The sequence below is a fragment of the Eschrichtius robustus genome, chromosome 3 (genome assembly GCF_028021215.1).
Source record: "Eschrichtius robustus isolate mEscRob2 chromosome 3, mEscRob2.pri, whole genome shotgun sequence".
In the NCBI taxonomy this organism is placed as follows: Eukaryota; Metazoa; Chordata; class Mammalia; order Artiodactyla; family Eschrichtiidae; genus Eschrichtius; species Eschrichtius robustus.
In genome coordinates, this window is record NC_090826.1 from 17,930,689 (window position 1) to 18,073,275 (window position 142,587).

Below are 142,587 nucleotides of genomic sequence, written 5' to 3' on the forward strand. Positions count from 1 at the left end.
AGCAAGCATGCCTCTCACTCACTCTCGCTGATCTAGGTGGTGTGGAAGGTCCAGCTGTGATCCTCTAGATGTCTCCGCCTACCCTCTCACAACTATTTGTATTCCTACCCCATCTCCACTACCAGACTGTGAACTGCTCCATGGTAGGGCTTTGCTATTCACCGTTTTTTCCCTCAGGGTACCCAGTACAGTGCTTGGTACATAATGGGCATCAGGATATATCTGTTGATTGAATACTTGAGCAATTTAAATCTTCTCAGTGCATTGCAGTTCAGTTCAAAAAGTATTTTGAATCCCCTGTGGCAGGAAAGGGGTAGAGGGAGGGGTGCTGAGCCTGATCTGGGGGTGATTGGGGATCTCTCTGGCCCTGTGGGTCTCCTTTGTCATTGGCTGTATGGTTCCTTTCCTCCAGCTGCTGGAATAAGGGGAGGCGAGTGGGGCCTGGCTGGTTCAGAAGCTGATCTGAGTTTCCTGAACCCCCAGAGGGCAGGTGATGGTCTGGCCCCACTGGACACAGTGCTCACCCCTTAACACCCCTCCATCCCCAGGGCCCTATCCTAGGGGCAGAGTTGGCTGAGCCCTAGGGGAGGGGGCCCAGGGATGAGGACAAAATGGAGAACCCCAAGTTCCTGGAGAAGGGGGAAAGGTATCCCTCACAGGAGGTGTGGGCCAGAGGGCCAACGTGGGATAGCTGATGCGGCTTGGCTGGGACCCAAGGGAGGCCCCTGTAAGGCCAACATTCCAGTTTCTGAGAATCTGATGCAAGTGGAAAAGCGAACAGAACCCTAAGTCTGAAGTTAAAATTTGAGATTTCCTGAGGACTCTCTGAAGCCCATCCAGGAGACCCCAGATTAAGACCCTTCCCTACCAGTAAAGGAGCAAAGGGGCAATACCTAGGTTGGAGGGATGTGACTGGCTAAGAGGGTGGGGCATGACCATGTGTGAAAGGGCTGGAGTTGGACCTTAAGGGGTGGAGTCTAGAGGAATAGAATCAGATGATTGGCTGGAGTGTGTGAGTGGGCAGGATTATGGAGTGAGAGGCAGGACCTAAAGGGAGGGTAGTCTATAGGGTTAGATCCAGATGATTGTTTGGAGCAATGAAAGTAGCGCTCTGTAGAGGAGGCCCTCAGGAGGTAGGTTCTTGGTGATTGACGGTGCTTCATAGGCAGCTCAGTGATGACTCTTTGCTGTCTCCACAGAAACGCTGATGGACTCAACCACAGCGACGGCGGAGCTGGGCTGGATTGTGCATCCTCCATCAGGGGTGAGTCAGTGGTCCTCAAACCCTGCCTGGTCTCCCAGGATACCTCGGGTTCTGCTGCAGGGCCCAGATGCCCCACCTCCCCCACCCCGCCGAATTCCAGCCCCTTCCCCTCCTTCAGGTCACAGGACCTGGCCTCTCATTGCCCCACCCTGCTGGTCCCCTACGATTGATGGAGTGCTAGTTACCATGACAACATGCTGGATGCTTTCGGACTTTATCCCATAGAATTCTAAACGGGAGGCTGAGGGAATTCCCTGGCGGTCCATTGGTTAGGACTCTGCGCTTCCACTGCCGAGGGCCTGGGTTTGATCCCTGGTTGGGAAACTAAGATCCCACAAGCCACACAGCGTGGCCAAAAAATAACAAATAAATAAATAAATAAAAGCGAGGCTGAGAAGTGGTACACACACTACCCCCATTTTATAGATGAGGAAGGTGAATTGTCATTTCCTGAGCACCCACTGTGTGTCGTACTACATCACAGCACCTTTACATACATCATCTCCAGTCCTATGGGGAGGAATCCCCTCCATTTTACAGGTGCGGAAACTGAGGCTCGGAGAGCTATAGCCACCTGCCAGGGACCCTATGGCTAGTAAGTGATGAAGGCTCAGGTTTGCATCCAGGGCTGTGACCGAGCCTTCTGGGTCCCTTTTCTGGGTCCCCGTAACACTAGGCTCCCCCTTCCTGAGCTCTTACCATCACACTGCCTTGGGTCCAGTGGTCTGAGCCCATGGAGGCTGTGAGCTTCCCAAGAACAAGATCAGGCACAATTTGAGATTCCTCTTTCTTCCCACAACAACCAGCCCAGCAGTTACATACAGACTGTGGGGTCAGACACTCCTGAAATTCTGTCCCAGTGCTGCCACTCACCAGCTGTGTGATTTTGGGCCAGTTCCTTAACCTGTCTGAGCTTTAGTTTCCTCATCTATAAAACGGTGATAATAATGTCTTCCTCATAGGACTGTTGTGAGGTTCTCCTGCCAAGTGTCTAGCACGGTGCCTGACGTAGAGTGGGCTCCCAGTGACAGGTAGCTATAGTAACTGTCACCGTCATCATTGTCAGTTCTAGTATCATTCCCTCCTCATCCCCCTGGTCTCTGGGGAGGGCTCTGGGCTCCCACAGCCCATCCCTTCCCTTCCCCCCATCCCAGCTCCTCCGCTGGGACTCAGCTGCTGCCCCAAGGAGCTGCATCCCCCCACCCCCCTCAGGTCTGTGCTCTCAATAGGCAGGGCCCCAGGGTCAGGCCTCTTTCTGTGGCTCTTTCTTGTCACCAATTTTCCATCTGTGAAGGCGGCTGGGCGCACATCCCCACCCTGTCAGTAATGAGGCCAGGCTGGGCTGCAGGGCCCCCGGACGCAATTATTTGGGGTGTTTAGGCTGCAGGGCCTCTGCATGTTAATTAGAGAGAGGGGAGAAAGGCAGAGTGCTCTAATTAAGTGCTCTAATTAAGTTCTGAAGAAGAGCAGTGATTGAAACAAGGGGCTGACTTTGTCACATGGTGCCACCAAAAAAAAAAAAAAAAAAAAATTAAATGCAACGTAGGGAGCTTCAGAGCCGCCATTGAAGGAGCGGCTGGGCCAGCTCAGCCTTCCCCACGCACACTTGCCCTTCACAGCATCAGCCCTCCCTGGGCTGGCAAACACCACCCGCCCTGTGCAGACTTGGCCCGGAGAATGTGAGGGAGGCAAAAGGACAAAGAACACCCACTTGAGAATGACACCTCTCCCACCACTTGCTCCGCCCCCCCGAAGTCACATTTGGCAGTTGGGGAAATAGAGGCCCAGAGAGGGGCAGTGACTTGCCTAAGGCCACACATCAAGTTAGCAGAGCTGGGACAAAACCCAGGACTCCTGGGCCACTGTTGGGTCCTCATGTTTCAAGACAGTGTGGACAAGCATGGGCCTGGGTCTGGGTCTGGGTCGGGGTCTGTGTGACCTGGGTCAGGTGACCTCACTTCTCTGGTCTCTACTCCCTCATCTAAAGTAGAAATAACCCTACTTACCACATGTGATAATCATGACAAAGAAATGAGATCCTGTTACAGCACCCACCCTTGGCCCAGCATAGGTGAGTGGGGTTCACTCTGCTGTTGGGTCTACCCCAGACGAAGCCAGCCCAACACCAAGGGGGGCACAGGAGAAGGAGGGGATGGGTGGCTGATCTCAACAAGCTCTCAGTCCCACTGGGGAGACCAGACCAAGAGGGCCGGGAGTGCCCGGCACTTGTCCAGGCAGGTTGTCCCCGAGGGCCCAAGGGAGAGTCGGTGAATGCGAACACTGCAGCTGGAGGGAGAGGCCGCGGCAAGAGTTTCCAGAGGATGGACAGAGAGACGAAAGGTGCTCGAGGGGTCACAAAAGTGTGAACAAAGGCTCAGCCTGTGAGTGAGCTTGGCCTGTGAGCGTCTGTGGAGGGAACACGGCCTGTGTCCTTCCATTTCCAACTTTCCATGGCCCTGCCCAGCCCCTTCCAGCAGTGGGGCTTGGGAACTCGCAGCTGGGTGAGAGCCCAGGCTGGGGCCCAGTGAAGTGCCGAAGTGCGGACCCCAGGCGGGAAGGCGGGAAGATGTCCCTCCAGGCACTGTTTCAGCCACTTAAGGCCCCAGAGCAGAGCTGCTCTCATGGGGAAAGGCTTTGTCTTCCTGTTATGGGGGTGAGGGCTCTTCTTCCATTGGACTGGGAATCCCCAAGGGCAAGGACTGTGTCTCCCTGGTCAGACAGGGAGCTCCCGGCAGGCAGAAGTCCTGTGTCCGCCATCAGACTGCTAGCTCCCCAAGCACAAGCTCTGTCTGCTTTCAGACAGGGTGGGCCTCTCCCTGGTTTCCCTTCCAGGTGGGAGCTTCCCAGGAACAGGGGCCACGTCTTCTTTATCAGATTAGTTACCCCTGGGGGTAAGGGTCACATCTCCCACGTTGACTAGGGCAATACCAAGAGCAGGGCGTGTGCCCTTCCCATCAGATTGGCGTGTCTCCCTCGTAGACTGGGGGATGCCTCAGAGCCAAGGCTGTGTCTCCCCCTCAGCTTAGAGTTCTCTGATGGTAAGCATCACGTCTCCATCATCAGACTGGAAGATCCCTTAGGTAGGGTCTGTGCCTCCCCCATTAGACTAGCAGGCCCCTGGTGGTAGGTGTCCTGTCTACCCCCATCAGACTGGAGGATCCCCTAGGGAAGAGTCTGTGCCTCCCCTCTTAGACAGGGTGTTCCCTGGGGCTAAGCCCCTACCTCCCCCACCTGACTAGCATTTCACCCGCAGTGGGAAGAGGTGAGTGGCTACGATGAGAACATGAACACGATCCGCACGTACCAGGTGTGCAATGTGTTTGAATCGAGCCAGAACAACTGGCTACGGACCAAGTTCATCCGGCGCCGTGGCGCCCATCGCGTCCACGTAGAGATGAAGTTCTCGGTGCGTGACTGCAGCAGCATCCCCAGCGTGCCTGGCTCCTGCAAAGAGACCTTCAATCTCTATTACTATGAGGCCGATTTCGACTCGGCCACCAAGACCTTCCCCAACTGGATGGAGAACCCGTGGGTGAAGGTGGACACCATTGCCGCCGACGAGAGCTTCTCCCAGGTGGACCTTGGTGGCCGGGTCATGAAGATCAACACCGAGGTGCGGAGCTTCGGGCCCGTGTCCCGCAGTGGCTTCTACCTGGCCTTCCAGGACTATGGCGGCTGCATGTCTCTCATCGCCGTGCGCGTCTTCTACCGCAAGTGCCCCCGCGTCATCCAGAACGGCGCCATCTTCCAGGAGACTCTGTCAGGGGCTGAGAGCACATCGCTGGTGGCTGCCCGGGGTAGCTGCATCGCCAACGCGGAGGAGGTGGACGTGCCCATCAAGCTCTACTGTAACGGGGACGGCGAGTGGCTGGTGCCCATCGGGCGCTGCGTGTGCAAAGCGGGCTTCGAGGCCGTGGAGAATGGCACTGTTTGCCGAGGTAAGGGCCACGGCGGGGCAGGTGCCCCTGCAAGTGTGTGGAGTTGGTGTTGGCTGCAGACTTGAACCTGGCAGCTGGGAGGGCAGGCTGGTGAGCACAGAGGCCTGGAGCTGACCATGAGGCCCTCTGTGGTCAGGGTTTCCAAATCTACAGCCGTCGTTCAGCTTCTTAGAGGGAGGCATTAAACAGCACTTCTTTAACGGTGGTATGTGCACGTACTACAGGGGGTATGCAGGCTGATTTTAGTTGAGGATAAATGTTTCTCATTTTAATTATTATGTAATGATGGCAGGTGGCACTTTATTTCTTCATTTACAAAAGTGATATGGTTTCCTTTTTAAGAAAATGTGTAAGTCATAGTAAATAACATTTATAAGAGAACCTTCATTGAGCTTTTGCTGTATCAGTCAGTATAGGCCAGGCCACACTGAAGTGACAAAACAATAAAAGTTTATTTCTCACTTAATGCTACATTGTGAGTCAGCTTGGGATTCCTCCCTCTGGGAGCCAAGCAGATGGAGGAGCCACGATTTGGAATGTCGTGATCACCAGGGCAGAAGGAAGGAGCAAGTGTGACAGATTGTATATGGGATCTAAATCTTCCCCCCCGGAATGGCTCAGACATCACTCCTATGCACGCTTCAATGGCCAAGGCAAGTGATGTGGTTACTTCCAATTCAAAGAGATGGAGAAGTGCAGCTCCAGTGTGAGCCAGCCCTCCTGATGACCATTTTTACTGTGTGCTGAGCACTTTACATGTCTAACTCATTTAATCCTCACAAGAACCCTACGAAGGAAAGCGCCATTTTATAGGAAGAAATCACAGCTCATACACAGTTCATACAGTGAATAAGTGGAGGTAGCACAGAATCCTACCCAGGTAATGTAATTCCAAACTACCCTCTTAACCACTGTGCCCCTTAAGTTAATTTAAAGAAAAATATTAAGTAAACAGTAGTACAGGTAGTATCTGATTATGGCCAAGAGTCACAAAGTTGCTGTGTAAACATAAGAAGTTGTACGAGGTACTGCATGGTGGTGAGAAGGCTGTGAAGGTAGACAGACCTGGGTTCAAATTCCAGCCCTGCCGGTTACTAGTTGGATGTCCTGATCCGAGTTGTGGAACCCTCTTTCATGGGGTAGTTGTGAGGATTCAAGACCTTAAGACACGTAAAGCACTTTTGATGGCTTCTAGGATACAGTAAGAGGTTAGTAAATGTTAACTAAATGAGGTGCTACATATAAAGCCCAGCATGGCACAGGTTCTCTGCAATGTGAGCTATGGTGGTGATGGTGGTGACATAGGAGACTTGAAGCCTGCTTGTGCCACTTCCTCTTGCCTTCCCAGTTGGAATTGGGTCCTGGGGTAGTTCCACATGCCAGGCTACGAGTTTGGACCTTTTCCAGGGGCCTCGAAGAGCCAGTTAAAGTTTAGCCCAGGGTAATTGCAATGATCCTCACCTTTATGAAATTTTGTCGCATCCGCCATCTCCATGGCTCCTCCCTCCAGCCCTCTGAGGCAGTATTTTAAGGGTCCTGGGAGGATAAGTGGGTGTATAAGAGACAGGAGCAGTGGCCTGTGGGGAAGCTGCAGCAGTGATCTCAGGTGATGACGGCTGCGTGGATTGGGCGTCCACAGTGCTGGGGAAGAGGAGGGGTGCAGTCAAGGGATGTTTTGGCAGTGAATCAGATGAGATGTGGAGACAGACTGGAAAGGGAGGAGGGAGAGGAATCAGAGGGAACCAGGAATTCCAGCTTACAGGGCTGTGATGGTCTTGGAAAAGAAATGGGGACATTGGGAGAAAAGGCTGGTTTCTTAGGGAAGACAACAAATCTGGCTTCCTATACTTGGGTGTGAAAGTGCACAGCCCTGGGACATGGCAGGGGTGAGACAGGCCATGGGGAACAGAATCAGTCACTCATTGCTTATTGGTTATTCACTCATCAAACCTTCCCTGTACCTCCTCTGTGTCAGACCTTGTGCTAAGCACCAGGTAAGACAGAAGAGAATCCAACTATGGCCTTGCCTTCTAGGAGCTCACAGTCTAGCAGAGGAGACCGACTGTAAATGAACAAGGGTGGGAATGCATTAGACTTGTTTTAATAGGGACTGCTCAGGCTGAGGTGGGCACAGAAAAAGGGAAGGCTTCACAGAGGAGGTGACATTGGAGCTGAGTCTTGGGAGAGGTGTACATTAACCAGGTGGCCCAGTCCTTCTGGAGGTTGGATCAGCATCAGCAGAGACCTGGGGACATGAATCAGTGTGCCTCATTAGGGGACCTGGTCAATTGTGTGTGGTGTGGCTGTGGCTAAGGGTGCAAGGAGAGATGTAAGAAGAACTGTGGCTGGAGTGGTGCCCAGATGAAGAGGTGTATTAGTTATCTATTGCTGCATAACAAGTTAGCCCAAAATTTAGCAGCTTAGAACAACAAGCATGTATGTATGTATGTATGTATGTATGTATGTATGTATGTATGTATTTATTTATTTATTTATGGCTGCGTTGGGTCTTTGTTGCTGCACGAGGGCTTTCTCTAGTTGCGGCGAGCAGGGGCTACTCTTCGTTGCAGTGCACAGGCTTCTCGTTGCGGTGGCTTCTCTTGTGGAGCACGGGCTTCAGTAGTGAACAACAAGCATTTATTATCTCAGTTTCTTAGAGTCAGGAACCAGGCACGGCTTAGATGGGTGTCTTTGGCTCAAGGTCCCTCCTGAGGTTGCAAGCAGGCTGTCAGCTGGGGCTGCAGTTTCATCTGAAGGCTTGACCAGGGAGGGATCTGCTTCCACGTTCCCTCATGTGGTTGTTTGCGGGCCTCAGTCCCTCCCACGTGGGCCTCTCACACGTGCAGTGGCTTCCCCCGAGCACATGATCCGAGAGAGGGAGCGTAAAAGAGAGAGCACCCAAGACAGAAGCCACAATCTTTTTATAATCTTATCTCAGAAGTGACATCTCATTACTTCTGCTGTATTCTCTTCATTAAAAGTGAGTCACCAGGGCTTCCCTGGTGGCACAGTGGTTGAGAGTCTGCCTGCCAGTGCAGGGGACATGGGTTCGAGCCCTGGTCTGGGAGGATCCCCCATGCCGCGGAGCAACTAGGCCCGTGAGCCACAACTACTGAGCCTGCGCGTCTGGAGCCTGTGCTCCGCAACAAGAGAGGCCGCGACAGTGAGAGGCCTGCGCACCGCGATGAAGAGTGGCCCCCGCTTGCCGCAACTAGAGAAAGCCCTCGCACAGAAACGAAGACCCAACACAGCCAAAAATAAATAATAAATAAATAATAAATAAATTTGGGAAAAAAAAAAAAAAAAGTGAGTCACCAAATTCAGTCCATGCTCCAGGGGAGGGAATTACACAGGGTGTAAATGCCAGGAGGTGGGGGTCCCTGGGGCCATGACAGAGGTGGCCTGTCACAGGATCAGAGTCTGAGCTGCTTCTTGCAAGGGGTGGGGGTTCGAGGTAATGCTGGGGCAGAGTGTGTCCAGCGCTGGCTTCCCCCCCTCCCACCAACCCCCGGACGAGGCCCAGCCCAGCCCAGCCGGCTACTGGATGTCAGTGGAGGCCAGTCAAGGTGTGATTAATGAGCTCAGGGAGCCAGAAGGACACCAGCTGCTGCTGTGGCATGTGTGCAGCCACCCAGATGTGGGGCTGTTTCAGCCCAAGTCCCACAGGCACTGGCCCCGCCAGTCCAGGACGTGTAGGAATGATGATTATTGCTCACATCTGGGTGGTTGGCAAAGTGCTTTCCCCATCTCCAGCTCAGGGATTCTCAGCCTTTACTATGCCTCAGGATCCGCTGGGAAGTTTATTAAAATGCAGATTCCTGGGTCTGGTGCAGACCTCTTCCCCAGGTCTGGTTCTGTGCCTCTGAGGTAGGGCCAAGAATCAGCATTTTTAAACAAGCAGCACTGATGCTCCTATAACAGGACTATTAGCTCAGACACACAATGCGTTAACACATCCTTGGCCAGACCAAGTAGGACTCAAGGCCAGCCCCACCACCACCCCAGGGAGCATCCACCCTAAAGGGTGGGAGGGAACGTTAGCGGAATCTCTGGCAGGGTGTGGTTTGGAAAGATCCATTTAATACTGAAACATAACATGATGGGAAAAGAATCCATTGCTTTCTCAGAGAAATACAAATTAGAGAAAACTTGACGGTGGGGGGGACGGGGGGGAGTAGGTGAGTCCTCGTGGGGAGTGGCAGCGATCCCAGGGGTGGGCAGTGGTGACTGGGTGTTCCCAGTGCACTGAGTGGTTCATGAAACTATGGACTAAACTGACTCAATCAGACCAACTTCCTCTAGTGCCCGTTTGTTGTGTGCAGGGCACAGTGGGGAGGGGAGGGGCTCGGAAAAGCCAACTGACCCCTCAACAAGCATGTATTGGGTACCCCCTGTGTGCCATTTAGCCCTCTAACAGATATTGATTGAGTTCCTTCTCTGAGCTAGGCACATGCCAGTGCTAGGGAACACAGATGTGAACAAGAGGGACACATTCACTGCCCTCCCAGAGTTTTGGTCTGGGTGGGTGGATGGGGGAAGATGGAGGAAATAAAGTTAATAAACAAATAAAATAGTTAGAAACTGTGAGGAGTGAAAAGAAAAATATAGGGTACAATAAAAGAGATCAAAAGGAGGATCTGCTTTAGCCAGGTGGTTCAGGGAAGGCTTCTTGGAAGAGGTGTCATTTGAGCTGACTGAGGCTGTCCTGGGATGGCTGGAGGAGAGCGCCTGAGAGTCACGGTTTGTGGCTTCAAGTGTCTCCTGGGCAAGCAGAGCATTCAGACACAAGGGAACAAGGCAGAGCATGGTCCTTCCAGAAATGCAGTCTATCCAGGCAAAGTACTTTGAGAATATGAGGAAGAAGGCATCTTTTCCGACTGGGCATCTGGGAGGGCTTCAAGGAGGAGGTGGCATTTGAATTGGGCCTTGAAGAGTGAGTGGGATGTGGATGGGTGAAGGGAGGGGAGGAATTGTAGGTCGAGAAACTGCATGAATAAAGGCCCGAGGTGTGACAGTATAGGGCATGTTTGGTGGGTGTCCAAGGCCCTAGTGGGTGCAGGGCTGGGGCGCGACTTTCTCCTCTTCATTCATCATTCATGGTTCATTGAGTGCCTAATCTGGGCCTGCGCTGGCCCCACAGACACCAGGTGGGAGACTTCTGGGACTTCCTTCAGAAGAACTCCGCCCCCTTCCCCTACCCCAGTCCCCAGCCTCCGCAGGATCACAGTTCCCACTGGGGCTTGCCACCGGCTGATTTGCTGGTGGGGGTCGGGGGCGGGGCAGGAGAGTGGCCTTGGAATTCCTCCTCTGCAGCAGCTGCTCCCACCCAAGCCCTGAGTCTGTTTGCCTGACTCTTTCCAGATGTTTATGGGATTGATTGTGAATGTGTCCCTGCCTCAGTTTCTCCAAGTTTGTCTCCGTATCCCTATTCCCATTGGTCTCTCCTTCCCTAATGAAGCCCCTACTTGCTACTCCCTGCCCATCAGTGGGAGCCCCCAGCCCAGCAACCGCTGGGGACCCTGCCCTCCTCTCTCCCCATGGCAGACGTGCGTCTATAATGGATCCAGAGGCAGTTCCACAGTGAGCGTGATTGCCGTGATGCTATTGGGGCGTAATGGGATTTTTAATGTTTAGCTTGGACAGGGAGAGGGACTGCGAGCCAGCGGGTTAGGGGGGTGAGGGGGTGGGAGGTGCTTGCACACACATGTTGATCCGCTGGCTCCAACTCAGACTTCCCAGTTCCCAGCTGCCGGGCTTCTCCTCCCAGCCTCTCCCTCTCCTCCCCCCTGCCCTGCTTGGCAGCCCCTAGCCCTGCTCTCTCCCCCACCCATGGCCTCTCCTTGACCTTGGCCATGGAGACCTGTTTCTTCAAACCCCAGCCCTGCCACTTGCTAGCTGTCTGACCTTGGGCAAGCAGTGGACCTTCTCCTGGTCTTTGTTTTCTCATCTGCAAAGCAGAGTAAACAGATGCACTGCTGTGCAGAGTAAATGAGAAAATACCTAGAAAAGTGTTAGAAAAATAAGGACTTTTACAAACACTGTCTTTTGCCTGTGGACTTTTTTTTTTTTTTCTCCTAATGAGCTTTTTTATTTTGAGGAAAAAATAACTTTTCCTTATCACAAAAGCAATACAGTTTATTTGTAGAGAAGTTACTGATAAGCCAAAAGGAGAAAATTAACATCACACAGAGAGTAACCACTGTTAACAGACTGGTGTGGATCCTTCTAGGTGTATTTATATGTATTTAAGCATACTGATTTTTTTTTAAAAGAAAAAATAGATTCCTTCTGAGAATACATGCGGATTTTTGACTTATTAATATTTTGTGGGCATTTTTCCATGTCCTGTTGGATCATCATTTGGGAAGGCTCTTAGAATTCCATAATAGATAGATGTACCATGATTTATTTACCAGTTCTCTAGTGATCCACATGTAGATTGCTTGCAGTTTTTCACTATCTTAAATGCTGGCATGGACTTCATTGTCCCTCTGCCTTTTTGCACTGCTCCTGGCATTTGTGTAGGATGTGTCTCCAGGCATGGAATTGTAGGGTCAAAGGGTATGTACTTTTTTTGAGCTTTTGATGCACGTTGCCAGATTACCCTCCAGAAAGACTGGGCTGAATTACCCGCCTGGCAGCAGTCTTCGAGAGTGTCTGTTTCCCCGCATACTCACCAGCATGGGATATTATGCCTGTGGCTTTATTTTCTATTTCACTCCCAGAATCCTGTGCCTCCCCAGCCAAGGTAGGGAGGGACCAGGGGTCCTCTCTGGGCCCTCAGGGTTGGATCCTGGGCTGCCCTTAGGGTTGGATCCTGGGCCACCCTCAGGGTGGCCTCCTTCCCACCCTGCTCTCAGCTCCAGCCCTTCCCACAGAGGCCGGACCAGTGGCCCAGATGTGTCTGGCAAGCCTCTGGGGGTGGGTGCGGTCAGTCTCGGGGTGAGGAGGAGGGAGGCATCCAGCTGGCAAGGCCTGTGCTGGCTGGGGAAAGGGGTGTGAGGGTTGGAGTGCTGGGTGGGAGGAACGGCCCAGACCCCCACACAGAAAGTTCTGCTGCTTCTCTTCAAGGGCAGGGTGGAGACGCCCAGCTTGGGGAGGAGGAAGGGTGATAGATAACCCCTCCAGACCCCCAGGCTCAGGCCAGGGCTGAGACCACACAGGCCAGCCTTTCGAGAAGGGGATTGGATGGGGACCCTGGCCAGTACAGGCTATTCAAGTCTTTGCTCTTAAAAATTAGAAGTACCCCCTCCCCACTTCCCCTTTTCTATATGCTCTCAAAGCATCTATTTTTGTTCACAACTATCTATCCATCTCTCCAACCATTAATCCATCTGTTTGTCCATCTATCCAGCCAGCTGGCCAGCCAGCCATCAGCCATTCACTGAACTCCAGTTTCTGATTTTTTTGCTTTGTGGAGAGATCAGGTGATGTCTTCATAGAGGACCAAGAAGCTAACACACAGTGAATAACACTCCTCAGGCACCTACTGTGCGCCAGTCCCTGAACCAGGTGTGGGGACTGCAGACATGAGGAAGGCCCTTCTTGCCCTCATGGAGCTTCCAGTCTGGTATAGGGGAGTTGGCTGCATCTGTAACTGTAGCCTTGGGGCACTTAGGAAGGAGTCAGGAGAGAGCTGGGGAGGCTTCCTGGAGGAGGAGCCATTTTCCCGGGGCTTTGGAGAATGGGAGGAGGTGGAGGCAGGAAAAAGATAGTCAGAAATGATACTGATTTTTTTTTTAACCCTGGCCTCTTGCTGACCCCCAGCCATCTGGGGGAGTGGGGTACAGGAGAAGTATTGTTAGCCAAGGGAGAAGGGCAGAGGGGCTGCCAGCACCCTCAAAGGGCTGAATGAGGCAGAGGCTGAAAGGAGTCCTGAGAGGATTGGAGAAGGCCAGGGCAAAGGGTGAAAGGTACCTCCTGTGTGCCCAGCTCTGTGTTATATGCTCTGCTCCACTATCTTATTGAATCTTCCGCTGATACGATTAGGTGCATTTACAGATGATGAGACTGAGGTCCAGAGAGGATCAGTGAGTTTTCCAAGGCCACACAGCCAGTAAGTAGCAGAGGCAGAATATGAACCCAGCTTTCTCCAGCTTGCTGGGACAAGTGATTACCCGGGAGTGAGTGGAAATCTGAATGTACTCTGCCCTGCCCACCTCCCCATTACCCAGGAGCCCCTGAGATGTAAGAAGAGTTTGACAGATAACCAGCTGAGGGGCTCACGTGTGAGTCTGTGAGACCTCAAAGAAAGGAGGGGGCAACCAGAAGGGCTTCCGAGGGGAGGAGGGAGACTCTCGGCTGAGCCTTGGCGGACGCGTTGCTTTCATGTCAAGAGATGTAGGGCAGGATGGAGCACAGTCCCAGGGCAAAGGCTCAGGGGTGGGGAAGCCCCCCGTAGGCCTCCTCTCCTCGTGCCAAGCCGTGAGATGGCCTCGGGGAAGGAGGCCCACCCACCCCCGGCTAACCTCCGGCCGCAGAGAAGAGTCCCCCCAGCCGCCATGCGACATTTACCAAGTGCTCACGTCATGCTCCCTTCCTGCCTGGTTACCTTCTGGAATCCCCCCATCAAATTAGAAAACTGAGACTGAGGGCCAACCGTCACACCCCTCATAGTTGGCAGAGGCAGGTGTGCACTCCACTGCCTCCTACTTCTGATCTCCTCTGCTTCTTGGAGGTGTCAGAAAGCCTTGGTAGCAGGGCCCCCGTGCTTATTCCTACGGACCAGCAGCTCCCCACTCAGGCTCTCACTGACTCCCAGTCACCCTCCGGGTTAGGTAGCCTCATCCCTATTTTACAGAAGAGGAAACTGAGGCTCTGAGAGGTGAAGCAGCTTGCCCAAGGTGACACAATTAGGAAGGGATAGGATTTGAACTCAGGTCATCTGACCCTGGAGCCCCAGCGCTGCCCCCTCTCAGCCCCAGACGGGTCTCGGACCCTGAAGGCATCAGGTTGATGGGTTTGGTCGCAGGCTGCCTCCAGAACACTCTGGCAGGACCATAAACAGCTGGGGAAGTTCCCTCCCTCCAGCGGCTGCCTTTTCATCTGGCTGGGCTTCGGGATCTGGCGAGAGAAGCCCGTTTATTGAGGAAGTTTATGCATTTAACAGTTTAAGCCTTTCTAAGCCTGTGGTACAACAGGATTTGGGAGCTGTTAACAATTCTGTGTGGTTAAGAGATTTTCATTGCTCTGCGGCAGCTGGCTCAGGCCCCACAGGCCCTGTTCTGGCCTCCACCCCGCCCTGCTGGGCACCTCCGCCCTAGGACCCTTTGTCTTCTGCCCCCATCCTGCTGCTTCTCCCTGCTCCCCCTACTCCTAGTGTCTAGGTATGAACTTTGACCTCAGAGGGGGGAGCTGCCCGAGGGCACACAGCAGTTAAGAGGCTTGAACTGAAACCTGCCTGGCAAAGCTCGAGTCCCTTCCCACACCCTAGACTGCCTTCCTTGGGTAAGGGGGGTGGGGTAGGAGGACATTATGTTGTTAATTCTGCACTGGCAGAACTTATAAAACCCCTCTAAAACCAGCATCTGACCTCTGCCAAGGCTTTGGAACAGGCCGGGGTGGGGTAACTTGCCCAGCTTCACTCACCCTGTCAGGTACAGAGCTGGAATCAGAACTCAGGCCTCCCGAAGTCCTAATGAGAATTCTTCATACTATACCAAACAGGGTTTTTTTTTTTTTTTCCATAGCCTGGTGGGGGGTGGGGGGGATGCCATTTGTAATTATAATGTCTTACATATGTACAGTATTTATTTACTTACACTCTGCCTCATTCCAGAAAAGATTAGAGGCTGCTTTTGTATAGCATTTGGTCTCACCCTGTGAGATACTTTGATCTGAATGATACCCACATGAGAGAAGCAAGGCGAAGGTTATTAGCACCATTTTAGAGGCAAGGAAAACTGAAGCCAAGAGGGGACCAGACTCTCCCATGGTCACAGTGTACTTTGGTGGCAGAGCTGGGACTTGAACCCAGTGCTCTGGCCTCCTAGGCCCAGGCTCTCACTGGGGCCCCTTGTGATGTTCAGTCAGATAGCCCCCACCCTTTGCCTCCACCTCTGCAGGGACGAGACCCCAGCGTTCCCTGAAACGCCTTAGTCTCCATCCTAGGTTGGGAGAGGTGGCCTGGAAGAGTTCCTTGTGGCCCAGAAGACACATGGTTTGTGTGAAGAGGAAGGTGTGGGTGGGTTTGGCAGGATGTGAATCAGCCCCCGACAACCATACGGATAAAGGAGCCCGTCGCTGGTGGGCCCAGGGGTCACCCTGAGGGGTGGGCCTCCCTTCGGACTCCTACCCTCTCTGGTTCCTCGGGCTCTTTGCTCCTTCACCAGGCCTTCCCAATCTTTTTCCATGGAGCCCCATCCATGGAGGTTGGATGATGCTGTTGTTTTCATCACAGGGATTTGTTTCCTGATCACGGTGACCCATCTGCCCAACCCATCAGCCAACCCAGGAGAGGGTCACAAACACGCAAGCGCTCCCACGTCACTGGCATCCAGACACAGCACATGAACTTTATCTCTTGTCCTCTGCTCCCCACCCCACCCCAAACGAAGGGGCCAAGGCCACTGATCACCAACTTCACACTCATAAAAACTGAGGCCCTAAGACGTTAAATGAAATGGCTTATCCAGAGACTAGAGCTGGGTCACTGGGTCGGTTTGACTCTGACGCCCAGGCTGTGACCCTCCCAGCCCCCTTGCTGCTGATTCCTGTTCCGAGACCTCTCTTGAACCCGTTTATATCAGACCTCTGCCCCATCATTCCACTAAATCTGCTCATAAGGCCATGAGTGACACCCATGTCGCCAATTCAGCAGTCAGTTCCCAGGCCTTGGCTTCCCTGAGGAGCGTTTATCAGAGTGACCACTGTCTCCTGGTGTCCCTTGTGCCTTGCCGGGTGCTTCGTGGCCAGTTCCCACTCGACTCCCGCCTCTCTACCTCGGAGGCCCCAGTGCTGAGTCCTTGGCCTCCTCTTCTCTCTCCCTCCCTGGGTGATTCCGTCCAGGCCCTCTCTGGTCAATCTCCAGCCTGGACCTCTTCTCTAAAGTCCAGATTCACATACCTAACTACCTACTGGACATCTCCACCATGCTTCCTCCCTGTTCCCTACAGTCTGTTCCCTGCCCTGCAGCCAGAGGTCCCTCTAAAATGTAGATCATGGGAATTCCCCTGGCGGTCCAGTGGTTAGAACTCAACGCTTTCACTGCTGGGGCCTGGGTTCAATCCCTGGTCGGGGAACTAAGATCCCACAAGCCGTGCAGTGTGGCCAAAAAAAAAAAAGTAGGTCATGTCCCACCTCTGCTCAGAACCCCCTGAAGCCCCTCGTCTTACATAATGCAAAAGCTGAAAGGGCCCACAAATCCCTCCACGATCTGTCCCTCCCCTCTCTCAGACCCATCTTTTCCCATTTCCTCCTTGCCTCCTCCACTTCAGACCCGCTGGCCTCCATGGTGGTTTCTTCTGCCTGGGACGTTCTTTCCTCAAGTATCTACATTGATTGCCCTCTCACCTTCTTCAGGTCTCTGCCCGCACGTCACCTTTTCACCAAGGTCCCCCATTGCCCTAGTTTTCCAAAGGGTGCATATATATTCACATGCACACGTGTGCACATACACACGCATGCACACAGCCCGTCCCCCTTCCCTGCTTTGGTTCTCTCCGTTGCCCTTGCTGCCATCTGGCGTACTGTTTCTTTGTTCCTTACCTACTTGTCTCCCCAGCTGAAATGCAGGCTCCGTGAGGGCAGATGTTTCTGTTTTGTCCACCACTGTGTCCAGGTTCTAGACCGATGTTTAGCTCATAGAAACTACTCCATAAATGTTAGCTGCAGAGACCCACTCACCCCAGGTTCACACCCTGTACCCTCCCAACCCTGATGTGAGCGATGACGCTAACAGAGGCCCTTGGAGAAGCCGAGGGCTCGTCCTGCTCCAGAGGGACCAACTTAGCCAGGATGCACAGCAGGTCTGTCTGTGGTTGGGACAGGTGTTTCCAGGCATGGATTGAGGGTTCTTTTCCTTGGGACTCAGCATCTCCTGTAAGAATCTTAAATCCAGGAGCTGGGGACCTCAGAGAGCAGCTTTCAGTCTTCCTTGTGTTTTCACGTTAACAAACATTAATTCCAGCTCTTGCTCCCTTGCCTGCGCTGGCCCAACAGTGTTTGGACTCCCTGCATGGTCGTCCTAGACCAGGGCCTGCTGGGGGACCCACCTCTCAGTAGGAGCCTGTGGGAGCCCACCACAGGCCCGGGTCTGTGCAGACGCAGAGCAGGAGGAGGCGCCCAGCCCGCCGAGTCTCCGATCTCAGGTTCAGACCCCAGCCCCACTGCCTGACTTACTTGAGGAGACCTTTGCTCTGAGCCTCAGTTTCCTCATTGTTAAATGGGGCCTGTGGTCCCAGCCTCACAGGGTTTAGAAGAGGCCCAGAGGAGTAATGGGAGCTCAGAAGATAGGACAACGATGGGGAGTGGAGGGGGTGCCCCTGCTTCAGGAAAGAATGTTTCTTGGGGGGGGTCAGCAGGCAGTGCCCTGGCAGCGCACCTGGAGAGCAGAGCGTGTGTACATGATTAAGGGGGCCGGGGGTTGGTTGGTAATCCCCTCTCAGTTACAAGCAAGCCTGGGTACACAGTGGGTGCCTAATACATGCTTGTGGCTTGGCATCGTTTTAACCAGACAGGGTGCTTTTATTGAGCAGCACAGAGTCAGGGTGCCTGGGTCCAAATATGGGCTCTCCCACTCACCCTGGGACCCTGGCAGAGCACCTCCCCACCCCACCCCATCTCTGGGGCTCAATGTCACCAGCTATAGAATGACTCTTATGCAAACAGCCTCTGATTCTGTTCTTCCTGGTCCTCACAGTGCCCCTCGAGAGGTCAGCAGGGCAGCTGTGACCATCTGTGACACCAGGATAGTGACCCCAGGTTACCTGCCACACTCTAGCGCCCTCAAGCAGGAAGGTTTAGAGATGTAGGTAAGAGCCAGCTGCCTAGGTTCTAATACTGGCTCTGACATTTACTAGCTGTGTGACTCTGGGTAGGTGACTCACTTCCCAAAGCCTCAACCTCCTCATCTAAATAATGGGTGTAATAATAAATGGAATGTTACAGGTGAGTTGTGAGGACTCAGTGCGATAATCAAAGTAAAGCACTGAACGCAGCACCCAGCTTGTGGCGTGTGGTCAGTGCTGATCATAGCCTGGAACTTGCTGTCTAAATGCTCAGGGTCGTTACCATATCCTTTTGCAGATGAGGAGACAGGTTCAGAGAGAGCAGGTGACTTCCTTTGCTCCAGGCCACACAGCAAGTAAGGCCCCTCAACCCCTGTTGTCCAGTGGGGCATGAGCAGAGGGCTAGGTGGGACTTGGGGGCCAGTCAGAGCTATTTCCCGCCTCTGGCCCCTATGTCCCCAGCAAGTTCTGGGCCCAAAGCCTCATGTTATGTTGGCTCCTTCCAAGAAACCAGACTCAAGCTTCTTCCCTTAAAGGCGTCGCCATCCGATTTGCAACATTTTGAAGACCTGAGAGTGATCGCTGCCCTTTTTGCCCTGCCTGGGCGGGCCATGAAGCTTTGGGAGCCCCACATCCGTATCCCTGGCAACTGCAGCCCTGGGCTGCCCTCCCCCCACACCCTGCTGTCAGAGCTGTCTGTCTGTGGGAGCTCCCTGGAGGCCTGGGAGGGATGTGCACACACGCGTGTGCTGGGTCAGTGCAGAGCGTCCCCGACACACCTGCCTGTGTGTGTGTGCACTGGCCCCGTTAGACGTGGGAGAGTGCGTGCTGGGCCTGCTGGGAGTCTGTGTGCCCGTATGTGTAGAAGTGTGCCCACTGACCCAACATCCATCCACGTGTGTGGTTGGAACATCTCTGGACATAAGAGCATGTGCGTACACTTCAGGGGTGGGGCCCGTACGTGCCCTTGCCCACGCAGTTCACCCTGGAGCCCACTGTGAGTCATTACTGCCTTTGTGTTTGTATGTTCCTGTGTCTGTCTGACCTGTCCCAGCACATGTGTGTGCAGGGAGGAGCATATTCATGCATGTGTTGGATCACTTGGACCAGTGCACGTCAAGGAGCATAGGTGCCACAGAATGAGTGGGTGCACCCATCATTGTATGAGGGGATCCCTGTCCTTGGGTGTGTGTGTCCTGGGTCAAGTGGGTGTGTGTATGTTTGTGCATATCCAACCACAAGCAGATCAAGCCAGAGTGTATATGTTCATATATATATTGTATCAAGCCAGATGCACATGCACTTGGAAATGAGTATTTGTGAGCATGTGTGTCTGTGGTGCACTGGACCCACCAGTGGAGTATGTGTGTTGGCGGCAGGGGTGGGTGGGGGGGATACACACATACACACACTCACACACACACTTTCTGGGGGCCAGAATGTCAGGGCCATTGATTTTCTGTCTCTTAGAAATTCTCTTTGAGGTCCTCTTCATGTCTCTTTCATGAACCAAAGTCAGTGGTTCCAACATCCTTAAAGCAAATCGGGCCCATTTTGCAGCAAGCCTCTATCCTTGGCCTGCCCGCCTTCCCTGCTGGTTGTGTGCACAACACGTACATGCAAAATGTGCTTATGATTTACAGGAAAGCATGGGGGCGCCCTGGAGGAGTGCGGTGATGGTGCTGGCCCGGGGTCAGTTCTTCACCAGGCTCCGATATTTTCTAGTCGGTGGCCTTGGGCATTTCCCTCACTTCCCGGAGCCTCCAGTTTCTCATCTGCCAAAGACGCCAGACGGTGGTAAAGACATGACCGCAAGGCCCTGCCCAGGCTGGGATCGTCATTCCTCTCATATCTGTCTGAGGTGTTTTGTTTATGCAGCACTTTTGCCTTCTTCCTGGGGAGAGAGGCTGTGTCTACACGAGACACCAAAGCAGGGCCAGTGGTGGACAGGCCAGCAGAGGAGCCATGGTGCTTCTAGGAGGAAGGGAAGGGGCACACTTGAACTGTGCCGCCCCTCCGCCGTGCAGCCCCTCCCCCGTGCAGCCCCTCTGTGTTATCCCCACTCCACAGTGGAGGAAACTGAGGCCAGAGAGCTGCAAGGGCCTGCGCGAACCTCCCAGGGGGCAGCAGGGGGCAAGCCAGCATTGGGACCCAGGTCCAGCCGACTCCTAGGCCTTCCCGAGCATTCGGAGAATGCTTCCTAGAGCAGATGGGAGCGAGAGGTCAGGCCTCGAAGGATGCCCATTCCCCATAGCAGGCTGGGTGGCATACAAGCCCAAGGCACTGCATGAGCAGAAGTGGGGAAGCACCAGGCGGGAGGAGAGCAGGCCCTTCAGCCTCCGCCTCCCGCAAGCCTGCTCCGGCTCTCCCCGCCCTCTCCCCGCCCCGGCGCCCTCCAGATGGGCAGCCCCTCGCCGAGGTCCCCTCCCGCCCCTCGCGCTGCAGTCTTTGTGGCCCGGGAAGAATGCCTCTCTTTATCTCCCGGACGCCCCTTCCCTTTGATTCTCCTCTCCCCAGCGTTTCTGCCAACCTCTGCGTGTTGGGAATCCAATTAGAGGAACGGACAGAGAGAGTGACAGCCGCACCGAATCCCGCCTCGGCCACTCTGAGCACGCCCAGCGGAGCTGCAGGCAGCACGGGGCCTGCTTGTCACGCCAGGCCCAGCGCTGGGCTTTGTGGGGATTAGCTGCCGGGGGGTGGGGCTCTCCCCAGATGGGACCAGAAGTGATGCTGGTGAGTGTCACGTCCCGGTGAGAGTGGAGGGGGCCACTCTGCTCTGTGTGGAACCCAGCATGGGAACAGGGGGGAAGGTGCCAGGAGGCAGGGTGGCCTTGGCCTGGAGTGGGCTACCTTGACCTATAGGGGATGCTTGGGGAAGTGATGGCCCAGCCCAGTCGGGTTATTTGGTTCCAAAGCTAGACTCAAGCAGAGCTGGCAGCCAAGCTCAGGTCTACCTGCTGTCGGGGAGACACCTGAACTTCCACCTAGGAGGGGCCGCAGGGGTTCATGTGCTTGCAGGGGTGGGATATTATCTTGATGCTTCATTTGCAAAATACTTTACATATGATTGGGAGGGGAAACCCCAAGGAATGGAAAGGGGGCAGCCACTGCCTGATGGTGTCTGAAGAATCGCCCACCACAAGCTACTCCGTGGCCTGGCCGCCAGGTTAAGGCCAAGACCCTGCCCTCCCACACCACCACCATGAAGTTATCCTCCTGGTTTACTGCCAAGGAAAATGAGGGTCCCAAGGACAGAAGGCCAGTCTGAGGCAGAGCTAGGATTTCTCTAACCCCCTCCTACCCCCGGGTCACCCTGACCCCACCCCCAACTCCTAAGTTGGGAGGGTCCCCGATGCCCCCTCCCCAAGGAGGGATTTGGTGGCTGAAGAAGTGGATTTCTGGACCTCAGGGAAAGCAGCAGCCTCATCCCCAGCCCCAGGAGCACCAGGCAGAATATGGGCCAACAAATGCCCCAGCCTCTCCAGAAATGGCTGGAGACTACAGTGCACTGGGCCTTGTCCTAGGCCCAAGCACAGAGAGGGATTTGCATCCAACGTGGCTTCCGCCTCCAGGAGCTCACAGTGATGGCGTATGTAAAGGGGAAGCTCAGGACCGTGAGGACCCACAAGGGACCCGGGGAGGTGGGGATGGGACCACACTCAGCCCGGGCGTCCCAGCGGGCTTCTTAGAGGAAGCTGCACCTGAGCTGAGACCTGGAGGACAAGCAGAAAGAGCTTGAGGAGGCGCCGAATATTGTAGGCATGAGAGGCAGGACAGGTGTGGGGCTTCCCGGGGAGAGGCCCCTGCCCACCCTCATCCCCATCCTCATTCCACAGCTGCCTGGGCTGGGCAGGGCTGACCCACCTCCTACCCCAGAGCCCCAGCGGGGCTGCACAGCTGTGACTACCTCCTGGGCCTGGCAGGGTTGGCAGCTTTGGATGCTCAGCATCTTCAGTAAGAATCATCGCGGAGGTGGGACGGGAGAGCCAAGGGAGGCCACAGTGCCTAAGAGCACACATTGGAGAGCCGGGCCTCTTACAGACACTGTCTCCTCGGATCCCACATCAACCCAGGGAGCAGGAACCACCACCCCATTTTACAAGTGAGAAAATGGTTCAGAGAAGCAAAGGGGTTGCCCAGACTCAGAGAGTATGTTAATTTATGGGACCAGCATTTAAACTCGGGACCCCCATGGACCTTTCCCACCACTCTGGGCTGCCACAGCCAGTGCAGATAGGAGTTTGTTGTATGTATGTTTTTGGTTCTCCTGTCCCAGCACAGTGCCTGAGTGGTGGGTGGGTGGATGGATGGCTGGCTGGCTGGCTGGCTGGCTGGAGAAAACCAATTAATCATTTGACCAGTTCTTCCTTACCTGTTGCCTTTTTTAAAAATAACAAATTGGTACTCATCCCCATCCTGCCAATAAAGACCATGTTAATTATGAAGTAATCTTTCAGCTCAGTCCTTGTGAATACAAAATGAGAAGGGTGTGTAGACCCAAGAGAGCAAGAAAAGACACCCTGATCTGCTTCCCACACCTGCCTGGGCCTGAAGACTCGCTCAGTCACACAGACCCACTCACTCTCACATGTTCTCACTCACTCCCTCCCTCACAGCTGATGACCCCACCCCCAGGGACCTCCCCACCTCCCCACTCCCCATCTTTCCACTTCCAGGTGGAGGCCTCTCTGGGCTCAGCCCTGGCCCTGCCCGCATGTATGCGCACACCTCTTCCAGCCCCTCTCCTCCCTCTGAACTTGACTCCTCCTCCCCTCCCTCCTCCCTCCTTCTGTCTCCCTCTCCCCTCCTCCTGTGTTTTCTTTCTTCTTCCATCTCGTGGTTTCTCTACCTTAATGGGGCTTCAGGTCTCTGTCTCATCCTCCATCTGACTGTCTGTCCTCTGGGTCTCTCCTCCTGCTTCCTCTGTGTCTCCCCCTCCCCCTCGCCCTTCCTCACCTTTTTCCCTCCGACCCTAAGGAGATCCCTTGCCCGTCTTGGACTCACCCGGGGCCTGGGTGAGCTGTGGGCTGGAAAAGTGAAACCCTTCTCCTCAACCCAGACACAGGGGTCAAGCTGGGGTCCAAAAGCAGCCCCCCAACCTTCCCCCTTAGAGGGGGGCGTGGTGCACATACCCAGGGTGGCTGCCTTAGTCTGCTCACCTGCCGACCTGTGGCGTCACCTGGGCAGGCCGTCTGTTTGCTGCCCACACACCCTAACTGCCCACCCGCACGCCCACCCCCAGCCCAGGTGAGGTGGGGGAGAAGGCTACAGGTTCACGCAGCCCCGGGTCAGATTCCCTCCATGCCCTGAGCAGGTGCCTCCACCTCAGAGTCTCAGTTTTCTCATCTGTAAAAGGGGACAGGAGACTTGGCGTGGAAGGGCTGTGTGAGGCTCGGGTGTTCTGTCCGACACAGTAGGTGCTTGGGAATGGCCGTGGAAGACAAAAGAGAAGAGCAGGCTCTACCCTCAGAGGACTCACAGCCCAGTGGAAGGCAGGTGGCTGGGAGAAGTCACCCCTTCGGCTCTGGGGAGCCGGCAGAGCCATGATCAGAGTCCATTTGCCCCTGAGGTCAGACGGAGGGGCCAGGGTCAAGGGTCACAGGGAAGAGGTCAGCCTCAGTCCTGAGTGACTCTGGGGCCAGGCCTTAGTGGGAGCCACTGCTGGGGATTCAGCCTAAGGCCTGGTCAGCTTCGAGTTTGTCAGTCAGTCTAGGGGTTCTCGAGCGCCCGTGGTTGGCCCCTCTCCTGCTCGCCAAGGCTAGAACCCTGCAGGCTTGGGATGAGCCACCCACCTCCGGAGCCCACATCATCCACCCATCATCTCTGTCCCGTGCTGGCCACAGGGGACCTGGCCTGTTGATTCTGAAGGGACTTCAGTGGTGCCCCGGTTTAGCACGATCCCATTTGTGTGTCCTTGAGCCACACCCATCCTCTCTGAGCCTCAGTTTCCTCATCAGGGCCTTTCAGTAGCTTAAACAAGGGGCTGCGGGCCCAGAGTGGGCTCGGGGTAGCCGTCTCCCAGCCTCCCGAAGGGCTCCCTATGGTGGAAATTCCAGACCTGCCCCTCCCCTTATGGCCCAACTTGGGCCCTCCCTTTCAGGAGCTGACCTCCCCTCCCACAGCCTGAGAAGTCTGGCCCCAGGACGCTCTCGCCCTCTGCCCCCTCCCTCCACCTCCCCTCGACCACCCAGCCCAGCCAGCTGGGCGGGAGGGGATCAGAGGCTGTGAGTAGCAACCTCCCTCCCACCCACTGGACCCAGGGTCAGTAAGCCTTCGAGCGTGGGAGGGAGACAGAGACTGAGATTCTATGGGGTGGGGGTGAGGGTGAGAGTAAGGCAGGTGTGTGTGTGTGTGACTTTGTGTGTGTGTGAGAGAGAGAGAGGGATTGCCAGTGCATATGTGCCTTCTGGGGGGCTGCAGATGTGTCTGAGGACCCGCGAGGGTGAGCCTGGGGAGAGAAGACAAAAGAATGGCGTGAGCTGAAGAAGCTGCCCCTGGGTGGGAGGCTGAGCCTATTTGTATGCAGCAGGAGCAGGAGCCCAGCAAGGCCGGCTCTTCAGAAGAGCCTCAATTCCCAGGATGCTGGAGGGAGCACTGCAGAACCCTCCCTCACACACCATCCTGCCCAGCCCTAATTGTTCAGGTGGGGAAACTGAGGCTGGGGAGCCGCATGGCAAGTGAATGGCACAGCTGGGACTGGAACCCAGCCAGCCTCCCAGACCAGGGTTCTTCCCATCCATTGAGTGCCTCTGGGGGGCTGCAGCTAGGTACAGAGTTGGATGCATGAAGGAATGATTAATGACCGTTGATGTTTGACAAGTGCACTGAGCAAACATTTTATGATAACTCAGTGATCCTCACGCAACCTGTAAAGTATGTGCCGCTTTTATCATCCCCATTTTACAGATGGGAAAACTGAGGCACAGAAAGGTAAAGTAACTTGCTCCAGATCCTACAGCTAGTAAGCAGCAGAGCCAGGGTTCCAGATCAGGCCAGCTGGTATCAGAATCCATGCTTGCAGTCACTGTACCATGCAGCCTCTTTGAACGTGAAGTTCTTGAAACACAGGGACTGTTACGTCTCTGTCCCTCCGGTTCTGAGTGCTGGCCCTGCACATAGCAAGTGCTCAGTGATGCTTACTGAGAGAGTGAATGAGTGAGAGGGGCTTCACCACGAAGACATCTTCCCAGGCCCCAGGAGCCTAGCTCCCTCAGCACGGTCCTACTGCGTGTGCGTGGCCCCTGCCCCCACCCCCACCAGGCAGGTGTTGGCTGTGCCCTCCTTAGGACCAGGCCCCCGCGGGGACAAAGCCGGGGACGCGCCTGGGCGGCCCAGCCCCAGCTCAGGCTGAAGCTGCTAACAGGCTGGAAATCTCTTTTGTCAAAGCCTGTGCTGCCTCCAACCTCCTTTAATTAAAGACAATTAGTGCTTTCAGCCCCTCTGCACAGCTCAGCTCCCCTGTTTGCAAACACACAGCTGCGGGAGCTTTGTGGGCCCCCCTCACCGCCACCCCCAGCCCTGCTTCCCCAGAGGCACACAGAGGTGCCTTTATCATTAGCACTCAGGCTGCAGCACCAAGAGGCGGGCGCCTCTGCTCAAGGAAAGGATGGGAGCGCTTCCCAGCAAGGCGGGGGAGCGAGGAAAGCCGAGGACCCTGGGGTGGCCTGGCACACGTGGGCCATGGGTCTCACTTTTTGAGGAATGGCCTGTGGGTGCCAAGTCCAGCTGGGGCACCTTGGAGGGACTTGCCGCCTCCTTTTCTCCCCCTCTGCTTCTTAGAATTCGAGCCATCCATGTGTTTTCTCCCAGAACTTTGTGTCTGACTTGGGCACCGCAGGGCACAGATGCTGGCCTGAAGTGTTCCCTAAGAAGGAAGGAAAAGGGAGAAATGGCTTTTACTGAGCACCTGCTATTTGCTGGGACCCTAGCTAGACTCTGACTGCACAGCATAATTCTATTACAGACGGAGATGCCAAGGCTCAGAATGGCTCAGTCACTTGGCCAAGCACGACTAGGAAACAGCAGAAGGCAGCATTCAAGACGAGGCCTTCTGAGCTGAGCATACTAGTTGGATCTAAGTATACTAGGAGCCCAGCCTCTCAGAGTTCAAAAGGTCATCTGGTCCAGCTCTCCACCTGCCTCGGCCCCCATGGACTGAGCCTGTGCCACGTGCCAGGCAATCTTGGGCCCCTCTGGGTGTCGAAAAGGGCACAGACACAGCCATGCCCTCCAGGAGCTCCTAGTCGAAAGGAAGCTGCCATGAACAGACCCGTGCACAGTGGCAGTGCCCTGTGATAGCAGAGGGCTTTGCAGACTTCTCCGGCAGCGCAGAGGTGGGAGTGACTGTTTGCAGGGAGAGGTGGAAGCATTTGAGCTGGTGCTCAGGGACGAATAGTTATTCTCAAAAAAGAGGACAGTGGACAAGATCATTCTAGGCAAAGTTCAGGCATAAGAGAAAAGCCAATTTCAAGAAAGGTGAGTAGTTCAGGCAGGAAAGGGATCGCTGTGCCTGCTGTGGTTAAGGGGAACAGGAGCCCAGGTGGGCTGAGTGACTAGTCTAAGGTCACACAGCAAAATAGTGCTGGAAAGAGAGCCTGACCGCCCTCTGAATGCAGTACTGCAATCAGCCAGTGAGGGTCTTCCCCACTGGACTCTTGACTCTAGTGGGAAACCGTGTCTGTTTTTGCTCACCTTTGTAGTCTGGGGCCTTGCCCAGTCCTGACCCAGGCAAGAGCTTAATAAATATCTGCTGAGCAAATGAAATGTCCCAGCAAAGGCATGTGAGAGGCTTGCTGGCCACCACTCTCCCTTCCCAGGCCCAGGACAGACATCATAAATCCTTCACCACACTTTTCCACTCAGTCCAGAAGGACTGCAGGCAGACTCCTTGGAGCTGGCATGTGTGATGAAATGTATGTGTCACTGAAGAGTCAAGTCCAGGCTCACAATTGCAGATGAGAATTTCCAAGTAGGATGCTTCCAAATGGGGAGGAAGGTGTAATAATAATAGCTTAACATTTACTGAGTGATATTCACATACTAGGCACAGTTCTAAGCTCTTAATATGTAAGTCCCACAACACCCCATGACATGGGTATTTTTCTTCTTCTTCTCATTTTCCAGAGGGGGAAGTTGAGGCGCAGAGAAGTTAAGTAACTGACCCTAGAGCACACATCACTAATTTTCGGGGCCAGAATCCAAACCCATGGAACCTTGCCCCAGAGTCACGCCCTCAGTCGCTATGCCGCACTCCCTCTCCTCCACTGGCGAGGGATCTCCTGGCCCCCAGAGCTGGCCACCCCGAGGGCTGGTGTGCATCCAGCCTCGCTATGAGGCCCTGGCTTCCTCCCCCACAGTGGAGACCCAATAGCTTAGAGCCAGCAGGGCCAGGCTGGGCCTGGGATCCATCTGCCTTTCGGCAGCTCTGGGCCCACTTCCTTCAGCCTGGACAGCTTCCCAGTGGTGCCTCTGCAGGCCCTTTCAAGTCCCCTGGCACCCCTAGCCCCACTTCCTGCGACCCCTGGCCCTGGCCTGACCCGCTCCACTCAGTTTCCCAAGATGAGTTGCAGAAGCTGCAGGGTCTGTGTGCAGAGTCGGGAAAATTAACGAGCTGCTCCCCAGCAATTGGCGGTTTCCAGGCACCAGCTGGCCTGGAGTATTTACTCGGCACCCTCAGAGCAAGACAATTAAGTGGAGCTTAGGCTGGGGTGCAGAGATGAGTACAGATCAGACGGAAACCCTCCTAAGATGTTTTTCCAAGGGATCAGTGCCCGAGAATGAGTTTCCAGGGAACTTGGGTCTTTATTCATTCGTATTAGTGTATTATATAGTAATATGTGTATATATAACATATATATGTATAGTCATTCATTTTTGTCCTTACCTGGGTTACCATGTTGAATCCTCACCTTTTCTCTGCAAGGTAGACATGGTTATTGTCGTTTTACAGATGAAGAGATTGAAGCCCAACGAGGTTAGGGGACATCTCACAGGTCACACAGGGGAGCTGGGATTTGAACTCAGGTCTGACTCCAAACTTCTGCTTCTTGCCATAGAATAGGTCTCTTTCCTTGTCTTGGAATGTACGTAGCACTGTATTAGGCACCAAGGATGAGCCAGGAGCAAGAGCAGATCCAGTATGTGCTGTGTACCTACTCTGTGTCTGGCACAGAGAAGAGTAAGATCCTGAGACCCCTTTCCTGCCTTGGGAATCGCCATGTTAGAAGTATGTGCTGTACGGTGCATGAGCCCAAGAAGATCTGGCCAGCTCAAATTGGTTCTGATGATGGGGCGGGGCTTCATGGAGGAAACAAACTTTGTTTTGGGCTTTGAAGGCTGAATAGGAGCCTGCCAGGTGAAGATGGGCCAAAGAGCATTCCAGGGGGAGAATTCCGCATGGACACTACAGTGCTTTGTGTGCTAGGGAAGTGTTCAGAGTTCAGTCTGGTGTTTGGTAAGATCGTTGGGTGGGGCAGGAGGAGGAGCAGAGACGGCAGAGAACACAGTTGGGACAAATGACAAAGGACCTTGAAGGTCTGGCCAAGCAGGTTGGACTGGGCAGCTCTTGTGGGGACCTGGGTACTAGCCAAAGAGAAGAGGCACAGGAGATGGGAATGGGAGCCTGATTGCCAATGCCATCCTAGGGCACCCCCCACCCAGTACCACACGGCAGGAGTTCCCCATTCCTCCGGCCCTTTCTCCTGGGCCTCACTTTGATCTCTTGGTGGCTGGCGGAGGGAGCAGCAGCGGGGGCCAAGCTGGTTGCTTGTCCACTGAGCCACCTCCTCCTTGCTGTCTTCCAGGAGCTACAGATCCACCTGTCGTCTCCCAACCCTCAAGTCAGGCAATTACTCACTCACTCTGCAACCTGGGGCAAGTCACTTCTCTCTGGCCCTCAGTCTCCCCAGAAGTCTAAGATGGAATTAAACCAAAGTTCTCCAGTGGCCCTTAACCTCTGCATCCCAGAGTTCCCTGAGAGAATGAGTGAGGAAGCTCTGCCTCGTGGATATTTCCCAGTGGATGGGGATGGGGGCAGGAAGTTTGGGGACTTCCCATGATGACTGTCCCCAGCAGAGCTGTCAAGGCAGGAAATGTATCTTCCAGCCTCTCTGCCTCCTGTCCCACCCCCATCAAGGCCCCTTCTTATTCCTTGTCACCCTGTCTCCCCTGATGTGTCACTTAGTCCCTGTCATCCCACCTCAAAGCTGGGAAACCTCAAATGGGGGACGTTCAGACATCCTGACACACCAAAGAGGGTATATATTTGGGCAGGGGCTCTGGCAACCCCAAGTTCCCCTCCCCAAACCCACTCAGCCCACTGACAGCCCCCGAGTGGCCTTTTATTAAAATGCCCTATTCCCTGCTTTTGGGGTGAGGTGACAGGGCCTAAATTAGGAAGTCAGAAGAAACAGGGTCTGGCCATAGCTTGAAAACCCACTTGTTGTGTGACCCTGGGTGAGTTCTTTGGCCTCTCTGAGCCTCCGTTTTCTCATCTGTACAGTGGTGGGGTGCGGGAGTAGATGAATGCTTCTTAGCCCCAAGAGTATATGAGAATCACCCGGGCCCCCAGTCCCATTTCTGATGCTGTTGGTCTAAGGAAGGGCCCAGCCATCCTGCTTGAACACTGCTAGCCTAGGAGATCCCTGAGGGCCAAGTTCAGCTCCAACACTTGTGAACTCTGCTTTTCCATTTGCCCTACGTCTGACCCCTCGCACCCTGATGACCAGGACCACAGAGCAAGGCAGTGTCAGCCCCGTTAGCCCTGCCACACTTGGGATGTCCAGGCCAGAATGTCATCTTTTCCCCTCAGTTTCACTCTCAGCATGCCTGTCCTCAAGCCAGTCTGTCCTTGTGGGTGGCCTGGGTGAGATAGAGGCTAAAAATAACCCAGCCTGGGCACTGGGAGTGGAGGGTAAAAACCATGTACAGGAGGGCGAGGGGAATGAGCCTGCGGGTCAGGTCCAGGCGTAACATCCCAGGCCTAGCCCTGCTTAGCTGTGTGGCCCAGGGCAAGTCAGTCCACTTCTCTGCACCCCTGGACGTTGTAAAATGCAGGCGTGGCACCTACCTCTCTGGATATTGAGAGGAGTATGAACTAATGGCAAATTTAGGCACCACCAGTTCAGTGCCACCTTGCCCCAGATGTCCTGCCTGGCGAGGGAGAGAAGACAGCCTTGAGGGAGCAATGGAACTGCAGCCCTGCCGGTGCGGGTGGGGGTGAGATGGACACACAGAGCTACTGGGGGGCCTTCAGGCCCACCTGGGGATTTTCCGCAAGGCTTCCGCTCGTAGTGTTAGCAGTGATGTCGGTGAAATCATGGAACACATTTTGTAAGAAAATTAATAAGCAACGGTTGGAGATGGAAATTATGAGCCCTTGGAAGCCGGGGAGGTGGGGAGACGCATGGCTGGTACTCAGAGGTGCCAGACCCACCCGATTGAGTTGCTGGGGCGGCGGGGGTGGGTGTCTTTCAGAATCAAGGAAGTTGGGAGCAGGGGCTGTGGAGAGTGAAGTGATCATAAAACACATGAGATGGTGTTGCCAGTGAAGGCAGGCGGGGACTTCAGGGCCAGCCAACAGGAGAGAGGGATGTGGCACTGAGGTGAGAAAGGTCTTCCAAGTCCCTGGATCTTGGTCTCATCCTCCCTGAGCCTCAGTGTGCTCACCTATAAAATGGGTGGGTGTGAGGATTAAAGGAGGACTGGGAACAAGCCTGGCATCCTTGGGGCTCCATGAACAGAAGCTGATATTGATTTCCATCGTAGGTGGGAGTAATGTTCTTCTCACCCCATCTGAGACTTAGCAAGCACCCTGCACCCAGCAGGAGTTTGACGAGTGTTGGTAGAATGGCCAGACTGATGGATTGGTGGATGGACAGACTTGATGGACAAAGGGATGAGTGAATGACTGCAGACCACACTCACTGGTCGCAGGCGCTGAAATCTACATTATATGTTTTTCTTCTGTCACCCAAAAGCCCCCAGTCAGCTGCTGACATCTAGTACCCTTTTGTTTGATTGTTTGTAATTTATTATAATTAGGCATATATGTTATGTACTTAAGTTATGGTTCAACACTATAATCCATTATAGTTCTTTAATTAAAGTCCATCACCTTCCCAGTGCTTTTCTGTTACAAAGCACATCCACGCTCATCAACTCGCTGCCTCATCCTCACAATAACCTGTCAGGCAGGTCCTCTTTTCCAGGAGAGGAAATCCAGGCTCAGAGAGATTCAGTAGCTTGTCAAAGTTACTGACATACATCTCGTAAGTGGCAGGGCCAGAATTCAAACCCTGGGTCTTTTGTCTTCAGGGGCACTGCCTGCTGAAGTAGGTCATTCTGGGTGGGGCATTTCAGATAATTTGGAGCCTGGAATGAAGGTTTAAAGGAGGCGTCGGGGGTGGGATCAAGAAAAATGGGTTGAAGTCGGGCATCAGAGATCAGAGGCTGTGGGTGGGGACAGCTCGGTGCCGGTTCCAGGGTGCGGTCTGGCTCCTCGTGAGGGCCTGAGGGGCCTCTGCCACAGGAAGGTGACCTCCACACTGCATTTGAGGTGCGTGCTGGTGAAGGGAAGAAGAGGGGGAGTGATGGGAGGGTCAGCCGGGAGCAAGGTCAGCAGCAGGCATCATAGGCCTTGGGGGAGGGGTGGGCATGCCCAGATTTTCCCAGATGAAGTGCATGAGTGCTGGCATCCCTCTCCCCTGGCCATGTGACCCCAGCAAGTGAATTCACCCCCCTGAAACTTGATTTCCTCCCCTGCAAAATGGAAGCTTCAATGGGAGAAGTCAGGGAGCCTTCACGTCCAGAGCCCTCCACAGAGAAGCACTCAGGGCACCATGGCTGGTCTTCTGTCAGTTACCAGTCTTCTACTCTACCCTCACCACCTCCACCCCCCACCCTGAAATATGCCCCCTTGCACTCCCCGGACCACACCCCTAGACCTGAGTTTCAGAAGTGATCATCACCACGTTTATTCGTTTGTTCTTATTTATTCATTGACGACCTGTTGAGTGCCAGCCATGAACTTGGCTCAGCGAAGATAGTAGAGCACAGTGTCAGTTATTCAAGCTTACCTGGGAAACAGGTAAACAGACTGTTGCAGTTCAGTGCGCTGGGTCCTGTAATGCAGGTGGACATAGAGGGTGCCGTGTGAGCAGGAGGAAGGGGCCCCCGACGCTGCCAGGAGGAGGTGGCCCTATGCACCTATGCAGGGGTGATGCTGAAAGGCGGGGATGGGGGGCAGGTGGAGGGAAACCAGCACCTACTTTGCGCCGTGCTATGCCCTTTCTGTCCATCTCGGTCAGTCCTCCTTGCAGCGCGTCTTTGTAGCCTCCTCATGCCCACTTTAAGGGTGAGGACACTGAGGCTCAGAGAGGTGAATGCACTTGCTCAAAGTCACACAGCCAAGAAGCTGATTCCAGCGGAGGTGCATCTATTTCCAAAGTTACCATGGTAGGGTAGATGGGCCTGAGTAGGGCCCCAGGATGCTGGGAGGAAGCAGGAGCACCAAGCGCAGCAGCCCAGAAACCGTGTTCCCCAGGCCGGCCGAGGCCACTGGCAGCTGTGCTTTACAAGGCGTGGGGCTGGCCTGAGATGTTTTGCTTCACAAATGCACGCCGGCTCATCTGGGGTAAGTTTGCGCCTTTATGAGCGTTCTTCAAAAGCCCAGCTCGGCTCTGTGCCCGTCACCATGGAGACGGCTCTGGGTGGCTGAAAGCGGCCGCCCTCTGTGGCCACGCGTGAAGGCTGCCAGGTGCTGGGGCCGGCGCCACGCTGGGTGGGGCACCCACGGAGGCCTTTCCTGAGGAGATAGATGCTTGTTGAGGGCAAGGAGTCAGGCATTTAAATCCAGCTCCCATGGAAAGTGAAGAGGTCGAGTCCACTTCACTGGCGGCAGAGCTCTGTGGGCTGGGGGCTCCTCTCGCAGCCCCCCATGTGCCTGCTTCCCACCCCCCCGCCCCACCACTGTCCCGATGAAGCAGTGCTTTTCCCCAGCCCACCACCCTTGGAATCTGGACAGCTAAAGCCGGGTGGTGGGAGGGCTGGATTTGCATCCCAAAGATTGGCTGCACACCCACACCCCTAAAACTCTCACACAGAAATCCCATTTTGTAAATGGCCCAAGGCCCAGCGAAAGGTGGTTTGCCCAAGGTCACCGAACTAGGTAGAGGCCAGGTGAAGCCTGATCGCCCCCTACTCTGGGCCCAGCCCATAGGCCACCAGGAGGCAGACCCAAGGTGTGGCTGGGCCCCACTTCAGGCCAAGGCTGGGTGCAGCCAGCCCGCATTTGGAGGAGAGCTTGCGGGCTGGGAAGGCGGCCTGAGCCCTGCCTTGGCCCCAGGCCCTCCTTGGCTCTCAATTTTGGTCCAAGTCTCAAGGGCTGTTTAAAGATTCCAAAGGCATTTGAACATTTTGGAAGCAATTTGTCAGTCCTGGAAGCTGTTTGGAAGCTCCAAAAACTATTTAAAGGTTCCAGAATCTGTTGCGTTTGCAAAGAAAGATTTCCAGAGTGGTTTGAGGTCCCGGCTGATGTCCCCGAGGCGGTGTTGGGGTCTGGGGCGGAAGCATGCTGAGAGCCCTGGGTGGCACTGGAGGTGGAGCTCCTGGCAGCTTGAGCTCCCAACTTGCTCTCCAAGGACTCAGCCTGGGAAGCCGCCAAGCCCCTCAGGACATCTGTTGTTCTGAGGAGCAGAAGGTGTGTGGGTGCTGGCAGCAGGGGGACGGAGTTTAGAACCCAGCTTTACCACTCACAGGCTGTGTGACCTGAGACCAACTGCTTAACCTCCCTGGGCCTCCTTTTCTGCCATCTTCTGCAGGCCCGATTGTCCCCCTCCCATCTCGTCTCAGGCATTTGTGGGATTAGTCAGAGAACACCCCCCTCTAGGGCTGGTTAACACTTTCCCTACTGCTCCTGGGTGTGGATTTGGAGGTCTCTATCCGGGTGGAAACCTGACCTGCAGTTATTGGCCTGCCAGACCTCCTCAAACCAGACCATCCTGACCCTGAGGCCCAGTCCTGCCGTGTCTGGTCATGGGGGAGGAGCCATGGGCTGAAGCCCCGGTTGACCAGAATGCCCATACCTGCCTAGGCCCCCATGGAAAGTTCTTTCTGGTCGAAGTCCAGTCCTGCCTTTGCCCTTTCCATACATCATTGCCACCCCTGGCGTTTTTCCCTCCAGTCTTTATCATTGGCCCAACTACCCTATCCCCACCCACTTGTACCTTATGTCTCAATTTGCTGTTCCCTCTGCCTGGAACGTCTGTTCACACACACACACACACACACACACACACCATGGCACACACACACACACACACACACACACACACCCCATGGCCCTCCTGGATCCCCTTGGCTCCTTTCTAGCCCCCACTGCCTTTTTCATGTCGCTGACCAGAGTGGTACAGTCCGGGTCTGTCACCTCCTGGGCTAAAACTCTTGCTACCCAGTGACTCCCCATGGCACCTGTATGGGGTTGGCCCGGGGTTAGGAGTCAGACCCCAGGCTCGGCTGGGCCTCTGCCCCACACCGTGACCTGGGGCAGGCTTGTGGCTGAGTCCTCTGAGCCTCAGTTTCCCCCTCCATGAAGTGGGAGTGATAAATCATGCTCTGTCTGACTCCCAGGGTTGTTGTGAGGGTCAAATGAGATGATGCCTTAGAACAAGGTATAGAAACGCTAAAGTAAGGGGACTGATGGTGGCTGAGTGATTTGCCTAAGGTCATCCTGTGGAGTCGGGGGCCAAATAGGACCTTAATCTTAATCCAAGGCTCCTACGAGGGTACTGTTGAGGGCTTCCTCCCACCGGAACCCCAGACCATCCAGGGGCCCCCTCTGAGAAGTTTTACTTTCCTGCAACTCCCTGACCCACTTGCAGAGCTGCAGGCGGGCAGGCTGGCTCCCAGCTGGGACCATCTACCGGCAGCCAACTGATGCGCTAAATGCATCACGCCTTCCTGAGAGACAGGAAGATCGATACCGCTGTGGACCGACAGCTTCGCTCGATGCCACAGCCAGCCCCCAAGGGTGAGAATGGGCCAGGAATAAATATAACCAGGCCTGCTCCCTCCACAGGGTCAGTCCAGGCCAGACCAGCACGACGTGGGTTTGATGTGGCCACCTGTGGCATCATCATCATACCAAGCCATATACATGTGCTGCGCGCTAAGTATTTTTAGCATATGAGCTCACTGGATCATCCCAACCACCCTGTAAGGCAGGTGCTGATAGTATCCCCATTTTACAGGTGAAATGGGGCCCAGAGAGGTTTAGTGACCTGCCCAGGGTCACAGAGCTAGAAGGTATCCCACCAGGATCAGAACCCACACCTGCCTGCCTCAAAGCCCATGCTGTTGGCAAGAATATGCTGCTGCTTTTTTAGTCGTACAGAGCGCTCTGTGGCCCACACAACCACAGGCTCCTTCCCTCTCAGAATGCCCACTTAGGGCCTCTTCCCCAGCCCCCCCTGTGCTCTGGGCACTGGGGCTTTGGCTCCTGAGCTGCATTTTCAGGGCTTGGCATGTGCTTTGGCCAGGAGCTCCTTGACAGGTTGGGGGAGGCGCCTACCCAGCAGGTACCCATGCTCAGCTTCATTCTGCCAGAGCTCAGAGCAGGCAGGTCTAAGGTGGGCCTGGCCCCCACGGTCACTCTGGCCATGGGAGACCCCCTGGCTGGCATGAATCCTCAGGGGGCCTAAACCCTTGGCCTGGAGTGGTCCCAGCCTCACCGCCTGTCGGCCAAAGATGACATACCCATAGCCAAGCATGGGCTGGCCCGAGGTTTGGCCAGCTCCACACCTTACAGGCAAAGCAGGAGAAACCCCAGCCTCAGGTGGGGTTAGGCTGGAAGGTGGGACAGATGTTCAGGGCACAAGATGTGGAGCTACAAAGTGGGCCCAGGCCTATGATCTTCTCCCTAAAGGGCAGCTTGACTGGTAGGAAATGTGTGGGCCTTGGTAAATCCTGCTGGATGCCTCCTAGCTGTGTGACGTTAGATAAGACACTTAACCTCTCTGAGCCTCAGTCTGAGTCTATCACCTCTCTTTCACTTTTCTCCGAACCACGTGGTCCATCTGCATTCAGGATCATTGTGCTCATCCCTTCTATCCCTCAAGCCCAGTACACATGGCCAGTCCCCCACTGGCCTCCCTTCGGCCCGCCCCCAAGTCATCCTCCAGCCCTCCCTCACCCTCGTGCCTTCCAGACAGTCGGACACCAGATCCTGTCCATTTTCCCTCTAAATATCTGAGTAGTCACTTCACCTTCTGGCCTCACTACCTCCCCGCCCTGGTCTAGGCCTTCTTTCTCCTGAATTTATGCAGCAGCCTCTTAACTGCACCCTGCATCAACCCATTCCCCTATGGCAGTTCCAGAACCATCTTTCTAAAATGGAAATCTGGTCATGCTGTGAGTACCTAAGACGCAGCCTGAGTGCACACAGGATAAACCTTCGACTCCTTCCCATCCTAGAAGGCAGGCCCGTCACCAGCTGGCCCTACCACCTCTTGCCTTAGCAGCCCTGCACCTCCAGTCGTACAGGATGCATGAGCTCGGGCCGACCTCTGAGGCTTTGCACACGCTGTTCTCTTGGCCCAGAATCCCCTCTGTCTTCACCCTCCCCCTCACCATTTGTCTGACACCGTCTATCCTTCAGGTCTCAGTTTTGACAGCACCTCCTGCATCAATCCTTCCTTCGCCACCACTCCCCAGGACTGGGATGGTTGGCCACGCTGAGCGCCCACACCCCCCGTCACAGCAGCTTTCCCTCTGAATTGTCATCATCTATTTACATGTCTCCCGGTCCACTAGTTAGGGGTCCCCATTTCCAGACTCAGAGTTGGCCCCAGTAAGTGAGAGTAAGGGTCCCCCCACCCCAGGCCCTCCCGTCCCAGGTAACCTCACTGCTCAGCTCACTGGACAGCTAGGCAAGGTCTAGTCCCAGCTTCCCCAGGGCTGCACTGTGAGCCTTCAGGCCAGTGCCTTCCCCTCTCTGTGCCTTAGCTGCCAAGGATCTATAAAAGGCAAGTCTGAACTAGATGGCGTCTCAGGGCTCTGCCAGCTCTACAATTCCACAGCTTGGTCTCCCAGCAGAGGCCCCTCTCTGCTGATGTTTGTGTCTTTTCATTCTGTCTCAAAACTTCGTCTCCAGCCACCGCTCCTCACAAGCTCTGTTTTGGCCTCTCGGCAACACTTCTCTCCCTCTCTGCCCCCAGACTTCCTGTGAGGACTGAGGCCTCCTTTATGCAACTCCAGATCCAGGTCGAAGGGCAGGCCTGGAAGCCGCCCCAGTCCCTTACCCATCCTCCCGTCCTGGGACCCGCCATCTGCACAGCCCCAGTAGGGCCATTAACTAACCATGAGTCAAACGAAGCTATAAATAAGTAAAGGGACGAGGGTCCCAGGGGGGCTCAACCCCAGCTGGCTGCCCCGTCTCTGGCCAGGTCTGGGGTCTCAACTGCCCCAGGACGGACTCAGCCTGACAGATCTTGACGTGTCATCACTGTCCCCAGAGAGTGATGGGGAAATCACCAGGCCTCTCCGGCCCCCATTAGTGTCAGTAACTGCCAATCAATTTCCTGGGATCCTGGTGGGGAAAAGGCCCCTGGGTGTCTCTGGTGGGGAAGCCGCCTCTAATGGCTTTTATTTGGATTGTTGCAAATTGATTGGGTTTTTTTTAAATGGAGCTTTGGTTTTTTCCCTTGCATCCTAACTATCCCCTCAAGGCCCCTTAGGCCAAAAGATGAGTGATGGTATGACTTTACTCCCCGGAAGAACTGAGACCAGAGCTGGCCATACCCACACCATTCATGTATCCTCCATTCAACAGACACTTCCTGAAGCCACAGCCACGGCTCCCATTTCCCTGGTAGTAACCCCACCCCACGTCCTTCCCAAGGTTACCAGGTTGAAACCTCACAATAACCCTCATGTGATTAGTATCACCATCTCCAGGAAAAGGTGAGAAATGATGAGGCAGGCTCAAAAAGGTAACACGGCTTGGCTAAACTCACAAAGCTAATAAATGGTGAAGTTGAGATTTGAACCCAGCTCTTTCTGGCATCAAAGCCTTGGTTTTCCTATTGTTACATGTACCTTGCAGAGTGTCACATAGAAAGTGATGGTGGTTCCCTTAAAAGCTATAGAACTACAGGAGTTACAGCTTTCATGGAACTCCTAGGGAAGGGATTAGCTGATGATAATAATAACGGCAACAACAAAAGCAGCTATTATTTACTCAGCCCTTAATTATGAAACAGAGACTATGCCAATAGTTTTACATCTGTATTTCATTTCCTCCTTAGAACTGTGCTGAGAAGATTATATTTTTATAACCATTTCATAGGTAGGGAAGCCGAGACTCAGAGGTCAAGTGACTTAACATAAGATCACTCAGATTGTTAGTGGTAGAACTAGGATTCAAACTAGGTGTGTTTTAATCCACAGCATGCATGTTTAACCAACTGTTTCAGTTTGGATTAGAAGTTACACAAAACCAAATAAGAGTGACTTAACCACGATAGGAGTTTATTCCTCTCTCAACTAAATGAAGTCCAGAGGTAAGTAGTCCAAGGCTTCTGTGGCAGCTCCATGATCACAAAGGTCCTAGGCTCCTTCTCTCTTGATCTCATGATCTAATTTGGCTTCTAGAGCTCCAGCCATCACATCCACATTCCAGCCGATTGGAAAAAGGAAAGGATAAACCGACATGCACATTTCTTTTAAGGATACTTCCTAGAAACTGTACCTACCATTCTTGCTAACATCTCATTGGCCAGAACTAAATCACATGACAAAATCCATCTGCAAGACAGGCAGGAAATGTAGACTTAATTCTAGGAGGCCGTGTGCCCAGCTAAAACTCAGGGACTATTATTCAGGAATGAGAGGAGACCAGCTATTGGGACGGTCGTCAGTGACTTCCATTAGCATCACTCTAAGCTGCCCTCCTAGATATATAGAAAGAATTTTCTAGTGCAGTCTAGTAAGTCACCAGCCCGGCTTCCTGGTATCTCAGAGGAGGAGCCTGAGGTCCAGGGAGGGGAGATGAACAAAACCTGGAGCAGAGCGAAGTTTAGAAGCCTGTCTTAGTAACAAAACTCACACTCTTGGCACACCTCTGTCCCACCAACATTCTGAGACCTTTATTCTGGTTCGTGGATTATTCTTCTCACTTTCTCATTTTCCCCTCTCCCTTGTCTGGGCCTCACGTTAGTGGCACTTCGGGGCTTCTTTTAACCCATGGATTGAGTAACAGAGGATCTGATTCCGTTCCCAACATCTATACTAAAGTCTGACCTTGGTTGTTTGTATTCTCGTCCGAGGACCTTGAAGGTCTTTCTTGCTCTGACAGTTTATGAGATACTCGGAAGCTAAGGGCAGCTTTTGCTTAGCAAATGTAACCCTAGTGCCAGTAGAGCCGTATACTCCTTAGCGTGTGAGGCTCAGAGGTGACACTTGTGGGAGGGCTGGGCACTTGTGGAAGGGGCGATGGACAAGGGATGAGAGGCAATGGATAAGGTCCTTGGATGATGCTAGGAGGAAAGAATAATTTTTTTTTTTTTTTTTTGGCCATGCCATACAGCATGTGGGATCTTATTTCCCAGACCAGGGATCAAACCGGTGCCCAGTGCGGTGGAAGCACAGACTCTTAACTACTGGACTACCAGGGAATTCCCAGGAAAGAATAATCTTTGTTAGGCATTTACTCTGCACCAATTACAGTACTAAAATAAATGTGAATAGGTTATATCTTCTTATTAAACACAGTGACTCTTAGATGAGGTTAAAAATTAGAATAAAGCCAGCTTCCTGCCCTTTAAAAAAGGCACATCTAAAGCAAAATGATGGAGGATTAAAAATAAAGACATGGGAAAAGGCCTACCAAGCAAGGCTAAAAGTAAATTATAAAATAAAGGCAGGGAAAGAAAGCAGAAGTGGCAATACTATTATCATCCCTATTTCACAGCTGAGGCTCAGATTAGTAAGGTGACTCGCTTAAGGTCATGTTGCCCCTAAAAAGACAGAGGTGTGATTTGAACCCGGGTCTTTCTCTCTCCTAAATTTGTGCTCCTCTAGGAATATCTAGTTGCCTCCAGTGAAGACAACCAGTGGGGTAACCTTGACCTGATGTGGTACTGAAATGCAGCTGGGTACCCACCATCATAGAACAAAACTGCAGCAGGAGAGAGTAAAAGGAAGGCCAAGTTGGCCCGTAGTTACTAGCACTGGGCAAGGCACGCACAGCCTCTGCGCCAGATCCTGACTCCTGCCTGCTGTGCACTGTCTGGCCTGATCTCAGCTGGTTCCAGCACAGCTCCAGGCCTAGAGCCCACAGAGGCTTCTGCCCCTCCTTCCCACTTCCCAGCCTCAGATAGCGGCTAGGATGAGGGAGGACCTCTCCCACAGAGCCACGTGGCTGAGGTTCATGCCTGGAAGGGAGCTCCCTCTGCCTGGCAGAGGACAGCAAGCCCAGGGCCCTCAGGAGACAGTCTGGCAACAGTCAGGGCCCAGCCCCAAGCTGAAAGCCCCTGAGGCCTGCTGTACCCCAGCCAGTCCCAGAGGCAGGTCCTCGTTGTTTCATAGGAAGAACAGGGCAGAGGACCTGGATCCAAGTCTTAATTCCACCACATCCACTGAACACAGCAGGATCCAGACATGTATCAGCCAGCCCCATGCACACAGTCCCCAGAAATCACCCTCATCCGTCTCTCTCCTCTAAGCTTTGTGGACACAACAGAACACGCAAGCAGAGGTTACCTCCACGCAGCTAACGCTGCCCGTCCTTCACAACTCAACTTGGGTATTACCTCCTCCAGGAAGCCTTCACTGGCCCCTCCTCACTTCCCTGTTATACTGTATAGGAACACCGGGTTTGGCATTCCATTTTCTTGTGAGACTCTCCAACCATCACCATGGATTTGACCTGAGGAGTGTGGATGGACTTTAAGGAGGTTTGTAAATTCACTAAGATTGTCCACAAAATGTTTTCTGTGTGTGCATGTGTGAATTCGGGGGAATAACAGTAATAACTTCCATCACATTCTCTTGAGGATCACTGCTCTAGACTGTGATGCTCTTATAGTTAAAAACTGTGTCTGTCGCTATATCCTTGAGTGTTATGTAATCAGCAGGTGATACAATAAATATTAATTGAATGAATGTTGGGTGAGTAATTTGATGGATGACCTTAGGAAAGTAACTTCACCTTTTTTGATCCTGGTTTTCTCATCTGTAAAGTGGGGTTAGAGTAGAGATTCTGCTGTCTAAGCTTTTCCTCATTTCTGTATTTCTCCTCTACCCTAGTACCCAGCACAGTAGCTGCTGGCACATAGTAGGTGTTCAGTAGATGGGTATGGAAGGAATGGACAGATGGATGATTTGGTAGGTAAATGGAAGAATCATTGTTTTTATGAATGAATGGTGGTGAGTGAGTGAATGGGTGAGTGGCTGCTGTATGCCGAGATTCAGCAGACGTATTGGTAGGTTCATTGGACAGATGGGTGACTCGGTGGATAGGAAGATTTGTTGATGGGTGGGTGAATAGAGTGAACAGATGGATGAATGTCTAGATGAATGAATCAGCAAAGGGAAGGATTGATATTTGGGAGGAGGTAGACAAGCAGGTGAGTTTCTGATGAAAGAATCAGTAGATAGATGAAAATGATGAATACATGACTAGATGGATCATAGATGTATTTGTGCATGAATGGGTAGGTGGATGGATGGATGGGAGGGTGGATGGGTGGATGGATGGATGGAAATTGTACACCAGATTTTTATGTGTGCATATAAGGGATTATGGGATGTTTGGATGGATGAACTGATGGACAGTTGGATGGCTAGACTGATGATTGGATGAACTAACGGATGGATGGATGAAAATTGTACACAAAATGTGTGTGTGTTTGTGTATATGGGAGGTATAGAATGTGTGGATGGAGGGACTAAAGGGTGGATGGATGTGTGGACAGATGAATGGAAGGAAGGAAGGGAGGGAAGGACAATGGCCTCCATCTAACCCAGGCCAGAGAGTGATGAGGCAGGGACAGAGGGTTTCCTGTGCATAAGGCTGGCTTGCAGAGCAGATAAGCCACCTTTCCTCCAAAGCCTCCGTGTGTGGGGCCCCAGCTGAGCTCTTCCTTCCCATGAGTCCAGGGTCTTGCTGGCAGTGCCAGTGCTCAGAAACTGATGTAGGAGGGAGACAAAGGGAGTGGGCAGGTACCAGGGCCAGAGGGAAGGAGGGAGGGAAGATGGGTGGGGGCTGGGGCTGCCACTGGGCAGCCGCCCCTGTTTACTCAGCTCCGGAATGAAGCCCCGGAGAAGGGCTGTTCATATTTCTCTCTTGAACAGGGAGCTGACATTAATGAACAGCTAATTAACATCTTGGAGTGCGATGGTTCCAGTGTCAGTGTCCCTAATTAGTCTCGCGCTAATCTGCTTTAATTAACTGTCCCTGTCGTGGTTTTAATTTAATTTTCAGCTCCAGCCCAGGATGGCAGCCCTGTGAGCATTCTGTCCCAGGGCACCCGTGGTCAGGGCAGGGTGGGCTGGCTGAAGCCAGGTTCCCAGGGGCACTGCCAGGCAGCCCCAGGTTGGGCAGAGCTGGTAACAGAAATCTTGGCTCCTCCCTGTCCCTGGGGGCAGAAAACTTGGGGACAGGATACTTTCCTCCCCATCTCAAGGGAACGTTCTCAGGCCACCAGTTGTTCCCAGAACATTCACGAGTCAGGAGTAAAGTCTGTGACTGCCCCTTGGACTCAAACAGGCCCCATAAACTGACCACACTTTCTGGACATGGGCTCTGGGTTCAGATGGATTCATGTCCTAGTTCTGGTACTTTCTAGCTGTGTGGCCTTAGGAAAAGCACTTGCTCTCCCTGAGGCCCTGTGAAATGGGGCTGATCATCTAGGTGTGGCACCCTGCCCCGGCCAAGGATGCGGTGAGTTCAGAGTTGATCCGCACGCCCAATTCCCTCATGGTCGGGGCAGAGCAAACACTGTGACAGCCACCCTTCAGTCAGGAGTGGAGAGGGCTGCGGGGGAGGGGTGGGTTGCAGGGGGAGCCTGTATCAGGGAGTGAAAAGGGCACGGGACCGGGAGTCAGGATACCCAGGTCCCAGTTCCAGCTCTGCTACTATCTCTAAGTCTCTCAACCAGTCTGGGCTTCTGTCCCATTCCTACGCATAAGGTGGAAGAGGAAGGTGAGGGGAGAACATGATACTGTCTGAGGGCCACCCCAGCCCATGCTCCGATGGGGATTGGAGAGAGGATGTGCAGGTGGCTCCGAGAACCCAAATCTGGAGCACGAGGTCTAAGTGAGAACTGGGCACTGGGGCCAATCTGGGGGTCAGGTGAGGCCTCTGCATTTTGCAAGGTAAAGTAGGCGTTACCAGGGAGGATACAGCTGCCTTGGTTACAAGGTCCTGCTGCAGGTGGGAAACAAATCCACATGCCTGCTCCAAGGTGGGAGCCGGAGAAGCAGCTGTCAAGATAGTTAGACAAATGAGGATCGTCTGAGGGGAAGCTGGCTGGTGGCAGAAGATGGGCAGAGGAGCGCCCAGAAGCTGAGTCAGGACCCCTTGTCCAAGAGTGCAGGGAGCTAAGAGTATAGGGCAGGGGTGAGGGCTGAGGTTCGAGGAGTAAAAAGGCCCTCTCTGAGGCATGGATGCCAGCTAAGGAGTTAGGCTGCAACCCTGAGGGCACTGGGGAGCCATGGCAGGGTTTTGAGCAGGAGTGTGGCCTGATCCGGTGATTGGCCGCTGGCAGGCGGTGAGTGAGGTGAAGTGAGGAGACAGAAGGCAGGAAGGGCTGTGAGGGGGCTGCTGTCCTACTCAAGGCGGTACAGCCTCGCAGAGGTTGAACAGGCTCAGTGAGACTTCTAGAAGCAGTGAGCTAATGTATGTAAAATGTGTGCTCTTTAGAAAAGGGGCGGGGGGTGGGTACGCCTGCCTCTCCCTATGGCCTTGGTCTTAATGAATATGTTTGGAGTTTCTTTGTGACACCAGCTCCAAGGCTGTATCTCACGCTTTCTCAAACTGGGTCTGCAAACCCCAGGATTTGGGGGTGGGGGTGGGGTTCCCAGGTGTATTTTCAGGGCTCCAGGAATTCTAAAAGAATCTACAATTTCTGTGTTTAGATTTTAATGCTGATTCCAAAAAAAGGAAAAAAACAAAACAAAATTTTGACCACCTCTAAAGCAACACTGATTTCTCAGTGGTTTCATAAAGGGGAGCATCCTTATTTCCCAGCCTGATATCTGAGGTCTGGAGAGAGTTTCCAAGGTCCACAAAAGAACGTTTCTCTCTCCAAAGGACCCGAGCCTGAGAAATGCTGTCAGACCCGCCTTCCCCCAGGACGGCAAGCTCTTCCAATATTGGATCCATTTTTGGATCATCTCAGCGTCCCCACCGCCCGACTGAACCCAGGGAAGATTTGTGAATTGAGGTGAATTCTCTCTCTGGATGCCCCACAGGCCCCCTCCCCATGCCTTTGACCTTCAGTTGATCTTTGTTTTCAGTCCAGAGGAGCCAAACCAGTTTTTCCTGAAATTCTCAGTTAATTAGTGTGGAATTCAGAGCCCCAGACCACCCCCACCCCCACACACACACACCTCCACCCACACACTGGTGCACAAAACTCCTATGAAAGGAGGAAAAACCTCGCATTTCTCTACACCTGTCCCCCGCCCCATGGCAACCCTGCACAGTTCCCCAGATCCAGTTCAGACCATGCCACTGCCAGAGAGTCCTCCCTGATTTCCCCAGATGAATATATCAGTCAGACCTTGGAGCCCCTGGAGCACATGCCCCACCCTGGGCCCAGGTCTTCTCTTGCCTTGTGTTCATAATCACAGCCAGGAACTGGACTGCTGGCATCTGTGTCCCCTACTCCCACCCACCCGGTGCCTGGCTTATAGCAAGGGCCTGCAGAAGAGACTTACCCCTCGCCCCCAGGCTGGTGGATAGACATGGTCCCTGAGCTGTATTCTCCGCAGAAGGGCCATTGGCCGCCAGCCTGGCCTCTAGCATGGTAGTCGTGGAGGTGGCTTTGCTGTCCATCAAGCCTGGGTTTCAACTGCAGCCCCACCCCTGATCCACTGGTGACTTTGGGCTGCATCTCTTGTCTTACTTTTCTCATCTGGAAAATGGGTAATGATAGCACTTAACCCGTGGGGGCTCTGTGAGGACTTAAGTGAGGGAATCCCTGTAAAGTGCCTGGGACATAGTAAGTGCTCAGTAAAATGAGCTGACGCCAGTGATGGCGGTGATGAAGTGCTAGAGCCTTACGCCAGAGCCCCTGCACCCCGCCCCCCCCCCCCCCCCCCCCGCATCTAGGGGCAGAGCGGCTCACACAGACACAGCATGGAGTTAAAAGAAGCCTAGTTCTCAGTTTAGGGGTTGGTCCTGTATGAGAACTGCTGACCCTCCTTTTCCCTCTCTCACTCCCACCAGGAAACAGCTAGGCCAGGGCTCAAGCTACCGCAGGGATGACCGGCTGAAAGGTGACCAGACCCCTGGCCTTGTCCCACGGGGCTTCAGCATCCACACACATACAGAGACCCACACACCAGGGACATGCACAGAGATACCCACACGCACACACTCACATAAGGAGAAAGAGGCCACTTTTGATGACTCCTAGGCAAATGCAAACATTGCAAAGCAGGAGTAGGTGGGGCAGACAACTCTGCTGTGCTACTTCCCCTGGGTCCCTGGGTGGGTTTCAGCCACACCTGCTCAGTTCCATTAGAGCCAGAGATCTGTGTCCGCACCCGAGGCGGGGATACCACCAGGGTCTCAGCTCTGTGGGGATTTGGAGGGACTGCACGGTGGTTTGACTATTTCTGCTTTGGGGCTCATGAAGGGCTGCACATGCCTCTCTGTGGACCGTGGTGAGACGCAGCAGCAGAGCCTGGGCTGCTCCACAACCTTTCCAACAATAGGGGCAGGGAAGCAGCCGAGGCATCCAAGAGGCCTCCAGAAGCCCGATGCCTGCCACCCCCACCCCAGAGCTCCCGGGGCCCCTTCTACATCGGCGCCGATGAACATTTAGTTGCCCCAATCTGTGCTCTCGCGGGACGAGGCCAGAGGGTCCAGACTCTAAAGAAAACAGAAGGACTCCTCTGAAGGAACTGTGTGTCTTGCTAGAACCGCCAACAGCCAGGGGTTGGCTGTGGGGGAGTGTCATGAGGTCAGACAACCCAGGCTCACGGGCTCCCAGGATGTTACAGTCACCACCTGTTATGGCCACAGAATTGTGCAGTGTTAAAATCACAGTCAAGCAAGAATTTTCGAATGATTCAGGCCTAGAAAGGTTATAATCATAGAATTATAGAATGTTACAGTCATGCAATTATGTAGCACCAAGAGGAATAAGCACATAGAAGACTAAGAAGCAAGAGTTTGAGAATGTTGCAGGCATAAAAAGGTCATAATCATAGAATTATAGAATTTTATAACTGTAGAATATTAAAATTTTAGCTTTACAAGCAGGAGTTTTAAATGTTACAGCCATGGAACTGTGGCCTGTTACAGTAAACTCACACACACATACAGAATATGCACTTGTAGACTTAGAGGCAGGAACTGTAGAATGCTGTAGTATAGTAGCAGAATGTCACAGTCAAGAACTGTAGAATATTTCAGTCTTCAGGTGTTATAATGTCATACTCAAGAATCAGAGAATATGAGAGCTGGAAGAACGTTTCTTCCAGATAGATTGTGCCAGAGCCTATGCAAAGCTTGTGACGTCAACTAACTCATTACTCCTCACAACGGCCCATGAACTGGGCCGCTCCAAGATGGGCAGGGAGGGCTGGGAGGCGGAAGCCACATGCAAGCCCCCCAGGTCCTGGAGTCTCGGCAGGAAAGGTGGGAGCAGTTGCCTGGGCCTGTGCTGGGCCCCTCCCCACCCCCAGCACAAACCCAGAGGAGAGAAGCACAGGGCAGTGTTTCTCCTTTTGTTAACTCACGTCTTAGGGGCCTGCTGGATCAGCCTCCTGGGTGTGGGAAGAAAGCCTGCAGCCTCATGGGGTCAGCTCTGCAGGCCCCACCCAGATTCCTAGCCAGGGTGTGAGGGGCCATGGGTGCGTGATTCCCAGAAGCCTTCCCCCACCTGCCCTGACCCTCACCTGCTTGTCTGGTGCACAGGTGACCATGCCGATTTTCACCAAACACCCTTCATTCATTCTGTCAGTCGTCATTTTCAGATCACCTTCTGAGAGCCAGGCCCTATTCTGAGCCCTGGGCAGATGGATATGAAACAAGGCCCCTGCCCTAAGGAACAGAAACGTGGGGCTATTTGTGGATACAGAGAAAGTGCTATGGGGTCAGAGCAGGGAAAAATGGCCAGGGCAACATGGAGGCCTTCCTGGAGGAGCTGGATCTTAGAAGTAGGCAGAATTGGTATATACAGGTTTCCCCTGCTATCTGAAAGTAGAGTGTTCCTATGAAACCTTTCATAAGCTGAAATGGCATAAAGCAAAGAAGCAATTTTCTTTATCAGAAAAGCGAAAATCCTCCTCGGATTTCTTTCTTTTAGCAAAAATAGGTACTAATGTTTGTCTTTTGTAAAAGTAAAGTGGCATAAAGCGCACTTTTGAAAAGCAGGAGATACCTGCGTAGGGATGGTGGGAAGGGCATTCCGGACAGAGGAAGCAGAAGGAGCAAAGGCCTGAAGGCAGCCACGTGTGGGATGTGTTCAGGAATTATCAGAGAGCTTTAGTTGCACAGCGTGAAAGGTGCCAGATGATGGACGTGGGGCGGGAGAAGTGGGATGAGGCCCTGGGCCAAGGCTTTGGGAGCCAGGCTAAGGAGGTTGGGATTTGTAAATGGTAAATGGCCGAGCAAGTTCATGACGATGCTTGAGTTTGACTGGCAGGAAGGGGGGATGAGGAGCTTACAATTTGCTTTTCCTCCTTTAGAAATGAGAAACTGCAAATTCCTTCCCAGGACTGGTGGGCCAGCCCCGGGCTGGGTTCCAAAAACACAGAGAAAAGGCTTTCGCGGGAATTCCAGGGCTGTGTAAGGGGTGCTGGCTGCATAGCCTTTGTCCAGGGAGACTGGCAGCAGACAAGGCTCTGAGGACAGGGCCCCGGGAGGTGCTCAGGCACTGAGCGGGACCCACGCGGGGACCACACAATTCCTTCTGGTTCTTCACAGTGTCTGTAGTAATCTTCTCAGAGCAGGAGGCATGAACACCAGGAAAAGGGCCAGACAGGTCTGTGCTCAAATCCCAGACTGGCCTCATATAGCTGAGTTAGTTGAGCAAGTGACTCAGTTTCCCCATCTGTAATATGGGACTGATAACAGGATTCCTGGGAGGGAATGGATGCCTGTCCCCAGTAGGTTTGCAATTCATGTTTGTTCCCCTTATGCCAACAGTCTTAGGCTCAACAAGAAGCATTTAGTCCAACCACCTATTTTACAGGTAGACAAACTGAGCCTAAAAACTACAGCAGACATCTCAGAGGTAGAACGGCCAGATGTTTGGTCACCTGGAGGTGGGGAGCTAGGTGAGTTCAATGTTGACTGTAAAGTGTGAAGCCCAAAGTCTGAACCTGGGATGACAGGCTAGGTTGCAAACCCAAGGGCTCCCTGGATAAGCTCAGCAGGCGCTGACTGCGGCTTTGAAGGTCCACACTGGCGGCCTCACCACAACACCCTGTCGAGGGGCAGGGCAGCAGCTCCAATGAGGGTGAGGGGCGGCTGCAGGGCTGGCGGTGGGTATTAAGCAAGGCGATTTCAGTAAAGCTCCTCGCAGCGTGTCCTGCACATAGCAGGTGTCCAGGCTCTGGGAGGGATGATCGTCAGGGTGTGTGCGCGCTGGATACAAACCAAAACTGGGATGGGAGTGACTGCCCCCTGCCAACCCTACCCTGCAGAGTGGCAGCATTTTGCACAGAACCTCAGCTATAGACACTACGCACCTTCTTTAGAATAATAACAGTTGTCTATGCAAGAAGTGGTTATTAGTTCCTAATATGTGCCAGGCAACCTACTAGGCCCTTTGCATGAATCATCTCATTTAAACCCATCAACCCTTATGAGCAAGTCTACTATTACTTCCTTTTTACAGACGAAGAAACTGAGGCTCAGGAAGTGTTTTGCCTAAGGTCAGACAGAGCAGGGCGGGAATCCAGGGCTTTCCGAATCCAGAGCCTTAACCCTACACCACACCACGCTGGCATAGATATCCAGAGCTGCCGACTGAGATATTTGAAAGGGTAGGTCCAAAATGAACACTGAAATCAAATCCCCGTGGTAGCTATTGGTGGGAGATGCTTACCTGGCCTCCCTCAGGAAGGTGTGAAATGTTGCCTCCCCTGGGCTCTTCAAAGGCTCAGGAGGGGTTGTGTTAAGCTGGGCTGGAGACAGAGAGCTGACCGTGGTGGGCTCCAGAGGGGGCTACACCCCACCCCCACGCCAGCCAGAGGCAGCCAGGGTTCCATTAACCTGATTCTCTGCCCCACATAAACCTGCAGAGGGAGCCCCGGGAGGGAGGGGCGCTGAGGAGGGGAAGAATTGGGCTTCCCCAGGCTCCCAATGGAGCAGCCAATGGCATCAGTTTCCTTTCTTGCAGTCCGGGAGGGCCTTCGAGGCCCCTGGCTCTTTGAGGAGGGAGTGGGGAGAGGGATGGAGAGCGAGGAAGTAGGGACAAGGGAATCCAGGCTAGGGAGCACGGCACAGGCCATCAGAACACAGAGCCCTGAGTCGCAATTCCTGTCCCGCCCCCCCCACATGGCCTTGGACAAGTCACGTCACCTCTCCGATCTTTAGATTTCTCCTCGCTAGTAAAGGCAAACCAATGCCACCTCTTCATGTTGCTGGGCAGACTAGCAACACTGTGCCTGACACATAGTAGGTACTCAGGAATGGTGGCTGGTACTGTTGCCATGATTTTATAATCTTGACCCCTTCGCAGCTTGCCAAGCACATTCACATCCATTTTCTTGTTGGAGTCTTTTATCTTAATACTTCTTCAAGGCACGTGAGGATTCTTATGAGAGAGGTTAAGGGACACTCAGAATCACACAGCTTCTAACTTTATCGTGATTGTCACAGTGAGCCACCCCAGCCAGGCCACTCATCTTCAGTCTGTGCCTCTGTCAGGATTCAGGTCAAGTGCCTCTTCCTCCAGGAAGCCTTCCTTGATCATACAGTCTGATTAAGTACTCCTCCTCTGTTCTCCTTCAGCCTTCTGGACTTCCTCTGTCAGAGCACTTATCAGCTATTGTCACGATCGTTAAGTGCCCCCACCTAAGACTCTTGAGGGCCCCAACAGAAGGAGAAGGAGCACAGTAAATATTTTGGTAATGACTGCCGCTGCTCCCACACAGAGGGGCATGCAGGTGTACATAGACTCACGTATAAGTACACAGTTGAGCATATACACAGTTATGCACATGTGGGTTGGTGAGTACATATGTGCACAGACAGAGGGTGAACTTTCTGGAACACAGTAGATTAAGCTGACATGGATGCCCCCATCTCCCCACACGTGCACAAAAAAATATTAGAGATGATATAGACAAAGCTTGGAAGAAAGGAAAATCTTAGGGTGTTTTTTTTTTTTAATTTAGGGGATTTTTTTAAAATAATAGGTAGAACAAAAATAGACATAAAATAGAAGATAGGAGGAATAAGATTGGAAAAAACACATGCTAAGATGGTTTGAAGGTAGATGGGGATGTCAGTTAACTTTTGACTTGGTTGAGACAAATGTGCATGTTAAAAATGTAAGGGTGCAATCTTGAGTACTTTATTGTCGGATCTTCATTGGTAAACCCCTTCCCTATGACGGTACAGTGTGTACTCAATTTTGGAGCATGGAAAATACATGTACTTGTTTTCTACCTGTAGTTTGGATATATAATTGACATCTTTGTGCTTTGGTGTTTTTCAAAAATTTTAAGGCTGTGATGAGGAGTCACATTTACAATCATCAATATATTCTCTACAATGAATATGCTCCCTTAATTAAATCATGATGCTGGAAAACACACCAAAAAACAAAAAAAAAAGTAAGGGTGGCCGTAAAAGACTAGACTACATAACTCTGAGCCAGTAGAGGAAGTAAAAAGGCATAAAGAAAATCAAGTCAACTCCACAGAAGGCAAGAAAGGAGAAAAAAGTTTTAAATGGGTGATAAATAAAACCCATACTGTAAGGTAGTGTAGATAAGTTCAAATATATTAGTAGTCACAGTAAATGAAAATGGATTGAACTCAACTGTTAAAAATCAGAGATTCTTAGTTTAAATGGGGGGGAAATGTCCAGCTCTGTTTACAAGAGACATACCCAAAAGACAATGACGCACAGAGGGTTAAGTAAAGGGATAGAAAATGATAATGATATATCAGCAAATATTCTCTATAATAAAACAGGTAGGGCTTCCCTGGTGGCGCAGTGGTTGAGAATCCACCTGCCAATGCAGGGGACACGGGTTCGAGCCCTGGTCCGGGAAGATCCCACATGCCGTGGAGCGACTAAGCCCGTGAGCCACAACTACTGAGCCTGCGCTCTAGAACCCGCAAGCCACAGCTACTGAAGCCTGTGCACCTAGAGCCCGTGCTCCACAACAAGAGAAGCCGCCACAATGAGAAGCCCGCACACCTCAACAAAGACCCAACGCAGCCAAAAATTTAAAAAAAACAAAAAAAAACGGTAGCAAGACAAATATCAGGGAGTAAAAAAACTTTAAGACAAGAAGCATTATTGAGGACAGAGAAGGTCATTACATAATGACAAAATGAATAATTCACCCAGAAGATATAATAATCCTGAACTTGCATGCACTTACAACAGTCTCAAAACACTTTAAAACAATTATCTGTGAAAAGAAATTGTCAAATCCACATTCTCTTTTAAATCGACGTATAGTTGATTTGCAATGTTGTGTTAGTTTCAGGTGTACAGCACAGTGATTCAGTTATAATCTATATATATTCTTTTTCGGATTCTTTTCCATTATAGTTTATTATAAGATACTGAATATAGTCCCCTGTGCTATACAGTAGGTCCTTGCTGTTTATCTATTTTATATATAGTCGTGTGTATCTATTAATTCCAAACTTCTAATTTATCCTTCCCTCCCCCCCTTTCCCCTTTGGTAACCATAAGTTTGTTTTCTATGTCTGTGAGTCTTTCTGTTTTGTAAATAAGTTCATCTGTATCATTTTTTTAGATTCCACATATAAGTGATATGATAGTTGTCTTTCTCTAACTTCTCAAATCTACATTCTTAGTGAGACGTCTTAGGATAGCTTTCTCAGAAATTTATTGACTAAGCAGACACAAATTATTAGATTCAAATGACCTAATTAATAAGTACCCTATTCCCAACAAATAAAAACTGCACTTTTTTTTTTTCTGATTACACACACAGAGAACGTCATACAGACACACAGATCTTCTCCCAGGCATATAAGCACATAGGGACAGAGAGTGACAAGTATGTAAGCACAACTGCAATTAACATCCACAAAGATACCCAGAGATAGGAGCGGGTCTGGCGGCCAAGTGTTTGGCTAACTAAACATCTACCTGGTGCATGACCTTGGACAATTAGATACCCTGTCTGAGTCTCAGTTTCCTCATGTGAAAAAAAAGCAAATTAGCAGTCAGCAAACTGTAAAGATCCAGAGAATTCATATACAACTCAACTCTGCTGTTGTAGTGTAAAACCAGCCACAGACAATTCATACAAAATGGTTATGGCTGTGTTCCAATAAAACTTTATTCTCAAAAACAGGTGGCAGGTCAAATTTGGCCCCTGGACTATAGTTTGTCAACTCCGATGTAGATAATACCATTTGCCTTGTCAGGATTAATGATGACATAAAGAATGGTAATTGAAGCAAAGCATCTTACACAGAATGAGCTCGATGAATGGTCTGTATTGTGAAATAAGGACATAACACGAGGGCATGGACACACATATATGTGCATGTATGTACAAAGGCTCAGACGTGAAGATCTGTTTGCATCTGGATATATAGAGAAAGACTGAGGTGTCCATACGAGCACATTTTGTGTACACACAGACATCCGCGTGTAGGCAAATCATCTAGAAAATGGGATAATGGAACATAGACCCCGTTGGGTTGTGAGGATAAAATGAGGTGATGCTTGGTGTGCAGCCTGGCGCGTGGCCGGCACTCAGAAGTTAGCTTTTATTATATACGGGAACAGGTTCTGGAGACACAGCGAGGGGTGCATGACACCGCACACGTTCACACACGTACCCATAATGCAATTTTTGCGAGCTTGTTTCCAAAGGAAAGCCGGGCTAATGAGGAGGTCGTCTTCGTAGCCAGCAGGTGCCCAGAACAGCTCTGACGGGGATGCAATTTAGCTTTCTCCTGAGATGTTGGACATATGAGGAGAAAGGGTGTTTTAATCCCTTGTCACGTCTCCAAGGGCTGGAGGACATGTGCTGAGTTGGAATTTTTCAACTTCAGCCTTTTTTTTTTCTTGACACATCCATCCCAGAAACATCTGTGAGATAAAACAGAGAAGGTCTTATGAATTCAGCTCATACTCGGCCTGTGCTCCCACCCTGGGCAAGCGAGACATGAATCACCGGCCCGGGGGCCAAGCAGCCCCGCAGAGCAGCCTCTCCGGCAGGGCCCTGGCCTTTCCTGAGTAGCTGCTTTTGATTTCCCTGAAGCCTTCTGATCGTGTACACTCCACAGAACCTGTGTGTCCGAGGGGAGGCGTGCTGAGAGCTCAGCTCGTGCGCTGGGGTGGGAGGGTCAGCCACTCATTCCTCGGGCTCGGCTAAGTCCTGCTCTGCACCAGCCACTCGGGGGTGCAAAGACGAAGCAGACAAGGAGTCGAGGCCCCTTGATTGTCCCCATTTTCCCATTATTTGAAAAGACCGTGGAGGAAGACCGCTATTGTGCTTTTGTGATAGGTGCCTTACTGGCATGTTGATCCCTAGAATATTGTGCATTGGAAGTTTTTATCCTGCAAGCAGCGGGGGAGTGCATGGTGGCCGCTTCTGGGTCAGGGATCAACTGGCTAATGTCTTATAGCCAGCCGTTAATTGAACGTGACCTTCTAGGGGCCCTCATGCGCTATCCTGCAGCCTTGGATTCCATGATAGTTGAAAACCTGAGCCCTCTCTGCCTGGGCTCACATTTTGTCTCACTTCTTCTGTGTGCATCAAGAAAATGCATGGATTTCAGAGCTGTGGTGCCCCCTTGGCCTTCTATAACTTGTACCCAGGGCCAGGGAGGGCTGTGACCGGCTCTCTTGCTCATTTCTTCTGTCCAGTGAACAAACCCATGTTGGGTACCTGCTATGCTGTAGGCCCTGTGCTGGGCACTATGGCAGCTGAGGAGGATAAGACAGAGCCCTGCCTAGGGACTTCCCTGGCGGTCCAGTGGTTAAGGCTCCACACTTCCACTGCAGGGGGCGCGGGTTCAACCTCTGGTCAGGGAACTAAGATCCTGCATGCTGCCCAGTGCCGCCAAAACAAAAACAAAAACAGAACCCTGCCTTAAAGAGCCAGCAGTCCCAGGGCACCAATAAGAAAGGCAGAAAGCTTTTCGTGTTCTCAGAGAAGCAGACCAAGTCTATGGGGTATGGAGGTGGGAAGAGAGGCTTGTAGTTCTGGAGGGCTGGGGCAAGACCAGGGGAGGCGTTACAGAGGAGGGGGCCTCTGAGCTGGATTTGAACATGAGAACATGGGGACGCTGGGTAAGCAAAGGCATATAGGTGGGAGAGTGTGGAGTCATTCAAAAGATGTCCCAACCTGAAGGGGCTAATTATCATCTATCTCCCAGGTGTTAGGAAGAAAGCAACCGAGGCCTAAAGAGAGGAGGTGGATTTCCCATTGTCAGAGGGGCCCTTGGGATCCCCAAGTCCCTGTCTGGGACCATTTCCACAGTCAGGGGCGAGAGCCTCACTGGGGTGACTCCGCTGCACACACGGGCACTGGCTTTCTCTGCTCTGGTTAGCTGTGCTTTGGGGTGGAGATGATGTGATGTTTACAGTGTCACAAGTTTATAGGAGCTGCTCCTCCCAGAGGGACAGGGTCTCTGGAAAGAGGGTACAGATGGGGAAAAAAAGAGTTTCTCTAGTCCTGAAGTATTTGTCCCCAGGCCCATTTTACAGGTGGAAAAGTTGAGTCACAAGAGACCAAGTTAAATACTCAGGGTTGTAAAGTATTTAGAATAAGATGGAACCAGGCTTGTATGGAGCAGGAGAGAGGGAAGAGGGTGGATGCCAGACCAGGTCTAGCCATTTTCCCGTCTGTTCCCAGGTCATCCCTGTCTTCCTAAGGATAGTTCCAGACCAGTCCTTCTGGGTGGCTGCTTCTGGTCAGCTTCTCACCTTAGCTTTCCCTGCCTCATTCCCAGAATCCTTAGCAACAGACAGGCAGTCTGAGAGGGGCAGGAATGCCCCCCGCCCTTGGTTGGGGCTGGTGCCTGTTTACCCAGCTGGTGTGAGCCCAGGCTGGGGTCATGGAGAAGACCGGGGAGGCCTGTCGTCCAGCTGGTGCCCCACTGCTCAGGTCTTCTGACCCCTTCTCTCCCCTTCAAGGTCCCCCTTCAAGAGGTGGCCCAAGGTGGGGCTTGGCCTCCTGGGAGAGGGGAGCTTGGCTCTTGTTACATCCCCTTCATGTCTCTGCTCTTTCATCTTTCCTGAAAAAGCAGAGGTGGCTGTGAGGAAAGAGGGAGCGCAGTGGAACATAGGAGCTGGTTAGTAAGGGGCAGGTGGCCGGAGCATGGAGTTTAGAACCAGAAGACCTGGTGCATCCCAGCTCTGTGTGACCTAGCAAATCACGTGCCCACTCTGAGCATCAGTGTCCCAATCTGCCGACTGAGGGCGATGGTCACCCCTCCCTTGCCAGGGTCCTTGAGAAACTCAAGTGCAATAATGAATGTGAAAATGCTCTGTGGAGTCAAATGCAATATGGCTGCTGGTTGGCGCCATTATTTGATTGATTCAGAAAGGTACATGCAACTGACTGGGTGCAGGAGCGCTGGCCTAGGGGTCAGACAACCCCGGGACTGGTATGGGCACTTTGTGGCTCCAGGCACGAATCTTCACTTCCTCATATTGAACTGGGGTAATACGTCCTCTTCTCCCTACGGGGTCTCACAATAACCAAGGAAGATTATTCATCCAACTAGCATTTACTGAGCACCTGCTGTGCGCTAGGCTCTGGGCTAGGCTAGCATGTGGCTCCTGTCCCCAAAGAAAAATCATACTAGAAGAGGATGTGGGACTCAGAATCCTAGAGTGTCAGATATAATTGAGTCTAGTCTCCTCGTTTTACAGATGGGAAAAACAAAGCCTTAGAGAGGACCACAACTTTTTCCAGGATATCAGAAATGAGGAGCACCCGTTGCCACTCCTCCTGAATCCGTGGCAGGCATTGCAAATCAATCACAGCACTCTTTCCATTAAACCCGATGCTACTTCAGGATCCTTCTCAACACAATGCTCCAGGCAGCTACCAACCAACTGACTGAAGTTGGAGGGTGAGACGAAGCTATTTGCATACCAACCCTAAATCCTAACCGTGGGCTTGTCCATTTGGCCAGAATTAGCAATGCTGGGACTCAGATGCAGGTTTTCTCACCCACTCTGCCTCTCCATTTATTCCTGAAACCAGCTTTTGTTGAGTAACCACCCTCTGCTCAGCTTTGTACTAGATTTAAAGATGAGTAAGCCCTGCTTACAGGCTCACAGACTGGTGGGGAAGGAAGTCAAAGGGAAAATAATTATGATCAGCACTCAGCCAGCAAACAAATGACAACCAATGAGTTCCGGTATAGGGTCGAAATACATTGGGCTTCCCTGGGGATGAATGACATCTGTGACCTAAGATGATGTGAGGTGTCATAGGAGGGGCCATTGACCCTGACAAATGGTAGCTTGCAATGCTGAGAAGGGGCAAAGATTGAACTTAGGAGGAATGGCTTAGGAGGTGGTAAGAGAAATTTCTAGGCTACTTTCCTCCAACTACATGCACTAGCAGGCCCCTATTGAATGCACCCATCATACCCTGCACTCCTTCACTCAGGACCTCATCGTGCTGCTCATTACTTAACGCAGTCAGTCTTCCCCAGCTAGACCAGAAGCCCTGATAGGGCAAGGACTGGGTGTCTTTTGTTACCAGCTGGGACTTGAACCCAGTCCTGATACAGTGACTGCCTGGCTCATAGTAGGTACTCAAAAAATCTTGGATGGATAGATGGATGGATGGATGGATGGATGGATGGATGGATGGATGGATGGATGGGTGGATGGGTGGATGGTCGGTCATGCAGCCTCTCTAAGCCTGTTTTCTCCTCTGCAAAACAGGGGAAATGGTGCCAACCTTATCAGGATGTTGTAGCGACTAAATAAGATGATGTGGCTAAAAGCCCTAGAACAGTGCCTTGCATTCAAAAAATATTTATTGAAGGAATAATGATGACTGTTTAAGCACAAGTGCAGAGACTCACTCGACAGATAGCTCCTGACAAGTGCATTTTGCATCCTCTCTGACAGGTTGCTTAAAAGAGGAGGGAGCCTGGGACATGATTGTTAGAAACAAAACCCAGCAGTTCCCATCAGGACAGTAAGAGCTCGCTTGGGAAATCCTACACGTCCGTAAGAACGTGGAAGGACACAGCTAAGCATTAACTCTGTGCAGACTCACCTTTCTAAGCACTTTATACATATTAACTCATTTACCCCCGACAGTGACCTTGGTGGTAGGCGTTGTTATTACCCCCATTTGTCATCTGGGGAAACCGAGCTACAGAGAGGTGAAGTAAGTTGCCCAAGGTCACACAGCCAGGATGTGGTCCGACTCCCAGGGCCACTCTGTTAACCACTTGAGAAGCTCCCAGTCCAGTGGAAGAGACAGAGCTGTACTACTGGGTAGCAGTTACCAAGGGCAGGGACTGTATCTGACAACTTTGTGTCCCGGCGAGGTGCCTGCGACATAGCAGGTTCTCAATCAGTGTCTGTGGAATGAATGAGTGAATAAACAAACAAATGAATGAATGAAACTTAGAGCAATGTGCCAGGCTCTAATCATGGTATTAGTAGACAAATGGCAGGGGTTAGTGCCTAAATCACCTGAGTGACCGTGTCATTTCTCAGTGGATGTCATGGTCAGTTTTAAAGCTCACCTAAGACATGCGCTTTGCTGTCCGTTCCTGTCTGTCACTACCCACTAATGGCCTTGTCGGTTATCCCTCCGATCTTAACCAGAGCCCTCTGCTGTCACTTCTGTCCTTGTAGAGCAGGAGGGAATCCGGGTGGCAGAGAGGGCCTGGTGCCAAGGAGACCATGCTCAACTCAAAGCTGGAAGTGGACACTTTGGCCCAGGCATCCGTTTGGCCCTGGGCAGTCACATCCTTCTCTGAGCCTCGCTTTCCTCATCGGCACGAGGGGGATAATAATCACACCCCATCACGGGCTGTTGTGAGGTGCACCCATGGCCACGCTTAGGAAACAGAAGCAGGTTGTTCTGGAAAGTTGCGATTCACAGGCTGATTTCAGGAGCAGGTGTGTCAGTCTTGAAGGTGGGAGCAGCAGGAGACCATGGGAGGTACGAACAGCAGCCCGGTGCCCTGTCGGCCCCTCAGTCCACCTCCCCCTACCGGACACGGTGCCTGAACTGTCCCCATTTGATGAACTCCCGGGATGAAGGCCTGGTGTCTTCCAGGAGGGAGCCTGCTTTGGGGCACGCAGGTGCAGTGTACATTTTGACTCCCTGGCAAAGACGCATCCCTTGGCCTCTCCCAGCATGAGCTGAGTTCAGAGGGAACAAGACGCAGCTGGGGCAGAGGGCAGATGCCAGGAGCTGGGCAAGATCTGAGACCCTGAGCAGGGGTCCTACGGGGCCTTGGGGCAGCTCGGGGAGCCACGTGCCTGGGGCTGGGTGAGGGCAACAGGAGGACCCTAAAAATGGAGCAGGGAGCTGCCCGGAGCAGCTTTCTTCCCTTTCAACTTTCTGCCAAAGAGCAACATGGCCACAGGCTCCACACGGCCCAGAGAGGAGGTGCTGCCAGCCCCCCGGGCACCTGTCCCAAAAGCCTAATTACGGGCTCTCGATGGGCAGTCAGCTCGCTGATTGAGAGTCCTTGGGGAGAAGGCGCTGCTGAAACAGTGAAATACTCGGAAGGAAACACTGTTACTGCTTCGAAGAAGCAGAAGGCTCTCACCCCTCATGTTCACGCAGGGCTCTACGGGGGGCAGAAGAAACTGCTGGCAGGTCCTCATTAAATCCAACCTCCTCTCTCCACCCTCACTGTCACCGCGCTGTCCAGCCACCATCACGTCTGCCTGTTCAAATCACAGGCCATTTCACAGCCCTGCCGAACACCCTCCATGGGTTTCCCATCTCCTTTCTGTGTCCATGGGCCTGAGGCTCAGTCTCCCACTCTTTTCCCCCTGTTCACACCTCTCCGGCCACAAGGGCCTCTGCACTCACTCCTCAGACACACTAGGCTTCTTTATTCACTCCTGAGGAAGGGCCTTTGCACATGCTGTTCCCTCTGCCCGGAATCCCCTTCCCTATGCTCTCCCCATAACCAACTCCTTCATGTCCTTCAGGTCTCAGCTCACATGTCACCTCCTCAGAGAAGCCCTCCCTGACCACCCCAGCTAGAGTTGTCCCCCCACTCAGCACCCTCTAGCACATCACCCTGTACTTATTTGATACCTGTTTATTATTCATATTCCTCATCTGATTGTAAGCTCTACAAGTAGGGACCTAGCTTGTCTTGTTTGCTGCTGTGTCTCCAGCAGCTAGAATAATGCCTGGCACATAGTAGGGCTTCGTGTCTGTTGAATGAATGATCCCTACTAGGAGGGATCTGTAATGCAAGCAACATTTCTAAGGTCATGCAGAGAGCAGGAAGCAGAGACCCAGGTCTGTCTAAGTCCCCACTGTGACGTCTGTGTTATTAAAACAGGGGTTATAATCCTTGTTTTACATACAAGAGAACAGAGACTCAGAGAGGCGTGCTTCTGTGCCTAGAGACCTCAGCCAGGAAGAGTTGGGGCTGGGATTTGAACCCAGCGTGCTGCTTTCTCTACAGGGACAGGGCTGACAGGAGGCCTGGGCAGCTGGGAGGCTGGCCAGGCCAGGCAGAGGTCTGTAATGCAAGGGGCTTTAGGGATGGACAGAGGCTGTTTGGTTTGGCAGCAGGGTCCAGGGTGCAGGGCACACCCCCAGAGAGAGGAGACCACAGTAATAATAATATCTAATATTTATTGAGCACTTACTGCACGTGTGGCAGTGTTCTAAGTGCTTTATGTATATTAACCATCGTTTCAACAACCTTAGGAGGGAGGTAGCATTATTATACCCATTTTGCAGATGACAGAACTAACCACAGAGATGTTATGTGACTTATCCAAGATCACCCAGCTAGAAGTGGTCCATCTGGGTTAAGCTCGGGAGCTAACCACTACACGTACTGCCTCTCTGAGAAGACAAAGCCGGGCAGGGCTTCAGAGCCCTCAGGTTCAGGAAGGGGCTCCAAGCCCAGCAGAGTAAACGAAGCCTGCAGCCTGGGGCCACCGGATTCTGATCCTCGGGACCCTGACTGATCCCAGGCCCTTGGGACTCTAAGTCTGGTCAGATCTGGAGGCTGAGTCCAACCTCGGTGCAAGATGCCCAGGCCCTGGAGCCAGGCATCAGGGGTGAGGTGGATCCCAGCTCTGCGATCCCCCTGCTGCGTGCTCTTGGACAGGACAATCGACCACTCTGAGCCTCACCTTCCTCAGCTGTGAAACAGGGCCAGGAGTTCATCAGGATGTTGTAATGGGAGGAGAGGAGATGACGGACATGAGCCAGGCTCCACCCAGCCTGGAGCCCGACCCCTTGATGAGCTAGCAGTGGGTGAGGGAAAGCACATGGCTTCCATCTCAGTTTAAATCCCTGCTCTGCCACTCACTGAATCAGTGATGTTTGGCAAGAGACTTACCCCTCTGCCTTATCCCCTGTAAATGAGGATAATTATAGTATAACTTGAGATTATATAAATTAATCCACATAAGGCACTTAAAATAGTACCTGGCCCAGAGTAAGCGCTAAGTGTGAGCTGTTATTTATCAGAAGATTACAGATGTTAAAATAGTAGTTCTGGCCTCTCTTGTAACCAAGGAGACTCTCTCCAACTGGGTTGCCTTGAGGTCAGACAGAGTAAGTTACGAAGCTATGCTCTCAAACCCTCACTTGGTGACAGCGTGGGCTTTCTCTGCAGGCTGCCCTTCCCGAGAAGTTGCCTCCCCTCTCTTCATCTCTAGTTTTCTCCAGGATTAGAGTCCTTCCCTCTGGGTGCTAGAACTAAGTGCTTGGCAAGTTTATGAGCTTTCAGAGCTGCTTTTAGTGACAACCAGGCCTCCCCGTTTTTATAAGGACTGAGATAAGAGGAGAGTTTATGAGATTAGAGGGTTGTCGTCATCCTCTGCTTTGATGTCTGTCTCTCTCTCGGTTTCCTTCTCTTTTACAAAACCAAAGCACAAGCTGGGAACAGCAGCTCCAGGCCCCATAAACACACTGTTCAAATAAAGGAGACATTTAGAGGAAGGTCGAAGTGCCGTTTAAAGGTGTTCACTCTAAAATGACCGTGTCTGGGCAATTTGTCATGAAGTATACCGGCTGCTAGCCAAAGATCACTTGTTCTGCAAATCTTGCTGTTGGCTCATAATTTTCAACTTTTGACCTGTTAAAATTGAAAAGGTGTGGGATTTTTGTAAGCTTTTGGGATAGGAGTGTTTTAAAGTAACTTTTAAGGAAGCCGTCTATCTTTGGGAAGGTTTGGGATCAGTTAGACTTGAAGGGCCCTAGTGAGCAGGCTAGTATCCCCAGGTCCCTGCTCTGCCATGGGGGACTTTATGATCCAGGAATGTTCCAGTCCAGGGACTGAGCAGGCTTCTTCCTGATTCTCTGTGGGTTCACAGGCTGTCAAGCCATGGGCAGAGCTACTTGATCTGCATGCAGTGGGCACGGGGCATGGGTGGTAGGCTCACTGCTGTCCGCCCCTGCCTGCCTGTCCAATTTCATATCCTTCACCCCTGCACTCACAGGCTCAGGGTTCCAGCTGCAGGTCTCATATCTCCACACCTTTGCATGGGCTATTCCCTCTCTGCCCAGCATGCCCCTCTTTTCATTCTTTTGTCTTGTCCTTCTTTATCTTCCAAGACAGCTCAAGTGTTTACACCTCCAGGAAAAAACAGTGTTAAGGTCCTCTTCTCTGGGCTCCCAGACCCAGCACTCCTTCCCCCACCCCACACGTCCCCTGGCACTGGTCACGCTGTTTGGAAACTGCCTATTTACTTGGACATCTTCCCCACCAGGCTGGGAGCCCACTGAATCTTGGGTTCCTGGGCCCAGCCCAGGTCCCAGCCTGGAAGAGGTGAGCCCATGAGATAGCTCGTCTTTGGACTCAGAGGTAGTGCTCCACTGCTCCCCTCCCAGCTCTGTTAGTGGCTGTGGGTGGATTAGTTAACCTCACAAAACCTTAACTGTCTTCTCTATAAATGGGAATGTCACTAGTACCTGCCTTATAGGATTGCTGTAAGAATTGTTGATGAATGTACACTCTACAGTATTAACTCTGAATTTTCCCTACAAGGTAAGTCCTACTGATAGACCCATTTTCCAGATGAGGACACTGAGGCACAAAGAAATTTAGGTAACCTGCCCAAAGTCAGTGGTAGAGCCAGGGTTCAAGGCCAGTTGGACCCTGACTCCAGAGCCTGTGCCCCTAACCATGGTGATGCACAGCCCCGCCCCCATAACGTCCATGAAGCCATCAGCCTGCCACATAATAGGTGCACAATAGATGGTATGAATGGTTGTTGTTAATAGCTCAGTTCATTTTTAATGATGGAAGAGGTGGAACTGGTTTCAGCAAAGGAGGAAAAGTTCAAGAACTAAGGAAAACAGAGATAAGATGGGTCAGAGTTGAGAAAGGGGAGTGGGTCAGCTGAGGCCAGAGCAGGAGGGCTGCAGTGCAAGGAGGCGAGGGCCTGGGCAGGAAGGTGGGAGGGAAGGACTGAGGGCACACGGTGACCATTTGAGCACTGGCACAGGACCACCACTGGCTTCCCCGCTTTTAGAGAATAAAAACCCAGACTCCATCAGTGACCACATACAGCCATTGTGACGTAGCCCCAGGTCACCTTTCTTGTGTTGTGTCCCCACCTTTCTTCCACACAGCCCATGCTCCAGCTACCCTGCCCTCCTCCTCACCCCTCTGTGCCTTTGCACATACTGTTCATCTGCCTGGAAGGTCCTTCATCTCTTCTGGCCCTGACGGACTCCTAGGCATCCTTTAATACCCAGTTCAACTGGCCCTTCCTCTGGAAAGTCTGCTTTGATATCCTAACTGATCATAATCACTCTCCCCTTCTAGACAGTGATCATCAAGGCCAGGGACTGTCTTATTGCACTCTGTGCCTAGTGCCCAACAGAGGGCTGGGCACAAGATCATTACTTAGAATGTTGGGCTTTTTTTACTGAATAAGTCTGTCCTTAATTGAGGGCAGGCCATGGTGAGACCACACACGTGATCTCAAATCCTCAGTATACAGGAGGGCTAGGACATGGAGGTAGAAGCTGAGCAAGGTTAAGGAGAGAACTCGTTACTTCCCAGAGATCCAGGCAAGGGAATGCTCCAGGGCAAGTCAGGCTCCAGAACTCTGCTGTGTGCCTAGAAAATGCTGCCTGGAGAGTTTGAACCTGGGACTCTACTCCAAGCCCCTCCAGCACCATCCAAAAGTGACTGCAGGTAGAAAACTAGCTGGACGCCTGAGATATCCTGTCCACTATCACTCATTGGACCTCCTTAAAGCATGGAGCTCAAAACTGACCCTGCCCGAGCAGCAGGGAGGATGCTGGGCTGTCACTCTCCTTCTACTCTTATAGCCTAAGACCACATTGGCTTTTTCAGCAGCTTTTGGCTTATGGTCAACTCAAACCCCCAGATCTTTTTCACTGGGATGGCTGCCAAGCCACATCTTGTGCATTTGATTTATGGCTTGGGTTCGCTGAGGCTCACTCCTGCTCCCCAGAAGCCGACAGGAGAAGGGCAACGGTTTCTGTACCCCTAGGAGGGAGAGCGACTGCAGGCTCCCCAACCCAGGACCCTCAGTGTGAATGTGGGCAAGCTCCCCTTCTCCCTGTTTGTGCTTCTTAATCCCTTCTCCTTGAGGCCCCAAACGCCGGGACCTCTTGAGTGGGGTTTTCATTAGCATCCAAGTCACAGGCCACCAGGGCTTGAGCAGACCAGTCTTCTGGGTTACTGGGGGGAAGCAGTAGTTCTGGAAAGCACCCAGAAGGGCAGAGAGAGAGGGGCAGGTGTTGGAGGCCCAGGCTCCTGAACTTGGTGTCCATGTGTCCTGGGGAAGGCAGTTCATTGCTCTGAGCCTTATTTTCTCATCTGCAGAACAGGGGTGACAAATCCTGACCTCATGGCATTCTTAGGACAAAAGTGCCCAGGCAGCAAGTGCCTTCGCAGACATAGTGGTGTCTGTCTGGGGTCAGAGACAGCTGGGGCCAAGCAAATGGGTGTCAGGCACTTGGTGATATCCTGCTCTTACCTCATTACATGGAGAGGAACCGAGGCCCTGAGCTTGTACCACCTTTGCAAATACTGTTCCTGCTCATTCTTCTCCTCAGGGATTGCCTTTTAAATGCTACCTTTCAGAAAGGCCTTTCCTGACCACACTCCCTAAGGTGACCCGCTGTGGTCCTGCCTCAGCCCCCACTGTCTCCTTCATGGCCATCGCAAATCGAGTAGAGTATTTGTGTTTGTCCACTGCTTCTTTCCCTCTGTTGCTCTCACTAGACCCTCAGCTCCATCAGGGCGGGGACTGCATCTTCCTCACTCACCACTGTCCCCTCCGGCCCCAGCACATGGTCGGGACACGGTGGAGCGTGGTCAATGACCATCAGGGACTTCAAAGATGTTCCTTTGGACCCTGGCTGCAGACTCTGATTGTGTTCAGCGAGCTAGGGGATGCGTACAGAACCCAAAAGAGAAGCGCATGTATATTTCCCTCTGCCCCGAACAAGGTCACTTCCCCTCCCGGGGCCTCAGTTTCCCCAGCTGTAAAATGAGAGACTGAACGAACTCCTTTCTCTCAAGTCCTTCAAGCTCTAAAAGACTCTTAAGTCGACACAGGAAGGGGGAGGAAATTACATTGAATTGTATTGCCTGTTGGGTTGAAAAAAACAACTTCTGCCAGGAAATCTCTCTTACTCTGTCACTTTCTCCACTGGCCTGGAAAACACAGCCCTGCACAGGCCCAGGCCTGCGAAGCCCGCACCGCAAAAGTTACAGGCCCCCTCCTGACCCGGGCCCGGGCAAAGGGGGCCCCTGAAAGGTGTATGGCAGCTGCTTCCCGGGGGGTCCTGGGGTTTGTTGCCTTAACCGAGCTCACAGAGCAGGTAAAAAATTCCAGACATGTGCTCCACTGACAGCTAATTGTGTCCTTTATTAATGACCATGGCTTTCTTGGGGCAGGTGGGAGGAGGGAGGAGCCCAGGGGGCTCCCTCAGGTGGAGCTGATGACCACGTTTCTGGATCCCACATGGATCCCACATAAGGGGAAGTGCTCCATGAGGTGACCCTGAAAATGCACGACCCCCCCACACACAGCTGGAGAGGAGAGGGGGCTTTCCCAGGCTCCCCAAGCCCCAGTACGGGCGGCTGGCGCCTACAAGATGATGCAGGAATTTTGGAATCTGGCGGCCCAGGTTCTAGGTCCTAAGCCAGCCTCTCAGAACACAACACCAAAGTCCAGTGGATGGCCTGAAGCAGGGATCCACAAGGGGGGCTATGGCCTGCAGGCAGCTTGGGAGATGCTCCCAGCTCCATCCGGCCGTCACCCCCCCCTCATGGCATGAGGACCCAGCCTGACAGGCCCTTCCTCAGTGACCTACTACACCACCTGTCAATACAGCAGCCAGATGTGCCGGGGGACTCAGGCCTGCCCTGCCAGATGTGTCAAGCTCTCCGAACACATCCGGCTTCCCCTCGGGCACATCGTGATTACTATTTAACACTCGCTTTTCCAGCATGTGTGAGTCCTGAGGATTACAGGCTGGGAAGCTCCGCCATGTTGATCCAGCTTAAGGTCTGGGGGCCTGGAGCTCGTCAGTGGGGCTGTTTTCTCAAGGACCCAGTGAAGACCTTTACAAGCCCTGTTGCCGTGATAGCCTCGAGCTGGAGGGAGGGCTGTTGTGGAGCTTTATTTGTTCCCCATTTTCTCACTAGGATCCCATGTTAGCCTGGGGAGGAAGGTGGGGAGTACAATGTTAACCCCAGTTATAGATGAGGGATGTGAGGCTCAGAGAGGGATGTAGTGAAGTAGTAGCTCAGCTAGGACTTGAACCAGGCAAGGGAACCACACATACAAAGGCCCTGAGGCTAGAGGAGGCCTGATATACTCCAGGACAGCCAGGAAGCTAGTGGGCTGCAGTGGCGTAGACAAGAGGGAGGCTTCTGGGAGGTGAGTTCAGAGAGGTAAAGGAGATACAATGACAACAAAAAGAATAAAATGCCTAGGGATCGATTTAACCAGAGAGGTAAAGGGGGGCTTTGTAGGCTATTGTTTTTTACTCCAGGTGAGGTGGGAGCTGTGGAAGGGCTTGGAGCAGAGGAGCAACACACCACTGATTCCTGTTCTCCAGGATCCCTCTGGCTGGTGTTTTGAGAGCAGGCTGCAGCCAGGGGAGAGTGGGGAGGTGGGAGGGCAAGGGCGAAAGCCAGGAAACCAGTCGGGAGGCTACTGCAGTGAGCTGACAGCTACTGCTCCTCTGCCCCTCTTTCTTCCCTTCCAGTCTGGGTATCAGGACTCCTGGGCTGCCGCCGCAGCTCCATCAGCCACTAACTTGCTGTGTGACCTTAGGCAAGTCACTGTCCCTGTCTGGGTCATGTATTCTGTAGTCATAAAATAAGGAGCTTGGACCAGAAGATCGTGAAGGTCCTTCTGACTCCCAGTGACCCAGACCCCACCTGCCTCTCCAGGCTTATCTCCCACCTCTCCCAGACTTGAACTTCATGCTTCAGTGACCCTGAACTATTTGCAGCTACACACACACACACGCACACACACGCACCATACTACTTCAGGCCTCCGTGCCTTTGCACTGGCTGTCCCCTCTGCCTGCAGTGCCCTCTCCCACCGGCCACCCTGACTGTGGAGAGCCTGTGTTCTTCAACAGCTCTCAAGCTCGCTGGCATCTCCTGCACAGCCTCTCCCTGACCCACCCCCGACACACACCCCCCACTCACCCCACCCCGCTTCCTCAGTGCTCCAGGGCACTTCCACAGGCCACGCTGTTCTTTAAGAGACAGTTGATGAAGTGGATGTGGACTCGGAACTGGCTTCAAATCCCAGCTGCATCTCTGGAGTTGCCTAATGTTTTGGAGCCTCTGTTTCCTCTGATAATTATACTTCCTACTCCCAGGGTCAAGGTGAGGATGCAGTAAAATTGCAAAGCATGTACGTAACCCAGCGCCTGGCACATGGTAACTGTCTGGAATCTGGGAAGCCAGATTCCAGCTGAAGAGAAAGGGCCGTCGCGTGAACAGGGGTGGCGGCAGGAGGGTGGGCGTACCGTGGACAGTGTGGCCCCAGATCCCTGGAATAGCCCTGGTCAGGAGCCCAGGGCGGCCTCCAGTAGCCCCATGACCTGAGGGCATTCCTATCCCCCTCTCCGGTCACCAGCCTCTCCCTGCGCTCACCTCCTCCATCAGGGTCTGGTCAAAGCTGCCTGCCGGCAGCGCACCACACTTAGAAATGTCCTTAATTGCTTCACCATAGTGGGGAGTCACCCTGCAGGCAGATAATTAAAAAGTTCAGAGCTTGATTAATTGGGAGGAAATTGGAGGAATGGGGCTGCCTGCTGGGCGGGCGGGAGCTCTCAGCCCCCACCGTGAGGATGGCAGGAAGGGAGGTGGGCCAGAGCCGGGACTGGGGGCCTGACGTAGTATCCAGGGGCTGGCGAGCCGGGAGTAAATCGCCCTTAACCCACCGTCATGGCCGTGGGGTTCAGGGTCTGGCTCCCACAGGCGTCTGTGAGCTCGCCCCTCCGCACCTTGGGGCCTTCTAGCCTGCTGCCAAATGAGGTGTTACAGAGGGCCTGCTCTGTGCCAGGCAGTGAACAGGGCAGGCACGGGGGCTGCCCTCATGGAGCTCACACTTGGGCAGGTGGGATAGCGGGAGGTGGGGAGACAGACGTTAACCAAATGCCAAGAAGGACGAAGGGAGAATGCCTTGAGAGCCCGCTACTGGGGGCCCCGGATGAGCCCTGGAGCCTCTGACATGGTCCAGAGGCCTAGAACACAGTCTCCAGTCCGCACACAAGCTGGGTGACCTTAAGCACAAGATTCCACCTTTCTCAGACTCAGTCAGTCAGTCAACAAACACTTTCTGAGACCCCCTGTCCATCACCTCTCAGCCAGACCCCGGGGCTGAGAGGTGCCAGACACTATGGGCACCCATTGCCACCGGGCTCACGGCCTTGTGTGGGGGCAGACAGTCACACCTGTATAATCACGCAGGAGCAGAGGTGAGGGGCTTCAGGAGCACAGAAGAGACACCCCAAACCCAGCCCTGGTGAGGGTGGCATCCCAGGAGAAGGACCCAAAGGAGCTGGAGCTGAGATGTGAAGGGCGAAGAGGAGTTAGCCAGGCTGGAGCTGGGACCGCGTAGCAGGCAGAGGTGACACCGAGCACAGCCTGTTGGGGAGCCGGAAGCTGCCTCCTGTGACCCGAGCCCAGGGCACGGCTGGGAGGCTGTGGGAGCTGAGGCCGGCGAGGTGGACCGTGGCGGGGAGGCTGAAGCGGGCGGGACGCGCCACAGGCACAAGGGAGCCACTGAAGGGTCTTGAGCAGGGAGAGGACTTAGCAGACGGCCGTGTGGAGGCTGGCCTGGGGGAAGCCCTGGGTTCCCCTCTCAGGCAAAGAGGAGGCGTGTTAACACAGCTCCTGCCGCTGCCTTCTGACTTCTGTCGTCCTGCCAGCTGCTGGCAGGGATCCACAGAGCCCAGGTCCCAGCAGGGGCAAGTGGGGGGAGCCTGGGCATGTGGGGGAGGGGGACAGGATGACTGACATCCCCTGGGTGGTCCCAGTAGGAGCTGCCACAGCAGGGGGATGACCCTGAGGCACTTCCTGGACTTAACCTGGAAGGGCAGGGCCCCCTTGAGGGAGGAAGGGCTGGTCAGGGAGGGGCCCCCTTCATCAAGCTGGAACATTGAGGGCCTCGGAGGCAATGTGAGAGCGTGGACTGTGGGGACACAGGCTCTGCCCCTATGTCTCTGAGTGACTTTGGACGAGGCACTTCCTTTCTGTGAGCCTCAGTTTCCTAATCTCTAAAATGGGGATAACACCTCCTGCTGCACAGGGTGATCGTGAGGACTGATGAGGTTATGGGCTCTGGAAGCTCCTGGCCCAGCACCAGCAGGCACATGTAGACACACAGTGATCAGAAGCTCCTCTTTCCAGCCCAGGAGCTTGTCGCCTGCTTCCAGTGTGGCTTTGCCCCTGGCACAGATCAGCACCCCTGCCCAGCCCAGCTCGGGGGCACTGACGCCACTGGCTTAACTTCGGCAGCAAAAGCAGGAAGCGTGCAAAATGCAAAAGACACTTTGCATGAGGGAGACCCCAAAACCCCACCCACCCAGCCACAAGAACACCACAAGCTCAGCCCTGACAAACGCTCAGCATAAGCCCCTGAAAATACACAAATCAGTTCTTCCACAGCTCAAGGAGAGTGCAGGGCCCAGGGTTGGGTGCCTGTGCCTGTCCACAGCCAGAGTCCCAAGGCTGCAAGAGGCCACAGAGATGGTCCCAGCCACACCCAAAGTAGGCAGGAAGTGGCCTGGACTCAGAGAGCAAGGGGCTGAGGGGGCAGCCGAGCCCTGGCCTCCCCGCTCTGGGCCTAGGACTCTTTTCTCTGTCCAAACTCCTTTCCCCGACCCACATCCAGAACTACCTGGAGATCCCAAGGCAGGAAAGTAAGCCAGCTGCCCTTCAAACCTGGCACTGCTGAGCCCAGGACCACTCCCTGGCCCCTCTGCCCACAGTGGCCACCAGTCAGCCCTGGTTGAAGACAGGTATGCCAGCCTCTTGCTCAGTTGTAGCCTCTAACAGGCAGGGCCTGGGCCTTTTGTCTGCATCACTCAGTGCCTAGTACACAATAGGGGCTTAATAAGCACCTCTTGAATAAATTCATAACTCACCATCTCCCCAACTGTACCCGCACTCCTGAGGGCAGGGACTACTTCTTCTTTGTCTCTCTATCCCCAGGTCTTAGCACAGAGCAAGTGGTGGGCCAAGAAAGAAATGTATATAATAAAAGCAAACACTTGCATAGCCCTTGATATGAACCAGGCAGGCTGGTTGCAAGGCTATTGCAAGTGCCTTCTCTGAATTAACTCGTGTGATCTTCCCAGCAACTATAAGAGCAGTGTCATCATTCCCCCCATTATATAGACAAGGAAGCCAAGGCACAGAGAGTTAGGTGACTTACCCATAGTCCCACTGTTAGCAAGAGGCAGGCTTGGGATTCCGCCCTGGCAGCCAGCTCCACAGTTCATGCCCAGGTTCAATTTCATCAAGTTCTCGGGAGTGGGCGCTAGACTGTGGTGATCCTGCCTCTACTCAGAGCCGCAGACAGAGCCCTCTGGTCTACAGGACCCCCCAGGAAGATAGAGAAACCCCTTGCCCACCCCGGAGGCCTGGCACACTGGGCCTGACAGCATCTGAGTCCACTGTGGCACCAGTCATTCTGGGGATTAATCCGGAGTCTCTGGGAGGCGAAGGGGGAGCACAGCCGCAGGCCAGCCAAGGAGGCTCCAAGGATCACCCGGTGCCAATTAGCAGCCCCGCCGTGCCAGGCCCAGATGGAGCCCTGCCTCGGCCTGACTCATGGCTCATTCGGTCAATTATCACCTATCCCCGGAGCCCAGGGGGGAAGGCCAGGAGAAAATCTGTTTCCCCATAATCCTCTCTCCTCCTCCCGGCCGACTGCCATCCCTGCCTTCGGTTGCCTGGCTAAGGGCTCTGGGCGTCTGCAGAAGGCAGCTGCTGGTTGGCTGCTTTGGCTCCAAGTCCTGGGTTTGGGGCCCAGGCTTTGGCTCTACCTTGCTGAGTGACCCCAGCAAGCCCTGTCCCCTAAGTAGCCCTGACAAGATGGTCTCCACTTGTGTCTCCACTCAGCAACTTGATAATTTTGTGTCCTGGAACCACAAAGACCTGGAGTCAAACCTCAATTCTGCCATTTAGTAGCTGCGTGACCTTAGGGCATTCACTTCACCCCCTCTGAACCTCACTTTCATCATCAGTAAAATGGGGGTGATAATGGTACCTAATTCCGTGGGTGGTCATGTGGATTTAGTGAGAGAACCCATGTAAATCACTTGCACTGGGCTTGGCACCCGGAAAGCACATAATAAGTGGGAATTTTTATTGTCCTTGCATGCTGGGTGAGTAATAATACCTAACATTTATATAGCGCTTGCTGTATGTTCTAAGCACTTTATGTATGTTAACTTATCAAACCCACAGCTCCTGCCCTCAAGTTGCTCACTTTCCAGTTAGGAAGACAGACCTGCCTTCATTCGGCAAACTGAATTAACTGAGCACCTACTATGTGCCATACCCTGTACTAGGTGCTCGGGGTGTAGAGATTAAAGCTCCAGCCCCTACTTAAACCAGGGTTCACCAACTAGTGGGTGGTTACATATGGGTGAGGTCCAGTGGTGGGATGGGCTGTTTTTTGCTGGCTTGGCTCACAAGAACTGACTCTGGGCATTTCTTCCCAACTCAGTGTTCAGTTATCTCAGATTGGTAGCTTGAAATTTGCCCTGATGGGAACATTTTCACCATAGAAATTGGCAAACACAACAAATCAGGGCTTCCCTCCCCCCCAACCCCAGCCATTTACCAGCACACAGACGTCCATGGAGTCTGAGTTGTGTGCTGTAGAGAGTGGAGGGCAGGCCTCCCAGAGGTGCACGTGTCAGATTCACCAATCCAGCAGGGCAGGAGGATGGGAGAGAAGGACATTCAGGCACAGAGAACAGTGCGTGTGCAGCCAGGGCATCCAGAGAACTGCCAACAGAAGAGAGAGGTGACAGATGGGGCTGAGAAGCATTCAGGAGGGTTGTCTGGGACTGAGGGCATTTCTGGGATGCAGAACTTCCAGTTTGAAAACTGGGGACAACTTGGTCACCCTGGTGGACAGGCTCACAGGAGGACCCGTGGGGAGAACATTGAGAGGTGGAGAGGGATCTGAGCATCAATGTAGCCTGGTGAAATTGACATGATAACAGCGGTAACAACCTGGCATTTACTTGGGCAAGTATTTTCTACCCCACTTTCTCATCTGATTCTCACAAAACCCTGTAAGGGGTATATTCGTTCACTCAGCAAATATATATTGAGCACCTGCTATGTCCCCACTACTCTGCCAGGAGCTAGGGAACCAATGAGAACCAGACAGACCCGGTTCTTCTTTTCCTCTCCAGGTACTTCCAGCGCAGGGTGAAGACAGATGGCACACAAGACAGATGTAATTGTTTTCTAATACAATTACAAATTGTGATGAGGCTCAACGAAGGAAACAGAGACTAAGACTGAGGGGAGTGGCAGGAAGGGGCAGGAAGACCCCAGAGCCGCCCTTACAGGGCTAGGTGTGTGCATTCATTCTAAGTATGCGGGGAGCCCCTGGTGAGTTTGAGCTCTGATTCATTCTCCTCAGATCACTCCAGCCACGGCGGAGGATTGGCGGGGAGGCAGAGGTGGAGCAGGAGACCCATGCAGAGGCTCTCACTGCATCTCCACCACGCAGGTATCATCAGCTACCTTCCCGGAGGAGACTGAGTCTCAGAGAGGGCAGGAGAGCTGTCTGAGCCCACACACCTGTCAGCGGTGCAGCCACCCAAGTCTGTGACTTCAGCTCTCATTGTTTTCTTACCACTTCCGTACAGGAGACTCAGGTGTGGGCAGGACGGGGTGCCTTCCCAGCTGAGAAGCTAGGAGCAGCGTGACCCCTGGGCCCCTTGGCAACGTGGACGGGGGAGCTGCCCCGGACCCCTCTTTGTGGGAGAAGAGGTGGCTGATGGGAGCTGAGGCCCTGGCACACCCTAGTCACTCAGTACACCTGGGATCAGAATCCGCCTCTGCTGCTAAAGAGCCATGTGTGTGTCTGCTCCTCTCTGGACCTCAGTTGCCTCAAATGTCAAACAAGGTAGCTGAGCTGGATACTCCCAGCTCCCCACTACACCCATCCATCACTCACTAGGTACCTGACATCATGTTCACGGTTTACAGTCCAGCCAGATAATTCCAGATTTGTAAGTAATTAAAATGGGCACCTCAACCCTTTGTGGGGGCTGAGGGAAGACTTCCTGGGAGGGCGTGTACCTTCACTGTCTTAAAGGGGTCTAGGAATTTGCCTGATGACAAAGGGAGGTCATTCCAGGTAATCAGGGCAGGAGAGACACAGGCCGGAGGTGTGTGTGTGAGCCTGGGGGGCACCGTATGTGGTTGACTGTGGAGCATCAGGCACAAGGCTTGGGGTGGTGGGCACTGAGAGGGGGCAGGTGCCAGCCTTGGGGTCCTGAGTACCCTGAGGAATTTAGGGAGCTCTTGTGGATTTTTCTTAAGTAGGAGTTTTATTGTGATATAACTCACATACCATACAATTCACCTATTTAAATTGTACAATTAAGTGATTTTTAGTATTTTCACAGAATTGTGTAACCATCACCACAGTCAACTTTAGAACATTTTCATCACCTCAGAAAGAAACCCCATACCCGTTAGCAGTCAGTCCCCATTCTCTGCTCTCCCCAGCCCCTGGCAACCACTAATCTACTTTCTGTCTCTGTAGATGTGCCTAGTCTAGACATTTTCATATAAATGGAAGCGTACACTATGTGGCCTTTGTGTCTGGCTTCTTTCATGAAGCGCAGTGTTTTCAAGGTTCATCCATGTTGTAGCATGTATCAGTACTCCGTTCCTTTTTATGACCGAATAATATTCCATTGTATACCATTGTGGATTTTTAAATGACACAGAAAGGTTTGTACTTTAGAAAGCTGGCCCCGGAGGGTGGGCGGGAGGAGGCCAGATGGCCATGAGAGGCTGAGGAGTGGGTGGGAGGAGCTTTCTGGATGCCCACAGGGGTGGGAGGGCCGCAAAGAAGAGCCAGGACTGGGCCCTGCTGAGGAGGAAAGACCTGGTAATTGATTTGCTGCAGGGGGTAAGGGGAAGGATGAGGCACCCGGGGTTCCTGGTGACCAGGTGGAAAGCCACACCACTTCTCAAGACAGAAGAGCGGGTTTTATGAAGCACAAAGATACAAAAGATACAGAAAGCATAGAATGCCCAGTGGGAGGGCCGAGGGGTGGCCGGGCAGTACACCTAGTGGAAAGGCTTCTGGAAGAGGCAGCCTGGGGAGTCAAAGAGGGGCCAAAACATGGCGATGGGAGAGGACAGCCGGGAAGGTGGTCCAGATGGAGGGGCTGGCACAGCGCGGAGGGGAGACCGGGCAGCCGCCCACCAGCCAGGCCCGCGGAACTGCCAGCAGATGGAAGAGGCATGCTAAGCTGGGCAGGCTCTCGCCCGAGAGGGAGCCAGGAGGATCCCAGTCTTGGGACCAGAACCTTCTGGCATCTATCAGGGTAGTCCTAGACCCTCACAGGGTCCCTGTGTCCCCATTCTACAGAAGAAGAAACTGAGGCTCAGAGAGGTCAACCGCTCAACTAGAGCCAGGGCTGCAGCCTGCGTGTCTTAACTAGACAGTGCCGAGATGGTGGGCTGCCCCTTCGTCCAGCCAGCAGGGAGAAGTTGGTGCCTAAGAGGGAGGGCAGGCAGGAGGACTCCGGGGCTCCAGGGCCAGCATGGCAGAGTGCAGAGAGCCCTGGACAGGCGCCCAGAGCAGAAGCTGCCAATCCCTGCCCGGCACTCATGGACTGTTGGCCCAGTGCAAGTCTCCTAAAGGCAGAAGAGTGTGGTGGTTAGGGAAGTGGCCTCTGCAGTCCAACCACCCGGGATCAAATCCCAGCTCTGCCACCGTAAGCCCACATCCTCGGAAAGTTGCTTCACCTCTATGCTTTCTTTCCCCCATCAGAAAATGAGGGTGACAACATTACCTCTGTCATAGGGCTGGGTGAGGCATCGATGAGTTACTATGGGTTAAGTCCTTAGAACAGTGCCAGCATTTAATAAGTACTCAATAAATGTCCATTTCATATTTACACTCTGAGCCCTGGTTTCTGTACGATGGATGCCTGAGGCACTCACTGCCATCCTCTTCTTTGGTGTCACCATAGCCTGGTTGGTTGCATCAAAGTACTGTCTTTTCCTTGTCTGGCGGCTCCTTAAGGACTGGGCTGAAGCCGAGATCTTCTCCGAGATCCTGGCAGGGCCTGGTCAGGGTGGCATCAGCCAGGGCTAGGAAGGTTGCCACCTTCTGGAAACTCCCTCCAAAAGGCAGGCAAAGTAGGGCCCCAGGGGTGTGGGGGATTCTGTTTTCTAGCACCCCAGGGGGAACTGTCCTTGGCTTATTTACTGAGACTCCCCTGAGATTGTAACTGCAACCCCTCCCTGACCCTGGGCCAGGCACTGTTCATCACATACAATCCTCATGGCTACTCTATGGTGTAGATGCTCTCTTACCGATGAGAAAACTGTAGCTCAGAGAGGTTGAACTACCTTTCTGAGGTCACCCAGCAGACTGGTACTTGAACCAGATACAGTTTAATAATGCCAGGAATTGTTTAGGCAGTTTTGCCTGAATTAACCAATGTAATCCTCATAACAATTCTAGGAGGTAGATACTATTGTCCGCACTTTACAGATGAGGAATCAACTTAAGTGACTTGCTAAAGGCCAGATGGCAGGCACAGATTGCTAGGATGGGATTTGCTAGGCAGCCTGCACACTAACCACCATTCCTCACTGCCTTTCTACTTATGTGATCCCCAAAGCCCAAGCTCCTTCCACTTCAGCAGGCAGCTTCAGGAAGTATTTATGGAGCGCCTGCTCAGTGCCAGGTCTATGCTAGGCACAGGGGAAGGAGCTGTGGTTCAGACAAGGCTCCGATCCTGGGGGAGCCGAGGGCATGGCCAAGAGATCCCCTTGATGAATAATTATGGCAGGGGGGTAAAGTACCCTGAACTCAAGTCATGTAAGACCGAGGAGGACAGCGTCTCTGAGGCTGGAGCTGGTTGAGGAGTTGGGAGGAGGGCGAGTTGCTAAGACTTGGACTTGCAAGATAAGCTTGAAGACTGGGCCTGGAAAAATGATTTAGGGAAATCTGTGTGAGCCATTTACATGAGGAAACTAACGCTCAGAGAGGTGGAGTTGCTTGCCAAAGGTCACACAGCACATGAACGTGGAATGCAGTCCAGGTGAGAGCCCCTGGCCTGTGGACAATTCAGCCACATTTCATCCCAAGGAGGAACTTGTCCATTGGAAAGCTCTTCCCTTTCCACCTCTCTCTTACCCCTTGCTTGATCCCCCACCTGAGGCACCACAACAGAGCTGAGATTATGAACCCCAGTAAGCAGAAGAAGGCCAAGAAAGGGGCAGGGCCTACACCCCAGGCCTCCTGATTCCCAACCCAGGGCCAGGAGGAAGGGAAGGGTGGATTTGCACATAGACCCAAACAGGAGTGGTCACCCTAAGCCCTGAGCTTTAGAGCCTGAATCCAAATCCTGAGCATCCCCCAGAGCAGGGAAGAAGGCCAAAGCCCATGGGAGAGCCCAGATTGCTGAATGCCCACCAAGTGTAAATACTGCCCTCCCCAGGCTGTCCCTGGTACTGCAGGCCCTCTTTATTTCAATAAATTGATCAAACACCTGCTATAATAACATCTCCTATTCACTGGGCACCTGTACTTTGCAAGACCTCATGCCATGTGCCTTACACACTTATGCCAAATGCTCACAATAGCCTGCAGAAATGGGTCTTAACATCATAGTTTTACTAATAAAGAAACCAAGTCTCAGAATGGTTAAGCCACTGGTCTGGGCCGCACAGCTAGAAAAAGGCCAAAGCAGCAGACCCAGGTCTGTCTGCTTCCAAAGCCAGCATTCTTTCCTGCTCTACCACATCACCTCTCTACATGCCCCGTGCTGTGCTAGGACTTTTTTTTACTGTAATCATCGCAATCATCTGGAACCCAGGAATCTAGTTACAAGAATCAGAGCCCAGCCAGCCATTAGTAAACAAGACTGGGCCATGGGCACTGCCCCAGACCTCTGCAGAGCCTTCAGACTAAGTCAGATTGGTCCCAGAAGCTGTAGCACAGCCAACCTGGAGTAGATAAAGGATGATTGTTGGGGGCACCAGCTGAACCCATAGATAGCTTCAGAGACAGGAAACCAGGTAGCCTGAAACCTTCTGGGCGCAGCTAGGACTGCCATGTTGGGGCCTGGAGACCCCCAAGAGCTTCAGGAGGTGGGGTTCCCCATCAGTGACACTGTGTGGCTGCTCTGTGATCCTGTGTGGCCACTCCATGATGCTGCACCGTCCTTCCAAGCCTTGTGGCCTGAGTCCTCATATGGTTTCCCCAGTGACTCTCCTTGTCTTCTCTCCAGGTTGCCCATCCGGAACCTTCAAGGCCAACCAAGGGGATGAGGCCTGTACCCACTGTCCCATCAACAGCCGGACCACTTCAGAAGGGTCCACCAACTGCGTCTGCCGCAATGGCTACTACAGGGCAGACCTGGACCCCCTGGACATGCCCTGCACAAGTACGTTTAGGGCCCCAGAAGGGCGACGCGCCTGACCGAGTCCCGAGGCCACCTGCTGAAAAGCTCAGAGTGAGGGTTGGGTGGCTCTCCGGCTGTAGTTTCCTAAGTGAGGAGCAGCCAATTACCTGGTGGGAGGGGAAATGGAAAACTGGCTGGAAAGGACCATCCTGGGGTAGTCATGCTGCCAACATGCAGGCACCACAGAGCTGGCATCTGGCTCCTTATCCCCTTCTGCTAAGTCACATGGAGTATGAAGTCAAGGTCTTGATTCACAAAGGGACAGAGAATGGGAAGTTGGCAGAAGAAGAACCAACACAGGTGGTGTCTGTGGTAGAAAAGGCTTCCTAGTGTTCTTTCCTGGCAGCAGCTGCCTGAATCACAAGCCAAGATTCTCCAAGAACAGGGTGACTATGAGGGCAATGTCACAACTCTGTATCAGACAGGAATGGCAGTCAGCTGCAAGTAGCAGAGAGCTGGCCCCAGTGGCTTAAACCATAAGGATTTATTCTCTCACATAATAGAAACCCAAAGATAGGCAGCCCTGGGGGTAGTGTGGTAAATCCATGAACTTCCCTGACACCCAGCACTTTCTTCTCCTCTTCCATCCATAGCATGTGGTTTCTACCCTTCAGGTCACATCATAGTCCAACATTGCTGCTGAAGCTCCAGCCATCACACACATTCTCAGCAGCAGAAAGTATGACAGGGACAAAAGGACATGCTACAGCTGTCTCTTTTCTTTAAAAAAAAAAGTCCTAACCAGCAATTTCTATATATCAGTGGCCAGCACTTAATCACAAGAGGCTGGGAAATATAGTCTTTAGCTGGACGTAGTTGCCACCCTGAATAAAATTGGGTTATAAGGAAAAGGGGGAAATAGATATTGGGTGGATATAATCCCCAACACAAAAAGACTGTCCCTAGCAAGGAACACCAAGGAGGGTGGAGTCCAGGGAGAAAGGTTTAAGCAGATGTGTGTACCAGGATGCGAGTTATATTCTAGAAGCCTGTCTGTTGGGTGGAGAGGAGAAAGGATTTGGAGGAAACCTTTTGGGAGGCTTAGGCTGGAGCCAGGGCAGTGGGCACAGAGGGATCTCTTGGGGAACGTACCCCCAGAGCCCGCAGTGACCGACACCTCTCCCCCTCCCCAGCCATCCCCTCCGCACCCCAGGCCGTGATCTCCAGTGTCAATGAGACCTCACTTATGCTAGAGTGGAGCCCGCCCCGGGACTCAGGAGGCCGTGAGGATCTTGTCTACAACATCATCTGCAAGAGCTGTGGCTCGGGCCGGGGCGCCTGCACCCGCTGTGGGGACAACGTGCAGTACGCACCCCGCCAGCTGGGCCTGACCGAGCCTCGCATTTACATCAGTGACCTGCTGGCCCACACCCAGTACACCTTTGAGATCCAGGCTGTGAATGGTGTCACCGACCAGAGCCCTTTCTCACCGCAGTTCGCCTCTGTGAACATCACCACCAACCAGGCAGGTAAGCACTTCAAATGCAAGCGCCCGGGGCAGCTCCGTGCCATGCTGAGCCAGATGGGTATCCTGCCAGCCCTTGTTAAAGACTCCTTCACATCTGTGGAGTGGTTTCCTCTTTTCCAAGGCTGTCCGTGTGATCCAGCCACCTGGGAGAGTAAGTGTTGCCTCTCCACTGTAGTGGCATATATAATAATTGCAGGCATTTGTTGAGTATGTGTTATTGAAGGTGAGAGTAAAGCTGCTGTAACAAAAGGGCCCAGTGTTCAGTGGCTTAAAGAACACAGAAGTGCATTTCTCTCTCATGTAAGGGTCCAGGGGTGAGCAGTCCAGGTAAGCAGGGTAGCTCTGATCCACTTGGAGGTTCAGGGACCCGGGTTCCTTCTGTTTTGTCTCACCAGCCTCCATGCTCCTTGTCTGCTTGGTTGAAGCTGAGTTGCAGTTTTGTCTGCGCTCTAGACTGCAGGAAGGGAAGAGACAGCAATATGTTTTGTTTGTTTGTTTGTTTGTTTTTTTAAGATTTGTTTTTTCGTTTGGGGTATAGAATAATTGAGTTCTATTTATTTATTTATTTATTTATTTATGGCTGTGTTGGGTCTTCGTTTCTGTGCGAGGGCTTTCTCCAGTTGCAGCAAGCGGGGGCCACTCTTCATCGCGCTGCGCGGGCCTCTCACTATCGCGGCCTCTCTTGTTGCGGAGCACAGGCTCCAGACGCGCAGGCTCAGTAATTGTGGCTCACGGGCCCAGTTGCTCCGCGGCATGTGGGATCCTCCCAGACCGGGGCTCGAACCCGTGTCCCCTGCATCGGCAGACAGATTCTCAACCACTGCGCCACCAGGGAAGCCCAGCAATATGTTTTAAACAAGGTAGGCAGAAGTGGCGCCCGTCGCTCCAGGGCATGGTCCGCTGGAAACAACGTGGTCACGTGACCTCGCCGAGCCACAGAGGAGGTTGGGAGATGTAATCTCTCCCAGCCTAACTCAAACCTCCATCACAGCAGAAGGTGGGGAGACAGACTTCAGTGGACATCTAGCAGTTTCCACACGTGCTTCCTCTGAACCTTCAGCCCCCTCCGGTCTAACTCCACCAAAACTCCTCTCCCCAGGCTCATCTGTAATAATCCTTCCTGTGACCCCATGTGGCACCCCCATCATCTGCCCTCTTTCCTTTACAACAAAAAAAAGTTGCCAAACAATGCAGTCTCACTACCTCCCCCCATCCCCTCTTCACTCCACTGCACTCAGGCTTCCGGCCCTACCTCCCCACCAAAGCCACTATCCTCAGGGTCACCTGGGACCTCCAGATGGCCAGGTCCAGGAGACACTTTCCAGCCTCATCCCCACCCAAGGGCCATGTGAGACTTTCAAGGACTTTATGTTCCTGTGGTTCCTGCAGAAGACTCTGTGGTTGGCATTGTGAGTGTGCCCCCCAGTTATTCACTCAGCAACCTTTGCCAAGCCCCTGCTGTGAAGTGTGGTCTGGGCCCCATCTAAGTAGAGCCAAGGGAGGTCAGGCTCCAGGACAGAAAGTGAATGGGCTGCCCAGCTTATCTTTCTGATGCCAGGTGGGGCCCACACAGTAAGCACTCAGGGCATCCAGAGATGGAGGTCCAGGAAGGCTTCCTGGAGGGGCCAGGATTTGACCTGCAGTTTGAAAGACTAACAGAATTTTGAAGGGAATGATAGGAATAAATGGAATTTGAGAAGGAGGAAGGGCATGCATAAGGACACGGAGGAGAAGGGGGAGCCAGCTCTGCCTGGTTGAGGAGTGCTTTCACACATGACCTCACTGCCATCCCCCGGCCTCCTGGAGTAGGAGGAACCTGTGTCCTCATTTCACAGATGACGCTCAGAGAAGTTGAGTCACTAAGCTAGGCAGGGTGCAAGGCAGGAATTGACTAGGTCTACAGACTCCAGCGCTCAGCACAGTCTACGGTGCATCCAAGGAACCATGGACTGTGGGTCTGGTGAGTGTGCGTGTGTGAGTGTGCATATTGGTGAGAATGTGTGGTGTGTCGTTGGATACGTCTGAGTGACCATGTGTTTGTGATTGCACATTACTGGCCATGTGGCTTCTCACATATACGTGCATTTGTGAGCATGGGTGTGTCTGAATCTGAGGGGCATGGAGGGGGCTGTGTCTGAGCTTGAGTTTGTATATCTGAAGGTGGCTCAGCCCGTCCGTGTGTTTGTGTGTGGGAAGGAGTGTGGTTTTGTTTGTCAGCGTTCGTGGTGCTGCTGGGCCGAGAGGGTGCAGTTACGAGCATGTGCTGCAGTGCTTGCAGGCCCGTGGGTGCATTTAAGCCCCCCTCAGGTTGGGGTTGGGATGGAGCTGACTCAAGGAGGGCAATCTGAGAGAACCCTCCAAAGCCAGCAGCTGTTGGCAAACACACCTGGCAGATTATGAAGCCTCGGCTGTGAGTCTCTCCAGCTTGACAAAGCTCTGAGGGAGGGAAGCCAGGCTCCCAGTGGGGGTGGAGGCGAGGGAACTCTGTTCACCTGGGAGAAGCTAGAATTCCCCAGAGACCCTGGAGTTCTTTCCCTAGCTGTGGAGGCCTCCCCTGCATCCATTTGGGAGCCCTGAGTGTCAAACTGCCTACTTAACCAGCTCAGCTTATTAGCAGCAAAGGCTGCTGGGATGGACCCCTCCTGTCTGGAGCTGGAAGTTCCCAGAGAATAGAGAGATGAGGCAGAGTGGAAGCGAGGGCTCCCAGAGAGGAGGGTGCAGGGGGAGCCCTCAGGATTAAAAGGCAGAAGCAGTGAGGAACAAGCCCTGGGTTAGGAACAGGGGATCTGAGTTTGAATCCCAGTTTTGTCATTCATTTGTTATGTGACTTTAGTGTATTGGTCAGTTATTGCTGCAATGATGCTGCATAACAAAACCACCCCAAGCCCAGTATTTTACAATAATAACATTTATTTTCTCACTCACTAGTCTCTGGGTCAGCTAGGGTTTAGCTAATCGGCACCAGGTCCTCTGAGCTCCAGAATGTGGGCTGGATTCAGTCTGTTCCATATGTCTCCTCATTCTCCTTGGACTAGCAGCCCCCTAGGCTTATTTCTCTTGTGGTGAATGGTGTGAACACAAGTGGCCGAGCCAAGCCAGGCCACATAAACCCATGCCATTGCCTGTGGCACAGTCATCCACAGTGAACGCACCCTGCAGGGCTCCTTGGCAGAGAGTGTGGGTGTGTGATCCTGTTACAATAGAGGCAGAGCTGAGATCACCCATCCAACCTATCACACTTGAGAAAAATCAGTTCCTCCCTCTGGGCCTCAATTTCCCCACCAAATTGTACGTCAGAACTGCATGAGAGCTTTTTCAGAACACAGGTCCCCTGCCCCCACCCCAGACCTACTGAATCAGAACCCCAGGAATAAGCCCTGGGAATCAGCATTTTTAACAAGTGGCTCAAGTGTTTCTTAGCCTCAGACAAATTTGGGAAAGTCAGGTCTAAGTGAGTCCAAGCCCCTGTAAGCCCTCAAAGCCCTGAGGCTTTCTGGGTCATAACCACCCTTTCCCCCTCCTCTTTGTTCCAAGCCCCTTAACAAGCCCCCCTCTCTCATAGATGCCCAGAGCCCAGCTGGGGGCTGTGCAGCCACACACACCCTCACCGCACTATCCCCCTTTGCCAGAGGAGGACACAGAGGCCCAGAGAACTGGAGTCATTTATGCGAAGTCCTGCTACTAAGTGGGCTCAACTAGGATTTAAACCCAGGACCATGAAACTCCAAGTCTACACTGCAGAAAACACGGTTCCTGCCATTGAGATTTATGCCCTGGTTGGGAAGATAAGACATGGACAGAGTTTACATATTAGATGGCATAAATGAGGACCCAAGGAGGGGTCTGGGAGGTGAGGGAGATCACAGGCAGGAGAAATCATTTCCTCCCGGGGAATGGGAGAAAGGCATGCCATGGAAGGCTTCCTGAAGAGGAGGCATTTGAGCTTAGCTCTGAAGAATAGAGAAGCTTCTAATAAGCACAGATGGAATCGTGCGGAGAAGAAGGTATCCTAGGAGAGGGAAGTACAAAAGGCAGACTGGAGGGAGAGTTCTCCTTTCTCTTCCTCCAAGGCACCAAGCTTCTCTGCCACAGGGTTTTTGCAAATGCTGCTCCTGCTGCTTGGAATGCTTTGCCCCATTTCCCCCTTCCTTTTGACCTAGCTCATCTTCATTGACCTTCCTGACCTGGTCACATGCCCCCAGCACCATGGCCCTCAAGTTCCCGTGGCTGAGATTTTAGCTTCACGTCTTTGATCATTTCATTCCTGTCTCCCCACCATCACCACTCATTGGTTCACAGTGAGTCTCCTTTCCCTCACTGTGGTTCTCCTGGAGCCTAGACAGGGGCACACCACAATGTATGCTTGGTGAGCAGTTGCCGAGGGGTCCAGAGAAGCATGGAGTGAGGTGGGGTGTGGAGAAGTACGATGAGGCTGGAAAACAAGACTGGGGACTTGATTTCCAGACAAATGCATTCAGTGCTCGGTTTTAATCGGACCCTAAAATTCAATATATAAATATCTAGCTCATGGCCTTATAAGGAAAAAGTATTTCTTTTGGGCAAGTGCTGGGCCTTGTTCGCTATCCCTTGGCACTCACCAGGGCCAGAGCCGTCGTCTGACTTCCTAAAGCCGTCACGCTGCCTTCGAACTATACTCCGCCACACCAGAATGCCTTTCCGCCCGTGTTCACGAGTCCTCTCAGGGCCCCCCAGAGACAGGAGGCCAGGCTGGGCTGTGTATCCCCACTTGGAGGATAAGGAAACGGGATTGGGAGAGGTCAAGCACGTGCCCAGGCTCACTCAGCTGGGAAGGGGCAGACGCAGGGTTCGGTCTGGCTCTGCAGCGTCCACGGTCCCCAACACAAACAAACAAGACAACATAGAGATGGACGGGAGGGGGAGGGCGAGCCTCGGCGGCGGCATCAGAGGATCAGAGGAGAGCCTCTCTGAGGAGGTGGCATGTGAGCTGAGATCCGAATGACAAGGCGCAGGCAGCCATGCAGACCTAGGTGCAGGCAGCATTTCAGCAACGTGGGGCTTGTGCTAGGGGCTGTCCCCAGTACTCCGGGCCTCCCTTCAGGGCTGCAGCGGACACACTCTCACCCCAAGCAAGCCCTGAAGAGCTGCACCTCTGCCTGGTCCCAGGGGTGGAGGGAAGGGTCTGGGCTTTGGAATCAGGCAAACAAACCTGGCTCTGAATCAAGCCTAGCTGCTCACCGGCACTTAGCCCCAGACAAGTCACTTAGCCTGCGTCCGATCGCATCTTCCTTATGGGCCTCCTTACCACCCCCTCTTTGCGGGATGCTGTGAGGCTTTGACCTCGTGTTCTCAAGGTACCTCACAGGCTGCCTGGGATGGCAGGCACTCAAAAAGCAGAGATCGTTCTGTATTCACTCGAATCATACAATAGCTCACATTTGGCAAGTGGTTTATTATTTTTGCCAGATGCCAAGTCCTGAATGATGAATCTCCCCAACCTCCGTGGGTTCTATTATTCTCCTATCTTACAGGTAAGGAAAGCAAGGTGTTAAGAGTTAAATGACTTGCCCACCAGGCAAGTCACTGGCAGAGCCTGAATAATTACATCACTGCATACTCAGGGCCCAGTGTTGGCTGGATCCAAGCCTTCTGCACAGGCAGGGCAAGCTGTGTACCTAGACCTGCCACACCACAGCCTGGCTGAGCAAATGCAGCCTTTGGGGCCACCCATACTGACTGACCAGTTAGGAAGATCCCCCATCATCATGTCCTAGGGGGTCGTGTGGGGAAAAAAAGGCATCAGTGCTGAACTTGACAAACTCCGCCCTCATCCAGCACGCCCCTTTCCAAGCTATGTGATCAGGCTGTCTAGGGAACCTTACTTCTCTGAGCCTTAGACTCCTCACCTTCAAAATGGGCATGTTTCCATCATCCCAGCTTTGCAAGACGGTTGCCAAGTTAGTAATAATGTGGGCAAAGCACCGGGCACAATAGATGGCAGCTAGACTTAAAAATGAAATCAGAAGGTGTGTTAGTTTCCTATTGCTACTACAACAAAATGCCACGAACTTAGCAACTTACAATGACACGCAGTTCTTATCTTACAGTTCCGTGGGTCACAAGTCTAGTCTGGATCTCGTCAGGCTAAAATCAAGTGTCAGCAGGACTGTGTTCCCTGCTGGTGGCTCTAAGGGATGACCTGTTTCCTCGCTCACTGGGGTGTTTGCAGAATTCAACTCCATGTGTTTTTAGGATTGAGGTCTCCGATTCCTTGCCAGCTGTCAGCTGGGAGGTCCCCTAGCTCCCAGGGGCGTCTCTCCGGTCCTTGCACGAGGCCCCCCTGCATCTCAGAAGCAGCAACAGGGCGTCGAGTCCCCCTCCCGCTCCCGCTCTCTCGTCTGACTCTCATCTGGGAAAGATTCTCCTCTTTTAAGGACTCAAGTGATTAGAGTGGGTCTACCTGGATAATCCGGGATAATCTCCCATCTCAAGGGCCATAACCTTAATCACATCTGCAAAGTCTCTTTTGTCATGTAAGATAACGTATTCACAGATTCCGGGATTAGGTCATGACATCTTTGGGGGCCGTTATTCTGCCTATCACATGCACACGTAAGTCAGAGTACATCAGCATTCATCCAGTGCAAACACCTCCTTTTATAGAGAGGAAAACTGAGGCCCAGAGAGGTTCCTAAGTGGCTGCCCAAGATCATACAGCAGGCCCTTGGCGGAGCTGGTCTCTAACACCCTCGCCAGGTGTCAGAGTCTCTGTCCGTGACACCACTCCACATGGCTTTCTCATGGAAAAATTTTTGACTTTCCAAAGCCCTTTCTGCCAGCCATGTTCTCCTCTGATCCTTTTGCCCTCCTGTGGAGCGGGCACACAGTGGCTGGTCTCTAGAACTGACATGATCATGTACTCACCTACTTCTCTCCCTGGGGGCGGAGAGGATCAGAGAGAGATAGGACAAGAGGGCCCCCAGTGAAGCCCATGCCTGGGGAAAGGAAGAGAGAGGGAGAGGGCAACGTCCCTCCCTGGACTGAGTGCTCTAAATGCGTCGTCCTCTTTGATCCTCCCAAGCGTTCTGCAGGGGAGGCACTGCCCGCCTAGACTATCAGCTAAGATTGGTTCAGCTTGCCTGTTAACAGGCTGCCACAGTATGCTGTTTAGCAATCAACTGCAAAAGCAATGGCGTAAAAGCAAGAAGCACTTATCTAGTTCGTGAGTCTCCTGGTTGGATGGGTCTTGGCGGGGAGCATTCATACGTTTGCGCTCCAGCTACTCAGGGTTGCTCAGCACCTCTTCTCTTTGGATTTTGTCAGGGCTCTATTGCATGTTTGGGGTTGAGTGCTGTGGGCTGGTCAGGAATGGCCCTGGTGGGGACAACTGGGGCAACAGCTCTGCTCCATGTATCTCATCCTCCAGCGGGTCGGCCTGGGCGTGTTCTCGTGGCCATGGCGGGGCACCTAGACAGCTGGCAGATACACGCGAGGGCTTTTTCAAGCCTCTGCTTGTATGTATTTGCTTATATTCTATTGGCCGGAGCAAGTCACACGGCCAAGCCCAGAGCCAGGGTCAGAGGGGGATTACACAAATTACAGGGCAAAGGATATAGAGACAGAGAGGCAAGTAATACAACCAGTCTACCATAGTCACTTAGACCAAATGGAGATTTATTTTTCTTAATGTGTAAAGGATGTCAGAAGACAGGAATTAGGGCAACTCCATGGACTCAGTAGGGATCCATGCATGCCCTGAGGGGGAACGAGGCACACAGAGGGAAGGCTACTTCCCCAGGTCTCAGCTGGTGAAGAGATTGGAAGCTCCCCCAGGGCTCGCCGGGGGCAGCAGGGCCCCTGACCACCTGCTCCCGCCACCGAGCAGGCCCTGCCTGGCCAGCCTCCCCTAACCTCTCGACCACAAGCCTCTTTTGTGCTTGCTCCCTGGGGCTCCATCTCCTTGCAGGGGTCACGGGGCGCCACTGATCCCATCCCCCTGCCGGTGTCCCTGGCTGGTAATTGAAAATACCAGAATTCCCTAAAGACCAACTTACAGGGAAACCTGACACCTCAGGGTGGGCGGCGGGCAGCAGGAGGGATGGGAGAACATCCAGCTGTTCCCTTTTCTCCGCCGTTAATCCCCCTGGATTCCAGGAGAAAGGCCAGCCCTGCTTGGCCCTCACTGGCCCGCCTTGATCATCTTCCCAGCAAATGCCTCCTCCTTGCCACACCCAGGGTTACGGGGCTTATGGGATCAGAGCCTGAGTTAGCTGCCTGTAACCCAAGACTGCCAGCTAAGCCCGCCAAGCCCAGACCCCCATGGCTGTGGGGGACCTGCCTCCACCAACAGCTGAGCGCCCAGAGCCAGGGCGGCCGGGTGGGTGGCGGGTGAGGGGAGTCAGCCAGAGCCGGACCGAGTTAGCTTTGCAGCAGCCCTCTGAGGCCCACTGGTTTCAAGACCTCTGTGGTCAGCCTGCATCGGCCACAGCCAATGGAGGGGAGAGGAGATGCTGGACTTGGGTGGGCCTGGGTTCAAATCCCAGCTCCACTGCTTGGTAACTTTGGGCAAGTTACCTCATACTTCAGTGCCTCCGTTTCCTCACCTGTAAAATGGGTATAACAGTAATACCAGCCTCTCAGGGTTGCTATGAATGTTAAATGAGTTAATTGACGTAAAGCATTTGGAAAAGTGCCTGGTGTAGAGCGAACAAGAAAGTGTTAGGTGTTAGCTGTGGAGCCTTCCCTTTTTTTTTTTTTAAGGCATCATGGGGCATCCAGAGGTTGTCCAGATGACAAGCTTGTGTTTTAGTTAAGGAACAGGTTGCCACCCCTACTGCAGTCCTTCTGTGTCTCCCCAGTGCCTTTGCGACAAAGCAACTCCTCGGCCTGGAGGTCTGGCCCCCACCTGCCTCTGCAGCCCCATCCCTGTGCCTCTCCTGAAACTACCCGTACCACTGCATCAAGACTCTGAGTCCGTGGGCCCCGGAGGAATACTCTAGCCTGGGCAGATGAGAGGGGCTGTCTTGGGCAGAGCTGGGCTGGGAGAAGCAGCATGGTGGGTGGAAAATACACTAGATGAGGACTCAGCTGATCTAGACTCTAGTCCCGGGCCCACCTCTACCTGCTGTGTGACCTTGGAGAAGTTACTTCCCTTCTCTGGCCCTGAATCCACTACTCCTAAAAATACGGGCCACAGGCCAGCAGCATCAGTATCACCTGGGAGCTTGGTAGAACTACAGATTCCCAGACCCCATCCCAGACCAGCTGAACCAGAATCTCTGGGAGCAGGAGGAGGGGCCCAGTAATACGAGTTTTAACAAGGTCTCCTGGTTATCTCCTTACTCCCACTCAAGTTGGAAAAGTCCAGTAATCTATAGGGACACATGCTACCACTTTCACCTCCATTATTGGGAGGTGAAATCGCAGGGAGAGATGTGGAAGAAGCAGCTTCACCCTTGCTTGGGACTGGATCACCTTGGCCGAGTTCCAAACCGGGGGCTTGGATCCAGGAGCTCCACACCAAGTCCAGGTCTCATGGTTTCTCCACTGCCTAGTATGGTGCCCAGCCTGGAGCAGGCACTCATTGGGCTGAAACAAATATGCCTTCTCCATTAGACTGTGCCCCCTGGAAGGCAGAGACCCTGCAAGGTTCCTCTCTTGAGCCCCAGCACCCAGTATCGTGCCAACATCACAGTGACTCTGAATTGAAATTTTTTTCCAGCTTTCTTGAGATATTATTGACATAGATCATATGCAAGTTTAAGGAGTACACTGTGATGTTTCGAGACGCATGTATATTGCAAAATGATTGCCTTAGTAAGGTTAGTTAACACCTCCATCCCTTCACATAATTACCTGCGCGCGCGCGTGTGTGTGTGTGTGTGTGTGTGTGTGTGTGTGTGTGTGTGGTGTTGATAATATTTAAGATCTACTCTCTTAACTTGCCAGTATATAATCCAGAATTGTTAATTATAGTCACCCTGCTGTAAATAGGTCCCCAGAACTTATTCATCTTATAGCTGGGAGTTTTTACCCTTTGACCGACATCTCATTTCCTCCAACCCCCAGCCCTGGGTAGCATTCTACTCTATTGAAATAGTCTTAATAATATCTCCCTCCTGATGGTGCTGGGCATCACACTTAAACCTTTACCTGCATTTCTCCTTTCATCCTCACAGCATCCTTGCCAGGTAAGGGTCCCGATTGGACAGGTATAGAAACTGAGGCTCAGAGAGGTTAAGAGAACTTGCTCAAGGTCACAATATTGAGGAGTGGAGGAGTAGGGAGTTGCATGCAGGTCTGTCTGATTCCACCTCTGGGCTCCCAGCCATTAACCTAGACTGCCCTTCTGGGGGCTGGATTGGAATTTCCTTAGCGGAGCCTTCTACAGTTCTCAGCAGGAAGCCCTAGGTAAATGCACGTAGTGGCGGCTTAATGAGAATACCCCTCACCTATCCCTACGGGCTCAGTGCGTGTCTGACGCTCCACCGACGTGCAGTGGCAGCACACCCTCCCCGCCACATACATACCCCTCCCACCTTGATGAGAGATCCCAGCATTCCAAGGAGCCCTGAAGATGACCTCATCCAGCCCCTCACACCAGAATTATCCTCAGACCCTTGGAGGCAGGGGCAGGGCATATCCCTCCTCGAATCCCTAGTGGCTGAGTTTAAAGCATCCTCACTGATTTTCCAGTGCATGTGACTGCGTGCACACGAGCGCACGCACGCACACACACACATACATACACACCCCCCCTGAGTGGTCACACTGCCCTGTGTTTCGTCTGAGAGGGGCTGAGAAGCTTAGGGGAGGCCTGGGGGTGGGGTGCTTCCTGGGCCAGCAGGAAGGGTAAGCCCCCAGCCAGGATCCCCCAGATTAGCCCAGATCTGGGAAACTCCAAAAGGGACTAATTTTGTTGTTTTCAATGGGGAGCTGACTACGACAGGCTGGAGAGAGGGACAGACAGCTCGGGCCTCACAGAGGAGCCAGGGCCGCCAGAAGTCCAGGAGAACAAGCTCTACACAATGGTGGCTCCAGAGGGAGGAGTGGGGCTGGGACTGGAGACAGGGTCAAGGAGGGAGGGGACAGAGAGTAGGACCAGCTCTGAGGGACAGCAGGGAAAAGAGCTGGGGCAGGATAGCTCAGCTTCAGGCATAGCTCAGCTCCTCACTAGCTATGTGACCTTGGGGAAGTCACCACACCTCTCTGAGCCTCAGTTTCCTCTTCTGCAAATTGCAGCTATTAACCCCCATCCCACACTGTTGTTGAGAGGATCAAACAGAATGACGCTGGTCAGCTGCTCAGTGCACAGTGGCCAGTGCCTAGTGATACCCGTGAACACTCACAGAGCTGACCACGTGCCAGGCACCACACTGAGCACCTGAAATGCTTTCATTCATCTGTCCTCACAACAGCCCCCAAGGCACGTTACCATTAGGCTCACTTTACAGATGAGGAAACCAAGACACCGAGAGCTCTGACCACTCCTCCACAGGGATCTAGCAATTTCCTCATTAATTTCCGGTGAGCATTTACTTGGAACTGGGCTGACCGCATGGTAACCAGGGCTGCGCTGGTAAAGAGCCTGAACCACCAGGTTCAAGGGCTAGCCCTCCACTGCCTTGCCGCATGAGCCTTGAGCAGGTCACTGAACAGCTCCAAGCCTCAGTGTCTCCATCTATAAACTGGGGATGTTAATAGCCCTCAGCTCATAGGGCAGTTGTGAGAATTCTGTGTTACACCTGTGTTAATAGGTGTTGAGTACGTGGAACAGGGCTTGGCACAGAATAAGAGCTCAGTAAGTGTTAGGTTAGTGGCTTTTTCCTTGTTATTATTATACACATACACACAGCCCTGAAAGCCCTTCAAGTGACTTCATGAAGCATGAGAATATGTTGCTCTGTCCAGCCACTTACTATCTATGTAGCTTCAGGCAAGTCCCTTTACTGTGATTCTCAGTTTCCCCATCTGCAAAATGGGCTGAAGGAGGTCTGCTTCACAGGTTGTTGTGAGGATTAAATGGGTGCATGTGTACTGAGGACATAGCCCAGCATTAGTAGATGTCAATAAGCAGTGGTTGGTGGGGCCCCTCCTTTGGACTGGGTCTTCTTTTTATTTTTTATTTTATTTTATTTTATGGCTGTGTTGGGTCTTCGTTTCTGTGCGAGGGCTTTCTCTAGCTGCGGCCAGTGGGGGCCACTCTTCATCACGGTGCACGGGCCTCTCACTATCGCGGCCTCTCTTGTTGCGGAGCACAAGCTCCAGACGCGCAGGCTCAGTAATTGTGGCTCACGGGCCTAGTGGCTCCGCGGCATGTGGGATCTTCCCAGACCAGGGCTCGAACCCCTGTCCCCTGCATTGGCAGGCAGATTCTCAACCACTGCGCCACCAGGGAAGCCCTGGATTGGGTCTTCTTGATACCCTGGCAGGGAACAAGGAAGACAGAGTCTCCTTGTTTGACTAAGGAGGAAACTGCTGGGAGCCGGGTCCCTGATCTCCCCAGAAGGCCCACTGCCCCTGGCAGGGCAAGGAGCCAAGCTGAGGGACAGGCAGCCCTCCCTTTGGGGGGGGCAGTGGGGGAGGGGTGGCAGAAAGAACAGAGGCTCTTCAGGGACACCTAGGCCAGGGTCCAAGTCCTTCTTCTGGGTGGTGCCACCCCATCTGGGGTGTCTTGGGCCAATTTTCCACAGTTCCTTGGGGTGCTGGAGGGAAGCCGAGACCTTTTCGGCCCACGCTGGCCCCTGGGCTGATCCAACTCCAGGACAAGGGCTAACCAGGAAGGACAGGCAGGGAACATGTGAGCTGCAAGATCACAGGGATCTTCCAGCTGTGCCCATGGTGCAGAGGAGGAACCAGGTCCAGAGAGGGGGGTCACTTGCCCAAGGTTGCCCGGTCAGTTAGTAGCAGGCCAGAGAGCAGGGCCTGGGTCTTCTGACCAATAGACAGCTCCCTCCACGCTGGGGACAAAGGGACAGAGACAGAGCAGGAAACAGGCGAGGATCTCCAAGCACTAATCCTCCAGGAGCCCCTACCGGTCCCTGATCCACGCTCATGTCAGTGTGGTCAGAGGCCCTGGAAAGCAGGATTTGGGTGGGAGGAGAAGGGTCAGCCTCAGCCTCCTTCAGGAATCACCGTGATGGTCAAGACAGGGCATCCGCTTGTCACAGACCTGCCCAGGAGCCAGGAGAGACTGCAGGAGGTGCTCCTCTCACCCTGGTGAGTCCTCAGTCCCTCCTGGGACCATGAAAACCTCAGGCCCAGAGAGGCAAGGGGGCTCTGCTCCAGTCACACCATAGGGAAGGACCGGGTCAGGACTCATGGACAAACGCTTCTCTGGAGAGTGGCAGACCTGGGTTCAAATGCTGGCTCCCCCACGGACGGGCTGTGTCATCTCAGGAAGCCCTGTGCTGCTCTGAGCTTTGTGGTCTGCACCTGTCGGTGGGGCTAATACTGCCCCCTCACTGACAGTCAGCTCAGGACACACACGTGTGAAGGGCCCAGGGCCATGGCCAACATGTTGTAGGTGCTTTGTGCAGGTTTGTTTCATTTGAGAAGAAGGCAAAAAGCACAGGCATGGGTGCTCTGTGAAAGAAGGAATCAAGGAAGGGGCAGCAAGCTTGAACTCACTGTGACTTTGGGCAGCTCACAACCCTCTCTGGACCTCAGTTTCCACACCTGTAAAATGAGGGGATGGGACTAAATTATTTCTGAGGGTCCTTCTAGCACTAAACACAGCTTCCCCTGACATCTTTTTTTTTTTTTTTAATTTTTGGCTGTGTTGGGTCTTCGTTGCTGCACGCGGGCTTTCTCTAGTTGCGGCGAGCGGGTGCTACTCTTCGACACAGTGTGCGGGCTTCTCATTGCGGTGGCTTCTCTTGTCGCACAGCACGAGCTCTAGGCACAGGGGCTTCAGTAGTTGTGGCGTGCGGGCTTCAGTAGTTGTGGCATGTGGACTCAGTAGCTGTGGCTCACAGGCTCTAGAGCGCAGGCTTGGTAGTTGTGGCACATGGGCTTAGTTGCTCCGCACGTGGGATCTTCCCGGACCAGGGCTCGAACCTGTGTCCCCTACATTGGCAGGTGGATTCTTAACCACTGCGCCACCAGGGAAGTCCCTCCTCTGACATCTTGTCTCCTACATCTAACAACCCTCCATGAGGGCACTAGCAACGCTGCTGGGAGGGATGGGTGAAATTCCGTAACGTGCAATTAACCATTTTAATGTGTACAGTTCCGTGGCATTTTGTACATTCACAGGGTTGGGCAATTACCACCTCTATCCAGTGCCAAATCATTTTCATCACCCCAAGGAAAACCCCGTACCCAGCATTCCCCATGCTCCCTCCTCCAGCCCCTGGCAACCACTAATCTGCTTACTGTCTCTATCACCTTACCTATTCTGAGTATTTCATATAAATGGGACCATACAATATGTGACCATACAGTTTGCATCTGCCTTTCACTTAGCATGTATTTGAGCTTTATCCTCATTGTAGTGTACTTCATTAGTACTTCATTCTTTTTTATGCCTAAATAATATTCTGTTATATGTGTATACCACAATTTGTTTATCCATTCATCTGTTGATAGACAGTTGGGTTGTTCCCACCTTTTAGCTGTTGTGAATAGTACTGCTATAAATATTCATATACAAATGTTTGCTTGAGTACCTGTTTTCAGTTCTTTGGGGTATATGATTAGGAGTGGAATGGCTGGATCATATGGTAATTCTATGTTTAACTTTTTAAGGAACCACCAAACTGTCTTCCATAGTAGCTATGGATTTATTTTTATATATTTATTTTTCGCAGTCATTTTTATTCACTGCAGTATCCCTGCACATAGGAGGCACTCAATGCACATTTGTTGAAGGAGTGAATGAATCTCCCACCGTCTCTGCTTCCCTGTCCCAGAGCCCCGTCACCATGTCTAGGGTCTGTATGTCCCCTGGTTCAGTAGACTGTAAGCTCCAAGAGAGAACGAATTAACATTTCATCCAACCCACTTGGGGCCAGACCAGAGAAGGGGCCCAATGCATCTGTCTTGACTTGATGTGGCTGAGCTTCCCCAGGGATGGCTGGAGTTGTCGGTGTCTGTAATCTGAAGGTGCCCCATGGGAGCAGCACCTGCGGCCCTGCACCCTGTCGGCTCCCCAGGCTGGCTGTGTGGCCTAAGCCAGATGTCTTCCCCTCTGTGGTCCCATAGGTCTCTGTCTGGGCACCTTTGAGGCTGGGCCAGAAGCTGCACCCTCTCATGCCCACCCCTGACCCCTGACCTCTGACCTCTCTTCCAGCTCCATCGGCCGTGTCCATCATGCACCAGGTGAGCCGCACCGTGGACAGTATTACCCTGTCGTGGTCCCAGCCCGACCAGCCCAATGGCGTCATCCTGGATTACGAGCTGCAGTACTATGAGAAGGTACGTGTGCTCCTGGGCGCTCTCCCCACTCCCCCCTCCCGCAGGGCCCCATTCCAGGCTGGGTTCTGGGGTTCTGCCATCCCACAAGACTAGGCAGTCTGGTGAAGCAGAAAGAGCCCTGGCCTCAGCTCCACTCCTCCCCAGCTGTGAGACCTCAGGCAGTTGCCTTGACCTCTCTGAGTCTTGCTTTTCTGGTCTAGGGGATCAGGCCACAGTCTCAGTAAAATGCAATGGTCACAGCCCTTTCCCCACCAAGACCCCTTTCATCTTGATTTTGATGGGCCTGATGTTCTGAAAAAACTGGTTTTCCCAAAAGCTGCATTTCTTAAGTAATAATTAGTCATTTACCCATTCTGAAGCAGAGATTTGAAAGTGCTCAAGAGAGCTTCTGTACAGGGTGAGAGGGTGGAGCTTCCTCCCCATGTTGCTCTGATTCCAGCTAAAACACTTGTTTTTGTTTGCCTGAGTGCCCTTGGTATGTATGGGGAGAGAGTGATTTCTCTTTGAGCTTTTAAATCAGACCTTTATTGCTCCCTTCAGGGACCCAGGGTTGGAAGCCACTGGTGTAGAAGAAGGAGCATTGGACGAGGAATGAGAAGCTGTAGGTTCAAATCCCAGCTCCGTCCATAACCAGCTGTGTGACCTTGGGCAGGCATCTTTCTCTCTCTAAGCCTCAGTTTCCCCCTGTGTCAAATACAAATGAGACCACCTCTCTCGCATGGCGGCTGTGAAGGTTAAGGAGAAAAGGCAGGTGTAGTGCCCAGCATTGCCTGGCCCTCAGCAGAGACAAGTGTGCTTTCCCTTCCTCCCTCTTCTGCCCTGCCTGCTTCTCGGTGGGCAAGAGCTACATGATGTAAGGCCAGGTGAGCTCAACACATCTGAATGTGGGGCCTGCACAGTACAGAGACAGCAGGGGACAGAGCAGCTGGACATCAGAGGCTCAGGAAGCTCTCTCTTTTGGATAATGACATTTTTAACTGCTCCCTGAGGCACCAAATAGCCACAGAGACTGTCCCTGGGAAAGGGGTCACTGGACTCCCATTCAGACTAGGTTGTAAATGACTACAGGAAGTACATTAGTTGAGGGTAAGCCCACTGGGAAACAGAAAAGGATGGAAAAGCTCTCCCTAACGACTGAGAGGAAGAGAGGGGGAGGCAGTTCCAGCCAGCCCTGCTGGGGCCCGCATTCCGAGCCCCAGCCTAGCCCTCCCACTCTATTAACCCCTGGATCGGCCAAACTTTGGTGAGTCTCAGAGGTTTGGCAAACACCCATCCAGCCTCACCCAGCTGCTTTGTGATTGCTTCCTCGCTCATCCCCTCGTCTAAGCAGTGCACTCCGAGAGACCAGGGACCACATCTGTCCGGTACACCACCTGTTCCCAGCGCCCTGGGCCTGGCACCAAGGAGACACTTGATAAACATTGGCTGAATAAATAAGTGAGTGAATCCCTTCCCGTGGCCTTGGTAGAGAGTGGAGACCTTGCCTTATCTCCGCTGTGTCCCTCGCCTGGCACACAGTAGGTGCTTGAGGTGTTGTTGGACGGCCTGAGCTGGGATGAGGTGAGGGAAGCAACTCCACCCTTGCTGGGCCCTGGAGAGCCTTAAAGTAGCTGGGCACCCAGGGTAGCTGGACCAGCTGCTGCCAGGCCCAGGAAGCCCCAGGCTTTGCAGAAGCCAGCACTTCCACCCCCTCTGGCAGGGACAGCTTAGCAGCTCAGAATTAAAAAAAAAAAAAAAAAAAAAAACTAATTAAGAAGCTTTATGATTAAATGAAACTGAAAGCATTTGTCCCCAAAGATTGGAACGGAAATGAGAAATCCCGGCGCGGGTCCTGCCTACGACCCATTTCCTACCGAGAAGGGAGGGGCTGGGGAGGCTGATGGAGGTGTGAACCAGGAGGCAGCTCTGTCCTACTTTCTGCCGCTACCCGGGCATCCCCAGGCCCCTGCCAGGGGTGGCAGGACCAGCAGGCCCTGCAGCAGCCAGAGTTACCACCTGCTCACATTTCCTGAGTGCCCACTACGGGCTGAGCACATCACCTCTGTCACCTCATTCATCCTCGCAGCAGTGCTATTCGTCTCACTGGACAGGAGGGGAAACTGAGGCACAGGGAAGTTGTGTAACTTGTCCAAGAGCACCCAGCTGCTAAGTGGAAGACTTCACCTGGCCCTCCTGCCTCCCAGTTTTCTCCCAGGGATATTCTGGGATGACGTTAAGAGGTGGACAGGATCAGGCCCTGATGGAGAATTTTAGGCACAAATGGCAAGAGAGGGGCAGACCTGAGGGACAGCTGTGATGAGACGTGGCCTTACTTCTGTCAACCCCTCCTCCCAGGGCCTGGGTGCAGAAAGAGACAGCTTGGCTCTGCCAGTGGGGAGATGGACTCTGGTTCGTTCAACATTCACTGTCACCAGCTTTGGGCTGGGCTGCTGGATGCCAGGAATACTCAGAGTAACCACACATGCCTGAAGGCCTCAGGCATTTCACAGTCCAAGGGAAAAGACAGGTTCAGACACAAATAGCCATTAGACAGGATGTGCTACAGGCCACAAAAGGGCCAGCAAAGGTTTCATGGGGGCATCATAATCCTGGCATGGATGAGAGGAAATCTTCATTTAGGTTACATTTGAGCAGAGCCTTGAAAGATGCTAGGAGTTAACCAGACAGACAAGTGATGAGAGCAGGGTCATTCCAGATGGCAAGAACAGCATGTGCAAAGGCCCTGGGGGCAGGAGTGTGCTCGCTGCATTCAGGGAACAAAGAAGGCGAGAGTGGCAGGAGTGACCAGAACAAGGGAGGGATTGGTAGGGGAGGAGTTTGGGGAGGGAGGCGGGGTGGGGTTGTGGTGGGACTTCCAGGCCGTTAGAGTCTGGATTCAATTTAATAGAGTATGATAGGAAGCCATCAGGAGATTCTGGAAGGATGTGATCTGACTCCTGTTACTTTAAAGATTCCTACAACTTGCCATGTGGAGAATAGACTGCAAGGGGGGTCCCAGGGACACGGTAGACCCAGCGCCGGGCTCTTATGGGATGCCAAGAGAGAAATGATGGTGGCGTGGAGTTGGAGGGCTGGCAGCAGAGATGGTGAGAAGCTGAAAAAATCAGGCAATATTTTGGAACTCAGGGGACCAGGGAGATGTGAAAGATGACTCCCAGTGGATGGTGGTGCCTTTTCCTGGGGGCACATGTGGGTTTGTGATTTGCAGATGTAGGTGCAGTGCTTGCCAGGGGTAGGGAGATGTAGCCAAGAACAGACAGGAGAGGGTGCAGAGGAAACACAGAAGTGGAAGGATAGGATCCAGGAGAAAGGCAGGATTAAGGAGAGAAAGAAAAAGTTGTTGATGAAAGTGTCGGAGAAGACACCAGCAGAGGGTGAGGAGGAGAACCAGACGTGGCTTCTATCCCTGGGCTGTGACATGCCAGCCACCACCTCTACTTTCCTGAGTCAGCCCCGCCCTTGGGGAGGGAGAGCCGGGCTGCTAGTGGTGAGATTTATTTCTGATAAGTCCACAGCCGGCTCTTAACCAACACTCCAGCATCCTCCTGGTGCCTGCAATTGATTTCTTTAATGAATGCTCCAGATCCTCCCAGGTAGGGAAATTAGGAACTGAGCCCTGCAGTCCCCTGTGGGCCCCACCCCCATCATCCTTCCCACTCCTCCTTTCCTTCTTTAGAAAGGGCTCTTTTGGAGCAGGCTGTCCGTTTGGCCTTTCCCCAGCTCCACTGGGATTTCCCAGCCTGCCCGGAGCCCGGAGCTGACAACCACTTTGCTGGAAGGCTTCTGGATGCCGCTGACGAATGGTGTTAGCCAGACCATGGTTGGCCGTTTCCATTGGTTCTGGCATCCCAGGGGAGGTGGCCCCCTTTGGCAGCTGCCCTGAAGCACACAGGTTCACGCTCCCTTTGGCTCTCCAAGAGCTCAAGAAGAGTCATTTGTGAGGCGGATGGGCCCTCGTAGGCCACATCGATTTATGTGTTTATTCAACAGAAACTTCTACTTGGCAGAAATGTAGGGAAAGGATATTCCAGACAGAGGGAGCAATGGTTGGGGGAGGAGGGAGTGAACTGTGAAAGTCCAGGCTGCATTCAGGTTGTTGCCCAGTGTACATGGAGTTGTATCTACATGGAGAGGTTTGTCACTCATTCATTCACTTTTGCAGTCACTCATTCATTTAATGACCATTGGTGAAGGCCTACTCTGTCACGTGTTGATGATAACAGTGATGGTGGTAGCGTACATTTACTAAGTCTTTAGGTGTCCTAGAGACTATGGTAAAAGCTTTCCCCTTTTTTTCCCATTAAATCTCCACAATCACCCTGTATGGTACATAGTGGTGTTATCCCACTTTAGCAATGAGAACACCGAGGCTGAGAGGGCTTAAGAAATGCAACCAGTGCCTCATTGGTCCACTGGGTAAGGACCTAAACTAAGCACTAGTGGATTTCATACTAAATTTCTTCCCATAATCTGTTGGTGCTTAATCTTTATGCAGATAATGGAACTTCAAAGAGAGGGGAGAGGGAAGGGAATTGATGGCTCTCGAGCATCTCCAATGTGCCACGCACTACCTGATCAAATTTTATCTTCACAACAACCCTGAAAAGTTGGCATTTATTGCTCCATTTTCCGGAATAGAAAACGGGCTCAGGGAAGTGAAGGGTCTTTCCCAAGGTCACAGTGCAAAGAAGTGGAAGAACTGGCATTTGAAATGACTTTCAATCCCCTGCCCAGTCCTGTGCCTAGCTTTAGAGAAGGGATCCACTCAGGTTAGTGCCTAAATTTCCCGAGGCACCTATGCCACCAACAGGTTCCTCCCATCTCCTCATACAATCAGAAGCTTAAAACTTCCAGCCTCTAAGCGGGCAGCCACCCAGTCTGCAGAATCCAATCCCCCTTTTCAAGCCTGAGCCCATCCCATGCTGGACAGCGGCACCTAGTGGCCAACTGTGGTACTGCATCCCAGGTTCATAGAATGAATAGTTTAACTTTCATTCATTCATTCATTATCTCAGTAGTTAGTGAGCACATACTATGTGCCCAGCCTGGGGGTCCCAGAGATGAACCAGACAAGGTCCCTGCCCCAGGGAACCCACAGGCTTAGAGAAGACACATTTATATCAGAACAGTGAGTGGGAGAGGAGTCAATGGGGCTGCAGTCTCTGGCTGGGACATCTGGGAAGTCTCCCCACCCTAGGCGATACTTGTGCTGAGTCTTGAATGATAAGTAGGGAGCTGCCAGGCAAATGAGTAAAGAGTATTTCAGACAGGGGCAACAGCACTTGCAAAGGCTCAGAGTGTCCAGGTAAGGTCAGATTGCCAAATAAAATACAGGACACCAGGTTATATTTGAATTTTTTAAAATATATTTTTAGTATAAGTATGTCTCAAAGAATGCACGGGACATACTTATACTAAAAAATTATTCATTGTTGAGCGGAAATTCAGATTTAGCTGAGCATTCTGTTTTGTTTTGTTTTTTCTAAATCTGGCAGCCCTACTAGGGAAAGGGGAAGCAGTTGCATATAGCTGGAGCCTGGAGGACCCTGGGGATGTGGCAGGAGAGACTGGCAAAAGCCAAGTCATGGAGGGTCTGGAATGCCAGGCTAAGGAGTACAGCCTTCACCCTGTGGCCGTTGGCAAAGGACTTTGCATGCAGGCCCCTATGCTTGGTACAGGGGAACAAAACACAGCCCCTTCCCTCCAGAGTTTACAATCAAGGGAGTGAGATGAGCATGGGCCTAGGGTGACGGGACATAGCCGAAACCAGACAGCAAGTGCTCCAGGGCTCAGAGGAGGGGAGACACATCTGGCGAGGAAGTCAAGGAGGCTTCCTGGAGGAGTAGGCAGGGGATCTGGCTCAGGAGAAGAGACTGCCTATCCGCTGCTGCCCCCACATCCCAAGCTCTTTCTCACCTCCTTGCCTTTGCACCTGCTGCTCCTTCCCAGGAACGCCCTCCTGCTTCTTTGCCTGGGTGACTTCTATCTGTTCTTTAAGGTTCCATTCCAGTTGCCCCCAGTCTCCAGGGAGATTTCCTTGACGTCATCTGATATCCCCCACCCAGGCCAGATCACATGCCCCTGGGCTCACTGCGCTTACCCTACCCGTGTAAGCATTTCATACGTATTAATTCATTTCATTCTCTAAACCCTTTGAGGTAGCTATTATTATTATTATCCCTATTTTACAGGTGAAGAGAAGGAGGCAGAGAGAAGTTAAGGAACTTGCCCAAGGTCACAAAGGTAGTAAATAATAGAGTCAGGATTTGAACCCAGAAAGTCTGGCTCCAGTTCCCTTTAACCTATACACTATAATAACATTGTAATTACATTATTACAATGTAGTTGTGTAATTACATAATAGGATTGTAGTTACAATTATTATCTGTAATAACATTGCTCACACTGAATTTAATTGTTTCATGAGAGTTTTCAAGGGCTCTGGGTCCCCGGACATGTACATGATTAACATGTACAATCAGGTGTGCATTTTTCTACATAAGGGTTCATAGCTTTTCATCGGTTTCTCAAAGGGGTTCATGATCCTCAAAGGGTTAAGATCTCCCCACCATTTGCTTTACTGAACTGAGCTCTCCAAGGAGGCCAGGGCCTCTGCTTTACCTCCTGTGGGTCCCTAGTGCCCAACCCAGGGCCTAGTGCAAAGAGAGTATTTGGGGAGGGTTTGCTGGGTAGCTGACAGACACCTGAACAAGCATCATGTAGGCTGGTAAACATCTGCATCAACTCAAGCACTTTTCCACTCCCACTGCAACAGCTGGATCTTTGTCCTGTCCCAGACTCCTCGGGTCACCCTGGGCAGTGATCAGGTCAGAATTGGCATTCTCCTCTCTCAAAGGAGGGACCATCAGGTCCTGGGTATCCAAAGGCATAGGTATTAGAGGCGGCTCCATGCAGGAGACTTAGTTTGAGTCCCAAAACAGCCACCAACTGATGCATGTGACCTTGAACATCATTTTCCCTTTCTGGGCCTTAATTCCTGCCTCACTCAAATGTGCTGAGGCTGAAGGGGGGTCCGTCCACTTAATCCGTAGAGGCATGGGGCAGGAAGAGGGATGCAGAAGTGAATAAGTTGGGCCCTCTCCCTGCTGTCTCTAAGAACTCACAGTCTAGTCTTCAGGGTCTGCATACAGTGGCCACTCAGTATATGTGTATTAGTCAGCTGTTATTGAGATGATGCTGCAGAACAAACAATTCCAACAATCCAGTGGCTTACAACAAGTGGCTATTTTTCTTGCTCATAGGTTTTTGTCTGTGGGTCAACTGAGGTGGTGCTGTTTCAGTCTAGGAGTTAGGTCAAGGTCTTCTTCACAAGTTTCTCCTTCTGGAACCAGCTGTTACGCAGGTTAAGCCTCACCATGGTAGATGGCAGAAGCATAAGAGACCAGGTCAAATCAACAAGCACATGTAAAGCCTCTACTTGCATTACATCCTTTAGAATATTCCAACAGCCAAACCAAGTCACATGAACAAATTCACCATCTGTGAGGTAAAGAAATATGCTCTGCCTTCTTTTGTGGGAAGTGTTGCAAATCATATGCAAAAAGTTTGGGTATGTGATTCTGTTACAGGAAAGGAGTGAAGAATTTGGAACCACAGATGTTTGTCCAGTAGCCAGACCTGCCCCAAGTGGCAGGAGTGGATGGTGGACTCTGGGCTACAACCTCACTAACTGGTTTCTCTGTTCCTCGGCAGGAGCTGAGTGAGTACAACGCCACAGCCATAAAAAGCCCCACGAACACGGTCACTGTGCAGGGCCTCAAAGCCGGCGCCATCTATGTCTTCCAGGTGCGGGCACGCACCGTGGCGGGCTATGGGCGCTACAGTGGCAAGATGTACTTCCAGACCATGACAGAAGGTAAGCAGGGTCCAGAGGGCAGGAGGAAGGTGTTGACTCTACAAACAGAGCAAGGACCACCTCCTATAAAGTGCCTTTGTGCAAATTAGAAAAGGCACCCCCTCTTCTAGATGTCAATTCTCCCTCCCTCCTGGGTGAGAACCTTTGTGCACTGTACAAACTGCACAGCCATATTATAGAGGACTGTTTTCTGTGGCCCGGAAAGGATATGGACTCCTCCGTTACCATCATGTCCTTTCCCAGGACCATTGGGGGCTCAGCCCCAACTTGCAAAGCCACTCTGAGCAAGCCAATTCCCTTCCCTGGCCCAGTTTCTTCTCATCTATAAAATGAAAGTATCATATTCCATCTGAGAGAGCAATCATTTTATCCATACATTACTCCAGTGACTTGCAGTTGCTTTGAGAAGAATTCTGAAGCCACGTCTGAGCTCAGCAGGGAGAAGTGCAGGGATGGATTAGTAATGTCTTCCCTGGGCAAGAGAATGGAAGGTTGTAGCCCATGTGCTTTGTGTCTCCAAGTTTGGGACCACATGGTCTCTAAGCACCCTTCCTGCTCTAATAATCTTTGAGAAGCAGCACAGTTAAAGAATGCAGACTCTAATGCCTGACAGATGGAAATTACAGTGCTGATTCAGCTCTAGCTGCGTGGTCCTGAGTAACTCACCTTACCACTCGGAGCCTCAATTTTCTGATCTATAAATGGGGATGACAACAACTAACTCATTATCATCATCATCATCAAACTAGGGTCAGGATGGGGGATAAAGGTACAGGCCCAGCACAGGGTTGGCACTAGGTCTCACGTCCTTAGTGCTCACCAAATAGTAGTTAAGGTCATAGTTGTCATTGCTGTGAGTCTGGGGGCCCTTTCCCCAACCAGCCAAACTCCAGAGCAGAATACTTACGACCAGACTTCAGTATCCCTTCTTAGCATCTGCTTCAACCACTGGGCATGGGCCTCAGCCTTTGCCTGGTTGAACATTTCAGAGGCTCCTGGACCCCTGAATTCTTGTCTTACCACAAAAATCCTCCCTTATAGCTCCACCATCTCTCCTAGTACTCAGCTCCTCTGGAAAATTCCCCTTCCTCATGGCCAGCGTTTTTCACCTCTCTAGGTCCTCTTGCGTGATGGATGAGGGTCACTGACCTGGGGATTGGGGAACTGTCTCAAGATCTTTCTTTATTAATTCAACAAATATGTGTTGGTTCTAAGGACCCACAAATGACCTAGTCCCTGACTTCAATAAGCTCCTGTCTGGTCATGGAGGCAATGAGAAGTAGTAATAATAAAATTTTAAACAGTGAAGATGTTGATGACATTGAGAATGCACTGAATGGTTTCCAAGAGCCAGGGCCAATGCTGAGCACATTTTACACATTATCTCACTTAAGCCCATGGCCTTGGATCAAACTGACCTGGGTTCAAATGCTGGCACTGGCCACTTCCTAACTGTGTGACCTTAAGCAAATCACAATTTTGCTAAGCCTTAGTTTCCTGATCTGTTAAATGGGATAATTATAGTCAGTACGTCATAGGACTATTCTGAGAATCACACAAGATGCATGGCATACTTAACCGTGACAGGCACTTAAAACACTTAAAAACAATAATAGTTAATATTTACTGAGTGCTCACTATGTGCTACAAGTTATGCTAAGTCCTTTACACAAAAATCCCATGAAATGGGAATTATTATTCTTCCCACTTTACGTATGAGGAAACTGAGCCACAGAGAGGTAAGTCACTTTACCAGAGATCACACAGATAGTAAGTGGCACCATTGGGACTCAAACCCAAGGAGTTCGGCTTCAGAGTCTGTGCTTTTAACTGCCTCTGTATATGTGTCAGATAATTATTATTATTGATTTTCATATCAAATTGAGATGCAGGCATTATTATGCCCATTTTATAGACGAGAAATTGAGAGTTGGAGCAGTTCACGGACTTGTCCAAGGTTACTTGTGAGGGAGTGACAGCCAGTTCTCCACCCGAGCATGACAGATGCTCTGCCAGGAGCGGAACAGACCTGGGATCCAAGGAGACCCGTGTGGTGGGGATGCGGGGGCTTATGACCCCCAGAGCCAGGCTGAGAACACTGCGCTGTGCTTTCTCCCCAGCCGAGTACCAGACAAGCATCCAGGAGAAGCTGCCACTCATCATCGGCTCCTCGGCAGCTGGCCTGGTCTTCCTCATTGCTGTGGTTGTCATCGCCATCGTGTGTAACAGGTGGGTGGTGTCCCCCGGCCTGGTCCAGGCCTGGCTGTCCAAGAGGGCTGTCCGCCCATTCTGCCATTCCTGAACAGTGTCTGTGAACAGAGGGGGCAGGAGGGGCTCGCTTGGCCTGGAGACCCACAAGTGGCCTCCCACTGCCTCAATGGCCACCGTTGGCAGTCCATCCCTTTGAGTCAGGCATTGCCCTGGACAAGTCCACTATTCGAGGAGGTGGCACACTGAGACACTAATACTTCAGCATGAAGGGACGTCTCAGAACAGTGGGTGGGAAAGACTGCAGGATGCCGGGAGCCAGGGATGGTGGAGAGGGAGTACCAATCACCCTACTTTCTGCTCTAGTAGAGGCCCCTTCATGAATAGGGCCATAAGCAGGCTGAGGAACTCGGGTAAGCCCCCCTGGCTGAGGTGGCTGGAAGGAAGGGGAGAGGACATAGACAGGAAGAGGTGCAGGAAAGGGCATCCCAAGTGGCTGGCACAGCATAGGCAAAGGCAGGCGATGGGACCGGTTCCTGGACTTCTGCTGGGCTTAATGCAAAGACTCTCCTTTCTTCCTTAGAGCTCCCCACTTAAGAACAGACTAGGTCATAAGGTCAGATGGACAGAAGCCCCTGAGTTTCTGGGGCCAGGGGCCATGGCCAGAGATGACTTTGCTCTTTGAAAGGGGCTCAGCTGGAGAAGGGACAGGGGAAATCGTGAGCCTGGACTTGAAGTGGGAGAGGTGGCAAGAGCTGAGTGGGACCAGTGGGGAGTGAGGCTGCTCGGCAAGGGGCCAGCAGGGCGTCCTCTGGCAAGGGGGTGGTTTCAAGGGCCTGCCCACCCTCTCCCTATCACCTACTGTGGCTCCCAGCTCCCCCGGGCGCCTCCAGGTGGCTCCAGCCCTTTGCTCTTGTTCCAGAAGACGGGGGTTTGAGCGTGCTGACTCGGAGTACACGGACAAGCTGCAGCACTACACCAGTGGCCACAGTATGTATACCCCAGCGGGGCCAGCACCCCGGGTCCTCACTGTCAGTGCCCAGCAACCTGTCCAGCCTTCTTTCACTGCCTCCACCCTTGCTGCGGTCAGACCGATGCCCAGCGGTTCCCAGAACGTGCACCTGCCACTCCCTCTGCCTGAAGCACCCTCCCCTCTCTTTACCTGGGTCCCTCCCTCTCCCTCAGGCCTCATCATATACGGACCCCTCTGAGAAGCCTTCCCTGACCCCACCCTGGATTTAGGGCCCTCGTCTGTGCTTACACCGCGCCCCCCTACCTGGCTGCGTGGTGATGGCCGCTTCCTTTCTCCCCACCATTACGCTGTGGGCACGTGGGGACCTGAAATTGTCTGACACTCAGCACTGCTTCCCCAGCGCCAGCTGGCGGCCCTGCACACAGCAGGCACTGGATACAGACTTGCAGAATAAATACAGGAGTTGAGTGAGATGGTGAGGAGCCCAGGCTCTGGCCTGGGAGGGGAGAGAAGGGAGGCAGGAGGGCCCCTGCTGTGCCTCCTCAGTGCCTCCTCGGCTGCCCCTTCCCCAACCCTGTGCCTCCATTTCCTGCGCTGTCCCACCCCACCTTAAGCCAGGTCTGGGGGCACATGAGCCACACACTCCCAGAGCAGATGCCCCTCCTGGGGAGCCGATCAGAGAGAAGAGCAGAGCAGAGATTCCTCTCCGTCTGACCCTGGCAGAACCAACAACCTGTGCGGGGAGGGGACATGTGGGTCCTCACTTCGGCTCACTCAGCAAACAGGAATTCCAAATGGGCCCCATATATTGATAGGTTCTCAAACTGAGCTCAGTGGGGTACCGCAGGGCTCCTCAGTTGGCCACCAAGTAAGGGGGGGCGGTCATCAGCACATCACTTCATTTGTCACATATTTGTTGTGGCCCATTATGTATGTCAGGCCCTGCTCTAGGTGCTGGGGACACACAAGTAAACAAACCAAATATCCCTGCCCTGGTGGAACTTATACCCTAGTGGGAGGGACAGGGAATTTTTTAAAACACGTGCAATAAATGAGTAAAGCGTATGGTATATCAGAAGATGAAAAGTGCCATGGGAAAAAAAGCAAAGTAGAACAGGGTGATTGGGAGCTGCAGGGGTCAGCGCTTCATTTTTAAATAGGGGAGAAGGGGTGGGCCTCAGCGAGAGGGCTTCCTCTGAACAAAGGTGCAGAGGAGCTGGGGGAACGAACTGTGTAAAACCTGAGGAAAGAGCATCCCAGGCAGAGGGAATAGCCAGTGCGAAGGCCCTGAGGCTGGAACATGTCTGGCAGGTTCAGAAACAGCCAGGAAGCTAGTGTGACTGGAGCAGGGTGAGGGGGCAGGAGCAGGAGGTATGAGGGGCCATGACATACAGATTCTTATCAACCACTGCAGGGCCTTGGTTTTTATTCTGAGTGAAATGAGACGCCTCTGGAAGGGTCTGAGCAAAAGACTGATGTGCTCTGAGTTACAGTTTTCACAGGACTTCTCTGGCTGCCATGTGGAGAATGGACTGAAGGGGCTGGGCTGTGCCAGGCAAGGGCAGAACAGGGACCGTGAGGCGGCTGCTGGGATGATCCAGGGAAGATATGATGGTGGCTGGACCAGGGTGGCAACGGGGGAGGTGGCGAGAAGGGGTTGGATTCTGACACACTTTGAAATTAGAGCCACCAGATTTGCTGCAGGATTGGATACAGGGTATGCAAGAAAGAGCAAAGCCAAGGAGTTCTAGATATTAAGCCTCTGGGTAAGACTTAACTTGAAGTAAAAGTTCCTGGGCTTAAAAATCATTTTAGACATAAATGTAAAAATAATTAAACCATTAAAATTTCCAGAAGACAATTTAGGTAACTATTTAACTGATATGCGGATGGAAGAGCACCTTCTAAGCACAAAAGCAATGGAAGGACCACAAGACAAAGGTGGACAAATTTAACTACACAGAAATAAAAATCCACCTGTATGTGAAAAATGAAAGTCATAAATTCCATCACCCCATCCTATTCCCCAAGTAATAAAATCATGATCGTAGATGTAGCTTAAACATATTGTGTTCTGTGTGCCAAGAACTCTTTTAATGCTTAACGTGTGTTTATTCATTTAATCCTGACAATTTCCCACTTTGAGTATGAGGAAACCAGTACACAGAGAGGTCCCACAGCTGTGCAAGGCAAAAACTAGGGTACAAACCCAGAGTGTCTGGCTCCAGAGCACACACACTTAGCCATGCTGTGCTACCTACACCCTTCTGAGCTAGAATAAGACAGGCTCACACGCTCCGTCACCTGGAACCATTTGGGAGCATCACTATTTAGAGGGTGAGTCAGTAACAAGGAAACAGGTGACAGCAGGGATTTGTTTTCAAAATAGACCCCAGAATAGAACGTGTTGTTCACAGATCAACACATTCTCAAGCTCAAGCTCCTACGCCCTGCATCTGAGCAGGATTTTGTTTTTTGTTTTTTTTTCTCAAAGCACTGCCAGCCCTGTGATCGCATATCCACCAGCAACCCTCTGTGGCTGGGACAGAGGAGGAAGCTGAGGCCCGGGTATGTGTGTGATGGCTCGAAGTCACCCTCACGGGCTCATGTTTTCCATCGTTCAGCAGGTGCTGAATGAGTACCGAGGTCTATGGTGCCTGGATGTGGAGCCAGAGGGACTCACCTGGGTTTCTCAGCCATACTCTGCTACTGGCCAGCTAGGTGACCTTGGGGAAGCCACCAAACCTCTCTGAGCCTTGGCATCTTTATATGGGAAGCAGTAGGAATGATACTTTCACAGAGTTATGAGGATTAAAGGATTTAATGGATATTAAAGTGCTTTGTAATAATATTTAACAATAGCCAACTCTTCATGATAACAGTTAACAATTATTCAGTGCTTTCTATTTGCCAAATACTGTACAAAGCCCTTTAAAAAGATTCTCATTTAATCTTTGCAACCCCCTTACAAGGTAGGGGATTTGTTTATTTATTGTCTCCATTTTGTAGATGAAAGAAGTGAGGCACAGAGAGGTTAAGTAACTTGCCCAAGGTCACACAGCCAGATCAATACAGTGGTTGATCTTGAATTCAAACCCATAAAGCAGCTTATTTGTGACCATTATTACTGGCAGATCCAGAATTCAAATCCAGGTCTCTGGATGCCTGGATCCTCCTTCCCTCATCCTGAATTTCCCATGTGGGTTCAGGATGGCAGTTGGTGACCCTGACAGTCATAAATCATCCAGGAGTCCAATATTTTCTGAAGACTCTTGCCTGCAGGGGTCCTCATCCAACTTCAGTTCAGCAAATGCCCCTCCCGGGAGCCAGGCCTGGCCACAAAGAGCTCACATTCTATCCCAAGACACAGGCTGGGGAAGCACCCAGAATAAACTGGTAGCCTGGCAGTTGTAAGTGTAGATTTTACAGCCTGGATTCAAACAACACTTCTGTCATTTATTAGCTGTGTCCATGTCCCCTTGGACAGGTCATTTAACCTTTCTTATACCACAGTTTCTTCATCAAAAATGGGGGGGATAATATTATGTTGGACCAAATGAAATTGCCATTTCTGTAGGTCAGAAGCAGTCAAATATTGACAGTTTCGTAGAGCTCAGCTTAATAATACTATTTACCTGGGAAGATTGTTAGGGAGGATTAATTGGGTCGATGCCTATAAAGTACCTAGAAAAGGGTCTTGTATGTGGTAAATCCATGCTAAACTGTGAGACAGTAGTGTTATTAACGGTGAGGCGAAACCAAAGGGTCACCAAAGCAGGGATGGCTGTGCTCAGAGCCATACAATCAGAAGTGTTTATTAAGCACCTACTTTATACCACCTTCACATATACTCCAGAGAAAACATTCTAGAGCAAGAGCTCACAACTTGGGGTTCACAGACTCCTAGAGCTTCCAGGGCCTGTGAACATTCCAAAATTATATGCTGACTATGGGCATGTGCACATACACGTGAATACGTTGCCGACAAGCGGATTCATAGCTTTCATCAGGCATTCATGACCCCAAACAGGTGGAGAGAGAAAACCAGGGCACGTCAATGAGTAATGCTGTTATTCTTCTAGTAAGCATTTATTTATTTATTTATTTATTTTTAAATTCATGTACTTTTTTTTTTTTTTAAGCAGAGCATATACACATATTCAACTTTAAATTTTATTTACTTATTTATTTATGGCTGTGTTGGGTCTTCGTTTCTGTGTGAGGGCTTTCTTTAGTTGCGGCAAGTGGGGGCCACTCTTCATCGCGGTGCACGGGCCTCTCACTGTCACGGCCTCTCTTGTTGCGGAGCACAGGCTCCAGACGCGCAGTCTCAGCAATTGTGGCTCACGGGCCTAGTCGCTCCGCGGCATGTGGGATCTTCCCAGACCAGGGCTCGAACCCGTGTCCCCTGCATTGGCAGGCAGATTCTCAACCACTGCGCCACCAGGGAAGCCCCAAGCAAGCATTTATTGAGCACCCTCTATGTGCCAGGCCCTGGGATTTAGCAAGAACGAGATAGACATGGCTTCTGTCCCCCTGGGGGAGAGAGGGTAAAGCAAGCCCTCACAGGCAGGAGAGTGTTCCAGAAAGGGGTGGCAGGAGGCTGTGGGCCTGTGAATCTGGGAGCCCTGAGACAAGGTAGAAAAGCCATACAGACATCCGTGGGAGTGGGTTTGGAGACAGGGCAGCAGGAGCCTGAGGGGAAGGCACTGGTCTCCACTGGAGGGATCCAGGCAGACTTCACAAGGGAGGTGGCATTTGATCTGGACACAAAGGAGGAAAAGTATGTTCCAGGTGGAGAGAACCACATGAACAAAAGCACGGAGGCAAGCATTTATGAGGTGTGTCTGGGACCTCTGGGTAAATAATTCCTTGTGCTGGCATACAGAGGAACAAGGGAGCTGTAAGTGGAGCCCCTCACGGAGCACTTGGAATGACAGGTGAAGGCATGCACCTCTGTCCTGTGAGGGATAGAGAGCCCTCCTGACTAGCACTCCTGACCAAGGCTTGGGACGGCATCTGATTGGTTGGCAGCGCCCAACTAGGCTTTGAGCTCCTGCCGTGTTTCTCCTTAGGTCCCTGAGCTGACCCATTCCTGTCCTCCCTCCCCAGCTGGCCTGGCAGGAAGGGCTTCCCCCAGTTCTATTGGGAGGGAGACTGAAAGTCAGTCGCCAAGAACCACAGGCCAGACACTGAGTCTCGGCAAAAAAGAGAGCATCTCCAGGGAGCTAATGCACCCTCGCTGAGGAGGGCTGACTTGGGGAAGGAGTCACAGCTGAGTACTCCAGGAGGAGGACGCATGGACCAGATCTGGGTGGATTTCCTCGAGGCAGTGAGCATGGTGATTAAGAGCCCTGGCCCTCAGCTCAATTCTGACAGACCTGGGTTCAAATTCTGGCTGTGCCATTTGCTAGCTGTGTGGCCTTGGGCAGATTACTTGGCCTCTCTGAGCTGCAGTTTTCTCACATGTGAAATGAGAATAATGATCCCTTCCTCCAAGAGTTGATGGGTGGAGGAGATGAGATTATGCATATAAAGAGCCTGACACAGTGTCGGGCACAGACAAAGGGCCCAGAAAGTGTAAGCTGGTATTCTTCTTCAATCTCTATCATCTGGATTCTGTCGTCTGACACTGAGTGTCTGTTATGTGCAGAGTGTTATGCAGTATGCCAGGGAGAAAGGAATGAGAAAAAAACATGCACCCATCCCCCTCTTCCCAGGCTCCCACAGTCTAAGATGGTGGTTCTTAACTTCTTTGGGGTCTCAGACTTCTCTGAGTCTGCTAAAAGTTTTGGATCCTATGGCCGGAGAAACACAAATATGCATATGTGTGTATATAAAATTATAAGATAGAAAAATCCAGAAAAAAAATCTATACTCAGGGATAGATTTTTGGAGAACTTTTACTTTCAACAATATATATTTACATAAATTTTAAACTGTTTATAAGGAGCATAAATTACTTTTCTAATTCAAAGAGACAATAATAATAAATGCATTCCATTTCAGCAGCCCCACCAAACCCATCCTGGGACTGCCAAGTCGTTCACAGACCCAAATTAAGAAAACCCTGACCTAAAGGGCTAGACAGACACCCACACAAATAATCCAAAATAAGAATAATGTGTTAGAGCAGCGGTTGGCAAGCTTTTCTGTAAAGGGTCAGACAGTAAATATTTTAGGCTCTGCAGGCCTTATGGTCTCTGTTGTAACTGCTCAACTCAGCCACTGTAGCGTGAAAGCAGCCACAGGCAAAGGAATGTGTGTGGCCGTGTTCCAATAAAACTTTATTTATGATACTTTATTACAAAATGGGCAGTGGGCCATTTTGCCAACCCCTGTGTGAGAGGTTCCAGCTCTTAGATTACTGGAATGTCTGAATTAGAGGCTGAGAGTGGTCAACTAACATGTCCAAGATCACGCAACCGAGCAGGGCTGTGGCCTCACTCACCAACCAGCCAAGCCTTGCTACGGCCCAGGGACTTCAGCTCCCAACTCCTAGAGCTGCTGCCTCCAAAGTCACAGCTCCTGAAGCCGTGGGAGAATGTGGGCAGGGAGCTGGGGAGCCAGAGGGAGGCCCAGGCTGGGTGAGGGCCAGATGGTCTGGGAAGTGGAAGACTAGTTATCTGGGAGGGGGAATGAGGGCTAGATCATCTTTCCCCTCCTTCAAAGCATTTTGCTGACTCAGTGCTGGGGTCAGAATTGGGTCTTTAACATCCAAGTTACAGTCTTCCCTTCTGCATCAAAAAGTAAAAATCCACATCAGATCAGGAATCAACTTCATATGCCCCACGTCCTGCCTCACACTGATCACCAGCGAATTTGAGATTCAGAAAGGTTTAAGACTTGGCTAGTGGGGGGACCCGGGAGGTAGGCCCAGGAGCCATGGGTACTCAGACCCTTGCGAGGCAGCCCTTCCAGTGCCTGGGAGGGCTAAGGCAGCCAGGAAGTCTCCTGAGGGGAGAGGAGGCTTGAATTAGGGCTTGAAAGGCAGGGAGATCTCCTTAGCAGAAGCCCAAGAACATGGTCTGTTGCCTGCTCTTTCTATATTTTTGTTCCAATTCTCTCTCTTCCTTCTTGACTTCCTCTTCCTTTACTTTGCACCCCCTGATAGTCTATCACAAGAGTGATAAGCCTATCTATCCTTTCATGCCCACACTCATAACAGACATTGTTAATCAATCTTGACAGTCTTTTAGCTGCTCCAGGAAGCCATTATTAATCAATTAGAGTTGGAACAAAAACTAGAACCTATTTGCTATCCCTGCTGACCTCTCTGTTCCCCTCACCCTTCTACTCAGCTCAGTGCCCATCTGCTCACTGAGACCCAGAGAGGTCAAGTGAAATGCAGGGGCTTGCCCCATTCATACAGGGGCCACATGGGAGTGTACTTCCCTCCACGGAGGGACTGGCTCTCACTTTTCTATCTGTCCACGTCTTGTGTCTGCGCACATGACTGAGCCTGGTCTTCTGTCCCAGTGACCCCAGGCATGAAGATCTACATCGACCCTTTCACCTACGAGGACCCCAATGAGGCAGTGCGGGAGTTTGCCAAGGAAATTGACATCTCCTGTGTCAAAATTGAGCAGGTGATCGGAGCAGGTAGGTGACTGGTACCCTCTCAGGTACCATGGCCTCAGCCACGGGTCAGGGGACCACCCCGGTGTGTACTCCTGGGATAGAGGGCAGGATGTGGGGCAGGAGCCTCAGAGGACCCTCCAAGGCCTGAAGGCTCAGAATACCCAAGGTGGAAGGGCCCTCAAAGTTCACCCAGTAAAACTACTTCATCACCAGATGAGGAAACTGAGCCACAGGACTGGAAAGGAACTTGCACATCACATCAGAGATTGAGCTAAGTCTGGAACCCAGGTCTCTGGACTTAGTCTAGTGCTTTGTCCTTCCCACCATTCATCCCAGGTCCCTCGCTCCATCTCCCCAGGTTCCCCTACATCCTCACCCCACACCCAGCCAAATACCACAGGATGGCCACGAAATGTTTCCTCTTACTCCCAAAGGTGGCTGAGACTCTTCTGGGCCCTTGCATTCTATAAAGGGGCTCTGTGTCTGGGAGGATGAGCTGACCACTGAGGAGGAAAAGCTCCTGCAGGTCCCAGGAGCAGAGGTTACAGGGAACAGGGAGGTGGCACTTCCACCTGGTAAGGGACATCCTGCCTCTTTTGGTGTGTCTGTCCCAGGGGAGTTTGGTGAGGTATGCAGCGGCCACCTGAAGCTGCCAGGCAAGAGAGAGATCTTTGTAGCCATCAAGACGCTCAAGTCGGGCTATACTGAGAAGCAGCGCCGGGACTTCCTGAGCGAGGCCTCCATCATGGGCCAGTTCGACCACCCCAACGTCATCCACCTGGAGGGTGTTGTCACCAAGAGCACACCTGTGATGATCATCACTGAGTTTATGGAGAATGGCTCCCTGGACTCCTTCCTCCGGGTAGGGGAAGCCAAGAGTGGTGGGGCAGGAAGAGGAGTGGTAGACATAGCTTTATACTGTCAGAGCCTGAAAGGGTCTTGGAAAGATCTAGGTCCAGAATGGCTTGCTTGCTGCCACTTTCCATTCCTTTACCCATGCCAGGCATTGCTAATAAATCCCAGACTCTGTCCCACTAAACCCAGAAGCAATCTCAGAATCCGTCTCAATCCAGGAAACCACAGCGAGTTGATCAGAGTTGGCATACAACCTGAAATCTGTTCCCTCCAAGCTCTTAGCCAGCCTTCTCATTATGCACAAGAGAAAACTGAGGCTCTAAGAGAAGTAGAGTTTGCCCAGTGTACCCAGAGGGTCCAGATGAGAGCCAGGACTGGAACAAGGTTTCTTGACCCTGAGTCCAGAGTTTTTACCAGATTTGGATTTTCCCAAAGCTGTACAGGGAGAGAGTTCAGAGCACAAGGCCAACAGAGGAAAGTTTCTAGGCCCCCCAAGAGATCACAGTCAACCAGCTAGACAAAGAGCACTGACTAGGAATCAGAAGTATGCCATCAGACTAGATGCTATTTAATAAATATTTATTAAGCACCTAGTACGTGCTAGGCACCTTCCATGCACCTTCTTGTTGAACTCTTGACAGCCCTAGAAGGTGGGTGTTAGTTATCCCCATTTAACACACAGATGACGAAACTGAGACTCAGAGAGGTTAGGTCACATGTCCAAGGTTGCACAGCCAGCAAGGGGCAGAGCCAGAGTCAAACCAGCTCCAGAGTCCATGTTCTCTCCACCACCCTGAAACTGGCCTCTCCTGGGCCTCTCTGAGGTCTCTGAGCATCTGAGTCCTTCCCACCGAGAGCCCAGGCCAGGGCAGCAGGGTCCTGCTCTGGTTTCCCATTCTGAGAATGCCCCAGAGATCTGACTCATGCCCTTCCATTTACTCTGTGTTTCCTCCACTTCTCCCGAAGCAAAATGATGGGCAGTTCACAGTCATCCAGCTGGTGGGCATGCTGCGGGGCATCGCGGCCGGCATGAAGTACCTGGCAGACATGAACTACGTCCACCGTGACCTGGCTGCCCGCAACATCCTCGTCAACAGCAACCTGGTCTGCAAGGTGTCTGACTTTGGGCTCTCACGCTTTCTGGAGGATGATACCTCAGACCCCACCTACACCAGCGCCCTGGTAAGATGGAGGCAGGGAACAGTGGAGTCACAGGGCCAGGGAGGAGGACGGATATCCATCTCTCCCCGCAATACGTTTTCACCAGCACTTGCTCATGCCAAGCGCTGTGCTGGGCCCTGGAGACGTAGAGACATAAACCGTGTTTTCTGCCCTCTTGGAGCTCACAGACTGGTGGACACAGAAGTGCAGAGCACCACAGAGTGACGGGGCTGTGAGTTAGACACCAGCCTTGGGAGGCAGAGGAAGGCTCGCCAAGAGGGAGTGGTGATAGCTGAGCTGAAAGCCAGGTGCCAGTAAAAGTTTGTCAGATGCCGTATTCTCATGGGGAGCTGTGACTGAAACACAGGCTGTCGGGGAAAGTGGTGGGCACCCATGCTGGAGAAGTAGGCAGGGCCAGATCGCGGAGACTCTTGACTGCCCAAGCTCAGGACTCTCTCCCGAAAGCTGTTGGGGTTGTTGAAGAGTTTTAAACAGAAAGGAATAAGACACAATCCCTAGCCTCAAAGAGCTCAGAGATGGTTCAAATAGAGCCAGGTAAGTAGGCAAATGATATGAGTACTGCTGTCTGTTGAGAAGTGCCTCCTGATGGAGGGGTGTGGCACACAGTTGTAGGATTGAGAAGCATGAGCAACTCTTTGGGACTTAGGGAAAGATTTGCAGAGGGACTTCAAGGATGAGAAGGAGGTTACCAGATGGCAGAGTGGGAAAAGGCACTTCATGCAGAGGGAAAGGCATGTGCAAATGCCTGGAGGTCTAGAGCAGCAAGGTGAGTCTGGGGAACAGTAAGATACTTCGTGTGATTGTGCAGCACAGGGCACAGGGTGGGGAGCTTTGCGAGCAGAGGGCATGAGGGTAAGCCTCCCACCTATTAACCCTCCTCATTCTGTTCCCCAGGGTGGGAAGATCCCCATCCGCTGGACGGCCCCAGAAGCCATCCAGTACCGGAAGTTCACCTCGGCCAGTGACGTCTGGAGCTATGGTATCGTCATGTGGGAGGTGATGTCCTATGGGGAGCGACCCTACTGGGACATGACCAACCAGGACGTAAGTCTCCAAGGGCGTGGGCAGAGCCTCTCTGGCCAGCCAGACAGGAGGGGAAGATCCAGAACTTCTGGCCTTTTGCGTGTCCCTCAGGGGGTGGGAGCAAGGTCTCTGAGATCCCAGCCCGATGTTGGTTGATTCAAACATCTGCACAGGACCCTGGACTCTCCAGGGGGCTCAGGAGTAGGAAAGGCCTACCCATCCACAAACCAGCAAATCTTCAGGATGCTGTCACCTGTGGCCAACCCTGAATGAGACCATATCTGCCCCTCAGGTGTTTACCACCCATATGGGAGACAAGACAGTTATTCTGGGAACCAGATGTAGTTATCAGGTGCTATGTATGGTCAGGTACTAAAGTGGAGGAGGCAGGTGTCCAGCCCTGTAGGTGTTGGAGCAAGGGCAGTGTGGGCAAGATCAGCCAGGAAGTCTTCACAGACAGGTGGGACTCACACAGTAGTGGGACTTGGAGACGCGAGGGCTTCCAGTGGAAAGAACAGCCTGTGCAAAGGCCCAGAAGTGGGATGATGAGGGGTCGTGTCGGGGAGCATGGAGAGGAAAGTTGATCCGAAAGGTCGATGAGGTTCAATAATGGGGTGTTTGAAAGTCGATCCGAGGAATTCTGATTTGCAGCAACGCCAGAACAGGGAATGCTTGAGAAGAGAAGGTACCTACAGTCAAGCTGGGGAAGATGAATTTGGCCCTGGGGTCAGGAGAGTTTGGAGAGGTGTTTGGGCTCCTTTCCCTGACAGAAGAGCCAGGTGGGGTTGCCCACAGGAGGGTCAGCCTGGTGGACCCTGAGGCAGAGGGTATCTCAGGGTGCTGGGTGGGTGAGTGGGGGGAGCAGAACACCCAGCTGCCAGGCCAGACCGAGGCCACAGATGGTGGGAACCCAGGTGAGGCACATACTGGGGCTACCTCCAGGAAGTGGAGGTAGTTGCCATGGCAGCCAAGCAAGTCTGTCCTGCCATGTACTGGGGGCAAGACGAGCCAGGCCAGAGGGCAGATGCTCTTACCTCACCCACCCAGCCCCACCCGGCCCCTGTGTTGTCCCCAGGTAATCAATGCCATAGAGCAGGACTATCGGCTGCCACCACCCATGGACTGCCCAAGCGCGCTGCACCAGCTCATGCTGGACTGCTGGCAGAAGGACCGCAACCACCGGCCCAAGTTCGGCCAGATCGTCAACACGCTGGACAAGATGATCCGCAACCCTAACAGCCTCAAAGCCATGGCGCCCCTCTCTTCCGGGTACCGCCCCACCTGTCCCGCCCCTTTTCCCAGTTCTGCCCTGGCCCCGCCCCCTCTGGTAAAGCTGAATTGGGATGGGGAAGGACAGCACTAGTGTTTGTTGGGAAGATGGCTACCTTGGGGTGCAGAGTGCAGGACACAGATTATCCTGAGAAGGAGAAGGAAGCCCAGTCCGGTAGAGGAAGCATCTTTTAAAGCATGGTCGGAGAGGACAGCTTTTCAGAGAAATCGTCAGAATCTTGGTGAATAGATTTACTCCTCACTCAGTTTCCTCCTCCACACTTAAACCTGGACCCTCTGACTCGCATTTGCAGCCTCCTCGACATGGCCAGGCCCACACACACATGCATGTACACACACAAATATAGTCCCGTACGTGTACGTGAACATACAGCTGGGCACAAACGCTTATGCTTGTGCTCACACACAGTCTCACACACATGGAGACACCCATTCTCAGGCTCTCACACCTACACACATCCACAGGTCCCTGAGCACACACGTTCAGAAGTACACACACACCACACAAACACATGCACGCACGCCCCACACTCGGGTTGCCATCCTTATATCAGAGAGACTGGCTCAGGAGGTGCGCTAGCTCCAGTGGTCCTGGAGCTTTCCTTCTCCCAGTGGTCCCAGGGCGCCCTCCATCAGGTCTGCAGCCACCACTGCCTTGCCAGGGCAGCTTCAACAGGCCAGTCCTGGCCCTGCACACTCTTACACTTCAGGACTCTTGATCACACAAGATTTCTGAGGGGCGTCCGGCTAGATGTCCTCGGGGTCCAGGGCTGGCTGTGGCCAGAGACTCTCTGGGCCCAAGTCCTTCACCTGCCAAGTTCTTAGGGCCAAGAGATTTTCGTGTTTGCCTCTGCCCGTCCCTCCTCACCATGACCCTGCATCAGCCACTCCTGATTCTTCGGATAAAAATCACTCTGAGCTTTTAGCCTGAGGGGCACTTCACACCTCGCCTGCCAGGAAGTCATTCCCACTAGCCCCACCAGCTCTGTCTGGACTTTGGAGAGGCAGTCCACAAGATCAGCTTCCTGTAGCACAACCATGGTAGAGAAGGACAGAAGGGCATCAGGGGAGGAAACAGCAAATAATCAGCACGGTTAGTCCAGCTGAAATCCCTCCTCCTCAAAAGAAGAAGCATGGAGAAGCATCTCCCGCCTCACCACTGTGGTCCCGCCTCTCCGCAGTCCCTGTAGAGGCTTCCCTAGACTTTCCAGGTAACCCCAGCTCTGAGTTCTGCACACACTTACTCTCGCCCACTCACACATATATGTGTGCACATTTACGTGAGTTCAAACTCACTCCTGCTCTCACACAGAAATGCTCACGTACATACACACTCACCTGCGTTCACACACATGGATGCACGCGTGCAGGTACGCGCATAGCCTGCAAGTGTAGTGCTTACCTTCACCCCCAGGTCAGCATGTGCCCTGACCGTCCCCGTTGCCCACCCCACCCCCAGAATCAACCTGCCGCTGCTGGACCGCACGATCCCCGACTACACCAGCTTTAACACAGTGGACGAGTGGCTGGAGGCCATCAAGATGGGGCAGTACAAGGAGAGCTTCGCCAATGCCGGCTTCACCTCCTTCGATGTCGTGTCGCAGATGATGATGGAGTAAGTGCCCAGCCACTTCCACCCACTGCCATTAGCCCCCCGCCCCACCCAACCCGCCACGTGGGGGGGCTCTGGAAAGTGGGGAATAGACAGTGTCCCAGCAGGGATATGGGGGACCAAGGGGCAAGACGGCCAACACGGACTCACATTCATGTCAACACCCAGGTCTCCTGCCACCCACTGGCCACGACCTTGGGCAAATCACAGAACCCTTCTTAGCCCCAGTTTTCTCTTCTGTAAACTGGGGAGCGGTAGGAAGATGAAAGGAGATATAAAGTGAATGACTGGGTACTTAGTAAATGCAGGTTCCCTTCTCCTCCCCCGAGGCAGAGGAGACACGTGCACCTAGGCGCCCTGATTCCTAATCACGGGCTCCTCCCATCTCAACATTCACTCACTCCAGCTCCAGATGCCCACCCATTCCCCCAGGCCCTTCACCCCCTGCCTTGCCCTCTCCAGCAGGAAACCCCTGGAAAAGCCCAGGCAGCTCTACCTGGACAGAGTCCCTCCACCCCCGCATTTCCCTAACACATGTGCTTCTCTCCCAAAGGGACATTCTCCGGGTTGGGGTCACCTTGGCTGGTCACCAGAAAAAAATCCTGAACAGTATCCAGGTGATGCGGGCACAGATGAACCAGATCCAGTCTGTGGAGGTTTGACGTTCACCTGCCTCGGCTCACCTCTTCCTCCAGGCCCCGCCCCCTCCGCCCCACATGCCGGCCCCCGGTTCTTCGTCCACCGCAGGGTCAGCCGCCTGCCAGGAGGCCACGGGCAACAGGAAGAACCAAGCAGCGCTCCAGCCATGAGACGTCACCAAGAACACGTGCAACTTCAGATGATGGAAAAAAGGGAATGGGGACAAAAGAAAATAGATCCCGGGAGGGGGCGGGAAACACAAGGAATAGTTTTTAAAGAGGATTCTCATAAGGAAAGCGATCATTGTTCTTGGAGGAAAAAAAGGGCTTGGGAGATTCATGCAGTTTGTCCAATCGGAGATCAAAAGCAGTTTCTCTCCAGCTCCCTCTGGGAAGGTGACCTGGCCGGAGCCAAGAAACACTTTCAGGAACACAAATGTGAAGGGGAGACACAGGGGCCACACTTCTCTCCCATCCCCGGGGCTGCTCTTCCAGGTCTCACTCAACAGCCACGCGCCAGGCGGATGGGCAGGCGACGGGTAGCCACCCCCGGAACCACTCTTGGAAAATCCAATCCCGCTGCCGCTGGGCAAACAGAAGAATTTTTCTGTCTTTGGAGAATATTTTAGAAACTCCAATGAAAGAGACTTGTTTCTCCTGTCAGCTCCCGGGGCTGAAAAGGGACTTTTGTCCTCCTGGGTCAGGGAGAGCACGGGGACACCCGAAAGGTCAGCCTTCCTGAGGTTGACCATCCCCCTCCCCCCGGTCTGCAGCTCCACGTCCACGTCACGCGCACAGCTCGGCGGCCATGGCCCAGCTGGGCACCCACTCCTGCCCGTCCACACCTGGAGGACTGATGCCGCAATGACTGCCATCAGCTACGACTGCCACTGAGAAGGATTGCTCCTACATCTGGGTTTGTTTACAGCAATTTGTGGACTCGGGGGTATTTTGGTCAGGGGTGGATTTGGTTTTGGGGGGGGTGGTTTGTTGGTTGGTTTTTTTTTTATGACAATGAAGTGACACTTTGACATTTCCTACCTTTTGAGGACTTGATCCTTCTCCAGGGAGAAGGTGCTTTCTGCTTACTGACTTAGGCAATACACCAAGGGCGAGATTTTATATGCACATTTCTGGATTTTTTATATGGTTTTCATTGACACCCTTCCCTCCTCCCCCCTGCACAGAGTTCCCACCCGCTGCCAGGCCTCACCAAAGCCAACTGCCACGGGGCCATCTGGGCCATTCAGAGACTGAGTGAGATTTGGGTGGAGGGTGGGGGCCAAGGTGGAGGAGCGTCCCACCCCAGGACTGTTTTTGAAAGCAACAGATTGAGAAGGAGGAGGAGGCTGCAGGGCCAGAAGCCTCTGCCCACATCTCCACTCTCCTTCTGTCCCAGTCTATCCGGTACTTTCCAGGCAAACAGGCCCCTTCGAGGTTCCTGAGTGCCCTCGGATGGCCAGAACCCAGTTTGGTCTCTGGGAGCCTAAACCAGGCTGCATCCGAGGCCAGGACCCAGATCATTCACTGTGATATGCCAGCCCTCCAGAGTATCACCCTCAGACCATGTGCAGGCGTGCTCCTCTCCTCCCCTTGCAAGAAAGCATGTGATTTCTCTGCCACCTCTTTCCCTCCACCAGACCTTTGCCCAGGTCTGAAAGTCTTGGCCATGGGAAAATAATCAGCCAAGGGGTCTGGCCACAGACTCTCTCCTATGAGCAAATGCAGCTGCCTGAGCAGAACAATCGGTTAGTGAACAGAACGGAAATAAACACTTTAGTTAGAAAATGACCCCTGTTCTCTGTCAGTTCCAACAGAGACCCTGGCACCTTTGGGACATGTCAAGTGACCCATGATGCTCTTCTAAGGGACTTTTCCTACCTCAGGGTTCCAGAAGGCCTGGGGCTGAGAAAACACATGGAGGACACCAGTGGTCCATGTGGCCTTTCTGGCTCTGGCTTGTCAAAAGCACAGGCAATGAAAGAAGTGAGTTGGAAGTGGCTCAGAACTTGGAGTCTGATGCCCTGCAGATCAGTGTGAACCACTGCAGGACGCATTTGGAGCAGGGAGGTGACAGCAGTGCACTCGCTCTTTTGGGCCAGAGAAAGGGGGCCCAGGTATTAAGTGAGCTGTGATGGTGGGAGTGTGAGGGTCCAGGAGAACCCATGGATCCGCAGCCAAACCCACAGGTATTATCACCTTATCCTGGTCAACTCTAATTATCCTCTGAGCAGATGAACTTCTACTCACGTACAATCAAAATTCTTCGTGTGGAAGGAGGAGGCTGGGGAGGGGGAGCCAGGGACGCCACATCTCAGGACCTTTCCCTTTGTCCGTGGGAGGCTGACCAGTGAGAAAGATTCATGCCGCAGGTGGTCAACTAAAGGCCCCTCGGTGAGAGCAAGCATCCAACACGGACCAGCCTGTCATCTGTCACTCACCTGTTCTCAGAGCCCGAGATGCGAGGGGAAGGAAGGGATTAGAGGGGAGCATGGGCCCCCCCAGGGGGAACAGCAGAGCAAGCCACAAGGAAGGCATTGGCTGGCTTCCCGCGAACTGGCCAGCCTTGGCCCAGCCAGCTGCCCTTTGTGCCCCAAAGATGCCCAACACGGGTGGCAGCTGTCCCGACACACAAGGTCACCTTCTGGAGGGAGCTGCCCTGATGCTCTTCAGATTAACTCTGTCTCCTCAGCCCGCCCCCCCAACTGCTCTGGGGCCCCACAGGGGGCTGGCAGTCGGTGCTTCCTGTCAGATGGCTTCCTGTCCTAAGCCGCTAGGCTGGTGTCTGCTAGCCAGCACGTCTGCCCATCCACCCTTCAGGGCCTGAGTCCTCCGTGGTCCTGGGCCTCCACGTGCCGGCTTCTCAAGAGTTAGGGTGCTACCCAAACCCTCTGTCTCTACTTCAGGGTAACAGACAGACGTCGCTGTGACTGTCCCCGGTGCAGGCAGATGCTCCCCTCTCCCCGCTGCTGGGGCAGCTCCCCCCGCCACCTCTTGCTTGCTTCTCAGTGGGGATGGTGGGCCATGCTGCCAAGCGCCTTCCACTGATGCTGCCTGCTCGCCCGGGCACACGGCTCTGAGCCACCCGCTGCCTGCTTACTAATCCTTTCCTGGCTCAACCTCCCCAAGTGCCAGCCCCCACCTGCCCAGCAGTGTGAGGGGAGTTTCCGGCCGCTCTGCACACAGTTGGTACTTGAGGAAAGAAAGCTGCCTTGCAAACATGGGCCAGGGCACCATGGAAATGGGGACCAGCTGCTCTGAGAGGGTGTGACAGGCAGATCTGCACAGCGCCAGGCTGGGTAATAGAGAGCCCTGCCGTCGCCCCCGCTCCTACTGCCCCAGAAGCGCCCCCAGATGGGTCAGATGGGTTACTGTTGATCAGCAGGCCTCTTCCTGGGGGATGGTACTCTAAATACCTATCAACCGGTAAGATGGGGGCAAACCAATCAGAATAGATGATGGCCGTAGTGCTACACCAAAAGGCCCCAGAGTAGGGGCTAGGGTGGCGGGGGCAGTCTGGGATACTTAGGGACTTGGGGCGGTGGCTCTTCGCTACCCAGTGGTGCCTCCTGCTCAGATGGCATCAGCTGGACTTTCCCCATCATTTCTGGCCGGTCCCTCTCAGGGAGCTCTCTGCCACCCCCTTGTGTGCACTCACTAGCTTTGCACCCCTCTCAGGTCGGGGGCTCATCTCCAGAAGACTAGGAGCTCCCGCCCCGTGCCAGCTCTTCCTCACCCCTGGCTGAAGCACAAGCAGCAATCATGGCCCCAGACCACTGCCCACCCCGGTGCTGGGCCCTCAGCCACTCCTGGCTCTCCCCTGAGCCCCTGAAGTTCCAAATGGTACCAAAGGCTGGATGACTTGTCCGAGGAAATAATGTAAATGCATTCGAAGGTCAGGATAAGGCATGATGCTAGGGAAAAAGCACACTGCCACCAGAGTGGCAGCTCTCACCACTAACTTAAGACACAGATCTGGGCAAGCCAGCTCCCCTGAGCCTCACTCTCGCGTTTGTAAAATGAGAGGACTGGACTGGGTGAGCCAAGCATGCGAAACACCTTATACACTGCAGCCCTGTGAGGAGGGACTATTTCCTTCCACAGATGGGGCTGGGGGGCTGGGGGAGAATGGGCTCAGAGAGAGGAAGTAGCTTGCTCAGGATTCCATAGCCAGGAAGAGGCAGAGCAGGGCTGTGTCTACCTGCTTCCAATGCCCACTCCACCACGCTCAGACGACATGAAGCACCTGATGTCTGAAAGCTGGTTGCTAAGAGAAGGGAAAGAGCAAATGGGCTGGGATTGTCACGGAGGGCTTCACAGAGGAGGCTGTCTTGACGAAACAGACGTTGAGAGAAAGGTCACTCCAAGTGGGAGGTGCAGCGTAACCAAAGATGCAAAGGCCAGCATGGTTAACAGTGAGGAGTCGTTTCCGGATGGACCAGAGCAGTGCTGGAAGGCGGGGGTTGGTTTGAGGGGAGGTTGAGGCAGTTTGGACACGATGCACAGTCCAGCCACAACAGGCTCTTGAGAAGAAGAGTGGCTGAGTCAGCATCAGGTGCTAGAAGGGGCAGGCAGTTCGGCCATCAGATGGGAGCAGGATGCCTCACAGCTCCCCCTCTCCCCCCCGGGGGAAAAGCCCCCTGGAGAAGCCCTCATTTATTCCCAGAGAATCCAGGCCCTGCTGCTTCCTTTTCCATCCTCACTCACTGACGCAGATAATCCAAAGAGTCATTTCAGCTGCTTGGAACAGCAGGGTTGGATTTTGTGCTACTTGATTCTTAATTCAGCTGCATTCGACTGCGATGCCCACCCCATTTCCTCCAGGCCAGGCACTGAGAGAGCTGCCACTCATGGCCAGAGCGGAGTAGACGCGGGTGGTGGTAAGGGCACGGGAAGGCAGGCAGAGCCCCGCGGGGGGGCAGAGCGGAGTGATGAAGCGAACAGGGCTGGGGGCTGGGTAAGTGGTATGCAAACTGCTCAGGAAGCCCATCTCTGCCCCGTCGCCCTGGCCCTGGAGAGATCACCCAGACATGCTGTTGGAAGGGGGCGGGGTCCTGCCCTTTTCAATAGTGTGTTATGCTGGGGAACCCAGAGGGAGGTTAGGGAGTCCCACCGCACATGCACGCTCCACCTTGCCCACCTTGCCCCCGCCTCCCATGAAATGGCTCCTACCATAAAACAGCATGGACTATGGCCTCGAAACTGGCCAGATTCCCCTTCAGGGAAATCAGAGGAAGTGACTTGGCCTTTGTTCCGTGACACAGGAAGGCTCAGGGACTCCCCGTCAGAGGCTGGTCTCAGGAGGCTGATGCCACAGCAACTGCACCAATCGCTGAACACTTAGCCTACACCAGTCCCATGCGCGGGGCCCTGTGGGTGTCACCATCCCCACTCTACGAGTGAGGAACCAGATTCTCAGAGGTGATGCCCAGGGCATTCCAGCCCGGCCATGCGCCTGCTCCACCCTGACCCCCTAAGTCAGAATAGCCAAGGTTGGGCTCAGGAGCCCCTGTTTTTAACAAGCTCCTCCAGGAGATTCCTCCAGACACTGAAATTCTCTCTTCACTTCCCCCACGATGAGCTGTGCCCTGGTGTCTGCAGGGAGAGGGCCTGGCGTAGACAGGGATTAGGAAAAAGCAGGACATCGTCAGATAAGATGCCCAAACTCAGACATGGATTAGGACCCATGGAGTGGGGGGAAGGGCTGACCCTCAGGAATGTATTGAGCTAAGCTTTCAGGAAAATTAGACCCCCCGCCTCCCCAGACCCAGAGTCTGTCTGAGTTTAGCTTCACAGCTTGAAGGCTGCTTCAGGAAAGCTGATATAGCAAAAAGGAACAGGAACTTAATACTTCACAGGGGCCCAGCAGCCCTCCCAGGGCCACCCTCTGGAGACTCCACAGGCCTCAAGGCTCTGACCCAGGCCTGTTCACTCAGCACCTGGACAGGTGGGCCGGGCAAAGGCAGGGTGGGGCTTCCAGCTGGACCTGGAGCTTCATATAACTCCCCGCTGCCAGCCTCTGCTACCCAGACGAAGGCACGGCTTTCCCAGGAGGAAGAGGGAGTGAAGGTCCTGTGTCTACTCAGGGTCTGATGGCCCCTGCTGGAGGAGGGGAAAGGGAGATGGCAGAGGGAGGAGGTCAGAGCCAGGACCACATCCACTCTGGGGCCCTGCTGATACTGCAAGAGTCCAAAACTCTAACATTCCATGGGTGAAGATTCCAGCAAAACCTCACAATGCTAAGATTCCAACAGAAGGATTCCATGTTTTTAAGGTTCCACCACCATATGATTCTATGCTGCCAATTCTTGAAATTTCAAGTCCCATTGTTCAACTCTGATCCCCAAACCTGAGGGTCCCAGCAGTGACAAAGCACAAAGAGAGAGCAAGAAAGAGAGAAAGAGATGGGGAGGGAGATAGCTAAAAACAAATACTAACAACTCCATCCTTTGAATCTGAATCACCTCCTTCTGAGTGTGATGGTGGATTTCCCTTCCTGGTAGAGGGGTAGAATTGCCCACACCTGGCCCTCCCAGTGGCCGGGGAGCTGACTACCCCAGGCTGCAGCAAAGCCCCACACAGCCCACAGTGCCCACTGGCTGGTGGGCTAGACAGCTCAGTTCAGGAGGCTAGTAGGGGCCCCAGTGGCTCAGTTTAGGGAGGGACTCATCTGGGGTGGACACTCCCCACCCCCTTAGAGAGGAAGCTGCAGGGCCAGGGGTTTGCTGAGGAATCTTTCCCAAGCACACCACCTCCCTGTTCAGAACCCGAGTCTTAACACTGGGAAGCCATAGGGTCTCGCTGCAAACCCCAGAGTCAGGTGCCTTCCCTCTGACAGTCAGGATGCAACTTCCATGACCACACAGTCCCTGCCTCCATACAAAGGACGCCCTCACCTCCCAGTTGAGACCACTGCCTATGGAATCTGGGAGACCAGCTGAAAGACGTGCCTCTGGGTTGCTCAGAGCCTGGTAATCAGTCTGGCTGCTTTCCCCTCCGTGGACAGGGACTCTGGTGGGCAGGGGGCAAGAAATTGAGCCCCTGAGGCTGGCCCGGGGTAGCACCGGCAGGGACACTCCCTCACAGCCAGCCTCTCTCGACTCCAGAGAAGAGCAATTCCTGGTTGGCGATGCCCAGCCCCAAACCCTAACCACAGCTGCTATTTCTTGAGTGCCAACAGTGTGCGAGGTGCTGTGCTTAACTTTTTATACACAGTGTCTTGCTTAACCCTCACACAGCTCTGTGAAACAGGTACAGTTATTATTCCCCCTCCACAAACTAGGAAACTCAGAGACGTGGGTGGTGGCCTTCCCAGGTCACACCGTCGGCCAGTGGTCTCTGGCCCAGTATCTGCCCTCGTAATCACTATGCTATGCCGCTACCTGTGGTCCCCACTCAGCCCCTCCCCACTGTCAGACGCTTCGCCAATCAAATCCAGATCCCCAAGGAGCACCCTGTCTGGGGGCACTGGGACACCCCTTCTGACCTTGGCCTCCTGGACGCGCTGTCTGAGCCATGGGCAGTGGGTGTGGGCACCTGGGCTGCCCACCCCCCGAGCGGTTCACTCTAACCTCGGTCATGCAGGCCAGAGTTCACAACTGGGGCCCGTGGGGCCTGGTGTGGTTTCACAGAACTCTGTTTCTTCTGGTTACAAATATGGGTTTTCCTGACAACGCTGGGGAGTCAGGGAGGGACGCAGCTGGGGCTCTGTTGGTTCTGGGTCAGCCCTGGCTCCCGGGACCCCCACTGTTATGACCAAGGAAATCTCACCAACTGGCTCAATGAGCAACCCTGAGCCTGTGACTCGAATGCCTTTGTAGGAGTATTTTTAGTGAACCTTTTTTTTCCCCAAAATAAATGTGAATTGCAAAAATTATTACTTGGGCTCACAGTATTTTTTCCCCCTGAGGTTCACCAGGGAACAAAGAGGAGCTCCCAGAGGTCCTCAGCAGGTTTCTGAAGAGTGACTAGGAGTTTTCCAGGGCTAAGGATGAAGCCAGGGTTGGGGATTTGGCCTGGAGTGTTGAACTCGAGCAGTAATTCCTAAGTGTTCTAAGAACATTCATTCATGTTTAAGAGTTTGAGCTCTGCTGTCAGGGGTCCTAGGATTTGAATCCCAACTCTGCCATTAGTTAGCTATGTATCTTTGGAGAGGGCACATCATTGCTCAAAGCCTCATTTTCATGTCTATAAAATGCGGCAATAATGCCTAACTCCTGGAGTAGAGGAGAGGATGAAATGAGATGAAGCAGGTCAAGTGCTCAGCACTCACAACCGTTAGCTCTTAGTATTTTGCCGGGAGGAAGCAGGGCCCATATCTGTCATACACTCTGCTGTGTTCTCCACAACGAGGACAAAGCCTGACTCATAGCAGGCTCCCAATAAACGTTTGTCAAATTCAAAAAAGGGGATTTGGGGGAGGGTTCCATGGTCAAATACGTTAGGCAAATTCTGGGCTTGGGCAAGTTGATCAGATTTCTTTACTTCGGGATATTGCAGAGCCTTAAATATGCCAAAAGCACAACGTGAATCTCTAAAAAAAGTGTTATCGTTTGCAGGGTTTCCCCTTGTGGAGGGAGCAGCTCTCAGTGTCCCTGGGAGTATACCTGGAGAAGTTCACCAGCGTCTGGGTACTGCCCTGGTGCTCAGAGGGAGAGCGGTGCTGAGGCTGACGCTGGGCCCATAAACATGAGGGGGTAGATGTCAGAGGGGAGGGTAGTGGGAGGTCTACCTGATGGCTTGACATTCAACCAGGGAGAGCATAACAGACCCTACCTTGCAAGACCTTTGTGAAGCTTAGATAGTTAACGGGTGCCGCAGTGCCCAGCAGAGAGCCTGGCACATAGCAGGGGCTCAGTAAGTAGTTACTCCCTTACTGCCCCCAGGAGCAGCCCTGCCATACCAGTCAGGATGGAAGGCAGGGGGATGGACTGAAGGATGAGCTAGGCCTTCTTTCCATGGAGCCACTCTGCCCCCTGGGGGGCTGAGGCTGGTAACAGGCCAGACCTGAGCCCCAGAGGAAGCTTGGCATCCTGGGCTGGTGGGGTGTGGTGACTACTTGACTCTCTGCCCCCTGCTCCCCACCCCAGCGAAGGTCCCGGCCAGTGGGTGGGGACCTAGAGGCACAGTGATGGGGCAGAAAGCAGAGACGTTGAACCAAAGGTTATCCCCTTACCAGCTGCCCTAGATGCCTCTTCCTAACTTCCAACTCCTGACTTAATATTAATACTGTGTCTCGGGTCCAGGATGTTGGCCCCAGAATTTCTCTACAGTAAGAACCCAGGAGCAACCAGTCTGGTTGGGATGAGGAACTAGGAAATTTCTCCTGAGGTTGTAGTTACTCGGCCAGCATGCTCTTTATCCACAGATCTCGAGTTTATCGGGCATGGCTCGGGGAGGAGGCAGCTGATGGAGACTGCCACCACCGGCACCAACATCCACACTGTGTCACTGAGTGCCCGCAGCCACCAGAGAGGCGTATTACCAGGGGTGTGCTAGTAAGTGTGTACCAACCAACTCGCCAAGCATACTTCAGGAATGCTGGCTGACACCTCTATATGAGTCAAGGAGTAAGATAAGAGTGAAACAATGGGGGAGGGGGGAGGGGGGAGGGACAAGACAGGGGAAGGGGATTAAGAGATACAAACTACCAGATATAAAATACATAAGATACAAGGATATAATATACAGCCCAGAGAATATAACCAATATTTTATAATAACTTTAAATGGAGTATAATCTATAAAAACATTGAATCACTGTGTTCCACACCTGTAACCAAAATAATACTGAAAATCAACTATACTTCAATTATTTTTTAAAGTGAAACAACGAAGGTTTATGTTGGAACTTTTCTCGCTCCACAATGACATGGGTGACTTCTTTGTTGAATCAGATAGTAGTTTTCAAATACTGGAAGAATATGTCCTCAGTTTTTTTGTGCTATTCACCACGTCACAGTTTTCGATTTAATCTGCATTAACATGTTATCCATTACCTTCTTAGGCCATCTTAGGTCACAATCAACACAATGATAAATAAATCAAGCCCTGATGGGTAGCAACTGCCATTTTCTACGGTATAAGTGGCCATCAAGGCCAATTTCAAACTACCAGTGCGAGTCACTGAACAACAGACTTTGGAAGAGATGCTCAGTAACATATCTTTTCTTTTTTTTTTATAAATTTATTTATTAATTTATTTATGGCTGCGTTGGGTCTTCATTGCTGTGCACGGGCTTCTCATTGCAGTGGCTTCTGTTGTTGCAGAGCACGGGCTCTAGGTGCGCGGGCTTCAGTAGCTGTGGCTCGAAGGCTCTAGGACACAGGCTCAGTAGTTGTGGCGCACGGGCTTAGTTGCTCCATGGCATGTGGAATCTTCCCGGACCAGGGCTCGAACCCGTGTCTCCTGCATTGGCAGGCCGATTTTTAACCACTGCGCCACCAGGGAAGCCCAACATATCTTTTTTATTTTTGGCTTATGAACAGAAATGTGTTTCTCACAGTTGTAGAGGCTTGCAAGTCCAAGATCAGGGTACCTGCATGGCCCTGGTTCTGGGGAGGGCTCTCTTCCGGGTTGCAGACTGCGAACTTCTCATCCTTCTCATTGTGTCCTCACGTGGCAGAGAGCAGAGCTCAGCAACACATGGTTACATAATATTTCCAAAATTCAGATACAATAGATGCAAATAACCTCAAGAATACAAATAACAGTAATACATAGTAAAATAATTAGGAAGCGATTTGTTTTGAGTGTTGTCTTTGTTTTTAATACACTTTATGCTATTGTAAATTTATATAATTTTTAATGATGGCATTGTTTAATAACTGCTTCACAAAATTCCTGAAGATGTAACAACTGGCTCTCACCAGCCAGTGTGAACTGGCCCCAGCACTACCCTGGGCCCTTATCCTGTTTTACAACAGTAGACACTGAGGCTCACAGAGATGGGGTGTCTTAACTGCTCAAGGTCCAGATGAATGGGGCTTGGTTGGGGTAACACCCAGGTATATTTTACTCTAAAACTGAGTTCTTTCAACTGTTTCCTAGATTTTCAAACTCCCTGCTCAGGAAGATCTGGCATCTTCTCTCTCCACATCTTTTCTGCATTCCTACGGTACTTCAGCACAATACACAGAATTTCCTCTTCCTCCTCCTCCCTCTTCAAAACCAATCCTGAAACTGGACCCTCCCCTCATACTATTCCAGGGACACTAGACCCTGGAGCCTCTGAGGCCAAAGAAGGAGCCCTTGGGTCCAGGGGAGAGTGAGAGATGCCCAGCCCAGCCGGCACATGCTTGGGTGACCTGCCCCAAAAAGCTCACCCTTAGCTCACACCTCTAAGTGGTAGAAAGAGCTATGGGGCCCTGCAGAGCTGTGGTGGAACCCCACTGATAAACTTGTGACCTCGGGCAAGTCACTTCACTTTCTGGAGTAAAATGGGGCTTATAATCCCTACCCTCAGGGTTGCCATGACAATTATCTAAACACTGCCTGACTTCTTTCCCAGTTTCCTTAAATGGTGTGATTGAGTGGATGCCAGGGAGCCCCACGCTTGTCCCTGAGGCCTGGAATTCCATCATAAAGGGTCGCACCTTGGGTTTTCGGCATTGCCTTCTTCCAACTGTTCTTTTTAATTCCATTATGCTTGGAGAAACAGGTGATCCATTCTGAGTGGTATTCTGAGTGGTACTCCCTCAAGAGGGAGTCTGTTCAGGCTTCTTCCCTGACTGAGGCCCTGGTCTCTTCCCTTCTTCCCTCTCCCTTCCTGCTGTAGGCGGGGAAGCTGTGGCATGGCCTCCCACAACCAGAGGCCCTGGGCTCTTCCCCTCTTCCCTCTCCCTTCCTCCTGTAGGCGGGGAAGCTGTGGCATGGCCTCCCTGGCACGAGGCCCACAACCAGAGGCCCTGGCTTGGGTCTTCCCTTCATGAGTCTTAATCCTACCAGAAGGGAAATCCCACCATATTATCTGCAGTCCTTCTAGGTCATTCTGAAAGGCTCATGGTTCACTGCAACCAGCCCTTAATGTGTCTGTCCCTGACTAGTCTTGACCCCTCGCAGCTGCCCACAGCGACCACTAACCATAGGCCAGAGACTGACTGATGGAAGATGCCAGATGACTCGACCTTCGTTCTGGCTCTGCCACTATATCCCTGTGTGATCGCAGCAAGTTGCTTTCCCTCTCTGAGCTTCATTCTTCTATCAGCAGACATTTTTTGAGTGTGTTCTCACACCAGGCACTGTGCCAGGAACTGGGTTACACCCGGGAGCAGGAGAGACAAGGTCTCTGCCTTCGTGAATTCGACAGCCCTTATTTAAGCAAATAAATGGAATAAAGGCAAATTGTCACAAGTCCTTGGAAGGAAACCAGCAGGTGTTCATGATGCCAGTCAGAGAGGGCAGCAGACTTTAGAAAGAGTGGCAGGGAAGTTTTCCCGAGGGAGAATTTGAGTAGACAGCTAACCAATGAGGAGAAGGCAGCCATGTGAAAACCAGCAGAATCAGAAATGCAACAGGCCCCCCGACTCCTCATCATAGAAGGAGACTTCAAATGCTGCTACTCGCAGCCCTGAGTCCCAAAGAGGTGCCCAGCAGACCTTGTACAGGAGAAAAGGGAGGGCCTGGTGGGCTGAGCTTCGCCTCCACCTCCAACTCCACCTCCTCCAGAATAATTCTGCTTTTAACTGTTTTAAAGATTGGATTTGGATGTTTCTGAAACAAAAATGATATAGCTGAAAGATATTCAGAAACCACTAGAAACTCATCTCACTCGTGAGGAGATGATGGCGAAGAACTCTTCCAGGTCTAAATCTTAGGCTCTCTGCATTCATGACATAAAGGGTGACTGCTAGGTTCACAGAAGAGGGAGTGAGAAGTCTGCAAATGCCTTGGAAGGACGGGGCAGGGCAGGCAAACCTCTCGTCCATGGCTACATGAGCGGTGATTCTGGAACTCAAAGAGCTCCTAGTTGTGCAACCTTGAGTGGGTTGCTAAACCTTCCTGGATCTCAGTTTCCGCCCCCTTGACCTGCAGGTGTATAAGTTTCCTGTTGCTGCCGTAACAAATTACCTAAAATTGCTAAATAAATGTAGTGGCTTAAACTACACACATTTACTGTCTTACAGTTGTGGAGTTTAGAAGTCCAACACAGGGCCCACTGGCCTAAAAATCAAGTGTCAGCAGAGCTGTGTTCCTCCTAAACGCTCTCGGGGAAAATCTGCTCCCTTGCCTTCCCACCTTCCAGAGGCTGCCCACACCTTGGCTCCTGTCCCCTTCTCCTCCACCTTCAAAGCCAGCAATGTTGCATCCCTCTCTGACTGTTCTTCCATATCTCATATCCCCCTTTAACTCCCTTCTACCTTCCTCTTCCACTTTTAAGAACCTTTGTGATTACACTGGGCCCACCCAGAAAATCTCTCAATTTTAAAGATCAGCTGATTAGCAACCGAATTCCCCTTTGCCGTGTACCCTCGCACATTCAAAGATTCTGTAGATTAGGACATGGACATCTTTGGGGGGCCAGTATTCTGCTTAAGAAAGCGGGTTACATTCCCATTAACAGCCAACTTTCTGATGCTCAGAGCATTCTCCAACCTGTTTAATAAGAGGCTCTCCTTTGACGCTCCTTCTGGGACCAGACACCAGTATCTCTTGGGGAAGGGCCTAAGTGGTACCATTTTGCCAGTGCCCCCCATCCAGTCCCCCCAACCCATAATTCTTCCTGTGCACTCCAGTTCTCCTTAAGGTGCCTCAAACAGCCATAGAAGCTATGCATATTAAATTCCCGTGTGAGCTAGACACTGCCTGAATCCTGCTCCACCATTTTCTAGTTGTATAATCTTGGGAAAGTGATTTTTCCTACCTCTGAAGCTCAAGCACCTTGTGTGTAAAAAGGAAATATCCCTTTCTTTATGGTATCTCTGTGTGGCTAAAACAAAATAACGTATGTGAAATGCTTTGCATGGAGTCTGGCAAACATCTCTATCCATTCATCCCTTAATTTATCCATCCATCTGTCCATCCATCTACCTCCTGAACTCTCCATTGAACCATCCATCCATCCTTTAATTTACTCATCCATTAATTTATTCATTCATTCCCTCATCCTTTCACCTATTATCTGTCTTTTTATCCACCTGTTCATTCATTAATGTATCCATCCATCCATAAAACCATTCATTGAACCATCCATTCATCCATCCATTTACCCAAAAGAAAAAAGGGGGGAAAGCATGCTACGTGCTTTAAACACATGACCTCATTTAATCCTCACAACCCCACAAAGGAAGCAGTATTAGTGCTATTCCCAATTTGTAGGTAATAAAACTGAGGCACAGAAAGATTAAGTAATCTGTGCAAGAACCATTACATGGGGGAGCAAGGACTGAACCCAGCAGCCTGGCTTTAGAACCACAAGCCCTAACAATACACTGCCCTGCCCCGACACAGGCCCCAAGAGCCTCTTCACCATTCTGGAGGCACACACGATACTGTCATTTTTGACAAGACTTTACCAAAGGCTCAGGAATAACTGGAGGAATGTTCAGCACAGAGGGCACAACCCACGGGCCACTTGCAGGGTCGGCTTCAGACTTCCAGGCTCAGCCCCAGCGTGGTCCCCCTCCCTCCCCCGCACACACACACACACACACACACACACACACACACACACATATGAGACAACGGACTGCCCACCCCCACTACCAGGCGTGGCCTGGAGCTGCCTCCACTCCTGATCCAGGCCCCACCTTGGTGAGGCCCAAAGAGAGCAAAACATCTGTCCTTTATGTATGGCCAGAATGACCACAGTCCCGGTTCACAAGCACGGGTGTAAGAAAAAGGACACATCTTTATGTCCTTTGAAACAATTTAACTCCAGTGAGGCCCTGTCCTACCAGGCTGGTCAAAAATTTGACCTTGGTAACTATGGGACTCCTCCCCAGACTTGCGCAAAGGTCCAGGGGGCTTCTGCATGGCTACCATTGACCCATACGGTGCCTTGGTGTGAATTAGACAAAGGTGCCCACTCTGGCGGGGACACAGATTAACACCAGGCACATGACAAATGGCACATTTGTGATAGGCACGTAGGGGCTGGAATTGGGCCCCTATGTGCCTACTCAGCCCTCAGGGTGCTGCTCTGGCAGCTGCCCGCCTCCATCCCCTCTCCAGCCTAGGGATGTCTCCCTTCTCCCCTCCTGAGGAGGTGAGGAGAGATGCTCACCTCCTGCCCCACCTAGCATAGGCTGTGTTTGCTTTTATGCATCTTCTGGTTTTCCCCTAGCAAAATTCCCAGAGAGAGAAGAAAAATATTAAAGCCCTGGATTCCTTTTTAAAAGTAGAGAGAAAAACATGATGGGAACAAACACAAATTAACTTTTAATATATTATCTAGCTCCACACTCATCTCCATAAGAACAGACAGGAGCGTAAAGGCTTGGTGCAGTTTATATCAGTGTTTTCAAACCATGGCCATGACTCAGTTTCCTTTGGGTGCCTCATGACTCACTGTTCCAGTTATCTCTTGCCGTGTAACAAGGACTCCAAAACTTAGTCACTTAAAATAACTATTCAATTTTTAATTAACAATTCATTGATGATTACTCTTTTAATTTTATTGTATTATTATTTATTTTAATTAGTTACTCATTTTGTGAGTCAGGGCTTTGATGGGCAATTCTTTGATGCCACATGGCATTAAAAGAAGTCATGCAGGGGTTTACAGCAGGTGGATATGCCAGTCTGGAAATCCAAAACAGCTTCACTCACAACTTGTCTGGAGTCTTGGCAGGGATGGCTGGGAGGCTGGATTTGGCTGAGAGGCTGGGCTCCTCTAAGACTGTAAACCCTAAGTGTCTACATGTAGCCCCCCAATACAGCGGATATCAGAGTAGTCAGACTTTAAAAGCTCAAGGCCCCAAGAGGGAGTGTCCAAGAGAGGAAGTGAACGCTGTCAGTGTCTCACACCATGGTCCAGAAACTGGCATCTCATCACCTCTATCATATTCTATTCGTCAAGCAGGGCCAGAGCCCACCCAGATGCAAGAATAGGAAACAGATCTCACCTCTTAATAAAAGGAACAGCAAGGAATTTGTGATCATCTCTTACCACACCAACATTTTTTCTTTAATATAATAGAATTAAAAATAACTTGATCTATAGATTCAATGCAATCCAATCAAAATCCCAGCACATTGTTTTGTGGCTATCAACAAACTGATTCTAAAGCCTATATGGAGAGGCAAAAATTCCTGAATAGCCAGCACAATATTGAGGGAGAGGAACAACGCTGGAGGACTGACACTACCCAACTTCAAGACTTACTGTAAAGCTGCAGTAATCAAGACACAGTGTGGTATTGGCAAAGGAATAGACAAATAGATCAGTGGAACAGAATAAAGAGCCTGGAAACAGACCCACATAAATATAGTCAACGGGGGACTTCCCTGGTGGCGCAGTGATTAAGAATCCGCCTGCCAATGCAGGGGACACGGGTTCGAGCCCTGGTCAGGGAAGATCCCTACATGCCGCGGAGCAACTAAGCCCGTGTGCCACAACTACTGAGCCTGCACTCTAGAGCCCGCGAGCCACAACTACTGAAGCCTGCACGCCTAGAGCCTGTGCTCCACAACAAGAGAAGCCACTGCAATGAGAAGCCCGCGCACTGCAACAAGGAGTAGTCCCAGCTCACTGCAACTAGAGAAAGCCTGCGCACAGCAACAGAGACCCAGTGCAGCCAATAAATAAATAAATAAATTTATTTTAAAAAAAAAAAAAATATATATATATATAGTCAACGGATCTTTGACAAAGAAGCAAAGGAAATACAATGGAGAAAAGATAGTCTTTTCAACAAATGACGCTGGAACAACTGGAAATCCACATGCAAAAAAAAAAAGAATAGAATCTAGACACAGACCTTACATACTTCAAAAAAAAATAACTCAAAATGGATCATAGAGCTAAAAGTAAAATGCAACACTATAGAACTCCTAGAAGATAATATAGGAGAAAACCTAAATGACCTTGGGTATGGTGATGACTTTTTGGATACAACACGAAAGGCACAATCCATGAAAGGAATAATTGATAAGCTCAACTTCATTAAAATTTAAAACTTCTGCTCTGCAAAACACAATGTCAAGAGAATGAGAATACAAGCCACAGACTGGGGGAAATATTTGCAAAAGACACATCTGATAAAGGACTGTTCCCTAAAATACACAAAAAAAACTCTTAAAACTCAACAACAAGAAAACAAACAACCCAATTAAAAAATGGATAAAGACTTTAACAGACCTCACCAAAGACGGTATACATATAACAAGTAAGCATATGAAAAGATGCTACACATCATATGTCATCAGGGAGATGCAAATTAAAACAACAATGAGACAGCACTCTATACCTATTAGAATGGCCAAAATCTAGAATACTGACAACACCAAATGCTGGCAAGGATGTGGAGCCTCAAGAACTCTCACTCATTGCTGGTGGGAATGCAAAATGGCACAGCCACTCTGGAAGACAGTCTGGCAGTTTCCTACAAAGCTAAACATACTCCTACCATACAATCCAGCAATTGTGCTCTTTGGTATTTACCCAAAGGAGTTAAAAACATGTCCACACAAAAAACATGCACATAGATGTTTATAGAAGCTTCATTCAAAATTGCCAAATCTTGGAAGCAACCAAGATGTCCTTATTAGGTGAATGGATAAACTGTGGAACATCCAAGCAGTGGAATATTATTCAGTGCTTAAAAAAAAAGTTACTGAGCTGCAAAAAGACATGGAAGAAACTTAAATGGATATTACTAAGTGAAAAAAGCCAATCTGAAAAGGCTACATACTATATGATTCCAACTGTATGATGTTCAGGAAAAGGCAAAACTATGGAGACAATAAAAAGATAAGGGATTTCCCTGGTGGCGCAATGGTTAAGGATCTGCCTGCCAACGTAGGGGACACGGGTTCAATCCCTGGTCCAGGAAGATCCCACATGCCGCGGAGCAACTAAGCCCGCGAGCCACAACCACAACTACTGAGCCCATGCGCCTAGAGCCCGTGCTCTGCAACAAGAGAAGCCACCGCAATGAGAAGCCCCTGCGTGCACTGCAACAAATAGCAGCCCCCGCTCGCCGCAACTAGAGAAAGCCCATGCGCAGCAATGAAGACCCAATGCAGCCAAAAATAAATAAATAAATAAAAATAAAATTAAAAATTAAAAAAAAGATAAGTGGTTACCAGGATTTAGGGCGGGGGTGGAATGAAAAGGTGGAGCACGGAGGAATTTTAGGGCAGTGAAGATACTCTGTACGATGCTATAATGATGGATACATGTCATCACACATCTAACTAAACCCACAGAATGTACAACGGCAAGAAGGAACCCTAATGTAAACTGTGGACTTTTGACAATAATGATGTGCCAATGTAGGTTTATCAACTGTTTACAAATGTAACACTCTGGCGGGGGGATGTTGATAATGGGAGAGGCTATGCGTGAGTAGGGGCAGGGAGTCAATGGGAAATCTCTGTACCTTCCTCTCAATTTTGCTGTGAATCTAAAGCTGCTCTAAAAATTAAGTCTGAAGAAAAAATAATAGAATTGAGAAGCTCAAACTCCAGCTGTATCTGACAAGAGTAAACATTGTTGCATTAAAATTATTTCAGTTATAGTAATGTGTATGTGTGTAAAATCTATTTTCCATTGAACGTATAGGTCAAAAAAGTTGTAAAAACTCTGGTCTAATCCATATCAAGCATTCAAGCTAACAGGCACACACGACAAAGCTGCAAAATATGTGAAGTGAAAAATGACAGAATCCAAAAGAGAAATAGACAAATTCACAATTATAATTGGAGACTTCAATTTCCCTCTCTCAACAATTGACAGAACAACTAGATGAAAACCAGTAAGGGTAGAGAAGAACTCTACCTGACAACCAACAGGTCTAATCGACCTCTATATAGCACTCCACCCGACAATAGCAGAATACACATCTTTTTCAAGTGCACATGGAACATCTACTAAAATAGACTATTTCCTGAGCCACCAAAAAAAAAAAAAAAAAACCCTCAACAAATTTGAAAAGAATTGAAATCATACAAAGTGTGTTCTCTGACCACAGTGGAATCAAATTAAAAATCAACAGTGGAAAGATCACAGGGAAATCTCTAAACACTTGGAAACCAACCAACACACTTCTAAATAATCCATGTGGTCAAAGAGGAAATCTCAAAACAAATTTAAAAATACATTGATTTTAATGAAGATAAAAATACAACATATTAAAATTTGTGGGACATAGCTGAAGCGGTGCTGAAACAAACATTTATAGCACTAAATGCTTACATCAGAGAAGAGGGAAATCTTCATGTCCATAAAGTAAGCTTCCACCTCAAGAATCTAGGGGAAAAAATTCTAGAAAAAAGAAAAGCACAATAAATCCAAAGCAATCAGAGGAAAGAAATAATAAGATAACAGAAGAAATCAGTGAAACTGAAAACAGAAAAGCTATAAAGAAAATCAATGAAACAAAAAGTAGTTCTTTGAAATGATTAATAATTGACAAACCTCTAGCAAGACTAACAAAGAAAAAGAGAGAGAAGACATAAATGACTCATCTCAGAAATGAAACGGGATATCACTATAGACCCTGCAGATGCCAAAAGGAAAATAAGAGAATACTATGAACAACTCTACATGCATAAATTTGACAACTTTGATGAAATGATCAGTTCTTGAAAAAGCACAAACTACCACAACTCACTTACATGAAGCAGATGGCTTGACTAACCCCATAATCATTAAAAAATGGAGTTAATAGTTTTTTTTAATTCCCAAAAAAGAAAATCTCCAGGCCCAGAGAGTTTCACTGAAGAACACTACCAAATGTTTTAAGAAGAATTAATACCAATTCTATACAATCTCTTCCAGGAAATAGGAGAGGAAAAAACACCTCCCTATTCATTTTATGAAGCTAGTATTACCCTGATACCAAAACCAGACAAATACCAAAAAAAAAAAGAAACTACAGACCAATACCTCACATGAATATAGATGCAAAAATCCTTAACAAAATATTAGCAAACAGAATTCAGCAATATATAAAAAAAATCATACATCATGACCAAGTTTATTTATTTACTTCAGAGATACAAGGCTGGCTCAATATTCAAACACCAATCAGTGTAATTTACCAGAATAATAGACTAAAGAAGAAAAATTACATGATCGTATCAATTTATGCAGAAAAAAACAGTTTACAAAATTCAAACCTTTTTATGATTTTTCAAAATACTCTCAGGGACTACCCTGGCAGTCCAGTGCTTAGGACTTCGCACTTCCACTGCAGGAGGCACGGGTTTGATCCCTGGTTGGGGAACTAAGATCCCGCATGCTGCGCAGCATGACCAAAAAAAAAAAAGAAAAAAGAAAAGAAATACTCTCAGAAAATTAGGAACAGGAGGAGAATTTCCTCAACTTGAGAAAGGGCATCTACAAAAAACTTACAGCTAACATTATATTTCATGGTCAAAGACTGAATGCTTTCCTTCTAAGATCAGAAACAAGGCAAGGACACAGACTCTCATTACTCTTATTTGACATAGTACTGGAAGTTCTAGCCAGCAAAATAAGGAAGGGAAATGAAATAAAAGGCATACAGACTAATAAGGAGGAAACAAAACTATCCCTATTTGCAGATGACATAATTGTCTACGTAGAAAATACCAAGGAATCTAAAAAACAAAAACAAAAGTAAAAACAAAAACCTTCTAGAATGAATGAGTACAGCAGAGTCACAGAATACAAGATTAACCCAAAAAATCAATTGTTTTTCTATATACCAGCAATGAACATGTGGACACTAAAATTAAAAATATAATACCATTTGCAAACACTTCTAAAATGAAATACTTAGGCTTAAATCTAACAAAACATATACAGGACTTCTGTGCTGAAAATAACAGAAGGTTGATAAATGAAACCAAAAAAGATGTAAATAAATAGACTTAGTGTATCCATAGATTGGAAGACTCAACAGAGTAAAGATGCCAGTCTCTTCAAATTGTTATACAGATTTAATAAAATTCCTATCAAAATCCCAGCAGGACTTTTTTGTATATATAGACAAGATTATTATAAAATTTATATGGAAAGACAAAGAATAGCTAAAACAACTTTGAAAAAGGAGAATAAAGTGGGAGGAATCAGTCTACCCAATTTCAAGACTTACATATAGCTATAGCAACCAAGACTGCATGGTATTGGTGGAAGGACATACAGAACAATGAAAGAGGATGGAGAACCCAGAAATATGCCCCACAAATATGCCCTACTGATTTTTAACAAAGGTGCAAAAAAGCATTTCAATGGAGTAAAGACAGGTGGTGCTGGAATAATTGAACATCCATATGCAAAACATTAATTTCAACCTAAATCTCACACTTTTTACAAAATTCAACTCAAAACAGATCACAAACTTAAATGCATAACATAAAATGATAATTTTTAGGAAAACACCACAGGAGACAATCTTTGAGCATTAGGGCTAGGCAAAGAGCTCTGAGCTTTGACAACAAAAGCATGATCCATAAAAGGAAAAATTGATAAACTGGTATATTAGTTTCCCGAGGTGTTGTGACGAGTGACCACAAAATTGGTAGTTTAAAACAACATATATTTATTCTCTCACAGTTCTGGAGGCCAGAAGCCTGAAATCAGTATCACTGGGCCAAAATCAAGGTGTTGGGAGGGCCATGCTCTCTCTCCCTTGGCTCTAGGAGAGAACTCATTCCTTGCTTCTTACACTCTCTGGCAGCTAATAGAATCCCTTGCCTTATGGTGGCATTATTCCAGTCTCCGCCTCCATGGTCACGCAGCCTTCTCCTCTTCCATCTGTGTTGAATCTTCCTCTGCTTCTCTTTTATAAAGATACTTGTGATTCCATTTAATACTTAATACCAACGTTACGGACCAGGGTTCTTGGCCTTCCCCAATCAGTAGAAATTGACTAGAGGCAAGACGAAATTTGGGCATGGCTTTATTGGGGACCCTGCTGCAGCAGGAGGGGGCGAGAACAAACAACAGGTTCCCTTGCTTGCTCGCTCCCTGAGGGGGGCAAGCTTGTTCCTTACATGGGGTGAGGGTAGGGATGTGTCCAAGGGTCGGGCCAGAGGGGTGGCTTAGGTGTTTTGTCCACCCCTCTAGTGGTGTTGTGTGCAGGGGGCATGTTCAGTACCTTGCTTTTGCTCCCAACACCCTGTTTTCGCTCCAGGCTCTTCAAAAATGACAGTTGGGTTTTTTTATCTCTTTGTATCTTTTGGGTCCAGAATTTGCCCCAACTGTCCATGCATGCAGTTATTTTTAGTCCCATACAGTTTCTTTGTATTTTGTTGCTCAAGGAGAGGTGTGTCCAGGTGCAAGCATTGCAGCACTGCAGCAAAGGGTCCCAGGTCCCAGCAAAGTGTCCCATGTCCCAGCCTGTCTCACCAATAACCCAAGGTAGTGTCCCCATCTCAAGATCCTTAACTTAATCATATCCATAAAGTTCTTTTTTATCATATAATGT

The 142,587-nt window shown here is 51.8% G+C and overlaps 1 protein-coding gene across 3 annotated transcripts; it reads left to right on the forward strand.

Annotated features, from left to right (window-relative positions):
• Positions 1-1,203: 1,203 nt before the first annotated feature.
• Positions 1,204-120,287, forward strand: EPHB2 (EPH receptor B2). 3 transcript variants are annotated; one of them, XM_068537775.1, is made up of 16 exons: positions 1,204-1,264; positions 4,518-5,202; positions 77,735-77,890; positions 79,042-79,377; positions 94,648-94,772; positions 102,486-102,648; positions 104,769-104,877; positions 105,782-105,846; positions 113,309-113,431; positions 114,025-114,272; positions 115,232-115,447; positions 116,342-116,491; positions 117,546-117,739; positions 119,220-119,375; positions 119,926-120,028; positions 120,120-120,287. In XM_068537775.1, exons 1-16 carry the CDS (start codon positions 1,208-1,210, stop codon positions 120,285-120,287), a joined length of 3,054 nt encoding a protein of 1,017 aa, XP_068393876.1. In that variant the 5' UTR covers positions 1,204-1,207. The 3 variants fall into 3 exon arrangements, with proteins under 3 accessions (XP_068393876.1, XP_068393878.1, XP_068393877.1); XM_068537777.1 differs by lacking the exon at positions 120,120-120,287 and having other exon boundaries at positions 105,779-105,846; positions 119,926-120,106; XM_068537776.1 differs by lacking the exon at positions 120,120-120,287 and having other exon boundaries at positions 119,926-120,106.
• Positions 120,288-142,587: the final 22,300 nt, after the last annotated feature.

What these genes read in the sequence shown, in the direction of transcription:
- EPHB2 (XM_068537775.1), top strand. Translation starts at nt 1,208, where the DNA reads ATGGACTCAACCACAGCGACGGCGGAGCTGGGCTGGATTGTGCATCCT. An exon ending in CCTGGACATGCCCTGCACAA is followed by an intron (nt 77,891 to 79,041) that starts GTACGTTTAGGG and finishes CCCCCTCCCCAG; the next exon opens with CCATCCCCTCCGCACCCCAG. An exon ending in ACCAGATCCAGTCTGTGGAG is followed by an intron (nt 120,029 to 120,119) that starts GTTTGACGTTCA and finishes CGTCCACCGCAG; the next exon opens with GGTCAGCCGCCTGCCAGGAG.